Genomic DNA, 114,857 nt, shown 5'->3' with positions numbered 1-114,857 from the left:
CCTGAATCCTATATAATTTTATTAACCAATGTCACTCCAGTAAATTCAATAAAAAATGTTAAAAAGTACACCCAGCCCTCTGTAATGGTGCTTGTCGACCCGGCTCTTTCCATGGCTAGCCATGCTTGGCTGAGTGTGAACAGCTCACAGACCCAGTTGCCAGCCCCTTGGGAAGGAGGACTAAGATCATTTGAACCATGTAGTGGAAATCTAAAAAATTGCAGGGAAAGTATGTACACCAGCTTCAGGAGAGTGGTTTTCTCTAGGGAGGGATGGGGAGTTGGGATAGGGAGGGTCTTGGGTGCTTGGCTGTATATTTAACTTTTAAAGAGATGAAGTAAATATGTTAAATCTGGTGGTGGAATGTATGTTGTATTGTTCTCTTTGTATTTCTGTACATTTGAAATATACAATTAAAGTAGGAATTAAGTCTTAAAAAACTATAAACACTTTAGAAAGTGTGGAAGTACTTTATTTTTAATTTAATTAAAAAACATTAATCACATCATAAAATAAAACATTGTAAGTGGAAGAAAATCAACATTTGCAGAGGAATACCCAGAATTGGTAACAAGTTGGTGAGTAAGAACAAGAGCAAGTAATATCTTCTATAAGTATAACTCCTCAAGACTTTATAATCCAGAAAGGAGAAATTCACACATACAGAAGACTATGAACAGTCACAAAACAAGGCACCTGATGAAAAATAATACAGATTAAATTTAGTATCTGTGTGCTAAGTTGTTCAGAGTGGACAGGGAGAGCCAAGCATCAGACTTATTGCTAGAAAAGGAAAAGTGAACACAACAAATGTATTTTCTTTAAGGAGTGGAAGAAAGTTTAGAAGAAAAATATGTTCTCTGGGTCCTGGGCATACTTTATGTGTTTTAATGTTTTTTTGTTTTTGTTTTTCCTATATCGTCTTCTCAAAAAGAACATCCAAGGCATGGAATTCCTTTTAAAAATGCATATAATTTTCTCCTCCCCCCACTCCTTCCTCCCTGACATACACACAGACACATTTCATATACTCTCAGACACCCCACACAGAGGCACTGTTGGCCTATGATGCATCAAGACTCTGCTGCTGCTGTGGAGTTTTTTGTAGTGAATTCCTAAACAGTGTGGCACACACCCACGCCCACTAGGTCTGCATGCCTTCCATGCCCTCATCCCTCTCTCTCCTGTTCTCCTTACCACTAGGTTAAAAGAGCACAGGTGGCTAAACAGAGCCAAGATGATCATGTTACTCCCTGGGCCACATGGGTCCGCTTGGCACATATCTCTTGGGGAACATCAGAGAAAAAGGAAACTCATTAAAATAGCTTGTTAGAAACCAGTTGGTTTTTCGTTAAATTTGACACATAAGAGTCTATGAATTTAAAAATGATCTGGCCCTTTCCAACTTTCATTGGAAATGAAAATTGCTTTCAATTCTGGCATGGAGAATTTTTGCTAGACCCATCTCCAATCTAGAAATAGAAATAATTAAAAATAAAGCCTACCAAGAAAGAAACAAAGGTAGCAATGAAATCTACCATGGTAACTTCTGACCCACCTTAACACACACTGTACACTTGGGGCAGAAGATATTCCAGAATTATCCCAGAAGTGACCAGCTGTTACTTCTCTGTCCCTGGCTTGTCTTTTCAAAGAGTTGATCGTCTGTGACTGAGTATTAAAACATTTTAAATCAGCATGATTATACAGTGAATTTGTGGATAGTTCAAAGTTTGACACAGACTAAGAAAGGAGAAGAGGAAAACTATTCAAAGAAAACAAACCTCTGATTGAAGAGAGGTAGGGGGTGGCATGAGATTAAATGAGGAGGGTAAGGGAACAAAAATTAACCTTCTTATAGAAACCACAAACAAGGGGAACAGTACAATATTCTACATTCAGGAATGTCATGGCTACGTTGATATGTAAATCTGGCACTCAAACAACAGAGTATTATTGCTGCTGATATGGTAATCTTGAGAGGTACAGAGAAAAAGTGGGTGGGTCATGTGAAATTCATGAAATGCTTGAGGTGAGCTCACTGCTGAAGTATTAGTCACGTCTTGCTTTGTGTGTGGTTTTTCTCCAATTTATTGTATAGATAAGTATTCCTCTGTACTTTTTGTTCCCGAAAAGTTTATTTTATTTTCATGAGGCTATAAAATATTTCATCTCAAAAGTCTGTTTCTGTTCTAGAGGCATTTTGCAAAATGCCTCCCCTCCTTTGGCCTACTCGGACAAATATGTCTACATTTGCACACAGCACAGTACCTATTTACTTTGCATTGGCTGGAAAGTTCAGAGGCAAGAGCCTAAAGGAACATTTTCAGCTTGAGCACATAATTCAACCTCCAGCTTGTCAGTAGAAGTAAAATAAATAAGGAATCCCAAGAAACAGTCTGTTGATAAGGAAGGGAAAAGGGACCCAATTAGCATAAAAATAAGGAAGAGAAAATGAAACTCAAGGAACCCAAACCTTCCATGTTTAAACTTTGCCTTACCTCTTCCCCTTCACTAATATACTGAAACCTTCTCAAACTCAACAGCTTTTCTTAATATTGTCCTAACTACCATTCCCACTTAAGATAGTGCTGTTATTCCTAAGCCACATATATGTGTGTGTGTATATATGTATGTGTGTGTCTACACTCCACCCAGTAGAAAAGAACAAAATGCCCTTATTTGAGGAAATAGTAGGAAATGTATTTATTTTATTTGGCCTGTAAGCAACTGTTTAAAACTGAACCACCATTTGTAAGAGATGGCTTGCTGAGTGCCACTATTTACACTTTAGTATGAATGTGCTTTTTCCTCTCTCTTACATGTTACCTAAAGATTAGTTTAATACAGAGTTTAGGTGTAGAAGAAAAGAGAATTCTATGATTCTCAAGGATAGGTGTTATGAAAAGGGAGATAGATTTGGGTAGATATGATATCTGTGGTAGGACTTTGAGCATTTAAAGAGCAGCAAGTAGACCCTAGATACCTGTAGGGTTAGAGTGAGGGACATAGGAGAGAGATGAAGAACCAACAAGTGACAGGTACCTTTTTCACAATTCTCCTGAGGGTTTACCCCAACAGAATCACATTAGACAAGTACATCTTATACTTTTGACTCAGACCTGAATAAATTTAAACTTACCATGGTACATGTCATAGAGTAAGTAAAAAACAAAAAACTCAGCCTGCATTTATTGCTCAGAAACCTTTTTTTTTTTTTTAATCCTCACTTGAGGACATTTTTGCATTTATCTTCAGTAAGAGTGGGAGAGAGGGGAGGAGGAAGAGAGAGAGAGAAACATCAACGTGAAAGAGACACATCGAGTGGTTGCTAGCCACATGACCCCAACCAGGGCGGGGGACCAACTGCAACGGAGGTACATGCCCTTAGCAGGAACTGAACCCAGGACTCTCTGGTCCGCGGGCTGACGCTCTAACCACTGAGCCAAACCGGCCAGGGCCAGAAACCTTTTTATAACAGCAGCTTTCTTACATCAAAGTTCACTTTTGAGGTTGTTTCCAGTGTAAGATTTGGTAAACCCAGAATTGTCTGCTGAATGGAAATTTGAAAGCTCCTCTCTTCCAGAGCTTGTATTTTTAAGAAGCAAAAGACTGGAATCCTAGGTTATCCAGGAGGAGTGTGGTTTTGTTATCTGGAGACTTCGGGAAAGCAGAAGGAGAACCATTTCTTATTTTGTGAATAATCTTAACTGCTTCAAATTTTGCTTCAATCATTCCTGTTTCTAAGGAGGGGAAAATGCAGCCTAAAATTTACTAATGGGACCTTGTCAGATATACTTATGACCCTAAAGATATTTTCAAAAAGCCACAAATAATATTTATGAGAATTTGTGTTAATATTTTGTTTCTTGTTAGATGCTATCTATTTGTAGATTAAAATACCTTTGACTCTTTCTGGCATTATTTTTTAATAGTATAGATATTCTGATTTTTCTGTTTGGTAACACATATCTTCATTTATTTTTGACTCATTTACATATTTAGCTTAAGAATTCTTTTAAAGCAGGGCCAGTGTGGCTCAGTGGATTGAGCGTCATTCCATGGACGGAGAGGTCCTGGTTCGATTTCTGGTCAGGGCACATGCCTGGTTTCAGCTTGCTCCCTAGTAGGGGGCGGGCAGGAGGCAGCTGATCAATGTTTCTCTCTCACATCGATGTTTCTCTCTCTCTCTAAAAAAAATTTTAAAAACTTCTTTTGAAGCATATTTTCAAGTCCTTTGATGTTAAAGGCTTCCAACTACATAAAAAGGCTGCCATTCCAGGATATATCTTTAAACCTTTTTGCTTTTATATAGGATTGTTTCCAGAAACATTTAAGTCTGAAGGTGGTTAATGTCAGTCTTCTTTGTTAATACAATGTACCTGAATGACGAAACACCTAATATTCTGTGTGATAAAATATAATATTAGTGTTAGTAATATCGCTTGACAGTTTCTAAAAAGTTTGCATGAATATCAGTGCATAGTAATGAAAGTATTGCTACATGGAAGCTGAACAATTGTGCTAACAATACAGGGTGGGAAAAGTAGGTTTACAGTTGTTCATATGGAAATAATATAATAATTAATATGTAATATAAGAATAAACTCTGGCCTTGGCCGGTTTGGCTCAGCGGTTGGAGCGTCGGACCAGGGAGTCCCAGGTTCGGTTCCCAATAAGGGCACATACCTCGGTTGCAGTTTGTCCCTGGCCCCGGTTGGGGTTGTGTGGGTGGCGGCCACTCGATGTGTCTCTCTCACATTGATGTTTCTCTCTCTCTCTCTTCCTCCCTCTCTCCCTCCCACTCTAACTGAAGATAAATGCAAAAATGTCCTCGTGTGAGGATAAAAAAATAAAAAAAAGAGAATAAACTCTGTGTTTCACATACTCACAACTGTAAATCTACTCTGTCCTCACCCTGTATTTCTGTCACCAACAAGCAGTCTCTCGTAGAACAGCATGGTTGTTCTAGCTAACATTATCCTTAAAAGTTTGATAGCATGTTTCTGCTGAGTAGCCATCTCTGTCTCTGCCTTTCATAAATGTGTCGAAGTCATTGCTTGCTATGTGAAACGGTCCTAAAAATATCTATTCTAAGTTTATCTCAAATGGATTTCAAAGGACACCCTTTGATTCCTATTTTGTAAACAAGCTTATGTTGATTCTGTCCTCACTGTTCATGGTTTTTACAGATTCACACCATGCTGTTTCTCAGCCTTTACCAATCCACGATGAAACATACTTACTCCTGTGAAGTTCTGTGTCCTTGCTGAGCAGTTTCTGATACTGACACCTTTCTTTCCAGGGGCAGTCCCCAGAACTGCGTCAGCAGCACCTCCCATTGTGTGTGGATGTGTATAGAAAAATCATACTTCTGCTTGTTTGTGTTTTAATCGGAGTTGAATAATTATTCTGTTTCCATTTCTGTTCTGGACTTGGTGCTGCCAGACATTTTTGGGGCCCTTCTACCAGAACTTATGGGGCACGTAACCACAGTGATCCATAGGAACTTTGTATAGCCATATACATATTTTCCATGAAAATACTAAGCTCTTTGTTCCTTTAATTTTTTTCTCTTTAATTTAGATCAGCCACCTTGTTTCCCACAAAAGACGGTATTATCAGAATTGAGAGTCTATACAACTAGCTAGTCTGTTACAGGACTCATTTTATAATGATCGTAGGAATGTAAACGTCTTAAGAGTTTGTTGCTACAGCCTCTTCTGACACTCCTGCTGCCCGCACAATGATGAGTTTCAAAACACAAAAGTAGCATTCTGGCCAGTGTGCTCAGTGGGTAGAAGTTCTGCCATGCACGGAAGGGTCAAGGTTTTGATTCTGGTCAAGGGCATGTACCCCGTGTGGGTGTGTGCAGGAGGCAACCAATTGATGTGTCTGTCTCACATTGATGTTTCTCCCTCTCTCCTCCTCCCACTTCCACTCTCTCTAAAAGTCAATGGAAAAAATATCCTCAGGTGAGGATTAAAAAAAAAACAAAAACTCCACAAAAGTAGCAACATCCTCCTCCACTTTTTTTTTTTTTAATTCTCACCCAAGTATATTTTTCCATTTATCTTCAGATAGAGTGGGAGGGGAGGGGAGAGAGAGAGAGAGAAACATGGAAATGAAAGAGACACATCGACTGGTTGCCTCCCACATGACCCTGACCAGGCCCCGCGAAACGAACCAAAACCGAGGTAGGTGCCCTTAACTGGAATCAAATCCACGACTCACTGGTCCGCGGGCAGACGCTCTAACAGCTAAGCCAAACCAGCCAGTGCCACTTTTTTTAAATCCTCACCCCAGGACATTTTTCCATTGATTTTTAGATAGACTGGAAGGGAAGGAAGAAGAGAGAAACATCAAGGTCACATTGATTGGTCACCTTTGGTCCGCGGGACGACATGCTAACCGCTGAGACAAACTGGCCAGTGCCACCCTCCTTCCACTTTTATCAGAGTACATATTTCCCACTGAACATTTTATAGATTGATTTTACATTTAAGCTCTGGCCTCTAGATATTTTCCTAAAGTAGAATAAAAAGTCATTTTATCTCAAGTGATGCTGCCTTGCTCAAATAAGCTACTTGATTTGTGTTGGTGCCAGTTCAAGATGGCCTCATGCTGGCTGATGCTCAGGCAGTTCGGGATTGTGCAAGAAATGTTGATTGTTTGCTGGAGTGTTTGGCACCTTGATCATCAGCCTCTACCTGCTCCTCTACACTTCACCCTTTCCCTTTTTCCATGTGGTTCTTGTGTTGCGCTCTGTTGTTTTTATTTCCAGACAGCAGGTCCTGGGAATGGGGTTATTCTCTCCCTAATCCTGTTAGATTTTGTCCAGTTTGTTTTCTCTTGGAAAACTTCAGGGCTTCTGGTGAGTTTCCCTTAGACAGCCTCCCTTCCTACTCAGCACGGAACTTTTCTGCTGATCTGCTCTGTTCTGGCTTCTGCAGGTGAGACCCAAATACATGCTTGCTCTCTTCCTGCCCGGTTGCAACTTCCAGAGGAAAAGATCGTACCTCCTCTTCATGGTAACCCCCATGCTCCTGACCCCTCCACATACACTGCAGATTCCCTGAGGTAAGTAGTACCAGCTACACATGCTCAGTTTCCTGCCTTCCAGTTGTGTTTTTTCCCCACTTCCTATCTCTTATCTCATTCCTGCTTCTTTTCTCCCTTGTTTCTTCTCCTAAGTCAAGATCTACTTCTCTCCTTGCCACTGATGCAGCACTTGATAGCTCCCGGGGCTCTGCCCTCCTTTAGGCTTGGGCAGAGCTACTTCTGCAGTTTCTCCAGGTGCCTGCAGGGCAGCTCAGTCCCCAGCCAACCACAGTGTGAAGGTACCCAGCACAGCTGTTTCCTTGTTTCCACAGGTGCTATTGCTAAGTTTGGAGGGCACAGTTTGTTGTGGGGAGGCTGGCGGTGGAAACAGGCCCCTTTCAGCATTCTTCAAGAGAGCTGCCTCCCCAGATTTCTCTCTTTAACATTTCCAGCAAACAGGTGGTCACTCCACTGGTAGTAAATTCCTGGATATTTTTACCCAACACCCCAGAAACAAAATGACAATGTTATTGGATACGTCATACAACCAGGCATATGAGTAATGTCCTCATTAATCAATTTTCCAAAGAAAACAGGTTATCTAAGCTTGTTTGGAGGGATGCTAGCTATGTGAAGGAAGGAAAACTGAGCCATCTGCTTAAAAGTACATTGTCAAGATTAAAATGATATATACTTCGTGACTTGGTGTGTTTTCAAGTTAACCATACCCTATGCAAGACTGCACCAGCTAAACAGTTGACACTCAAGTGATTGTTACAAGAACCTCACTGCAACGCCTTAGGTAGTGCCTATTGTGCGGGGGCTGAGGTACAGATAAGATGGAATCCAAGACAGATGCAAGTTTACCAGATTTGTCACTCTGTTAAGGAATGTCATGCTACAAAGAAAATCTTCTGCTGTAGTATGATTGATTCATTTTTTTACACATCCATTCATTTATAAGATGGATTGAGGCTCCTCACCAGGCATGGTGCTGTACACTGGGCACACAAAGATTAATGAGACAGGGTCTCTGCTTACACAGTGATGGGGATTTATTTGCATACTTCTCTAAGAAGTTAAATAAATAACTGCAGGATAGTGTGTTAAGTGGGATGATAAAGGTATACATAAAATACAGAGAGTATCTAGGGGAAATCTTTTCTGAAGAGCTGACTTTTGAGCCAGGTCGCAAAGGATGAGTACAAGTTTTTAAAGCAGACATGAGAAAAACATTCACAAAGGCATACTGGCATGAAATAACAATGAGGAACTGTAAATAATTTGGTTTGGGTGTAACATCGGCACCTCAGGAGATGAGAAGAGCAGTGTCAAGAACTAGGGCCAATGACGCACATTGAATGTCAAGCTTAGGAGTGGGGACTTAATTTGAAGGTGTATGGGAGCCACTGAGAGTTTAAGCAGGTGGGTGACAATTAAATCTGAGGGGGAGCTTGGCTCTTTGACATGAAGTTGGCAGATCCTCAACGTCTTATATTTTGTTAAATTATGTTATGTCATACTTCTAATATATGCTATATGATGGTATGATATGTGGAATTTAATATTATTGTATAAGGACCTGTATATTATACCCTGAAAATCTGATGACTGAATGAAGACTCTGACGTAAGTCTCTCACCCTTGGTCAGATGTTGGTGGTAATGACAGGACCATAGGCCAAGCCTCATGACTTTCTTCTTCTCTGGGCTTTTTCTGTCACACACTAGCAACTAGTGACAAAGGAGCTGTTGGGATATCTTCATAGGTATGCATTGCAGCTACATGACAATGCCCAATATATATTCTAAGAATTATCTTAATTCCTCTATCACCCCAAATTTTCATTCAATCTATTGTAATATCTCTGGGAAAAGACAATTTTAAAATGGGAGTAAGACATGAAATTCATGCTAAAGAACCCTTTTTGTTTTCACTTTTGCTGAACGATGTCTGCTTTCAAGGTGAGTGATAACCTAGAGTGAATAAATACCTGTTGGGAGTCCATGGATGTGGAGGGCCAACTACATGCCCTGTTCTATGCCGTTTTATATAGGGACTTGAGCATCCATGGACTTTGGTATTCATGGGGAATCCTGGAACCAATCATACCCCTGGGGTTGGGGGGGGGGTGGAACCAAGGGACAACTAAGTTTTGGGGGAAGTTATAGTAAAAGGTTATATGCATATTTTTTACTGTGCCTCTAACCCTCACATTGTTCAAGGGTCAACTATAATTATATTTATAAGCCTTTTCTCTATGATTTCTGGATTTTATGTCATACTTAGGAAAAGCCTTCTCCATGACAAGATTATACAAAAATTTATTGTTTTATTCTAGTGCTTTATAATTTCATAACCACTTATCCCAATGTCATTTATTGAATATTTCCCCTACTGATTTGGAATGCTCCTTTTATCTAAATTTATTTTGTTTGCACTTGGGCCCATTTCTGGGCCGTCTGCCTTTCTCTATTGATCTGCCTGTCTATTTCAAAAATATACCAACTGTTTTAATTAGTGTAGCTTTGGAATATATTTTAAAATATAATGGCTTTAGCCCTGAGTAGGTGGCTCAGTTGGCTTGTATACAAAAAGTTGTGGGTTCAATTCCAGGTCGGGGCACATACCTAGGTTGTGGGTTCGATCCCCGGTCAGAGTGCATTATGGGAGGCAATTGATCAATGTTTCTCTCACATAGATCTCTCTCTCTCTCTCTCTCTCTCCCTTCCCCTCTCTCTAAAAATCCAAAACCAGAAAAGAATTGAAAAAAAAACATAAAAAATATATAATGGCTTTAGATTTTTATTATAGCATATTCCTAACGATATTGCAATAGTGGGTACATGTCATTATACCTTTGCCCAAACTCATAGAACATCCACCATCAAGAGTGAACCCTGCCCTGGCTGGTTTGGCTCAGCGGTTTGAGCGTCGGCCTGCGGTCCAGAGAGACCCGGGTTCGGTTCCCGCTAAGGGCACGTACCTCGGTGGCAGTTTGTCCCCGGCCCTGGTTGGGTGGTGCGGGTGGCAGCCACTCGATGTGTCCCTTTCACGTTGATGTTTCTCTCTCTCTCTCCCTCCCACTCTATCTGAACAAAAAAATGGAAAAATGTCCTCGGGTGAGGATAAAAAAAAAAAAGTAATTGTAGCCCTGGATGATTTGGCTCAGCGATTAGAGTCTTAGCCTGTGGACCAAAGGATCACGGGTTCAGTTCTGAAAAAGGGGATGTACCTGGGTTGCAGGTTCAATCCCCAGTCCCAGTCAGGGTCATGTGGGAGGCAACCAATTGATGTGTCTTTCTCAGATGGATGTTTCTCTTTCTCTCTTCCTCCCTCTCTCCCTTCCACTCTCTCTAAAAATCAATGGAAAAATATCCTCAGGTGAGGATTAACCAAAAAAAAAATAATTGTATGCTCTGTTTGTATAGAGTAACAATGGCTGGTAAGATAACTTAATGATTGTTAATAGCCAGTATGATTTCTATTGTTTTCATTTCCAATATTGTGGTATAAACAACATTGAGTCATATCTATCTTTCATATAAACTTCTGGCTGCACACACTACTTGACAATGTTCTGGTGTTTACTCAGTCACCATACTGAGCCTTCTGAAATGCACAAAAAGAGGCACAGCCTACTGAAAATCAGAAACACTAGGCCTGTTGAGAAAGAACGCTCATGTTCATCATGCTTCTCATCCCGTAATGGTGATAAATGTAGGATCCCAGTATCAGAACACACTATCTTTTTCTCCATACCAGGTAGTTCTCATCTATGTATTTAATTCAAGATGCAAATTTTCAGTCTTAGAAAAAGAGAGATTTACCAAAAAGCATTAAGGATATCTTTGGAATTTTAGTAACTGCAGTCACTATGGCCAAATTCTAACCTTTATATGGTTTATCATAAGCTACACCCTGCCTCTACCCATGCCTTCCCTTTCTTGAAGTTCACAGGCATTCTGAAGGTCTCCTTGAAACATCTATGAGTCACAGGTAGGGGTTCAGAAATATAAAGTTAGAAAGTTCAGAAATTACAGCCAGAAGGAAATAAGCAATGGCTTGTTGGTAAGCTCTGTCCTTCCTCATCATCATTTCCATCCATCCCGCCCACCTCCCAAAATCCCCCAAGATCTGAAAGTTCAAAGCTAGATATCACCTCTCTAGGACCTGTCAAGGGATTTTCTCAGTTAGGCTCCCAACTTCTAACTCTTCATTCATCTTGAAGCTTCAGATAGGTCCTATCTTAACCACCATCCACAGAAAAGCTGGGGAAACAGGAACTGAAAGACTCAAAATAAGAAGTGGTTTTGACTGAGCACAGTACAAAGCCAGTTGCCTTGGAAAGTCATGAGCTCTTCCTTTGATGACTTTCTGCCTGGGTGCCTTAGATAGACTTCCTGAATTGGACAAGAGCTGGGATGAAATGATCTTTGAATTGGGTATGTATGAATCATGGAAAGCTTCACCAAGGAGGTGACAGCCAAACCAATCTATAATGGGGTTTAAATAGACAAAAGGGAGCGGAGGAGAGAAAATAGCATTCCAAGTAGAGGGAAGAGTATAAACAAAGGTATAGAGATGTGATACAGCATAGCAAGAGCTAATAATTCAGTGATGTATTTTTGGAATATTAAATGTCAGGTAAGGAGTAGTAGGAATGATGCTGGTGAAGTTGGGAGTGACTGGGTCACTTTGGTTTTATCTTATAAATGTTTAAAGGTTTTATAAGCAGATGAATGACATATAGTCACTGAACTAGCCCCATATATAAATAGCATATGATGATAAAACAATTTTGTTTGTTAGTTTAATTTGTTCATTAGATTCCACTTATAAGCAAAATCATGGTATTTGTCTTTCCCCAAAAAGAATAGAAGGCAATTTTGCCCTGGCCGGTTTGGCTCAGACGTTAGAGCATCGGCCCGAGGACCAAAGAGTCTCGGGTTTGATTCCGGTCAAGGGCATGTACCTCGATTGCGGTTCGTCCCCAGCCCTGGTCACAGTCGTGTGGGAGGCAACCAGTCAATGTGTCTCTCTCACATTAATGTTTCTCTCTCTCTCCGCCTCCTTCCCTCCCATTCTATCTGAAGATAAAAAGAAAAATATCCTCAGGTGAGAATAAAAAAAAAGAATATAAGGCAATTTTGAAATTAACCTAATTAACAGAAGCTGGTGAGATTCTTGTCATTTAAATGCTAGAGGATCATTATACTTTTTCTAAGGCTGACAAAATGAAGTCTCCACCTTGCTTCTTACATTGGGTTAGGACATAGCTGGATTTATTTATTTATTTATTTATTTATTTATTTATTTATTTATTTGTTTATTTATTTTAATGGAATTTATTGAGGTGACATTGGTTAATAAAATTATATAGGTTTGAGCCCTGGCCGGTTTGGCTCAGCGGTTAGAGCGTCGGCCTGCGGTCCGGAGAGAACCGGGTTCGGTTCCCGCTAAGGGCATGTACTTCAGTTGCAGTTTGTCCCCGGCCCTGGTTGGTCGTGCGGGTGGCAGCCACTCGATGTGTCCCTTCACGTCAATGTTTCTGTCTCTCTCTCCCTTCCTCTCTCTCCCTCCCACTCTATCTGTACAAATAAATGGAAAAATGTCCTCAGGTGAGGATAAAAAAAAAATTATATAGGTTTGAGGTGTACAATTCTATAATATATCATCTGTATATTGTATTGTGTATTCAGCACCCCAAGTCAAGTTTCCTTCCATCACTATTTATTCCCCCTTTACCCTCTCCTACCTTCCCCTATCCCCCTTTCTCTCTGATAATCACCATACTGTTGTCTATGAGTTTTGTATTTTCACCTAACCCCCCAGTTTCCTCCCCTCTGACAGCTATCAGTTGGTTCTCTAAGAGTCTGTTTCAATTTGTTTGTTGGCCCTGGCCAGTTTGGTTCAGTGGTTAGAGCGTTGGCCCTCAGACCAGAGAGGCCCGGGTTTAGTTCCGGCTAAGGGCATGTACCTCAGTTGCAGTTTGTCCCTGGCCCCGGTTGGGGTCATGTGGGTGGCAACCAATCAATGTGTCTTTCTCACATTGATGTTTCTGTCTCTCTCTTCCTCCCTCTCTCCCTCCTGCTCTATCTGAAGATAAGTGCAAAAATGTCCTCGGGTGAGGATAAAAAAAAACACAAAAAACTATTTTGTTTGTTAGTTCAATTTGTTCATTAGATTCCACTTATAAGCAAAACCATGATTTTGTCTTTCTCTGACTGGTTTATTTCACTTAGCGTTATACTTTGAAGGTTCATTCATGCTGTTGCAAAAGGTAAGATTTCCTTTTTTTTTTTTTTTTTTACAGCTGAGTAGTATTCCATTGTGTAAATGTACCACAGCTTCTTTATCCACTCATCTACTGATGGGCACTTGGATTGCTTCCAAATCTGGGCTGTTGTAAATAATGCTTCAGTAAACATAAGGGTACCTATATTTTTTTGAATTAGTGTTTCAGGCTTCTTTGGATATATTCATAGCTGGATTTATACATTAGAAAGATCATCCTGGTAGTGTTCCAAGAAATTGTTTTAAGGGTATTGAGAGTGGAAGTAGGGAGATAAGTTAAAGGATTATTGAAATTGTCTAGGAGAGCAATGACAGAGGCTTGAACTAGGGCAGTTAGCAAAGACATCTGCTGAAGAAAAAAATCAACAGATTTGTTTGATGAGATAGAGTAGCATAATGTGGCAGCAATGAAAATGTACCTCTCAGAAAGGTACATTGACGCTAATCCATCACTGCTTTTTGCTAAGGTCATGCAGCCTTCAGGCTGCTTCGTGACTGAGTATGGGAAGATACTAAGGCATGCCCATCCCTGGGAATGTGGGACTTCTCTGATGGGCAAATTTAGTTCTAAGACGTTTCATCAGCTTTGTGAACTTTCTTAGAACTGCACCACAGTCTAAGATCCTTCCATTCAAACCAACTTCCCTCCCTTCCTTCCTTCCTTCCCCGATTCATAAGGGTCTGATGGCTTTCCCAGAGAACTTGGACTGAACTTATGGTGGGTACGCTTTTGGGCTCTGGAGTCACAATACCTTGGTTGTGAATCTGGTCCCACCATCCCTAGATATATGAGTTCAAGTAATTTAATCTCTTAAAACTGCCAGTCTTCTCATCTGTTAAAATCATGATAATTCTTATGAGGATTAAATTAGTCAGGCTTATAAAGTTCATAGCACAGTATCTGGCACATAGTAAGTACCTGATAAATGTTAGCCATTTTTATTATTAGATGTGGGGAATGAAGGAGAGGGAGAAGATAGGGGTAATGCCTAGGGTTATGGCTATTTACAATATAAAAAGTCATCACAAATATTACTCAAGTTGACTCTCCTTTTGCACATAGCAGATGTCCTTTTGAATACAAAAGAGATTAGGAAATTCTTCCTTTTTTTTCCCTCCCCACTCTTAAATTTCTCAACTCCTCTTGTTCTGATAGTTAATGTAAGATAAACTTTTTTATTAATTTAAGTAAAATTGTTATACAGTCTTAAATTGGTTATATTAATTTCAGGTGTACAATATAGTGATTCAACATTTTTATACCTTACAATGTGATCACCCTGCTAATTCTAGAATCATCTGTCACCATGTAAACTTATCATGATGTTATTGACTATATTCCCCTTCCCTTTTCCATCCATCCTCCACACCCTCCCTTCTGATAACCATCCCTTTGGTCTCTGTTTCTGTGAGTTTGTTTTTGGTTGTTTTGTTAAATTTCACACGTAAGTGAAACCATAAGATATTTGTCTTTCTCTGCCCGACTTATTTCACTCAGTGTAATACCCTATAGATCCATCCACATTGTCACAAATGGCAAGATTTCATTCTTTTTTTATTGTAGCAATTGTCATCTATTGATGGACACCTACATTGCTTCTATATCTTTGCTACGGTAAATAATGCTGCAATGAACATAGGGGTGCATAAATCTTTTCAAATTAGTGTTTTCCTTTTCTTTGGATAAATATTTAAAGATTAACTATAAAAAATTGCTTGACTCTGGAGTTTAGAGGGTGGCCTTTCTTTCACCACATTACCCTAGGCACATGAGTTCCCAGTAGGAGCCAAGCTGGGAGAATATCCTTTTGCCCTGCAGAGGAAAAGCCCATTCTCGAGCTCCTTCATGTAACAAGGGAGAAAAGTTATCCAACTTCTTTGAGGGTCTGGAAAACTAGGTGGGGGGAATTCCAAATTAAATGCTTTTAATAGAGTTTTATTGAAAGAACAATTCAACTATTAAATGGGATAGCAAGCACTCTGCAAAGTGCATAAGACTTCCCCTTTCCCAAACACACTTAAAAGCTTAACACGGAACAAAACTTACATATATACTGGAATATGGAATTAAAACTAGCAAAATGGAGTGAAAAGGGAAAATGTAAATAACATTTTAGGAAATTAATGGTATAAACCTGGTATGGGGAAAATCTAGTTGAGCAGTGGTTTATATGAAAAATACTATGGGTTTTAGGTTAACCGCCAGCTCTGTGGAGCCAACCGTACCATTTTGGCTTGTAGAGAAATGAGCATAATCTTTGGCTGCATAGTAAAAGTATAATATCCTAATAATGAGAAACTTCAGTTTCCTTATCTGCAAGATTAGGGGCTGGATTAGATGATTTCCAAGTCTCACACAGCTCTATGATTTTCTAAGTGCATGACTCTGTGACTGTAAAGTTCTAACCCTGAATTGCTACATTTTCAGGAAATGCCCACAGAAAGGATATATAGGCTCAATGAAAATTTTTAGCTGGTTGACTTTATGGCTTGACTGCTCTGGGTGGGGGTAGATCTTTCTGTGCTGAAATGACCTACAGATACCTCCCAAAACAAGTGTGGCAATGAGACAAACTTGCCTACATCTATTTTGCACCATGTCAAGCTTTACACAAAACTGTTTTTCTTGAGGTAGCAACCTTGAGCAACCAGTTTTTCCTGATACATGTGTCTATGGTGAGCTGTACTGTCATTCCTCTATCTTACCATAGCCTTGGAGGGCCCCTCCCAAGCCAACTAGCTGCCTACTGACATCTGTAATCAAGGATTTCAGAGGCAGAAATCAAGGTCAACATGAGGCAATGACAGAAAGGACTAGAAAGCCCTAATACACAGGGCCCCCTTACTAGGCGCTACTGTATACAGGCTGAGGGAGGGCATGGATCCAAGTTTTAGCCACAGCATAATAGGCAGTCTGTGATGGTTTTGTGGGTAACCAGTTAGCTTCCTCCCTCCATCAGTGCTGCTACCATTCTCTTCTGGACCCCTAAGCTGACATTTTCAGGAATTTTAAACCTCTTTTGAGAAAAAGGCAGCAAAAGAAACCAATCATGGGGAAGCAAAGCTTTAATAAAAATAGAATTCCAAATATTTCAACTGTAATCTCTTTGTCTAGCTAAGAGATTTAGAGAGTGGATCAGAGAGCCTGTATTTCCTTCTTGTTCTGCAATTAACCAGGTGTATGCCCTTGGGCAAGCCACTCAACAATTCTGGGCCCCATTTCCTCACTTGAGGAGGCACCCCATCTAGCTACTTCCAAAAGTGCCAGAGTCCCTTTAGGCTGCCCTGGTTTATGGAGAACCCCTGACCTAGGAACAGATTATATACTAAGCAGGAAAGGAACTGTACATAGACTTGGAGGTGATCTCTGTGAAGCCAGTTAGAAGAAATACCCTAGAACCTTAAAAAGATGGTTCTGTAGGGCAATAAGCAAGAACTGAAATCACAGGATTCCCAGGTGCCTGACCCAGGTAAGTCCCTCCCAGGTACTGACTGAGTTGCTCTGTGTCTCACTTTCTTAACTCGGTCAGGCAGAAGAGGTCACAGAGGGTGGGGCTATGACCAATGGATACCATTCTCAATGTTCTGGAAAAAGGACAGAGGTAGCAGAAAGGCCAGAAGAGGAGTTTCCACTGCACATTAGCCTCAATTGACCATCCCACTTTCTTTCCAGATTGGAAGGGACATGGGAGCTAGGTAGCTTCGGCATTCCTGGCTTCTTAAATACCTCCATCATCTCAGCAGCACCGTCACCAACTTGGGCAAGGAAATCAAGATCTTGAACCAAAAGGGGTAAGTCTAGGAGATGCTAAATTAAATGGGTTTTTGGAGATTTTTATGGGATCCTCAGAGGAGAGGTCTTTCTTTTTTTTAATTGTGGTATAATATACATAACATGAATTTTACCACTGTAACCACTTTTAAATATATAATTCAGTGGAGAAGCCTTTTCTGATTATTCAGTTCTCTCCCTGTGCTGATGTAGATTGTATGTTCTCTGCTAGCCAAGTTCTTGATTATTCTGCAGGGTCCCATCAGTTAAGCTGGGCTTGGTTCCTGAAATAGGGGAACACCCCAAAATACCAGAAACAGGACAGGAAATTATTCAGTGGTCATTTCTCCTTGATGCAGGGTGAGACTGTAATTGCTGCTGTGTCCCTTTAATTTTTATCTCTGCCTTGGCCCTAACCACTTGTCCAGACCTGTGGCTTGCCCTTGGGCCTGCTTTCTTTCATTATACTGCATTTTTGTTCTCTGACTCCTGGCTTATTCTGACAATGGAAAACCTATTTTTCCTGGGATCAAACTTGTCTTCCCCTCCAGTGATCCTGCATAGCTTATTTGTCAGATATGACTGACAGCTTCTTCTCTCTACCTGGGCTCGAATCCCACATCCCTGACTGCACACTGGTCATTTCCTCCGGAATGCGCCAGCCATTGTTCTGCCAAGCATATTGCAACATGTCCAAAAACAACCTTCATCTTTTACTACAAACCAGCAGCTCTTATAACCTCTGAGTCCCTGTCAGTAGTTCAGTAAATCATTTAGACAAGAGGCAAAGTCCTCTTTGATTTAATCTTTCGTTGCCATTCAACCTCTAAGAACAATCACATTTTCCTTTAAAAATCTGACAGATACCATGGTATCTGTCCTTTCCTCCCTCCCCCCTCCATGCCCATTTCTAGGTCCTTACCACCTCTAATATCATCTAATGCTGTGTCCAGTCTTCCCCTGGTTGAGTTTCCTGTGCCAGGCTGATGCCAGACTTAGACCTATCTTCATTAATCAAGTCATGTCTGTTCAAAACCCTGAAGTTCTTCCCTATTGCTATTATGTAGGCTTCTTACCCTTATCAGGCTGTTCAAGTTTTCCCTAATTTGATCCCATTCTAGAAAATCCTTCTGCCAGGCAGCTGTATTGTAATGGGAAGTTTAATAGACTTGCTTTCAAATCCTAGCCTTTTACTCATCAGAACCACCTTGGGCTCTTCACCAACTCTTGGAGTCTTGGATCCCCATTTGCAAAATGGGGATAATAATATGTATATCACAGGGAGTTTTATGAGGATTTAATGATACAAATACATGAGGAGGCAGGTTAGCACTGAGTTCAGAACCCACATTTGAGCTGATTCCCTTGGTTCAATTCCAGGCTTTTCTACTTAGTAACTATGTGACCAGGAACAACTTCCTTAACCTCTCTGGGCTTCATGTTTTTCATCTGTAAAATAGAGACACAACAGTGCATACCTCTTAGGTCTGTAGTGACAATCAAATGAAATAATATATGTAAAGTGCTTAATACATGTCTGGCACATCGTGAGGTGTAATAGGCATAAGCTATTACTATTATGTGCAAGAGACCTGTTGCTTGACACCTAATCACACTTAATAAATGTTTGCTAAGTTTGTTGATGAATTCATCTTATCTATATGATCTCATTTCCCACTAATTCTTGCAAAATACTCCTGTGCTGCCCTTCCTCCAGACAGGCTGACCATCTTGACTTTCCATGAAAACATCTTCCACTTTCCTTGCCTTTGGTTATGGTATTTCTCTTTTCTAGAATGTCATAATTTCTCTTCCCTGCCTATCCAAATTCTTCCCATTCTTTAACATCTATCCTGAATCCTGTGCCTCCATGAAACTTTCCCTCATTACTTCTGTATTTACTGATTTCCCACTTTTCAGAACCAGTTACCCTTGATTCATATATGGTGCACTCAGATACTGTTTCCTGTGTTTTGGAATATGTTCCCCAGTCTAGCATTGTTTCAGAAAACACAGTAAATATTGTGTGTGTGTGTGTGTGTTTATCCTCACCCAAGGACATTTTTCCATTTTTTGTTCAGATAGAGTGGGAGGGAGAGAGAAAGAGAGAGAAACATCGGCGTGAAAGGGACACATTAAGTGGTTGCCACCCGCACGACCCAACCAAGGCCGGGGACAAACTACAACTGAGGCACATGCCCTTAGTGGGAACTGAACCCGGGGTCTCTCTGGACCGTAGGCCGACGCTCTGACCACTGAGCCAAACCGGCCAGGGCAAATACAGTATATATTTAATCTATTAGACTATCTTATCAACTCAGACTATCTCTTGGGATCATGTTCCCTGATTATATTTAGGGTGGAATTTGGAAAAAGGGAAACACATTTCGTTGTTTGAGGGTGAGGAAGGAGCCAGAATTCTGAAATGATGTTTCAGAACTAGAGTGTCTTATCAGTAGAGTGGCACCTGAAGGTAGGCAGATGAGGGGGTAGGGGATAAGGAATTCCTGCTGCATGGGACAAGGTCCAATGGCCTCTGGGCCAAAATGTTGGAGAAATGTTTAAGGATGGAGTCTCCACAATTGAGGGTTTGGAGGCGGATCATAGCTGATACAGACAGGAAAGTGTCCCCATTTAAATTTTGTTCTTGCTGTGACAGGCTTTGCCTTTAACTAGTTTCTCAAGCTTCTTACACCTTTACACAACATTTGCCCTATTGAGAAACTGGTTTTGCATGAAACTTCCCATGGCTTGAAGCAAGTATCCATGATGGTGTTTGCATACCATTGGAGTTTTACCCCTCCCAAATGTACCAATAAAGATAAAGTGGCATTCAGATGACGTGATATGAAGGACATCACTGTAGCCTCCCAAACTGAAAATGTCGTAACTATGTGAAAGGTTCATACCAGGATTTCACAATTACGGTGAAGGCCAAGAAAGACTAGTCCAGATGCCAGGTAAAGAACATTGTCTTTGCCCCAGTTCTCACAAAGCCTTCTTTGAGTACTGCGCCAATATTGATCTCTTGTCTTTGAGCTTCTGTAGTACATACTGTCTAGACTACACAGTTCAGTCCTGCCTCATCCATTGTCTTTTGAAAATTCTCTGTGTTTGTTGTGTCCCCCCAGCTAGTCGTAAGTTGCTGAGAAGACAGACTATTTCTTACACTCCTTTGTAGTTTCCTGTGGAGCTTCTCAGTACAGTTTAACTCAGTGTTGGGCGCAATAAGATTCTCAACAATAAGTGTTGACGATTTGTTTTGGAAATGTGAATTCATAAAAAGTGGCTCCACAGGGGAGAAATAGAAGAACTGTTTCTTTGTTACAGTGGTGGGCATTGGGAGCCTGTCATCATCTGCAGTGCTGCCAGCAGCACCAGACTCCTTCCATCAGTCAGGGAGTCAGGACAGTACAGGTGGGACAGAGTCCCAGTGCCTTCCCACTTAGGAAAGAGTGATGTTTTCCCTAGTGCCTGGGACCCCTTCCCGATTTCCCTTTCTCCCCTCAGCCGTGAAGGCCATACAGTAAGAGCTGTGAGGAACATCAGAGATCATCTAACTCAACTCCTTTATTTTGTAGATGAGGAAACTTGGGGTTCAGGAAAGAGCAGTTGAGGATGGTGGAGGGAAGATCTGTGGGCTTTGGAGTCAGGTAGAATTGGACTATCATCTCAGTGCTACCATTTTTTAGCTGTGTGATTTGGGGTTTCTCTTCATATCTTGGAGCCTCTATTTCCTCATCTTTACAGTGGGGTAACAATGCCTACCTACTAGGGTTGTAGGGGAATTAAGTGAGATCATGGTATATAAACACTGTGCTTGGCAGTAAGAGATGCTCAACACTTGTTAGCTCTCTCCTTGCCTTCTCTTCCTGCCCCAAATTATTTTTTAAAAAATTAAGTGCTAGCCTCTCTTGTTTTTCAAGCTAGATAGTCTTTCAGTGACATACTAAAGCTAGCCTTTTACCCAGTAGAAAATTAGGATGAACCATTAAAAATTTTTTAAATTATCTTCCCTGGGGATTTGGACCAATTTAGTTTTAGCACATTTATATGCCTCAGAGATAAAATAAATTAAAAGGCAGGAATACTGAATTTCAGAGTGAAATTTAAAGGTATTGAGGTTTTACCCACTTCCAACTACAGTGTTTGAACTCCTGGTACTCCTAAAATAGTACTGATGGCCTTTTACCCCTTAAAAAAAAATCCAGTCTCTGATATATTTACATGCTTTGCCTTTCAACCTGATATTTTTCACCTGTTTTTCTTAAGATATCCTCTTCTGTCCATTAATCATCAATTGAAGCTAAACACTGCTGTTGAGGTTCTGTTAAAGAAATAAGAAATATGTATTGGTAATGATCACTGTGGACTTGCGGGGTGGTTTAGTCTTAGAAATGAAATGGACATTCATTTCATTTGTAAAAAGTAATGCTTGATCCGGGTGGAACGGAGCAATGAGGGGAAAAGGTGTGTGTGTGGGGGGGGGCATCTGTAATACTCTCAACAATAAAGATTTTAAAAAATTAATCCTTGATGATGAACCTTTCTTTCCTATGCTGGAGAAGATTTACTTGGATCATTATTTCTTTTTAAAATTTTAGCTAGTTAATATTCATTGTGTTTGGCTGCAAATATATCTTTGAGCATGGAGCAGAGTCAGGATGAGACCAGAATAATAATCTCAGCATGAAATACTCTTAATTATGACTATTACAATGGTCAGATATTTTTTAATCTAATTAATTTATTTTTGTTACAGATATTTCTCCTTTTACCCCCATTGACACCCTTCTCCCGCCCCCCCCCCCAGCATTGTTGTCTATGTCCATTGGTTATGCTTATATGCATAAGTTATTTGGTTGATCTCCACCACCGCCTCCCTGCCCTCTCCTCAGAAGTTTGTCAGTCTGAACCCTACTTCTATGTCGCTGGGTCTATTTTGTTCATTATATTCCACAAATAAGTGAGATCATGTGATACTTGTCTTTCTCTGACTGGCTTATTCGCATAGCATAATACTCTCCAGGTCCCTCCATGTCATCTCAAAGGACAATGGTCAAATCTTGATCGATGGTTCATCATTTGGTGAATCATGTAGGTCTTACAAGGAAGAGGAACAAAACAGGAGCAAACCTCCCTGAAACTTTTCTTTGTGGAAGGTGTGGTAGGTAGAATAATGGCCCCTCAAAGTCTTTGTCTTAATCCTCAGAACCTGTGCATGTTAGGCTACATGGCAAGGGAGCATTAAAAGTGCAAAGGGAATTAAAGTTTCTAATTAGCAGACTTTAACAAAGGGGGATTATTCTGAATTATTCAGGTGTGCCCAATATGGTCTCAAGAGTCCTTTATATGGGCAAAGGGGGAAGCAGAGAACCAGAGAAAAGGGTTAGTGATGTGAGAAGAACTCTCTAGCCACTGTTGCTAGCTTTGAAAATGGAAGAAGGGCTCTGGCTAGTTTGGCTCAGTGGTGGGAGCATCGGCCCTCGGACCAAAGAGTCGTGGGTTCAATTCCAGTCAAGGGTATGTACCTCGGTTGCAGTTTGGTCCCTGGCCCTGGTCAGGGTCGTTCAGGAGGCAGCAAGTTGATGTGTCTCTCGCACATTGATGTTTCTCCCTCTTTCTCCCTTCCACTCTATCCGAAGATAAATAAATAACAAAAAAGAAAGAAAGAAAATGGAAGAAGGGTCCATGAGCCAATTAATGTGGCAGGCAGAAAATTGGGAAGGGCCAGAAAATGGATTTTCCTCTAGAGCATCCAATGAGACCCATTTTAGATGTCTGAATTCCAGAACTATAAGATAATAAATCTGTGTTGTTTTCAGCCTCTAAGTTTGTGGTAATTTATTTACATCAGCATTAGAAAACTAATACAAAGGGTTTCTTCAAACAAAGGCTGACAAATCATTTTGCCCAAAAGAAGCTGCCTGGTATTCTGGGATTTCACACAATCATGGGCAACCTTTAAAATTCCCAAAGGAGCCCTGGCCGGTTTGGCTCAGCGGTTAGAGCGTCAGCCTGCGGTCCTGAGAGATCTGGGTTCAGTTCCCGCTAAGGGCGCAGTTTGTCCCCAGCCCTGGTCGGTTGTGCGGGTGGCAACCACTCGATGTGTTTCTTTCACATCGATGTTTCTCTCTCTCTCTCTCTGTTCCTCTCGCTCCCTCCCACTCTACCTGAACAAAGAAGGGAAAAATGTCCTCTGGTGAGGATAAAAAAAAAAAAAAAATCCCAAAGGAACTGAGAGGCTGAAGACATAGGGAGAGGCTGAAGATCAATGTCAAAGGGGCAAAGTGATCAGCAGTTAGTAGGGAGTGCTTCTCATGTTTGGTCCCACACAGGATGGAGAACTTCCAGGAGAGACAGGATTAGTAGCTATACTTGGTATTTGATATACTTAAAGGATTGCAGTTTAATAGTCTCATTTAATCCTCCCATTTAACCCTAAGAGGTGGCAAAATTTTTTTTTTTTAATCCTCACCTGAGGATATTTTTCCATTTATTTTCAGATAGAGTGGGAGGAAGGGAAAGAGAGAAAGAGAAACATTGACATGAGAGAGACACATTGACTCGTTGCCTCCCACATGACCCCAACCAGGGCTGAGGATGAACCAACACCGAGGTATGTGCCCTTAACCAGAATCAAACTGAGACTGGTCCTCGGGCCAGTGCTCTAACAGATGAGCCAAACCAGCCAAGGCAGGTGGCAATTTTTACTATTCCATTTTGTAAACAAGAAAACCGAAGCTTAGAGAGTTAATTTTCTTTAAATCAGACAATAAGAAAAGTTGGGGTTCAAATAGATCTGCTTCTAAAACCTATGTGCTTCCCTACCTTGATATCTGTCCTGTCTGGAGAGCCATTCAGCCAGGAAGTCAATACATGCAGAGATTGCTCACTAGTTAGGGTAATTTCTACTTATTAATGGAGGTTGTAGGGAGAGGTGTGGATAATGCTTTGTGGTGGATATCCACTCTCCATGAATATGGAGTCTTCCTAGAAGCTTCACTGGCCAGTGGTGGCTTCTTGCTGAAAACTTTAAATTCACTATCTGCCATAAACCTAAATTTGACATAAAGCTAAAATATAGGTCAACCCCACTTCCCTCACCTCAAGCAGACCACCCTGTTTCCTATTTCTTTTAAGAATTTTGTTATTAATCAAGTCATCTAGACACAACAGCTATAAAAACAATAACATTTACTGAGAATACATTCCAGTTATTGTGTTAAGCATTTTAGATGTCATGCATTTAATCCTCCTAACAACCCTATGAGGAAGGTACAATTATTAACCCCATTTTATAGATGAGGAAATTGAAGCTTATATAAATGAACAAAGGTGACACCTTCGCATCATCTTTCATTACTCATCTTCTTCACCCTCCATAGCTCATGAATCACCAAGTCCTCTCAATTGTCTCTCTGTGCTATTTCTTTCATTTATTGCTTTTTTTTTTTCACATCCATTGTCACTGTACAAGTCTTGGCCCTTTTAGACTTATGCCTGAATTATTGCCATAGCCCCATATGGTCTATCTTATTCCATGATCTCCTTTCTTAGATCTTTCTAATATTCTTTGGTCAGACTAAGCCATCTAAAATCTTACTTTCATCCCATCCGTTCCTAAGTCCAAACCTTTAAACTGGAGAAGGTGTACCCAAATGTCCCTAGAGGTTTATCATTGGACAGTGTGGTGGTAGCAATATTTTTATGAAAAGTTAAATAATTTCATTATATTAAAATTTTAAAAAAGTTACAACTATAGGTTGAAATTATAGGACAAGATACATGATAAAGATAAGCAAACATTACTTCATATAAATGTGTAGCTCAGACTTCATTTGTTCCAGCACTGGGGAGCTCTCACTGGTCATCTGACCAACACAAATATGCAGTTCTATTTTTTAGAGGCATACCTTTGCATTAAACAAACAAAAAACAGGTAAATGTGCTTAGTGTTTTCTATGTATTTATGAAATTCATTATTGGTATTAAAATAAATGTACATGGTAAAATAAAAATGAATCAAAATACTACCAAAGAATTTAGCAATAAAATAATTTCCTCACTCTCCCAAGGGTAACTATTGAAAAAAGTGATTTGTATTTTCTTCTTTACACATGACACTTTTCTATAATTAATAGACTTTTAGCAAGGTACATGTATTGCTTTATAATAGAAATTAAGGCCAATGAAGAATAATTTTTAAAAAAGAAACCAAATTTTCCACCATTTCCTGCTACTTATAATATAAAAGCTAAATTCTTTGGCTGAGGCCCTATGTAATCTGGCCCCAAACTGTTTTCCAGGCTTATTATATACAATTCAATATAAATGTTCTGCTTCAGTTAAACTATTTTAAACACCCTTTCCCTGCTGTGTCTCTGACTATGTGTTTTCTCTTCCTGGAATGAGCTTCCCCATTCTTATTTAATATCCCAATTCAATCTATTGTTCAAGATCTAAGTCAGCTCTACACACAGCCTTCCTAAAAAGTAAGGCATCAATATGTGGTGGGTGTTTATACTGTGGGCTATCTACTATAGTTGGTGCTTTACTTGGTATTCATTTGAACCTCACAACAGCTCTGGATGGTTTGTTTAATTACCTTCATTTTATAGATGAGGAAACTAAGTGTTCCTCAAGTCACATGGCCAGTATATGGCAGAGCTAGAATTTGTAGCTGGATGACTATCCTGTCTCAGCTCAGTGAGCTCTCATTTATTTTCCAGGTTTTGTAGCACATACTTGAGTAAGCTATACCAATAATCACAGAAGTGCATTCTAAAATTGCTTATAATGTTATTTTTAATGGCTTACCTTTTGTATTCCTGTTTATCTCAACAAAACCACCTGTAACAATACTAGTGTTTGAGTTCTAACTTGCTATTTCCTAGTTATGTATCTTTGGGCTAACTCTTTAACTTTTCTTAGCCTCAACTTCCTCCACTGTAAAACAGGAAGATAATAATAATACCTAATTCTTAAGGTTGTTACAAGAATTAAAAACACAGTATATACCTCATACAAAAGAGCTGATTGTTGTGTATTTGATTTAACGTGGCAATATTAGTTTATTTTCAAATTATGTTTAATTTCTAGTTTCTTTATAGTAGTGGTTTAAGATATTCCTAAAACTCAGTGACCTAAAAAAGATTAGACCTTTATCTTCAATACATTAAAAAGCTGATTTTACACAAAATTAAAAAGTACCTTTTTGCTATTTGATCAGAATATCCTATCTTGCTGTTTAACCAATATTGAACAAAAGGTTCAGTTACTTGGTAAAGACTGTTCCTAGCACGGATAGTGTGGCTCAGTGGATTGAGTGCCCTCTCATGGACTGAGAGGTCTTGGTTTAATCCCTGGTCTGGGCACATGCCTGGGTTTTGGGCTCCCCAGTAGGGGGATGCAGGTGGTAGCCAATCAATGTTTCTCTCTCACATCAATGTTTTTATCTCTCTCTCCTTTCCTCTCTAAAAAAAAAAAAAAAAAAAAAATCAATAACATATTTGAAAAAAGACTGTTCCCAAAGGGAAATGTTTATATACATTTATAAACGTGAATGTTATTATTGAATGTTGTCATTGTTAGTCCAGAAAGCCCCTGAGAATTTTAAAACTGAGCACACTGAGGCCTATATTTACTTGGAAATAGAAAAATTACTTAAAAATTCCTGATCTTCAAAAACAGACATGATTTTTTTTTCATATCCTTTTGTCAGAGAAAAACGGAATCACTGTGTTCATTCCAATTATCTTCCTTTAGGATCACATGAAAAGAAGCAAAGTCCACAAATATTTTTAGCTTTTCATTTGTTTACTTTCCCTCCTACTACCACCATCATTTTTTTTTCTGGTTATAAAAGAATTTTTCAGCCTTCAAAAGATGAGTACACCTGGTGTTAGAAATGATAATTCTTTTATCCTTAATATTTCATTTCACATTTATTATTATTATTTTTTTTATCCTCACCCGAGGACATTTTTGCATTTATCTTCAGATGGAGCAGGAGCGAGAGAGGGGGGAAGAGAGACAGAGAAACATCGAAGTGAGAGAGACACATTGACTGGTTGCCACCCACATGACCCCAACCGGGGCTGGGGACAAACTGCAACTGAGGTACGTGCTCTTAGGGGGAACCAAACCTAGGACTCTCTGGTCCGCGGGCCAATGCTCTAATGGCTGAGCCAAACTGGCCAGAGCTCATTTCATAGTTATTAAAAGACTTGTCAAAACAACCTGGACATAAACACCAAATGTGTGTTCCACATAATATTGAAAATAAAGTTTGGGCTGTAGATAGCAAAAGTCCATCTGCAATTTTCCTGAGATTTCAACTGAGAAATTCTCATTTCTAAGGGTATTTCTCTAATACCTATTTGTTATGAACTATATGATTAAAACAAAACAATCTGGTTATCAGGACATTAGGATCCTTGTAGGGTTTAAGCATCCTGCATCTGTCCATAGCTAGGTATTATCCACATTTTCTACTCTTAACAGTCAAGCTTCTTGAAAGAGTAGTTTCTACTCTACTGTTTCCATTTTCTTCCTTCTTATTCCCTTTTCAACTCACCAAAATCTTACAGAGGCAAGACTGTTTTCAGTGAAACCATTCTCTCCATAGTCACTGCTGCTGAATCAAAGAGTTTTTTTAGACCTATCTAGCAGAGCTTCTCTGGGCATTAACTCAATGGAAATATACTCTTTCCTGCTTGAAACTCTCTTTTCTTGGCTTTCTGTAACAGCCATGTCCACTGATTTTCTTTCTGCTTTTCTAGTTTCTCCTTCTCAGCCTCCCTATTAGCTTCTTTTGGATTGCCTCTTGCTGAAACATCAGTATTCCCTTGATTCCCAATACCTTTCTTCTCTTACTCTTCCTGCATGATCACATCCCCTGGCCATGATTGCAACTCAAATATGCCAAATGGATCCCAAATCTTTATTCCTGCCCAGACATGGCCTGCGAGCTTCAGACCCATAGATAAAACAGTCTAGTCCTCTAGAGCAGCGGTTCTCAACATGTGGGTCGCAACCCCTTTGGGGGTCAAACGACCCTTTCACAGGTGTTGCCTAAGACCATCAGAAAACACATATTTCAGATGGTCTTAGGAACTGAGACATCGCTCCTCTGTCTCCAGGTGGGTCCGCCCACATGCAGGTACGCCCACATACAACATGAGGAGCTGTATTAAAGGGTCGTGGCATTAGGAAGGTTGGGAGTCACTGCTCTCGAGGTTCCATAGGCACCTTGAAGTCAACATGCTTAAAATTCGACTTCCTACCTTTCCAACTGCCTTAGTAAGCAGCACCATCATTCACGCATTTGCTCGAGTCAGAAACCTAGGAGTCATTCTTGATACTGCCTTCTCCCTTAACAGCTCAGATTTAACTGGTCACTAGATCATTTTGATTCTAGTTCTTTAATATTTCTTGAATCTGTTTTCATTTATATGTAATTTTCTAACTTGTACAAGTGTCTCTTATCTTGTTTTATGTCCTCCCCACCAAACCATTCTTTATATAGCAAAATGCAGATCTGGTCCTGTCATTTCTCCTACTTAAGATCTTTCAGGGTCTCTCCCATTGCTTATCTTGAGCAAAGCCTGACCCCTTTGGCACAGCTTATTAAGGCCTCCATGATCTTGATTTGGGGTAGGTGTGTAGTACTGGCTATTCAGATCCCAGCTCTTCCATTTACTTTGCAACCTTGAGCATATTAACTGTAAAATGGAAGTAATAATAGTTGTGAGGATTAAGTGATATAATTTTCAATAAATGTTAGCTACTATTTTAAATTGTGTCCAGTATCCTTATTTTTATGTCTTTGGAAAATAGTACTATTATTTCCTTAGGGTAAATTCTCGAAGTAGAATTGCTGGGTGTACATTTTTAAAGACTTTTGAAAACATATTGCCAAACTGCCCTACAAGAACAGTTATACCAATTCATACTCTCACCTGTGGTATTAAGAAAGGCTATTTCTCTACACTCTTGACCCAATCCGGGATTAACTATTTTAACAATCTTTGCCAAATTAATAAGTGAAAAATCACCCAGTGTTTATAATTTATTGTGTCTATTTACATATTTGCCACAGAAAGATCAGATATACACTGGTGACAGAGAGTGTTATTGCTATTTACTCTTTCTTGGTTTTACATCTTAATTTGACATTGATGTTTTTCATCTCTTTCCAAGCTGGAATTTCATGTCTTTGAGCCCCTTTACCTCTCTCTTTCCTTCCATTTCCTTAGGAATATGCATGTCTTTGCTTGAATTGAATGAATTAAACACTTAATCCTATTAGACTTTTAAGTATTATATTTGGTCCAGTTTCTTTGTGAACCTTTAGATGAGGAGCACAGACAGAGTTGGGAGACCTGTTTCTAATCCCAGTTTAGTTCCTAGCTAGCTGTGAATCCTTCGGCAAGCCACTTAACCTCTCTGGACTTTCACTTTCTAATATGTAAAGTGAATGGGATGGTGCCAGGTAATGCCTTAGGTATCATCTAGTTCTCACATTACATAGGCAAAATTTTTCTTCTGTTACCGTTCCTTTGGAGGCAAACTCTTGAATATTCCCTCCTCCTCTGCTGCAAATACCTACTGCTCTCCTCCAACATGGTGTCACCTCTTTGAGGCAAACGTGCCTCTTTCCAGAACTGTGATTTGTTTGTATGGTTCAATGAGTCCTAGGACAATAGCAGCAACTACCATCAAAAAGTATAGCCAAGACTTAAATGTAAAGTAGGTCATACTTATTTTGTGTGTAACAAAACCCTTTGAAAATCTGTTGAAAGCTAGGGACCTACTTACAGAAAAACACACATAAGCAAATATGCACAAAATCCTAGACCCTATGGATCTATGAATCCTAGGCTAAGAACACTGACTTAGGGACATTAAAGTGACCCCTGGAGATAAACTAAATTATCAAAAATGATTTCTTCCTATTGGAAAAGGGAATTAAATTAAATACATATTTATAGAATATGTAAATTAATTATGCTAAATTAAATACATATTTATAGAATATTATTAAAATTCTCTTTTTAAAACTAAAATAACTAAGAGACATATGAAGAAATGCTCAACATCATTAATCATCAGAAAGATGCAAATTAAAACAACTATGAGGTATCACCTCATACCTGTCAGAATGGCCGACATCAACAAATCATCAAAGAACAAGTATTGGCGAGGGTGTGGAGAAAAGGGGACTCTAGTACATTGCTGGTGGGAATGCAGACTGGTGCAGCCACTGTGGAAAACAATATGGTGTTACCTCAAAAAGTTAAAAATTGAACTGCCATTTGACCCAGTGATCCTCCTTCTAGAAATATACCCTAAGAAACCTGAAACACCAATCAGAAAGAATATATGTATCCCTATGTTCATAGCAATACTATTTACAATAGGTAAGATCTGGAAACAACCCAAGTGTCCATCAGTAGATGAGTGGATTAAAAAGCTGTGGTACATGTATGTACACAATGGAATACTATGCAGCTGTAAGAAAGAAAGATCTCTTATCCTTTGATATGACATGGAAGGACCTGGAGAGTATTATGCTAAGCAAAACAAGACAAGCAAAGAAAGACAAATATCATATAATCTCACTTATTTTTGGAATATAATGAACTAAACAAACTGATGAACAAAATTAACCCTGAGTCATGGAGGTGGGATACAGGCTGACAAGCCTCGGGGGGGGGGGGGGATAAACCACAGAACTTACATGCATGTATGCATGACCAATGAACATAGACAACAAAGCTGGGGATGGGGCGGGGGGAAGGGGAGGAGGGTGTCAATGGAGGAAAAAGGAGAAACATCTGTAATAAAAACAAATTAATAAATAAAAAAATTTTTAAAAGCTAAAATAATTGTGCTTTCATGCTTAAATCTTTTAGAATAGAATGCAAACTCCTTACCATGCATTACAGTGTTCTATATAGTCTGGTTTCTGCCCACCCTTGTTTTATACTTTCGAGCTCCACTGGCCTCTCTTTTGCTCTGGGAACACACTAAAACTCTCTCTAAGTCACTATCTTTCTTCTGAAGAGTCTAAGAATGACCTGTTTCCTCTGCCCAGATCACTTCCCTGGTTGCTATATATCCTTCAGGCCTCAGTTCTCTCCTCCTGAATGTGTTCCCCAGCCACCTCGCACCTACCCTCAAATCATTTGCTACATCACCCAGTTTCCCCCCTGTATAGTCAGTCTTGTCAGAGTCCTGGCCATAGTTTTTGTTTACTTGCTCACTGTCTTCTCTCCCCAGTAGGATGTTAGTTCCATGAGGGAAGGGCCTTGCCTCTCTTATTTATAACAGTATTCCAGAGCCAGGCAGAGTACTCTGCCTGTACATACTGGGCATAGGCACTCGATTACCAATTGATGAATGAATGATTAAACTTCAGCCAGGGATGGATTAAAACCTAAGAAGGCCTAAATCAGAAAGATTATGGTGCTCCTCCTCCATTTAATTCTATAAAAATTTTGGTGCTCCTTCCCCACATTTAACTCTAAGTAAAAACCATACATCAAAGCCCCTGCTTTGATGAAGCCCTAAGTATATGAACTTTGTTTGCTTTTGGAGAATCTAGTCATCCCTTTAAACATGCTGGAAGCAGTTTTAGGTTGAGCAAGCTTGTCAATGCCTAGAAAAAACCTTGCTGGGATTTTGATAGGAATTGTGTTCATCTACAGATCAATTTGGGAAGAACTGACATTATTTACTATATTGATTCTTTCAAGCCATGAATATAGTAAATTGCTTAGTTATTTAGGCCTTCTTTAATTTCTTTCATCAGCATTTTATAATTTTCAGCATATAGATCTCATACATGGCCTGTTAGATTTATACCCAAGTATTTCATATTCTTTGGAGCAACTGTAAATGGTATTGTGTTTTTAATTTGTTTCCATATGTTTGTTGTTAGCATATATAGAAGCTCTTTTAGTAGAACAAGGAGAAGTGTACTCTTTAGTGAATTAAACTTGTTCATTGTTGACCTGGGGACTAGTAACAATCTATTTATTCTAACATTCAATGACCTCCATAACATATCCCTAAATCTCTTAAATTTAACCCAATTCTTAATTGCTACAAACATCTACTGCTATTAGAAGGGTCTACTCGTCATTCACCTGAATGCACCTTATTCTTCCACCTCATATCTTTGCTCTGCCATTTCCTCTCTAGAATATTCCCTCCACTAAGTCCTTTCACCCCAAGTTAAATCTCAACTATACTTCAAGGATTAGATCAAAGCGTTCTTCAGCAGATGCCTTCGCTGCCTGACAAGCCCTTCTTCTTTCCTTCGTTGGATTCTTTTAACCAATATTGTATGCCACTCATTCATTTAGTTTTATATTAGTTTGAATCTATATCGCATTTCCCTAATTAGATGATATATACCAGGAAGGCTCCCATATAGCTATCATAGCATCTCACTACAAGGAAGGTGCTCCAATTTAATTGTTGTATAGATGTAGAAAGGGGAGAGAGGTTTCAAGATGTGTCCGGTAGAGTAAGGCTACTGAAGCTGCAGCATGTAAAGGGTAGTACATAAATTCTCACGGAGGTTTTCACCCAGGCAAGATCCATGCTCTCCACCTCTAGGACAAGGATTCTCTCTCTTCTCCTTCTTTCCCTCAAATCCCAGCTCCTCCAACGAAGTGGACTTGAGATGCAGATCCTTTCCAACTACCCCTTCAAAACTGTTCTAAAACCGGTGGGTCTATGGATAGATTTTGAGAGATTTACTTGAGCTCAGATAATCCCATGGATGCTGCAGTAACATCTCCTGGCCACCAGAGGACAGGGAGCAGCGGGAGAGATTGCTTCCCCTCAGCAGGAGTCTTAGAGGTCAAAGGCAGAATAGAACGTGGGCTCTCCATCCATGGCCTTCAGGCTTTTTTACTGTGTGCTCAGCAGTCTTCCATCCCCAGATGGGCTCCTTTTCCTCCTCTAGAAGATGGGCCGGAAGTTCCCAGAGGCTTTCCCCCAATACTAACCCGAACTGATCATCAATCATAGCCAGTGCACTTTAGTCGCAGGACTTAAAGGCTGAAAAGAAGCATGGAGATGTTTTATTTTACCACCCCATCCCCCGCAAACGTGCTTCTCTGTTCTTGAGCCAATTAAAAAAATCCCTTAACCAGTGTCCGAATGGACATTCCACAAGAAAGACGCCTTTAGGGACCCGTGTCCCAAGTGTAGTACATTGCAAATGGAATATTTTAGGAGCTAGATTATTCTTACACATAAATTCTGGCTCCAACAGTCCATTCGCAGTGTGCTTTTCCATCATTAATCACATCTTTGTTATGTGATATCCACGTGAGTACTTCTCAGTAGAAGCAGCTTCGTGCTCAAATGCTCAAAGAACACTAGAATAAAGCTCCGATTGTCCTATTCAGAGATTCCAAGTCCTGGTTTGTCACCACCTCAGGTCTCCAGTTTTTCAAAGTGTGTAATGTGCCTCAAAACAAAGCTATTGTAATTAATCCAAATAAAAATGTACAAAGTGTACAGAGTTAAATCACAGGGTCTGGCACCTCTCAAGAGGCAGTGAAGTGAACTTGTGGTCTGATTGAAGGACGATTCTGCACTGCCCAATGTAGAAAACATTTTTAAAGAGAAACTTTGGCTGCTCGTACTCATTAAATTCGTAAATATAAATAGGTATAAGAGAATATAAGCCAAGTGAAATAATCAGTGTTAGGAACATTCGTGTGCGGGCTTTCCGCGACAAACATCAGAGCTGAATGCATGACAACACTAATGGGATTTTCTTCAAGTACCTGTAACTTCGCTTTCATAACAGGGCAGTGCCCTGCCTTTTGGATTCGTCAGACTTTTTAAAAGAGTGACTGTAATTCTCTCAGATCATTGTTTGCGTTTCTTCACGCGGGTGAGGCCGTGGAAACAGCCCGAGGAAGAGGAAAAGGCTCTGGGTCTCGGTGCAGGGGAAGCCCTGCAAATACCTGTTGGGGCGCGGCGCTGCGGGCGCGCGGCCAGGACGCGGACCCGGGGGATCGCGCGCCAGGAGCCCGGGGCCGCGGGCGCGCGGGCGCCGGAGAAGGAGGCCGCGCGGCCGCCTCCTCGGGCAGCCCGGCTCCTCCCAGCGGCGCCCGCGGAACCTGCCTCGGAGTCGCCGAACTCGGGAACGGAACGTGACCCGACCCCTCCCCGCGCCGCCCGAACGAGGCGCGGAGCCGCGCTCCGGGCGCGGGCGGCCGCGGGATGGGCGGGCGGGCGCGCGGCCCCGCCCGGCGCCCACCGCCCTGCCCTCGCCTGTCTCCTCCTTTCCCCGGGGCTCCGCTGAGTTCATTCACTGGGATTGGTTTCAAGTGACGCCATCTCTTTATTTTTAAACCAATGACCTCATCCGCGCTTGAAGTTTCCTGACCAGCGACTCTTTCTCTTTCCCCCCAACCCCCCACCCCACCCCCCGCCTTTTCCCCTCTTTCTGTGTATCACTGTTTGGGGGGCTCTAGACAGTTTTAAACGATTATTATCACCTATCCTTCCCCCCTCCCTCCACGTTCCCCACGCGGCCCCCCACCCTCACCTCCCCAACTTCTTCACCCCTTTCAACATTGTTTTTTCAAGGCTGACTGGGGGGTGGGTGAAGAAAATTTGCAAACGTCTCCTTTCTTCCTAAGCCTCCCGCCCCCGCCCACCCCTCAGAGAAGGAGAAGATAATATAGTGAAAAGACGACGAGGAGCGCGACGGGACGGACGCGAGCGGGAGCGCTGCCGCCCTCCCGGCTCTGCGGCGGCGCCTCGCAAGTCCGGGAGGCGAGGGGGGACCGAGGGGCGAAGCCGTGACAACTTTCGCTTCCCCCAGAGGGAGTCGGGAGGTCGGCGGCCCCAAAAGTAAGTGGCCTCGGGCCGGCCGCGCGGACTGTGCCGGCGGGAGGGTGCGGGGCTCGGGACGCCCTCCCGCGCCGGCAGCATGGACGCCCCGCGGCTCGCCCGGCTCCGGGTGCCCGGCTCCCGCCCCGCCAGCTCTGCCTGCCCGGCGTCCGGGCCACCCTTTCGGAAGGCAGGGTGGGGGGGCCGCGGCCCAGAGCCACCGGAGCGATTGAAGCGGGGGTGTAGGCCTGGCTGGGGGCCGGCCGAGCGGGCAGGGGGCGGGCGGCCGGCCGCGGGGTCTCGCTCCGTGCGGCCCGGCGGCCGGGTCCCGCCGCGAGGAGCCGCCACCGCGGGACGCGGCACTTTCGCGGGCGAAGCTGCTTACTTCCAGGCGCGTCTGTTACACAACACGCCTGCCAAGTGGGGCCCCGGCCTGACTGTTCCCATTATCCCCAATTCGCCTTCGGTGTAGCAGTGAGGCCACCTGGGTGGTGACGGCGTTGCTTTCTTAAACCCAACTAGCCTACCAACAGCTCAGTTTTTCATACTGGGGCCCGAGTCGCGATGTTGGGGGACCCAGTGCGCCAATGACTTCCTCGTTCACGCTATATAAAACGTGAGAAATGAAAAGAAAGCCCGGGGAGACAACCGAGGGTCTATTTATCATGTGTGGTTTCATGTTATAAAACACCAGGGAGGAAAATATTTAGGCAAAATGGGGATTTATTTCCTAAAACACATACACACACACACACACACACACACCCTCACCCCCCCCACCCCCGATAATTAACTTGAAAAAATATAATTAGATCTTAAAATGAATGGGTACTGCAAAATTCTAAAAGAAGATTATTAAACGTTAGCTGCAGAGATCCTGAAGTCATAGGTGTCACAAATTGTTCGGAGAAAGCACACCTCTGACCAGCATGTGATGAATAAAGTGGAGAGGAAAAACCTGTTGCATAATCTCATTTGCCGTGGGGTGTGCTGTGCCGGCCCCCGTGAACGAAGGGGAAGTGAGTTAAGAAGCAGGGTTTTAAAAACTCAAGTTTTTATTTACCCAGTCCTCTGGCTGCCCCTTCTGCTTTAAAAGACTATAAGTAAACACTCTGCTCTTACAAGGGAACCAAACCTATCAAACCTGTTTAGAAAATGACCAGGTATGTTTCTTTTCTTTCGTGTGTGTGTGTGAAATTTACCATCCACAAAAGACCTTATGACTATTATTTGGGGAACTTAGACTGTCAGAAAAAATGCCTCCTTATGTCTCTCATTTTATGAGGCTGATTGAGAGTGCACATAGGTGACAACTGTTTCTTCTCAAAGGGTTTATACAATTTTAAACTCTATCAAGAAAAGAGATTTTTAAAGTTAAGGTAAATTTTTAAAAGAAAAGAATTCTTACCAGTCGAGTTACTTTTTAATTTACTTTTCCTTGAGAATCATGTATATTGGTAGCCACACAGCTTGGGAGACAGTAATTCATTAATTGAGATTTGTGGAGTTCTGTGTTTGGTGAAGGCAGGAACCTGGAGCAGTAAATTGAAAAACTGAGAATTTATGGCTGTATGTAGGTTTTTTAGTCAAAATGTGACTAGGCATTGTGAAGGGAAAAAAAAAAAAGTTGTAGAATTTATTGTGAAGACTGTGTGGAAGATTGCTGTTAAAATTTGTGTGTGTGTGTGGGGGGGTGTTAATATTTGACATTTTATGTAAAAATTTGAACTAAATAACACCAGCCCAAAATTTGGTTTTTATGTAAACTCATTTGTTCTTATCAAGGTTCCACATGGGGGGAAATTAAAAATTAGTTTCTTCTTAATTCTGCTGGTAATATGGTGACTAGTGTATGAAAAAAGTCAGTTCAAGCATTATAAACCTACATTCAAATGTAAACTGAGTACCTGTGAAGTAAAAATAGTTATGTAAAACTGAGGATTAGGGGTCTCTGGCCAAAAGCTTAATGGCAGTAACTGAAAAGGGGGCAAAAGAGAAGCTCCTGTTAACCCAGTTCTTTTTCTTACACATTTAAACCTATTTTTGAAAGTGAAGCAGAGATGAGGTCTGAGGTGGGTGTAGAGTTTAGACAGGGGTCAGAAAGGCCAGGGTTGATGTATGAGTTTGTTTTGATGTTATTTTCTATAAATGTCTGTATTGGGAATTTAATTCCATAGAGCTTTTGGTCTACGGGATTATGTATTGATGAGGCTGATTTACATAGCTGTCCAATGGTCATTTTTTCAACCAATCGTAATATCCTACTAAATATAATTTGCTGGAATTACCACAATGTAATTTCTCCTAGAAACCCAACTTTTCCTTGAATATCTTTTTAAAAAGTGGTGTTTTCTAGCCTGTGTTATTTAGACTAAATATTTCTCTGGACATTTAATGTTTTTAAAATGCCTTGCATTCTCAAGCAAATAGTACTTTAAATTGAAGAAGTAAATTAATATAGGAAAGCTGACTTGGATCAGAACCCCAAGGAAAGGGAGAAAATAAATCAAGGAAACAGAAACCAGATTTTATAACAAATTTTAACAGACTGAAAAAAAAAAAAAAAAACTAGTTAAAAGGGCTTCATAGGAAAAATCACAGTTGATGCACTTAAAAAAAAATTACATCAGAATTTAAAACCAAAACAGATATTCACCATCATAAAAGAAAATGTTACTAATGTTGGCTTAAGTAAAAACATAATTAAGAAATTAAATCTTGCCCAAAGCCACATATGATATATTCCAAAGCCAGATGTCATTTTTTTCTTGATTTTCTTGTGTTGTATGTAATCTGATATTTTTGTACATTTCATTAGCCTGGGTGATCAAGGGTTGGCCATGTGAAGGGATGAGGTTCATGAAAGGTTGCTGGAGTTAAAGAAGCAGGCTCCGGCTTTAATAAGAGGCCATTCTCATGCACAGACTAAGAGAGACTTTGAAATTTAATCAAATAAATGATTGGGGGAAGCAAGAGTAGCTCAGTAAGAAATATCTAAGGCAGATTACCAAAGACAGGTACAAAGAAATATAAAAACTTTCCAGGGATATGGTCAGTAAAGAAGGACATGGAATACATCTTGGCATGCAAGGAAAAAGGCATAAAGGGAGAAAATACCCTCCTGTACCTCAGCAACATGAAGAAGATAATGAAACTTCACCTCTTTCTTAACTGGGGTTAGATAGGTATCACCAGAAAGTCACAAGATGTATTACATAAACATTTTAATCTTGGGGGAGGAAGGATGGATAAAATACATTATGAGTGTAAGTTATAATTATATGAGCATGTAAAATTTGAAACTGCCAAAGACAAATTTAAAATAGAGGGGAACCCACTGCAATATCAATCGAACTATTGGAAAGGGAGGGATAGATTGTAAAAAGTTGAAGCTAAGAATTTATTTCTAAATTAACTACAGATAAAAGTCAATCAGACAAAACACTTAGTAATGGTATACAATTTACATATACTGAGGTGGATGCCAAAAGTTGGGGACATGCCTTTAATAAGGAGCGATTATAAGAATTTTATGGGAGTATGTACATATGCAAAGATAAACCAGTTATCAGGCAGAAAGGAAGTGCCAAATTCATGGTATAAAAAAGGGCATTGGAGGATTAGGGGAGGTAATCTTCAGAGAGATAATAGAATTTGACTCTAGTTTTAAAGGATCCTTAACGTGTATGAAGGAAAGGAAGTGGGGATGTCAAAGAAGGAGGCCATTCATCCATCTCTTTTTTCAGCACATTTATTTGGATTCTGTTATGTGCCAGACCTGTTTTAGGAACTGGGCATAGAGTAGAAAATAACAATTTTTTGGCCCTATGGAATTTACATTCTAGTGGGAGAAGATGAAGACAGTAAAGAAGCAAACATTACATGGAAAACCTGATGTCAAGTCTTGATGTTTTGTGAAGATAATGACCAGGGTTAGGAAATTATAGAGGGCTAGGTGCAGTCCCACTTATTCTGTGAATAACTATTTGCCCATAGTATCCTGATAAATAATGTTAATGATATAACTTAATATTTATTGCAGTCCAAACCAATTTGAATAGAAGTCTACACATTAAATTCATCTTTGGCCAATTTTTTAAAAAAGAAACCTACATAATGTTTTGTTTTGTTTTTTTTAAAGATTGAAGCATGGAAGCTTTTGAGTTTTTTTTTTTTTTTTTTATCCTCACCTGAGGATATTTTTCCATTTTTTGTTCAGATAGAGTGGGAGGGAGAGAGAGGAAGGGAGAGAGAGACAGAAACATCGATGTGAAGGGACACATCGAGTGGCTGCCACCCGCACGACCAACCAGGGCCGGGGACAAACTGCAACCGAAGTACATGCCCTTAGCGGGAACCGAACCCGGGTCTCTCCAGACTGCAGGCCGACGCTCTAACCGCTGAGCCAAACCGGCCAGGGCGCTTTTGAGTTTTTAACTCATTACAATTTATCTTTTTTTTTTTTTTTTGCTGCCATTTGCTAAAAATCTCATGTTTTTACAGTAAGGTAAATATCATTGTTTATAATTTACTTAGGATTGTGATATATTAGGCTGTATACTTATGTGAGATTCTTCATTAGGAACAATGTCACAATAGTGTTATAAAGTGAAGCTAAATTCCAGGGACAGTTTGTGTTGATGGTACCTTGTATGACAGCATAGGAAACAAAAGATGTACCACAGTATAAGTAAGCTATTGAGCTTTATTACCAGATAGGTAAAATAGGTTAAAGGATGACCCCTCCCTGGGTCTTGTCCACATGATATGGGAATCAAAAAGTAAATTTGGACTGTGTTGTATTTCGTGTGCTTAATTATGTCTCCTTGAAGATTTGTAGGGGAGTTAGTGGTCTCTGGAAATGCTATCTTAAACTTGGAATTTTTACTCTCTTTCTGCAAATAGTAGAAACCTGAAGCAGAGTGTCAGTTCTGAAATGGGGAATTCTGGATTCTTACTGCAGGTGTCTGACTGTCAGGTTTTGTTGTTGAGAAGATGTCCTTTTTAGTATCAACTAAAAATTTCTTGATGACTATTCCTTGTTTTTGGACACATTTATGAAGTACTTCTCAAGCATTATTCAAGAAATATGTTCCCTCTCCTCCATTCTTTCTGAAATTTTAAACATAAAAAAATTATAGGTAAAATTGAGGTAAAGAATTCCAAAAAGAAATTCTTTTATATTAAGTGTGTATATCTACAGAACCAAATGTTTCAAAACTTTTACTGTAATGCACCTAACCAGTTTTCATCTACAGAACATTCTGATGCACTTGAGTAAGCTTGTGGAAAAGAAAATTTTCAGAGGAGATAGGAAATTCTTCACCATTTCCTTGATTTTCTTCTTTTACTTAAAAAAATTTTTTTTCTTTATTGATTTTAGAGAGAGAGGAAGGAATAGAGAGCGTGAGATAGATACACGATGAGAGAGAACATCGAATGGCTGCCTCCTGCACGCCCCGCACTGGGGACTGGGCCCACAACCTGGGCATGATGTACTCTGACTGGGAATCGAACCAGCGACCTCTTGTGCATGAATCGGCGCTCAACCACTGAGTCACAACACCCAGGCATGACATGTACTCTTCAAAAATATTTGTGAAGGACAGTAGAACTCAGATTAGTTTCAGTGTCGTGGTGAGAAGTAGGGCAAACTGATTTTCAGAAAAAAGATGCACCATAAATTGTAATGGTATATGGCAAGGTAATTAATATTAAATATATTTATTCATCCCCTTAAAATTAATGTGGAGAGACATATGTAGAGAAGTATATGCTACTTATTGTTTGCATTGTATAAATTTAAATAAAACTAGCCCTGGCCTGGTGGCTCAATTGGTTGGAGTACCATCCTGTAGACCAAAAGGTTTCAGGTTGGTTCCTGGGCACATATAGGAGGCAACTGATTGATGTTTCTCTCTCTCTTCCTTCCTCTTTCTCTAAAATCAATAAACATTTCCTTGGGTGAGGATTAAAAAACAAAATAAAACAAACTCATTCTAATATAACCTGGTAGAGTTGGCTTTTCATAAATGTTTGCTGAATAAATTGAATTAATTCTCACAACTGTTACTTTTGATTGTGAGCCCATTACATCTCTAGCTGAAAGTACTGGTTTTTGAGCTTTGAGTTGAAACTTGAAGGGGGTTGGTTGCCTTGTTGAAGCCGTATGTTCGCTCTGGAACCTGGACCCTGACCTCCAGCTTGCCTGACCCTGTGGCTGAGCTGACCTGATCTTTTCTGAAATGGAAGGTGGTGGTTTCCTATCAACTTTTTCTAAGCAGCTGAGCTGTGTCCTCTTCTTGTTACTTCTCAGAATACTGAAGTGTCACCAGCCTAGCCTATTTTGTAGTGGATTTCTTTTGTTATTTTTTGATTGTTGTTTGGTTGAGGGAGAAGCACATTCTTTAGGAAGATAGTTCTTGACTTTGTTTTGTAAACTGTGCATAGCATATTAAGCATGGTATTATTTCCTCTTCCTAGCTTTTACTAAAAATCTTGTGTTTCTTGAAAATGAACTAGTAAGAATAATATTTTGATGATACAAACCAACTAAAAACTAACAAAGACTTCTTTGGGGAGAAAATCAGGAAATTAGAATATGGAGTGTATATTAGATGGTATTTAAGAATTATAACCATAGCCCTGGCCAGTTTTTCTCAGTGGTTATAGCGTCGGCCTGCTGATCAGATAGTTCTGGGTTTGGTTCCTGCTAAGGACACATACCTTGGTTGCAGTTTGTCCCCAGCCCTGGTTGGGGTCATGTGGGTGGCAGCCACTCAGTGTGTCTCTCTCACATCTTGATGTTTCTGTCTCTCTCTTCCTCCCTGCCTCCCTCCCACTCTATCTGAGGATAAATCAAAATGTGTCCTCAGGTGAAAGGATTTAAAAAAAAACAAAAAAGAATTAAAACCATAAAGTTTTTTTTCCCCTCTTCTTCGATTTTAGAGAGAGAGAAAGGGAGAGGGAGAGAGAGACAGAAACATCGATGAGAGAGAACATCAATTAGCCATTTCCTGCATGCCCCCCCACTGAGGACACAACCTGGGCATGTGCCCTGACCTCTTGGTGCATGGGTTGATGCTCAACCACTGAGCCACACCAGCCGGACTAAAGTTTTTATCTATATTAATGGTATTGTAGTGATGTTAAGACATTCTCAGATGTTAAAGGTACATATGGAAGTATTTATAGATAAAATGAAATCATGACTAATTTTTGTTTTTAAAAACTTCAGAGTAATTGAGGTCTATCCCGATGGGGTTTTTTCTGTAGACCTGCGTCTTTGGAAATGCCTCATAGAGGAAATATGTTGCTTCCTTTATTCACAGAACTAAGTGTTAGATCTGTGGGAAGGAACTACAAGACAGAGCTGCTAAAACTATGAAAGACCTAATCTAATTTTTTTTTGGTCTTAGGTATTTGTATATTCTGGCGATCTACTATTCTAGGGAGTGATAGATAGCTTGGGAGTGAATATGATTTAAACTTACTCATGCTTAGAGGGTGTGTGAAATTGAGAAGCCAGGCTGATCCATCTACTCTGACCCTAACTGTGGTAGTAAAGTAAATTGCATGAAGAAATAGGGTCCCAACGATACAGGTGGGGAATTGTTGAAGTATGTCCATATTCAAGTGTAGCTCAAAGAAGGTCAACTAAAAGAACTGTGGACTGACTGAAATGACAACTGGATTGAGCCAAAAAGGAGATTAAGGAGTCAAACTCTGGAGAAACTAAGGCAGTGTGTGGAAGGACTCAGAACATGTGAAATTCCTTAAATAAAAATTTATTAACTTTAAATAATTGTGCCTATGTTACAGATAATAAAAACCATTTATACTTTTTGTAAAAAAATAAATAAATGAAAAATAAAAACTTCAGAGTAGGCACAAACACAGAAATGGGAAATAAAATAATACAAATCTTTTATTATTGTTGAAGCTGGGTAATGGGTACATTGCAATTTGTTACTATTTTCTGCACTTTGTATATATTTGGTCATAATTAGTTAAACTATATAGTTAAACTATACATTACCAATTATAATTGTAGGAGAAGACATTTAATATAGTAAATTATGTGGTTGGACAGTTGAGCTAATTGGCTAATCAAAAATCTCTACTTTGTATTTTCTATGAGTTATGCTTTTGGTAATAATTTTTTAAGAAGGGAGAATTTTGTAAAAATAGGATAAGAAGAAGTGCTTAAAACTTAATTTGGAATTCTTATAATAATATACCTGTAGTTTATTAATTGCTTTATCATATTTTGTTTTGATCCATTTTACAGATGAGGAAACTAAGGCCTTAGAGAGACTAAGTGATTTATCCAAAGCAGTAAGAAGTGCCAGAACTGGAGCCAAGCTCTTTTGATTCATTTTCAGGTACCCATTCTCTTATATACATGTATTTATAAGTGCTCTTCTTTAACCAGTGGTTTTCAAACATTATGGTGCTCTTAAAAATTGTTGAGGGCCCCAAAGATGTTTTGTTTATGTGGACTATGTCTATCAACATATAACATACTGAGAAATGTTTAAAATGTTTATTCATTTAAAAATAATAAACTCTCCCTGGCTGGTTCAGTGGTTAGAGCATCGGCCTGAGGACCAATGAGTTGTGGGTTTGATTCTGGTCAAGGGCACGTACCTTGGTTGCAGTTCATCCCGGCCCTGGTCAGGTTGTGTGACATCGAGGCAACCAGTCGATGTGGCTCTATCACATCAATGTTTCTCTCTGTCTCTGTCTCTGTCTCTCCCCCCCCCCCCCATTCTAATGATAAATAGAATAATATCCTCAGGTGAGGAATAAAAAAAATAATAATGAAAATAATAAGCTCATTAAAGGTTAACATAAATAACATACTTTTATGAAAAATATATTTCAAAACAATATACAGTGAGAAGTGAGACATTATTTTACATTTAGCCACTTTCTTTAATGTATAGCTTAATAGAAGACAAGATGGATTTTCAGTACTGCTTTTATATTCAGTCTGTTGTGATATGTTGTTTGTTTGAATGAAGTATATAAAGAAAACCCAACTGTACACAGATACATAGTTGAAAAAGGGTGGCTAGAGTATTTCAATGTCTTTTCATGTAATCGTGAATATTCTTTTATTATATCAAAACTCAAAAAGTGATAGATTCTTTTTTTTAATGGTCTTCTGTTTATCTTTTTTTAAAAGATGTTTTTATTGATTTAAAAAAATGTTTTTTTCTTTATTGATTTTAGAGAGGGAGAGAGAGCTAGAAACATGGATGTGAGAGAACATCAACTGGCTGCCTCCTACATGCCCCCCACTGGGGATCAGGCCCACAACCTGGGCATATGCCTTGACCAGGAATCAAACCAGCGACCTCTTGGTGCATGTGTTGACACTCAACTGCTGAGCCACACCAGACGGGCTTATGGATTTTTAAAGGGAGAGTAAGGAAGAGGGAAAGAGATATAGAAACGTTGATGAGAGACACATTGATTGGCTGCCTCCTGCACTTATCTTCAGATAGAGTGGGAGGGAGCGAGGGAGAGAGAGAGAGAGAAACATCGATGTGAGAGAGACACATTGAGTGGTTGCCACCCCAACTGGGTCCAGGGACAAACTGCAACCAAGGTACATGTCCTTAGCGGGAACCGAACCTGGGCGTCTCTGGTCCATGGGCCGACGCTCTAACTGCTGAGCCTAACCGGCCAGGGTGCTCATACAATAATTTACAAATCACATTAACATCAAAAAGTCTTTAAGAATTGGGAAGCAGTCAGGATTTTGGTGTTGAGTTCAAGTTTTCCAAAATTCTATTTTTTTTCCTCAAAAGCTCAAATTTTGTCATTGGCAACAGATATTGTCAGTTTTCCCTTGAAGTGTCAGGCTCTGTTCATTTTAGAGAAAATGTTTGCCCAATATCTGAGACTAAATAAACTATAAGTTGTCTGCCAGTCATTCTCTGAAGCAAAAGTGGTATTTTATGAAAAAAGTGTGTAGTTTAGCTCACAACTCAAACAATGTGCTTATATGCTTTTCCTTAAGACAGTTTTATATTAGGTATGTAGCAGAAGAGATTTTTGTGTACCTCCCATTTTATCACACAGAATGTTAAAAAGACCAAGTTCTCAAGGGTGAAATTTAATAACTTTTATTTTATCAAAAACATTGTTAAGATAAACTGGCTTTTAAAAATGATTGGTAGACAGGAATATAATTATTACTGGTACAGTTTTGTACCCCTACCTTGATTCATGCTCAAATGCCTGCATTTTGTCCACCATTGCTTTTATACCATTAGAGCAGATAATCAATGTGGTTGTTTCAGGATAAATCATGAGCTTCAATAGTTATTTCATACTTTGAGTAATTCAGCAGCACTTGTATTTGTTGCCAAGCATTCACATAAAAGAAGACCTTCTTCGATAGTTAGTTGGCTTGGATACTGGAATAATACAACCAAAACAGTAAGTCCACCCACATCTATGGATATTTCCACTTATAAAGTGAAAGTACTGTCCTTAAGGCGAGATACTAACTTGTAGTTCATGTTAACAGTGAAATAATTTAATTTGATGAGATACTGCATTGTTGATAATAGCATTGCCATGATTTCTTTTCATTCAGCAGACATTCGTTTCAGCCATAAAAAGCGTTATTGGTTTCTCAGCTATTGTGTGCACTGCTGAAACTAGTGTAAGTCTGATCATTTACCCTGTATGATGCTTTAGTGGCTTTTTCATTTCTAATTTGAGAATAATCTTTTGCTCTTACAGAGCTGATCGTGTCAGTGTTTAAAACATTCAATTTCTTTATTTAAAAAAACCTCACCCAAGGGCATGCTTATTGATTTTAGAGAGGGGGGAAGGGAAAGAAGGAAGGAGGGAGGGAGGGAGAGAGAGAGACAGACAGACAGACAGACAGACAGAGAGACAGAGAGGGAGGGGGAGAAACATCGATCATTGTCTTCCTGTATGTGCCTCGATTCGGAGATCAAACCCGCAACCTAGGTATGTGCCCTGACTGGGAATCAAACTCACAACCTTTCCGTTCATGGGATGACTGAGCCACACTGAACCGGGGCTCAGTTTCTTTTTCTTTAAACTTAATGAATTCATTTGATGATAATGAGGAATGATGGTATAGCAGATATAATCAAAGATTGCTGTGCCTAGGAAATAGAAATACCCAGCACACTGAGTTAGTTTCTTTTAAAAATACATATTTATACCTTAAATTTGCTACCTTAGAAATTTCTAAAAAACACAAGAATGTACAAGCATATGTTTTATTAGTTGCCAGAGTGATACATTATCACCACACACCATGTATCCTCTGGATTCTCTATTGTATGCTCATGAGAGACTGAGCGAAAAAGGCAATAACATTGTTGTATTACTAAGATAATTTTGACATTGTGAATTTCCTGAACCAGTCTTAGGGACCTCCCACCAGGGGTCTCTGGATCGCACTTTGAAAATGATGATATAAACTAGTGCGGTGACTTAATATATTTTTAGAGCAGTTTAGTATAGAAATCTATATTAATAAAGTAATGTTTTCATTTTATCTGATTAATTTGCAAGGAAGGTGGGAATATGCTAATGTGTGGGTGGAACCTTGTGACCCAGAGACCCTAATGGGTAGAAGGTCATAAAGCACTGAGCCTACATATATACATACAAAATATAATGTTCATACTCATTTATATCAGGGTTACTTAACCTTATTTTCCTTGAATGACAACAGGGGAGAGAAATCAATATACTGAAGCCGAGAACGGATGCCCATGGCAGTTGTTTGTTCCTTCCAGCTAGGGAGGCTGTTGACCTTTTTCTCTGAGGAAGCTGAGGGATTACAAGACATGGGGTTAGAAAGAAGAAATTATGAAAGAGGGGGAAATGAAGTAGATATTAGTGGTTGTGGGAACAGCAATAGGCAGAATGAGGCTGTGAACTGAGAGTGGAGATAAGCATTGAGGGCAGAGAGGAAGATGGGTAACCTGCGCTCTCCCATCCGCTGGACCAAGGAAGAACAGGTCCTGGGAAAGGTACAGAGATGGGTGTAACAGGAGTGATGGAGATGAACATTATTTGAAAGATTTTCATCAAAATATGGTTAAAATAACTCTTTCAATAACAGTATTGGATAGTCTGACTTTTAATGTCTTACCAGTATTCAAATTGTTGTTATAACCTATGGGAGAAGACTGCAATGCCATGAGTCTGGTGGAGTGCTGGTAAATCTCTCAGCTTTGGTTATAAGCATCAATATATGAGAATATTGACTGGGCCAGGTTTAGGGGCTGTAAATTCAAGAATGAAATTTTAACACTTTATGTTTTACTAACAGAGAGTTATGATTAAAGGAGACAGGAGAGTTTTTAGTTCAAAAAGATATCATTTATCAGTTAATGTGGTACTTAATTCTAAAAAGGATTTGAGATGGCAGAAGGAATGATCAAAGTCAGTAATCAAAAATAAACATGATTCTAAATGATGTTTTTTCCCTAGTGTTTTCTCTACTGATGACATTTATGTTAACAGGGTCATATAGTTGAGGTACTTTAACTATAAAGTATTTAAACTGGTCTCTGTCAGCTGTGCAGGAGAAATATAATCCTGTCAGTTTTTTTTTTGTTTTGTTTTGTTTTTATCCTCACCTGAGGACATTTTTCCATTTTTTGTTCAGACAGAGTGGGAGGGAAGGAGGGAGAGAGAGAGAAAGAAAGAAACAGAAACATCGACGCAAAAGGGACACATCGAGCGGCTGCCACCTGCACAACCCAACCAGACCAGGGACAAACTGCAACCGAGGCACATGCCCCCAGCGGGAACCGAACCCGGGTCTCCCTGGACCGCAGGCCGACACTCTCACCGCTGAGCCAAACCGGCCAGGGCTCCTGTCAGTTTTTAGTTGCATGCAGTATAAACAATGTATGTGTGTAAATTGGGCAGGACAATCATAGCATGCCACAGAATATGTTTTTTTAAAAAATTCAGGACTGCTTTCAACTGTAGTTAACAGAAAGTTGCCAGCAGAGGCTTAAACTATGAGCTATTTGTTTATGCTGCTAAGAGAAGTTTAGAGGTAGGTGGTCTCATGGTTGGTCCAGCTGCTCAGCATTGTCCCCAGGTTCTCTCCATTCTTTGATTCTGCTGTCCTTTATGTGTTCACTTATTGCCACCAGGTCACAAAATGGCTGCCTCAGCTTTAGGTATCACATCCCTTTTCAAGGCAAGAAGGAGGAAGGGGACAGATAGATCAAGTAGTCTTTCCTCTTGTGATTGCGTAACAGAGAACAAAATCTTTCTCAGAAGCGTCCATTCAGTTTTCTCTTTACTATCATTTGCTTGAACTATTTTACAAGACTGCTCCCACGAACAGGAGAGACTAGGGAAGTAAGTGTATGGTTAGGAGACTGGGGTTATCATGGTTGGTGTAACATGCATCATGTATCATTTCCTGGGCTTATATTGCTTGTTGCCCAGGCAAAACTGGGATTCTGTTAGCAAGGTAGAGAGGGAAGAAATGTCTTTTGGGTAGCTGGCTAATTGTGTGCCTGTCACAAATGTGCAGAGAGGGGAGCACAAGAGGTATTAAGTAATTTGATAAAACAACTTTTCTTTAGCCTGGAGACTGTTTTAAGTGTTCCTCAGAAACAAGGCCATACCCATTTTCTTTCTTATTTTGGTGGAAGATTATACAGACCTGTATCCCCAATAGTTGTAGAGCTGATTTAGAGACAGCTAGGTCTGTTTTCTGAACTGTGAAATATTGTATTAGATCATCTATGAGGTAACTTCCAGTTCTAAAACTCTTCCCTTTTTCTCCCCCTGTCTTCTGACAATTTTATGTTTTATTAGAAGCTATAAAAATGTTTTTTTTGTTGTTGTTCAGATAGAGTGGGAGGGAGAGAGAGGGAGAGAGAGAGAGAGAGAAACATCGACGTGAAAGGGACATACCGAGTGGCTGCCACCTGTACGACCAACCAGGGCCAGGGACAAACTGCAACCGAGGTACGTGCCCTTAGCGGAAACCAAACCCGGGTCTCTCTGGACCGCAGGCCGATGCTCTAACAGCTGAGCCAAACTGGCCAGGGCTGTGTGGTGTTTTTTAATGATTATTTTAATTTATTTTATTTTATGTGCCTCAGGTGTGAAACACCTCTGGTCACCAACACAAGCATCAAGCCAGGATGAACTAATGACTTGATTTTTAGTCATTTTGATAGCTGGGTAGTATCTTTAATAAATATCTTAATGGTATAGAAGGTTAAAGCTAGAATTAGGTTTTGGCTTTTTGGCAGTTACTCATATTCTGCCCCAAATTTTCATTGAAAGTGGAAAACTAATTGCATTTCTATTTTAATAGGAGATCAAAATACCCTTAGTACAGTGTTCTGAGAAAATGCCCCCATCCCAACAGAGGAGGTGTATTGTTAAAAACTGTTGTTAAGCCCTGGCCAGTTTGGCTCAGCGGTTGGAGTGTTGGCCCGTGGACCAAAGAGTTGCCGGCTTGATTTGGGTCAAGGGCACGTACCTCGGTTGCAGTTTGGTCCCGGCCCTGGTTGGGGTCTTGTGGGAGACAACCAATTGGTGTCTCTCTCATGTCGATATTTCTCTCTCTCTCCCCCTCCCACTCTGTCTGAAAATAAAAAATGGAAAAATATCCTCGGGTAAGGATTAAAAACAAAACAAAAAAACTGTTGTTAAGTACTACTGTTAAAAACCTGGTAGAACACACCCTTTTGACATTTGTTCTTATTTGTTAATAGTGTTCACTCTGCATGTTTGCCCTAGATAAAATTAAAGGACAACTAAATGTTTCCCTTCATGTATTGTGGCAACTAAACTTGACTTGAATGAAGCAGAACCTTAAAATGGGATTTTCCTTGTGTTACAGTGAGAGAGCAGTGATCTGTTTCTTTCTGTGAAGATTATATGAAGTTAGATATACAGTGTGTTGAAAATCATATTCCCACTTTAACAAACTACAATGCTTATAAAGGAGGTTGTTAAAACATTAACCTAAAACGTGTTAACCTTCTACTCAACAAAAGTCTTACTGAAGGATTACACTGCATTTTATTTGTGGCTTATCAGTATTGGGAGATCCTGGAGATAAACATTATTAATTATGGCACTTATGGAGCCAAAAGATATCTGTAATTTGGGGTGTATTTTTAAGAATAAAATGCATGTATGTACATTTAATAGCTGCTTTGAACAGTCTAGGGGTTGTGTCTAATTTCATTACCAAAGAATATCCAAATATCAGTTAGAAATGTCTCTTCTTCTGAAACCCTTTTATGTATGTAACTAAAACAATTGTTTTCATTTTTCATTATGTGAATGACTAAGAGCCTTGTTAATGTAAATATTCAGGGAGCTTGATTTTATAGCTTTTGGTTTCATAGCCAACAATAAAAATTATGTACAGTGGAAAACCCCTTCTTTTGTCTATAGTCCCAACTGAAAGACAGACTCAAGTGTTTTTTTTCTGGCAAATGAATGACCTGTGTGGCAGGATCTTAGATGCTGCCAGTGGTTATCTCATTATAGAATGTGATTAATGTGATGTTGGTTAAAAAGATACAGTATTTGGGGAGGGGGGGGATTTCCAAGTACCAAGTGTTAGGCAGTTTGTTATCCATTTGCCAGGAAAAAGTAGTTTTATACAAGTTTCAAATAGAAGTTATTGTGAAATCAGTAGAGATTTTTATTATAGAAATGACCTTAATTCAGTCATTAAAATGAGCACTTTGGCTTCTGTGTTTAGTAAGCTTTTTTCTGGATCAAAGATTCATTTTTTTGCCATTGGTCATCAGCATGTCATTGTAATCAGCATGCGAAAGTATTTACTGAGTGACTTCTAAGAGGAAGGTATTAGAAGGGATGCAGAGAAGTAAAGCATGCCACCTTTGTCATCAGGAGTTTATTGTTGCCAGTATCTCTTTCATGGTTTAAACAAATTACCATAAAAGACCCCTGATATTTTACCTTCAGGGTTCTTCAACTAGGGGTCCAGCATACTAGTCTCCACTCTCCTAGGCTGAGGGATAAAGTCCTGACCTGGCCATTTCACCTTCCCTCCTGTGATTGCAGACCTGTGTTGCTTACTCTAAGAGCAGTGTGCTAGCTGGCTGCTTCTGTAGGGTAGTTTGGGAGAAGGAAGACGGTGTCCTGGAGCAGATCGTGGCCGTTTATAGAGTATGAAAAGGTGGGAGGGACACAGCGAGAAAAAGTAAGAGACCTATTGCTGTTGTGTGTGTGTTTATTTTTATTGTGGTAAAAACAAATAACATAAAATTTACTATTTTAATCATTTTTATGTGTACAATTCAGTAGTGTTAACTGTATTCATATTTTTGTGGTACAGATTTTTTGAACTTTTTCATCTTGCAAATCTGAAGCTCTCTATGGGTTAAACAGCAAATCCCCTTTTCTCCCTCCCTCAAGCCCATTAATCACCATTCTGCATTCTGTTTCTATGAATTTGATTATTCTAGATACCTTCTATAAGTGGGATCATGTGTCTTTTTGTGATCCATTTCACTTAGTATAATGTCCTCAAGGTTCATCCATGTTAGGTCAATGTGACAGGAATTTTTTCCTTTTTAAGCTGAATAATATTGTGTTATCATTGTATGTAAAATCACATTCTGTTTATTCATTTGTCAATGGACATTTGGGTTGCGTTTGGCTGTTGTGAATAATGCTTCTATGAACATGGGTATACAGATATCTCTTGGAGACTCTGCTTTCAATTCTTTTGGGTATACACCCAGAAGTAGGATACCTGGATCATATGGTAGTTCTATTTTTAATGTTTGAGGAACCACCATACTATTTTGCATAGTGGTTGCAACTTTTACATTCCCACCAACAATGCACAAAGGTTATAATTTCTCCACATCCTTGCCAACATTTGTTACTTTCTAGGTTTATTTGCTTGTTTTTAAATCCTCACCCAAGGATTTGTTTTTATTGATTTTACAGAGAGAAGAAGGGAGGAGGAGAGAGAGAGAGAGAAACAAACATCTATGTGAGAGAGAAACATTGATTGGTTGCCTCCTGTACATGCCCCAACCGGGGATTGAATCTGCAACCTAGGTATGTGCCCTGACTGGGAACTGAACCCGCAGCCTTTTGGTGTATGGGATGATGCTCCAGCCAACTGACCCACCTAGCCACTGTTTGTTTTGTTTTGTTTTATCCTCACCCGAGGACATTTTCCATTTTTTGTTCAGGTAGAGTGGGAGGAAGAGAGAGAGAGAGAGAGAGAGAGAAACATCAATGTGAAAGGGACACATCGAGTGGCTGCCACCCGCATGACCAACCAGGGCCGAGGACAAACTGTAACCGAGGTACGCGCTCTTAGCGGGAACTGAACCCGAGTCTCTCTGGATCGCAGGCCTACGCTCTAACCGCTGAGCCAAACTGGCCAGGGCTGTTTGTTTTTAATAATGGCCATTATAACAGGTGTGAGGTGCTACCTCATTATAATTTTGATTTGCATTTCTCTGATGATTAGTGATGATGAACGTCTTTTCATATACTTGTTGGCCATTTGTGTTATCATCTTTGGAGAAATGTCTATTTAAGCCCTTTGACCATTTTGTAATCCGGTTGAGTTTTTGTTGTTGAGTTGTAAGAGGCAATTTTCCTTTTAAATATGAATACCAACTAAGAACTAGTCACAGATCAGGTGTGATGTAGTGCAGGGATAAAAAATGGAGTGGATACACTAACCGCAGAGTAGCCTCTCCCATCTTGTCATTACCAGTTCAGCTTGCTTAGTTGAGGGCTTTGTGCTCCAAAGAGAATTTGTGGCCTTCAGATTCATTTTCCTCTTCCTCTCTTTCCTCCTCATTACCTATAAAACCAAAGGGGTGGACAAGACGATAACCGAGGTATCTTCCAGTTCAAAAATTCTGAGTTTTGAGAGTATTACTTTTTACCAACTGACCCCTAGCATCTAAAATTTCTTTGGAACTTTAGTAGTATCTCATCACTAGACTGAGAAACCTTTGTATGGCTACTAAGAAGCACTCCACCAAAGCTCTGATGGACCTTTGGTTTTCTAACTTTTAAGCTTATTGATTTTTCTGCTGGTATCACCTTCAAATCCTAGACTGAAAGGTTAAATCTTTAATTGCTGCTATATACAAGTCCTTCAGTGGGTATGTCATGGAGTGGTAGAGCTTGTACTTTGCCCTGGAGATATAGAGCAGTTTTGTTTTGTTTATAACCTACTTACAGTCATGAGGAAATAGAAGTCAAAGTTCACTGGACAGTGTATTTGTTGTTTTAAATACATAGAACAGCCCTGGCCGGTTTGGCTCAGCGGTTACAGCGTCGGCCTGTGGTCCAGAGAGACCAGGGTTTGGTTCCCGCTAAGGGCGTGTGCCTCCATTGCGGTTTGTCCTCGGCCCTGGTTGGTCGTGCGGGTGGCAGCCACTCGATGTGTCCCTTTCGCGTCAATGTTTCTCTCTCTCTCTCTCTCTCTCTCTCTCTCTCTCTCTCTCTCTCTTCCTCTCTCTCCCTCTCTCTCCCTCCCTCTCCCTCCCACTCTATCTGAACAAAAAATGGAGAAATGTCCTCAGGTGAGGATAAAAATAAATAAATACATAGAACAAACAGAACAACCGGTTCAGATTCAGTGTATTTTTATTTCTATAAAACTAGCAATATTTTTGTGTTAAATGCCAGCTTTAAAGAAATATTGCACTGAAACAGACTCATAGAACAGATTGAGGGTTGCCAAGTAGGAGGGGGTTTGGGGGGTTGGGTGAAAAAGGTGAAGCAATTGAGAAGTACAAGTTGATAGTTAGAAGATAGTGACATGGATATAAAGCACAGCATAGGAAATGTAGTAAGTAATATTGTAATAACTGTGTATGGTGCCAGATGGGTACTAGACTTATGGGGGAGGGAATCACTTTGTAAATTATATAAATGTCTAACCACCATGCTGTACACCTGACACTAATATAAAATAATACTGAATGTTGCCTGGCTGAATGGTGGCTCAGTCGGTTGGAGCATAGTCTGTATACCAATAAAGGTTGTGGGTTTGATTCCCGATGAGGGCACATACCTAGGTTTGGGTTCAATCCCTGGTTGGGGCGTGTATGGGAAGCAACCGATTGATAGTTCTCTCTTACATCAATATTTCTCTCTCTCTCTCTCTTCCCCCACCCCTCCCACCCTCCCCCACCTTCTCTCTCTCTCAAATTAATAAAAAAAAATATATTTGGGTGAGGATGAAAAAAAAAAAAATAACAACTGACAACAATAACTGTAATTGACCAAAAGAAAAGAAATATTATCCAACTGATCTGTTTGTTGCTTGTCCCTGGCTTTCATCGTGATATGTATTGTAGTAATTAAAGGAAAGAAGTAACATGATTATGGTGGTTGAGGTTGAAGGATACTGTGGACTTTGCTATAATATGCTTAGAATTACTTTTAAATTTTATGTTATTTGCTATTTAAAATTTTTTTGCATCTTATAGATAACTGTTTGATAGGTGACCAATCTTTAGGGAGCTTGTCTTAGTTAAATGGAGTTTTATGTTATTGCCACATGGTGCTGCTACTTAAAATGCACTAATGCTAACAGTACTTTTAAGGTAATAAGGTATAAACAAAATCCAATAAACCAAATAGGTAAGGAATATGCATGGTGACTCAGAAAATGAGTTATTGGTAATTTTTGCAACAGAACCCAATATATCGAGTCTAGTATTGTCTTTGTGCTTGACTGTTTGTGGCATCTACATTGCTGTCTGGCCTGTTGCCAGGGCTTGATGGAACATTACCAAATACTAAATACTTTTGCCAAAATACTAAATGTAGCTGGGTGCGTGAACAAGGGAGGTAACACAGGGGACTAAGGCAACTTCAGGGAGATACTTTGTGGGAAACTGCCATATGTTTAGAGCCACCCTAGGTCATTCTTAACCTAGATTATACAATTGAGTCAGGGATTGAAATGCATTTGCTAACATTATCACAACTTCATTGCAAAAGATTATCTAGCCCTTGAGGGGCTCCTCATCACCATCCCTCTGATCATAGGTTTGTAATTTAATTGTGAAAAAAACACAACCACCAGAGGACTGGTAAAGTGAAAAGATAAACTAACATGCAGTTAACTTCAGGCCAGAATTCATTAATGTCATCCTTCTCAAAAGGGTGTAAAGATTTCCTTTAATGGTAGCATTTCAGAAATTTATAATATATAAGACAATCAGATGTTTTCATTATTAATTTTTTTTTTATCCTCACCCGAGGACATTTTATTGTTGTTGTTCAGATAGAGTGGGAGGGAGAGAGAGGAAGAGAGAGAGAAAGAAACATTGACGTGAAAGGGACACATTGAATGGTTGCCACCCGCACGACCCAACCAGGGCCGGGACAAACTGCAACTGAGGTACATGCCCTTAGCGGAAACTGAACCCGGGTCTCTCTGGACCACAGGCTGACACTCTAACCGCTGAGCCAAACTGGCCAGGGCTGTTTTCATTATTTATCCATTTATGTTGCATGGGAACTATAACTTATTTCAATACTCTAATTTCTTTGTGGGTTTCTAAAGGTATATAATGTTAATGTGATTATAACATCAATATTATTTGTAATAGAAGTTCTTTTTCCTTTTGGATGCCTCAGAATCCATATGTTAAATATTACAGTTGTACATATGGCTCTAGGACTGTGATTTGGTCACCATTTCTCTGATCTTTTGTATTTGGTGGAGAAAGATTTGTTAGGAAACATAACTAAAGTGATCATAGAATTCTGGCTACATGGTAGTTTTTAGAATATCATTAGACTTCATTTATCCATGCAACTTCTTATCTGTTATTAAGAGTAATTTAAGATTTGATCATAATTTGTATAATAATAAGTAAATAAGCTTTTCTGATTAAATAGAGCATATATGTATAAAATGTTTTGATATTATTCCAAAATCAATGTAATTCACTGAGAAAAATAGACAAACCATAAGACTATCTGAGTGGATTCAGATAAAGCATTTGTTAAACTCTATTATCTGTTTATGATAAGTAGCTCCTAACACAAAACTAGGGACTCCCCAACTATGATACCAATATCTGGTGAGGATGCAGAGCAAATGGAACTTTCATATGTTGCTGATGGGAGCGTAAAATGGTACAACTACTTTGTAAAACAGTTTGCCTTGTAAGTGGCCTGTCCTTTGTGACCTCTCCTTGGAGGGGAGGTGAAGAACCCATCTCTGCCTATTTGTGTAAAAAAATAAATAGTGATGCCTTGGACCCCACTCCCCAAAAATTCCGGTTTATTGTTCTGAGGTACATTAGGATAGTTAAGAATTCCCCAGGTGATTTTAATGTGCAATCAGGGTTCAAAACTACTGCATTAGTCAATACACTCCTCCATTAATCCTGTATCAAGTTCTTTGTTTTTTAAAATTGCTTTTTAGAGAGAGGAAGAAAGGTGGGGGGGAGATCACTGTGAGGGTGAAACATGGATTGCTGCCCCCTGCACACCCCTCAGCGGGCAAGTGCACAACCTGGGCATGTGCCCCTACCAGGAATTGGGAATCAAACCTTTTGGTGTACAGGATAACACTCAACCAAACAGCCACACCAGCCAACGCTTGAATTATTTTCTTTTTAGTGAATGTCACAATTCACAAAGTCCTGTTCTTCTGTATATTATTCTCACAGTGACCCAGTGAAGCACACAAGCTTCTGCTTCCAGGGGCCCTTATTCTTCCTGAGTGGTCTGTGAGGGCCTGTGTCTCAGCATTTTGTCCTCTACTTCACACATGGCTATTAATCTATAACTTAATGGCAGGCTGGCATTTTGGTGAGGCCACCTCTCTGCACAGCCACTCACATCAACTGCTTAAAGGATACATTTTTTCTCATATTTTGAAATCTGTTGTTTTGTGTGCCTTTCACAAGCCTATTTAATTTTGCAAAATGTTTGGTAAGCCCTATAGGGTTGTGGAAAGCACTGTTTTATAGAAGCTCTAATTTCTGTTCCACCATTGACATGTGTGTAACTTGGGGCAAATATCTAACATTTTGTAAAGGGGGTATTATTAACCTACCAGAAGGTATAGACTACACTAAATGGAAGTCCTGCTTCAGGGATGAGAATTGTTCCCTGGCTGACTTCCTGTTCCTCCCATTATTGGCAATAACCATTGTCATTATTTTCAGTTCAAACATAAAGCATTTGCACCTTTTGTCCTCCAGGTGAGAGAGACTGAAAAATCAATAGGTCTTGAGGACTGATAGGTTGTAAACACTGAGAAAAACAAATGTGTTTTTCTTTCTTTTTTTTTTTTTTAAGCCTCACCCGAGGACATTTTTCCATTTTTTGTTCAGGTAGAGTGGGAGGGAGAGAGAGGAACAGAGAGAGAGAGAGAAACATCGATGCGAAAGGAACACATCGAGTGGCTGCCACCCGCACCACCCACCAGGGCCGGGGACAAACTGCAACTGAGGTACGTGCCCTTAGCGGGAACCGAATCCGGGTCTCTCAGGACCGCAGGCCGATGCTCTAACCGCTGAGCCAAACCGGCCAGGGCACAAATGTGTTTTTCTATTTTTTTTTTAAATTCTTACCCGAGGACATTTCTTTATTTTTTGTTCAGACCAGGAGAGAGAGAGAGAGAAACATCGACGTGAAAGGGACACGTCGAGTGGCTGCCACCTGCATGACCCAACCAAGGCCGGGACAAACTACAACCCAGGTACGTGCCCTTAGCAGGAGCCGAACCTGGGTCTCTCTAGACGGCAGGCCAGTGCTCTAACTGCTGAGCCAAACTGGCCAGGGCAACAAATGTGTTTTTCAAACTTGCCTGATCCAGAGAAACTCCTGGGACATTTGTTAAAAATGCAGATTTACAGCCTACACTCCGGACCCCAAGTATCAGTCTCCAGGGTTGGGGCTTAGATGATAATTTTTTCTGCATTGTGTCAGAAATAATCCAGCCTGGGAAAAGTGCCTGTTGCCTAACCACTTTGAAGTTTGTTACTCAGATATCACTTCCTGATGGGGCTTTCACTGGTTATCCTGTTTAAAATTATAAACCCCCCTTCCCTACATTCATCTATCTGCTGCCTTATCTTTGTTCTTTTCATTTGAGTCTTTTAAAATGAGAATATATTTACAAATTACTTTACTGAAAAATACTAAGATATAAAATGAGACATTAAATGCCTTGTTAAAAAGAATAGAGAATAGAAAAAAACATTTTTTTAAATTAAATTTGGGGTGACATTGGTTACTTACATTATGTAAGTTTTAAGTGTACAATTCTATAGTATATTATCTGTATATTGCATTGTGTGTGCTCATTACCCAAAGTCCAGTCTCCTTCTGTCACCTTATATTTAACCCCCTTTACCCTCTTCATCCTCCCCCATCCCTCTTACACTCTGGTAACCATCATGCTGTTATCTGTTCCATGAGTTTATTTGTTTTGTTTGTTCATTTGTTGCTTTCTGTTATGTATCCCCCATTTGAGTGAAATCATACGGTTCTTGTCCTTTTCTGACTTTTTTTTGACTTGGCATGATACTCTCAAGATCCATGCATGTTGTCACAAATGGCAGTATTTCATCCTTTCTTATGGTTGAATAGTATATAGTATTCCATTTTATGACATTTGTTTATCAAGTTCCTAAGTGATTGTGAATAGACAAAAGTGGGAAGTTGCTCATAGGAAACTGAATATAGTAGGTTGTCAATAAAGGAATACATGTCTCTTCCACTAGCCCATTTTATTTTTCTTCCTGGAGTTTTACAGATTAGTTAAGGTTCATAACCCCAAAATTCAGAAGAACAAACACTATTTGCAGGAGAAAAAAAACTGAACATTTAATGCATTATACTGAGAGGGCATTTTAGTCTCTGATACTTAGTGCTGTGTGATGCTTAAATGTGCTGATAGCAGATGTTATTAATAAGTTTCCTTTGAACCTATTTGAGAATCTGTGCAGTGGGATAAAACAGTAGAGTTTTGTGAACATTATTCTTAGGGTCTGTGCCATGGACTACATTTTAGATGAGACGATGAAATTAGATTTTTTGGTATTTAAGTCATTGAGTTTTCTTTTTTTAATCCTCATCCAAGGACATTTTTGCATTTTATCTTCAGATAGAGCGGGAGGGAGAAAGGGAAGAAGAGAGAGAGAGAGAAACATTGATGTGAGAGAGACACATCGAGTGGTTGCCACCCACATGACCCCAGCTGGGGCCAGGAACAAACTGCAACCAAGGTACGTGCCCCTAGCGGCAACCGAACCCGGGACACTCTGGTCCACGGGCCAACACTCTAACTGCTGAGCTAAACTGGCCAGGACAGTCATTGAGTTTTCTAATAGACAATGCTGTGGCCTGCTTTATACTGAATTTCACTTGTGGCAGGCTTATTGTATTTGTAATGATTTTGCTTTGAATATTAATTTGGAAAATGTCTTTGATACTGAAGGTTGCATTTGGAAAAGGAACACTGCCTTGTACTAAACCATATATACTTACATTGCTCTGTATAGTGTATATATATAATGCCTTGGAGCGTGGCTGTCATAGGGATATGAAATTACATGTTAAAAATCTCTAATTTTTTTTACAATACTGAGTCATTGGATGAATGATTCTGTATTAAAAATTATTTTGGTTAATGCTTCATAGAAAATAGTTTTTACTTAGCTCATGCAGAGAATAGGCTTCACTTTCTTCCTCTGAACAACATGTGTATGACTTGAGTTGTGACTGATTTAACCTATATATATGTGTGTGTGTGTGTGTGTGTGTACTTGTTTTCTGTTACAAATGTTTTATATATAATGGAAAATTTGGAACTTAACTGGAAAATATATAGGAAAAAGTAACTCATAATGCCAGCATTTAGAGTCCACCTCTGTTTATGTTCTGCTCTCCTTTATTTTGGCCTTTTAGTATGCCTAATTCTTCTGGTGTATAAACAATGACCTGACTAGTAGAACCTGTACCCGTACATATTGCTCATTTTGCTTGATACTGATTCATTTGCAGCAGGGACAGAATAGGGTACTGAGATATTTTCAGATGTTTTATGGTGGAATAATTTAATAATATAGTCAAACTAGCCATTTTCATGGTCTCATTCAATCAGGAAGTCACTTTTTGTCATTGTTAATCCTTACCCGAGGATACTTTTTCATTGATATTTAGATAGAGTGGAAGGGAGGGAAGGTGTGTGTGTGTGTGTGTGTGTGTGTGTGTGTGTGTGTGTGTGTGAGAGAGAGAGAGAGAGAGAGAGAGAGAGAGAGAGAGAGAAACATCGACACAAGAGAGACATCCATTGGTTGCCTCCTGCATGACCCCAGCCGGGGCTGGGGATCTACCCTGCAACCCAGGTACGTGCCCTTGTTTGGGAAGCAAACCCACGACCCTTCAGTCTGAGGGCCAGTGCTCTAACTGACGAGCTAAACCAGCCAGGGCAGGAAGTCTATTTAATAAGGGTATAGTTTGTGCCAAGCACACTGCCTTGGATTTTGACCACCACCAGTCTTTTGGATCTTTCCTTTCCTGTCTGATTTTATAGTCACCATTCTAGCCAGAGCCCATCCATCCTTAGAGTACTGAAACTGTGTGGTTATAACTAGTCAGTCTCCTCGCTTCCATTTTCTTCTCATTTCAATCTATAGAAAGTTACCAGAGAGAAACTCTTGCAGCAATGTTTCATGTTTTGTTCATAAAGCTCACAGTGGCCTAGGTGGCTTTAGACTTTCAGGAAACCTCACCAACTTATTGTTTCTCAATGATAGAATCTGTGCACTAGCCAGGAAAATCTGCATAACCTAGTCTACCTTAGCTCACACATTTTCCTCATCTGGAATTTTGTTCCCTCTTCTCTCTGGCTGTTCATGTCCTCCTTATTTTCCTTTAAAACCCTAGGAGATCTTCCTCTTTGACTTGCTGTACATTGCTAGTGTATAATCTTTTTATAGTTTTCCAAATGTCATTTTTTTTTCAACTGTTTACTCAGCTAATTAATATTAGGGACCTGCCATTTGTTTTTCCCACGGGGCCCTGTATTGGTTTAGAAACCTATCTTAATTTAACTTAAACCGATAAAGACACAGGTGTATTTCAGGGTAGGAAATAGATTGGGATAGGAAAGCACTTACTGCTTAATGTGCCTTGCCCAGACCCGACTGACTTGACACCAGAATTTATAGAGGGAGCAAAGTGTAATAGCATCCAAAGTGACAGAATAACCTCTTTAAAAAGAAAAAACAAAACAAACCAACAACAACTTTCTTTTTAGAGCAAGTGTTTTGTAGAAATCTTGTTTTTGTTGTTGTTTTTTGACTTATGGATATTCATTTCATTCTTTGGGTTATAAGCCATTACTTTTTTTTTTTATCCTCACCCGAGGATCTTTTTGCATTTATCTTCAGATAGAGCAGGAGGGAGAGAGAGAGAAACATCTATGCGAGAGAGACACATCAAGTGGCTGCCACCCACATGACCTCAACCGGGGCTGGGGACAAACTGCACATGAGGTATGTGCCCCTAGTGGGAACTGAACCCAGGACTCTGTGGTCCGCGGGCCAACCCTCTAACCACTAAGTAAAACCGGCCAGGGCAAGCCATTATTATTTATTTTGCTATTAAAATTGTGTGGGAAATCCTTTTTAAAAAATTAGCCAGTAGAGTTATGGGAGCTGAGATAAGGGGTCTGTAGTGTTTCACTCTGCCTTTTCCTACTTCTTATTGAAGATCTCTGGATGGGGTTTGTGCTCAAATGAGAAGAGAACTCATGGCTCACGTGAAGTTGGTGGGGTGGGGGAGAAGAGCAGAGCAGGGCAGGGCAGGGCAGGGCAGCGCAGCTGCTGGCACAGGTGTCAGTCTGACTAGATGAAGACAGTTTTGTCCACACGTGCAGAGTTTACTTTCTGTTCCAAGAACTTGAGCAATAGATTATAAAATAATTCAGATCTTGTTAGTTTTTTTTTAGTATCTAGTGTGAAAACATTGAGGATTTGTGTCTTCTTCTGAGAGTTTAGATAGGGGTTTAACTTTTAGTGCCTAGATCATGAGGGCATTTGTAGGGGAATGCAAATGTAATATACTGAATTAATCGTTTCTGCTCAGTATAACCACAGATGAAATACCAAACTGGAAAAATTTTACCTCTTTCCTCCAAAATACAAATTTTAATTTTACACTAACAATCAGAAGATTTTAAAGGTTGGTAAGACAGCTGAATCCATGGATGACTGTCTCAAAACAGTCTGAAGCAGTTAGGATTGCTCATTATAATAGTAACACATCAAGGACCTCAGAAGCCCCCCCCCAAAAAAAAACACACACACACACCCAGAACATGGATTAATGATGAAGGCTTAACCTCAGAAAGGAAGAGACTTCATTATAATCATGAAGAGAGAAATGGAGATGAATATGAAGAGGAGAGGGAGAGAGAGGGAAACAGCAGAGCCTCTAAGAGCAAATAAGGGCACAGAAAATGCAATTAGATGATGTGAGAGAGCCAAATTAGAGGGAAAAGACAGGTGAAAAGGACAAAGTAGAAATGTGTGGGATGAGAACAGGGAACTTTCTGACTGCACCTGTTGGGCTGCTCTGCTGACCGTGGTCTCCTTGCTGTCCTGTGGTGCCGTGATTCTTCTGCCTGGGTCCTGACCCTGTCACCTACTTTGCCCTGTGGTGCAGCTTCCTATATCATTAAACCCCAGGGCCCAGGAGCCGGACAGATGCAGTGATTTAAATGAGCCCAGCCTTGGAACCTAGAGTGAACAGCGATGCTGCCGCTCCCCTGGCCTCCCTCCCCTTTTTTCTTCCTCACCTGGTAGAGTAACAAGTTCCAGAGGAGGCTCCTGGAGAGAAATGGAAGTCTTTGGTTCAGAGCACACCTTGGAAATCTACCATAAAAGAAATTGCCTGAAGCAGGTGCCATGTTGTTTGTGGAGACAGTGCCCAAGAGTCACCCATTCTAATCTGTGTGCTGTAGGATATAAACTCTTAACTCTTTAACGTGACTGCTTAATAATCAGATCTGTCCTGCTAGTCTGGCCCTGTTAGGCAGCCTTACTAAGTAAGACCTGAGATGCACTGAAGTAATCCTCAGATGTTAAGTGATTGCAGGATTCCTCCTTCTATAGGTGAGGGAAAAACAGGCTTAGCGATGTCACGTGACTCCTGATGTAACATTTTAGCTCTTTGTAGAGGAGCTGCAATTAGGAATAAGGTTGCCTGAGTCCTGATCCAGTTTTTTTTTTTTTTTTAAATAGTACAACATAAAACCTCACTGTTTCTAAGTTCCTGGGATTAGTTTTGGTGTCAAGGGGCAAAGAAACTGAGCAGGCCCAGAATGGAAGTACAAAGAGATAAAGAAGCCTGTGGTGGAATTTTTGTGACTAGAGTTTTGTAGCCCCTGCTTTTACTGTTAGCGTTGCTGAGCAAGGGCTCTGCAGCTACCCTCGGGCCTGGCTGGTGTCCCTTTTTGAGGCCCTAGGGTTATTTTTAGTTGCAGGGTGTTGGAAGCAGGTGTGATCAAGACTTGAAGGCCATGCCTGGAGTGTGTTCAAATCTTACTGTGCGTGTCTGTCTGGGAGCTGAGAATAATGTTGGTCGCTCTGTATACAGGGTGGGCAAATTTAGGTTTATAGTTGTTGGTATGGAAAATAATAGAATGATTAATAAATAACACAAGAATAAACTTTCGCATACTCACAACTGTAAACCTACTTTTGCCCCACGCTATACTTTTTCAAAAGAATTTGTGCTTTTGCAGTGAGAAGAATGAAAGAAAGTCACACTATGTTTCATTTAAGCAGGTTACTTTTTGAAACTTTATCAAATGAAGTACATTTATTTTTAATCCTCACCTGAGGATATTTTTACATTTATCATTAAATAGAATGGGAGGGAGAGATACATTGACTAGTTGCCTCCCGTATGACTCGACCAGGGCCGGGAATGAACCCACAACTCTTTGGTCTGAGGGCTGATGCTCTAACCACTGAGCAAAACCAGCCAGGGCTCAAATGAAATACATTTTATTAGTGTTAGAGAATATATTAATTTTAAAAAGAAAACTAGCTATAAATTCTTTGTATACAGAAGAAATTATGAGTCATACCCCAATTGACCTGTTTTAAAAGCTCAGGTGTATAGTCACAAGTGTGTGATTTAGAATTTAATTTTTTTTTGTTTTTTCTCCCCCTCTCAAACATTATTGTTATTGAAAGTAATTCTTTTTAAGTCCTTTTGTGAGGCAGAAATTCAGCTTCTGCCTTGAGGGTAAACATAAATGTTTCTATATTATATTTGTTCATCTCACCTCTCCCAGACCCACACTTTTCTCATTGGTGCTGAGGATTGCTGCAGACAGTGTCTGGCTCTGGGTGTGTCCTGCCTTTAACTGCCCCAGCAGAACCATTCCCTGTTTGCATGTACGTGGGTGTTTGAGGTGAGACTGTAACTTGATTTTATTCTCTTTAATGTGTCATGACCATCTTTTGATTTGAAAAATTACACTTTTACACCATCCTTTTAGAATGTTGCCTGATGCTGTGCTGCAGGATTTTTCATATTCATAAGTTACTTAGCCAACCCCCTTCTGTTGCCCATGTAATATTTTTCACGTGTGTTCTACCTAAAACCATTTCTGAGACCATTTCTTGTAAGTCACTTTGAAAATATTCTTGTAAGCCATTGTGACATTATCTTCAGGAGAATGTAGTTTGGCATTCTAGTTTTACTTCGTTAGTATTAGGAGACTTAAAGTAGAAAAAATTGCAAAATATTACTGTACTAAACTTGGGCTCAAGGGAGGTGCTGGGAGGTTTGGTGGTGATGATTTTGTATTGTTTTTCTTGCTTGTTCCTAGAGCCTTCTGATCTTTTGGAAAAATTAAACTGTAAGCTCTCTCCCATTAATCTGTGTTCTGAAATGTCCAGGTTTTGCCCTGGATGGTTTGGCTCATTGGTTAGATCATTGATTCGCAGAGCAAAGTGTTGCAGGTTCGATTCCTGATCAAGGACATGTACCTGCATTGCAGGTTCGATCCTTGGCCTTGGTCAGGTCATGTGGGAGGCAACCAATCAATGTGTCTCTCTCACATAGATTTTTCACTTTTTTCCTCCCTCCCTCCCTTCCACTCTGTCTTAAAAAAAAAAAAAAAAAAATCAATGGGAAAATATCCTCGGGTGAGGACTAACAAAAAAAAAAAAACAGATAGCCCTGGCCAGTTTGGCTCAGCGGTTAGAGTGTCAGCCTGCGGTCCAGAGAGACCTGGGTTTGGTTCCCACTGAGGGCACATGCCTTGGTTGCAGTTTGTCCCCGGCCCTGGTGGGTCGTGAGGGTGGCGGCCACTCAATGTGTCCCTTTCACGTCGATATTTCTTTCTCTCTCTCTTCCTCTCTCTCCCTCCTACTCTATCTGAACAAAAACTGGAAAAAAGTATCCTCGGTTGAGGATAAAAACAAAACAAAACAAAACAAAACAAAAAAATAATAATAAAAATATCCAGGTGTTTACCCTGGTTATAATATCTTTAGTAATTTAGCTCTTTGTCAGGAAAGTAACACCTTATCTTTCATGCAGTGGTATTCTGTTGTTTTGGGGTGGAGTGTGCTAACGGTGATATATCAATAAATATTGTAAACTTACATTAGTGTTACCAACCCCATGAATATAGTAATCTAATTTACGAAGTCCTTTTGGTATTTGATACACCTTCTGAAAGGGAGAGCTCCTTGAAAGCATTTCTCTTTATTTTAATAGAATGATTTTTTAAACTAACTACTTCCTTATATAGGAACTACTTTCTTGTTTAACATGTCTTTGATATTTTACTATATTTTATGCTATAAAACTCAGATTCTCTTATTAGGTACACAATGTTTATGGAGTTGGAAGAATTATATTAAATTAGCATTAATTTCATCTTTTACATTACAGTATTCCTTTTCATTTCTTTGGCAAATCATGCACTAATATAGGAACCACAGTTTCTCCCTGTGTAATTTTGTGGAAGAAATTGTACTAGACTTTCTTGTATGTATATTTTAATAGTTCAGGTATATGGAGATGCTTTATAGATATAACCAAAGTTCTGAAGAAAAACTGAGTAACTGCCACATCTTTTATTGACTTTTGCCCAGTTTGACACTGACTTGGCCAACATACTCATTGGCCTCAACCATTAGAGTAAGGCCTTCTCTGGCTACTCTAGTTAAAATTTTAACCAACCATTCTCCTTCTTCCTTCCCTGCTTTATTTTTCTCCATAGCATGTATCACTATCTGTCATACAACATCTTTTGCTTTTGTTGTTACTTTTAATTATATGTCTCCCATCATTAAATTCGGAACTCCAGGAGGACAGGAATTTTTGCCTAGTTCATTTTTGCTGCATTCCCCACAGCAGTGCCTGGCCTTTATGAGGTGCCCAGTAACTATTTGTTAGTTGGCTGAATGAGTTACAGCAGGCCTGGCAGATATGCTCAAGAAAACCAAGATGCACAAATTAGTCCCCATCTGGCCTCTGTTTGGTTTGTTCTGAATCTCTTCTCTTCAGCCTCAAGCTCATCTTTATTGTAAATATCCTTCCAAAACATTTTCTCCTCAACTCTCAGATTAAACCCATCCCTGGACATATTTTCTCTTGCCTAGCGACTCCATCCAGGGATCCTTCCATTCCCACTCCCTCTGGACCACCTCATCTCCAGGCCCCCTTTCTGGAGGGAGGGGAGTCCTTAGTTTTCAGGTAGGGTGCCAGGAGGAAGCATTAATTTGAGAGGGATAAGTGGGAGGGCAAAGTCTGTGTTTAGGATAGATACCTTTAGGATAGATACATGGTTTGGTGGAAGGAAGAGTCTCCTTCCAGGTGGATCAAGGAAGGGGAAGCTGATGAAATAGGGGAGCATAAACAGGAGGCCGTGCTAAGAAGCAAAGACCGGGCTCCACCGGAGCCAGTCCCAAAAGTGCAGTTTTCTTCCTTTGCAGAAATGGTGAAGATTTCTCCCAGATCTGGACCATGCCTGGGCTGGCCTGTGTCTGCAGCAAAGGCATTGTATTTAGTCTTTGAAGGATGGCAGCTCTTCCAATCTTTATCTGTGGATCCCTGATGTACGTAAACAACCTGAGCCTCTGATAGGAGTGGGTTTTTTCAACAGTGCTGTTAGGTTAGTGCGAGGTGGCTGGGTTTTATGGTGCTAACAGATGTTGTCACCATGTCTAGTACTCTCTAGACAGTTGTGCTTCAAGCAGTCTATCCCATTATTGCCACCACTTGTCAGAATATGTGTCCTCTATTTTGAGGTAAGAAAATATAGTCAAGACATTAATAAGCAACTAAAAAGCCTTTGAAGCTCATATAGCTTTCTAGGCTTTGGTGAATATGTTGTTTTTTTAATTGAACATATTTTATTAAATATCAGACCTCAAAATTTCTGTCAGTGTAAACGCACAGCATATGAGGCAAAGGAGCTTTAGTCGATGATGTTGAATGAAGATGGTCAGCGTGCAGGGTGCTCTTGCTTGCTCCAGACATTGTGGCCTGCCTGTTCTCCTGTGATTTGTTCCATTTTTATGTTATTGAAAGTCTGTGCTTAAGGCTCTACTGAAAAGCTGTTTGGTGTATCTTGTTGCCTATTTCTTCAGTTTTATTGAAGGAAAAAAAATTTAAGACTAGCCTGTAGCTTAATGAAAGTAAACTTCTCACCTGATTATATCCTTCCCATAAATTCTCTGAGAATTTGAACTTGAGCTCGAGCCCAACCAAATAAGGCTCACTTGCTCTCCTCATTGAACAGGCCTTTTAAGCATCCCATAGCCATAGGATCCTTTTCCTTCTCCTGAGAATTTCCTTGTAAAAGGACGTGTTTAAAATGGATATGTGCCTCTCCTGAGGGGTAACCCTACCTTCTCATGGATCTCTCTTTTCAGACCAGTGGGCATGTTCATGGAGCTTTCCCCCTGACCCTGCCTGCTGTAGGCCTTGTGTGGACCTTTGGAGAGGGTATGCTGGGCATGCCTGGTAACAGAGGAACTGTTGGCTGTTGACAGACAGTAACCCAGGGGTAGATGGGGAAACAGTGTGTAAGAAAGGTTCTCAGTGTGTGTGTGTGTGTGTGTGTGTGTGTGTGTGTGTGTGTGTGTGAGAGAGAGAGAGAGAGAGAGAGAGAGAGAGAGAGAGATACCTAGTGTCAGTATGTCTGTCTGACTTAGAAGCCAGGATTGGGTCTGGTAAGTTGAAAAGACCAATGCCCCATCTGAGGAGAGCAGAGAGATGCTTAATAGAATCATTCAAAAGGACCTTAATCTCACCTGGCCGGCATGGTTCAGTGAGTGGATTGAGTGTCGTCACATGGACTAAGAGGTCCTGGTTTGATTCCCAGTCAGGGCACATGGCCAGGTTGCGGGCTCCATCCCCAGTGGGAAGCATGCAGGAGGCAGCCAATCAATGTATCTTTCTCACATTGATGTTTCTATCTCTATCTCCCTTCCTCTCTCTCTAAAAAATCAATAAAAATATATATTTTTAAATTTTTTCTGGTTGAACACCAGCTTAAAGGCTGCAGGTATTGAAGAAAATTTTTTTAAAACACATTTTTCCTCTTAGCTCAGTGGTTCTCAACCTTCCTGATGCCGTGACCTTTTAATACAGTTCCTCATGTTGTGGTGATCCCCAACCATAAAATTATTTTTGTTGCTACTTCATAACTGTAATTTTGCTATCGTTATGTCTTAGGCGACCCCTGTGAAAGGGTCGTTCGACCCCCAAAGGAGTCGCGACCCACAGGTTGAGAACCGCTGTTTAGCTAATGCAAATGTTGGTTTTTACACTGTTGGACTTTATATTGTTTGACAAGTTTACCTTGCGATTAAGAGTCTTGACTTATGGTTCTCTGACATAACTAATTCGTAGTATACCTTATTTCATTGATATTCTTGCAAAGTTGGAGGCAGAGTGAATTTCAATTAATAAAACTCTGCTGATTTTCATTATAAAATCAAAGATACATTTTTATATGTAACCAAAGGGAACCTAAAACTTAAAATGAATGACACAGAAAAACTTTTAAAATTGTATATTAAAGGGGGAAGGTTCTTATACAACTCTTGATAATATTAACTGCTATAAAACATAAATTCTTTTTTTTTTTTTTATCCTCACCCGAGGACATTCCCCCATTTTTTGTTCAGATAGAGTGGGAGGGAGAGAGAGAGAGAAACATCAATGTGAAAGGTACACATCGAGCGGCCGCCACCTGCACAGCCCAGCCAGGGTTGGGGACAAACTGCAATCGAGATATGTGCCCTTAGCAGGAACTGAACCCGGGTCTCTCTGGACTGCAGGTCTAACTGCTGAGCCAAATCGGCCAGGGCATAAAACATAAATTCTTTTTTTTTTTATCCTCACCCGAGGACATTTTTCCATTTTTTGTTCAGATAGATTGGGAGGGAGGGAGGGAGAGGGAGAGAGAGAGAGAGAGAGAGAGAGAGAGAGAGAAAGAAACATTGACGTGAAAGGGACACATCGAGTGGTTGCCACCCGCACGACCCAACAAGGGCCGGGGACAAATTGCAACTGAGGTATGTGCCCTTAGTGGGAACTGAACCTGGGTCTCTCTGGACTGCAGGCCGACACTCTAACCGCTGAGCCAAACCAGCCAGGGCAAAACATAAATTCTTTACCAGAATATAAGATATACGCAAATTGGCATTTTTAAGGGGATTTGTTCATTTTGTTTCTTGATTTGTATAGTCATTTTTGTTATACTAAAATGTTGTCTCAGTCTATCTCTAAACCTTTGTGAATAAAGTCTTTTAAAACTTTTATTTTTGAAAGTGAGATACTTTGCAAATATTTGGTTAAGTTTACTCATCTTCAGTATGATAAATATTAGTTTATTGACTTTTTTTTCCCATCATCTTTTTTTCTTTATTGTTGAAAGTATTATAGATGTCCCCCTCAATGACACCTCCTCCCTACTCAATTTATGAACTTTTTTATTTTAGAGAAATAGAAAGCTTTATTGTATGTATAGAAAAGGGTTATTTAGCTGTTTTCTGAAGGGGGATGACAGGAAATGTGCCTCTCACATAACTGATTTGAGAAAAATCAGATGTGGGGCATAATGGCATAATAGGAGAACTCCAGCAGGCCTCAGGACAAGGTAGGGGGTATAACTTGATCCTCATTTCACTTCCACTTCTTTGCTTCATTTACATTCTCATATTAGTATCACTTTGACCAGACCTTTGCTTGGTCAGGAAAGGATCTTTGTATCTGAAGCTGCTGACTCTGGTTCTCTGGATAAGAAGGACCATTTTCTGTCTGGTGAAACTGTGTGCTGTAGCCTATCTTTGGTTTCAGTGATTTGGGCTGATGAGATCCAGCCGAAGGGAAGCAAAGATGAGAACTTTCTAATTCAACTTTTGCATGTTTGCTGTCATCTCCCTCCCTTTGTCCATTGATCTGCTAACCCAGATAACTGCTTTGTCCTATCCGGATTTTATCATTGTGAGGAGCCAATCAGACTCGGAGTCTCAGTGCCATTGTTGGAGTCGACTTGCTCTTGTTCTCAGATTTCCACTTTCTGTGCCACCTGGGCACCCTCATGGACAAGTCGCGTCATTCTTTCTCAGTTCAGTTTTGTTATGGGATGGGTACTTAGGGAAAATGGTAACCTGGTAGTAGGAGCCCTGGTTTGGGAATTAGACAGTCTGAGTACAGGACCTTACATTGCTATGAACTGTGTCACTGAGCAGTAAGGACTTGATTTGATTCAGTGCTATATCCTTAACAGGTGCTTTGCAAGTTTATTAGGTGATTGGCTAGGACAAATTCTCTGCTCTAGTTTCTTAATTTGAAGATAGAGTTGACTTTTGTCATTAAGCTATACTAAAAATAAACACCTTAATATAATGAAGACAAGAAATGGACAAATAATGTAGTCTATGGAGTTGATTTGTAAAACGTGGGGGTGGATGAGATGATTTCTCAGGTGCCTTCTAACTCTGTGTCTGGCTCTGTATAAAGGACACAGCTTGGTTGAAGCTGGACTGTAGGATGATGGAATTGCTTCTGTTTTTATCTGCTGAGTAGTGTCTTTTAGATTCCAGATGCAGGGCAGCTCTGTACAGCATTTTCCCTCCTTTCTCTGTATGATGTGTAGTTGCTTTTTCACTTACTCACTTTGGAGAACTTAGATAATTGCCCTCAAAACAAACTTTGTGAGGAGACAAGGCCAATATTATATCTACATTTTCTAGATGAGGAAACCGGTTCAGAGAGATTGCATGATTTGTCCAAAGTTATGTAACATGTAAATGGCAGGGCCACTTCTCTTTATGTCCTGCTACCTCTATTCCATGCCTCAGTTTCTAATTTGTAAGTCGAAAAGTGAAACATCAATTAGGAAGAATATATGCACCTCTATGTTCATAGCAGCACTATTTACAGTGGCTAAGATCTGGAAACAGCCCAAGTGTCCATCAATAGATGAGTGGATAAAAAAGATGCAGTACATTTACACACTGGAATACTAGGCAGCTGTAAGAAAGAGAGATCTCTTACCCTTTGAGACGACATGGAGGCGATATGGAGGGACCTGGAGAGTATTATGCTAAGTGAAATAAGCCAGTCAGAGAAAGACAAGTACCACATGATCTCACTTATTTGTGGAATATAATGAACAAAATAAGCTGTTGACCAAAAGAAATCCAGAGTCATGGAAGCAGGGAACAGACTGACAAACCCTAGAGGGATGGAGGGTAAGAAGAGATAAACCAAAGAACTTATATGCATATATGCACAACCAGTCGACACAGACATTAGGCTGGGGAAAGCAGGAGGTGGGTGGGAGTGGGAAGGAGAGGGTCAATGGAAAAAAAGGGGACATCTGTAATACTTTCAACAACAAAAAAATAAAAATAAAAAGAAGTGGGGCCCAGTGATGTTTGAGGGCTTTATAATAGTGATCTGAACTCAGTTAATGAGATATTTATTCAGTATCTTAAACTGTTTTTGGAACAAGGAGGATTTTACTTATAACAGTGTAAATGATCTTAAGTGCAAAACACTGTGTATGTAAGAAATGTAATACAAAACCTCTGCCATCAAGTAGTTTATCCTCTAGAAGTTGAGTGCCCTTAGACATCTAGTTTTATGTAGTAGAAATTTTCATATAAGCAAAGCTGGACCAGGGCAGATAGGAATCTGAGAATATTGCAGGTCAGGGTGAGGTCCAAGCTATAGGCAAGAACAGAGAAGCACTGGGCCTAGTATGAAGGGCTCTGTATGTATAGATTGCTGTCCTCGTGTCCCAGGTTAAGGTGTGAGATTTTCTAAGTTGGATCAGTGGTTCCCTTAAGAATGAGGCACAAGAAAGTGATGGGTAAGTCTATAAAGGGTCAGGGAGCTCCAGGGAGATGGGGGTTTGAAGGGACTGGGCAGCATTATAACTGAGACTATCTTGGATGGAGCTGGGTACATCACAGGCCCATCAATTAGCTCAGCAGTTAGTATGGCAAGAATATCAGGCATTTTTATTCCTCTTCTTTAAAAAGGCAGCTGAAATTTATAGAACCTCCCGTTTTTTCTGCCTTTCCTTTCCTCCTCAAGGGCAATTTAAAGAAGGGTGTACTATTTGGACTTTGATTGTGTATATGGGCATTCACGTGTGTGTGTGTGCATGCACACACATTCATTCATACCATTACAGTAATTCTCAAGCCATCAGAAAAGGTTTTTATTTGTTGTTCTGAAAATAGGGGATTGCTACCTTGGTCCTAGGCTATTATTCTTTATGTTAATTTTTAAGAAATAAGCAAAGAAAGTGGAGGATTCCCATTTGGAATAATAATACTTCAAGCAGCTTAAATAGCTCTTTTAATTTCATGCTATAACTCATCTAGTTCCAGGTCCCTGGTGATTATAATTCATGAATATGTTTGGTTTTGTCTTCTCTGCGTTTCTATATTTTGGGGTAAAACTGAATTATCATTAGTATGCTTTTCTGAAGCCATACCCAAATGTCTTTTTTGTTTGTTCAAATGAAATAGTGCATCAAGTATGGAATTAGATTAATGGAGTAAATATTGTGAATCATACACTCTGTCTAATCCGACGCTCTTTCTTTTTTTGACCCCATGTTTTGTTTTCTGTCTGTCTGTCTCTCTTTGTGTAGGCTTTCAGTCCAGTGTCAAGCTGTTGGAGTGAGGGACCAAAGGTAAAGAATGATGTAATGCACTGGCTGCCCCAAAGCATCTTTTGTTGTGGAATGGTTATTCCAGTCATCTCTTTATGAATCAAATGTGAGGGGCTGCTTTGTGGAAGGAGTCCTTTGCAAGAGCACATCAGCAGGAAAGAGAAAGAGACATTCACTTGGAGGGCTCTTGCTGAAAATGGGTTTAACTCTCCTTTTGCCAGTCACCACCAGCCTGACCTCATACATGTTAGTACAATGGAGTGGCTGAGCCTTTGAGCACAACACCATTACATCATCGTGGCAAATTAAAGGAGGAGGTGGGAAAAGAGCACTTACTGTTGTCATGGCCCATGAGATGATTGGGACTCAAATTGTTACTGAGCGCTTGGTGGCTCTGCTGGAAAGTGGAACGGAAAAAGTGCTGCTAATTGATAGCCGGCCATTTGTGGAATACAATACATCGCACATTTTGGAAGCCATTAATATCAACTGCTCCAAGCTTATGAAGCGAAGGTTGCAACAGGACAAAGTGTTAATTACGGAACTCATCCAGCATTCAGCGAAACATAAGGTAAATGCTTTCTTTCTTTTTTACAATAAATGGACACACTGAATGGGGAATAATTTGAAACGAAGCCTCCTTTTTAAGGGGAGAAAATAATTTGAGGAAGTTTGGTTGCTTTTTAAATTTTGGTACCTTATGATACCTCAAAAGAATTTATAACCATATTGTCACATTGAAGAATACTGCTAAACTATACAGAGAGGTTAACTTGTTTTAGTTTGGTCAGGTGCTGTTTTTCCATGAATGGCTTGCTAAAATTGTTTTATTAGTTTAGACACTAATACTAACTTATAGTTAATAATAATAATTATATATATATTTTTTGTTAATCCTCACCTGAGGATATTTTTCCATTGATTTTTTTTTTTTTTTTTTTTTTTTAGATAGAATGGAAGGGAGGAAGGGGGAGGGAGAGACATCGATGTGAGAGAGACACATCGATTAAATGCCTCCCAAACGACCCTGACCAGGGCTGGGGATTGAACCTGCAACTCAGGTACATGTCCTTGACCAGGAATCAAACTCAAGACACTTCAGTCCTGGGACTGACACTCTAACCACTGAGCCAAATACGCCATGGCAGTAACTATACTAATAATTACTTTATTTTATTGATAATGTATTAATACATTATTTTGTATTGTCTACAAATTTAATGAAAGGAAAGCATTTTTTTCTGTTGCCCTAGAAAGATGGTAGAACTAATTATATTAGAAAGTGCTTTTGCTTTGTGGGAAGGTAGGGTAACTTTGGTCAGGATGTAAGGATATTATATTCAAGGAGCTCTTCCTAGGATACACATGCCATCTTTGTGATAGGTAAGGCTATTCCTTTTCTTCAGGGATGAAAATGAGTTCATGTTTTAATTTTATTAAACAACTAATTTCTTTTGTGTTATATAGAAACCACTTTTTAAATGTTTCTTATTTCGCCCTGGCTGGTTTGGCTCAGTGGTTAGAGTATCGGCCCGCAGACCAAAGAGTCGCAGGTTTGATTCCAATCAAGGGCACGTACCTTGGTTGCGGTTCAGTTCCCAACCCTGGTCAGGGTGGTGCAGGGGGCAACCGATTGATGTGTCTTTTCTTACGTTTGTGTTTCTCTCCCTCTCCCTCTCCTCCTCCTACTCTGTCTGAAAATAAATGGAAAAATATCCTCGGGTGAGGATTAAAAACATTTTTTTTTATTTCAAGGATTATATTTATTTTGGTTATTTAGTTTTTTAATATCCTCACCCAAGGACACTTTTTTTTGCATTTTTATCTTCAGATAGAACAGGAGGGAGAGAGAGAGAGAAACATTGATGTGAAAGAGACACATCAAGTGGTTGCCACCCACACAACCCCAACCGGGGCCAGGGCAAACTACAGCTGAGGTACATGCCCTTAGTGGGAACTGAACCCAGGACTCACTAGTCCGTGGGCCGACGCTCCAACTGCTGAGCCAAACCGGCCAGGGCAGTTTTTCTTTTTTCTTGTTTTTTTCTTTTTTTTGTTCAGATAGAGTGGGAGGGAGAGAAAGAGAGAGAAACATTGACATGAATGGGACACATTGAGTGGTTGCCACCCGCACGACCCAGCCAGGGCCGGGGACAAACTGCAACTGAGGTACGTGCTCTTAGTGGGAAGCAAACCCGAGACTCTCTGGTCTGCGGGCCAACACTCTAATCGCTGAGCCAAACCAGCCAGGGCAATTTTGCTTATTTTATTTTTATGCTATACCCATTTATAGTGCTAGGATTTAAAACCAAGTAGTTTTGAGCACATCTACGCAGAAATAGAATCAGGTTGCCTTTTAAAAGTTGATTTTTTACAAGCATTTAAACCATATATATGCTAGGTTTATCCACTAAGTTGACTATATCTCATTTTTATTCAATTTATTAATTGAAAACACTTGTTTGCTCCAGCACCAGTAGTTTATTGTTTTTCTCTCCTTCCTTCCTGACATCCTTACATTTGCGTTTTAGGTCGACATTGATTACAGTCAGAAGGTTGTAGTTTATGATCAAAGCTCCCAGGATGTTGCTTCTCTGTCTTCAGACTGTTTTCTCACTGTACTTCTGGGTAAACTGGAGAAGAGCTTCAGCTCCGTTCACTTGCTTGCAGGTAAGGCCTGTGGTAGGAGTGAAAGGACTCAGAATTTCATTGAGCTCTGTATTTCACAATGAGCTCAAAGTACAATAGATCATCACAATTTAGAGGTTATTGTGTACGACGATTTGTTCTATGGCTGTAACTATTCTGTTGAACTCGAGTACTGTCATCCTTCCACAATAGCCAGTTGAATTTTGACTTAGTTCAAATGCATCTTCACTGGTATTTATTAGCTAGAAGTGCCACATAGATCTGTGTGCCTGTATAGATAGCTCAAAGCCAGCTGCTTCTGCCCAGCAATTTTTCCATTCACCTGTGATCTAAGAACACCAGATGCTCTGCATCTCAGTTCCTGCTCTATTATTTGCCACTCCCTATGGTAAGAACCAGACCAGTATTCCGGTGTCAAACTCTTATTAAACATTTATAGTTAAAGCAGACTCCAGCAGATCACAATTCTTGAACGTTGTGAACAATTTGGAAGGGAGAGAATTTTTGTAGATTATTTCTTCTGATAATTAAGGGGAATATTTTTTAAACTTATTTACCTGTTTTGTTTTTATAACTGAAAGGAAGTCTCTTGTAAATGCCAAGCAACCAGGTGATTTTATAAAGTACGTGGGAAGACTAAATATTTCATACCTGCCCTAAAGGAAAGCAGCATGGGAGTTCTGTCTCATTGAATTCCAAAGCAGAACGTCCATCCTTTGCTTCCCCTGATAAAGCCCTTTCACTCACCTTGGCTTGCGGAGCTGGGAATACAGTTTGACAATGCACAGTAACCTTTAACACAAAGCTGCTGGGTCTGGCAGATTCTGCCACAGTGATAGGCAAGAGTGCTTTTAAAAATGTAACCTAAGAAAAACAAAGTATTAATACTATCATTTCACACCTTTAGTCTTTTGTTACAAGGAGGGTGAAGTGAACTTTATGTTATTGGCAATTTGTTGTTAAAACTGTAAACATTTCAGTTTTCAGAGAGTAATATTAATCAATTGTTCGTGTGTGAACACTGTTAAACTCTGTGCAGGTTTAGATAAGATTTCCGTGTCTCCAGTTCTCTCTCATCAGCCTTTGCTTCAGTTCCCAAAGAACAAGGGTAGTTTCTTGTCTCTTTCAGATCATCTATTGCCACAGCTTTTGTTTATTCTATGATTCTGTCTGATCTCTCTGTTCGTATCCTTAAGTGAAGCCAGTTTTTCTTAGAATGTGGTTTTCAGAATTTTGTACTAAGAATTATAGACTTAGGTTTTGGCTCTTGTTGATAGGCATATTCTTTTACTGGGAGTATTACTGTGTTAAATATAACAACTGTTAGTTGAGTTCCACCAAACCGGGTTGGTGAGTTTAGGAACTCATTTCATGTTTCTTATAGCTACTGTGAAGGACTTTGCCTTGGAATCCTGTTAATGGGACCAGAATTTTCCCCAGAGACAGTACAGCAAGATGTGCTTCGTGGCAAAGTGATTATCCTACTTCCCACCTCGCTCTTCTTTAAGACAGTTTTCCCTATGGGGGGGGGGTGCTCTGACTTGACCCTTGGCCAAGCCGATACTCCCATGGAGGAATGAGCTCATGTTGAATTTCCAGCTCTGGTGTTTTAGTTACTTATATACTCTTTTTCCTTTGACCAAAGAGCACACCTTTGTTACCTGGGATGGTTCTTACCAGTCATGTGTAGTTTTGGGAGGGGCATTTATTGGGCAAGGAAGAAAAAGCACTCAGTCTGATCAGCTAGATCAACCCTAGGGGCACATGGAATAACACACACTGAGTCAGGACTCCTGGCATCTCCACTTCATGCAGGAAATGTTTCCTAGGCCTAAACTCAAGTCCATTGAAGCAGCACCAAGAACCACACTGAATATATTGATAGCACCATATCATCGTCCACACGACGATCCTGTGTTTCCTTTAGCTTAGGCGGTGGCTTCAAGGACTACATTGACTTGTTTGGGAGTTTCTGAGCAGCCAGATCTCTTATGACACCTAAGAGGGGGTTCTGGATGGTTAAGAGTCTTCCCGAACATTCGAAAGGTTCTGACCAATTGGAAATTCTCTCGGTTATGAGTCTGTTCCACAGAGTAGACAGAAAGTAGCCCTGGCAGGTTTGGCTCAGGAGCAGAGTAGACAGAAAGTGGAGTAAGTGGGAGAGAATGCCCAGGAAGGTGTGGCCATCAATTCTTGGCTGCTGTTTTTGCTAAGGTGAAGCTGGTCAGAGAATGTTCCCAGGGATCTGAGAAAGAAGGACATATCCACAAATGTTTCTTAAATATTTTGCTTGGTGGGAGTTGAGGGAATAATCATGGAAAAATACACTAGCTTCTCACAGGTACTACAGGAAATTAAAAGGTCAATAAAGACAGTTTTCCCCACAAAATACCCCTGTTGTTTTTAGCAGTTAGAGATGCTTGTCATCCTCGTGTGGATATGGTAATAGAAAGACAAAGGGGTTTCTTGAAGTAATTTCTCCCTCAGTTTAGCACTTGCAGCTATTCTGTGATTATTCAAGAAGAGAGCCTCTGATACGCGAGATGGTTTTTGTGGTCAGTAAGTATGGAAGTGAAGAATTGTGGCCCAAAGTCCATTCACATTCTCAGGGCTCCTTTACCCAGAGAAAAATGACTTTGGAGAAGGGGGAACAAGAGGACCTACCCAAGAAACTGGATAGAAGCATCATAATGAGCTCTTTCCCTCAAACATGAGGAGACTCAAACTTCCTATAGGACATAGTTACATAGGCACTAAAAATGAAGGCTTGCCCTGGCCAGTTTGGCTCAGTGGTTAGAGTGTCAGCCCGCAGACCAATGAGTCACAGGTTCAATTCCAGTAAAGGGCATGTACCTCAGTTGTGGTTTGTCCCCAGCCTTGGTCGGGGTCATGCAGGAGGCAGCCAATGTGTCTCTCTCACATCGATGTCTCTCTCTCTTTCTCTCTCTCTCTCTCTCTCTCTCTCTCCTTCCCACTCTATCTGACGATAAATAGAAAAATATCCTCAAGTGAGTATTAAAAAAAAGGCTTACTTAAGAGTGGGGGATTGGATTATGGGAGATTGAAATGGAATGCAATACGCTTATTAATTTATTAATATGGACCAGGTCCTGCTTTGAGGGTGGGGCTAGTCTTTCACAGCTGATGATCAGTGAGACTGGATTCCCAAGGCTTCCAGTACTGAAACATAGAACCTGGTTCTGCAATGAACTCTGCCTATATTGCCACACCTTTGGCCCTCCTCAGCCAGGACTTTGACTTGTGCCTGAACAACTTTCCCTTTTTCTGAGCCCAGTGAACATTCTAAAGAAAATTGTTAATTTGATAGTCATATACTATCCTGTCATAATTCTTTCATTTTTATCTGAAAATCTTATTTAACTTTATATTGTCATGTATCTTTTTCCTTTGTTAGCTTAACTCCCCAATGGATTCTCTTTCTATTGAGGACAATGTCTTGTTCATCTTGTGTTCCCCACAAGGCCTAGCACTTCATGACTTTTTAATTTTTAAAAAATTGATTAAAGCGAGAGAGTAAGAAACATTGATTTGTTCTACTTATTTATGTATTCACTGGTTGCTTCTTGTATGCGCCCTAACTGGGGATCAAACCCACAGCCTTGACATACTGGGATGACGCTGTACCCCACTGTGCTTCCCAGCCAGTGCATTTAAGGTTTTAATAAATATTTGATATATAATTAGCTTGCACATAGGTTTATACCACTTATATTTCATACGATTCATTTTATTAGTTTAGACTATAAATGAAATTAATCTGAAAGCAAAATTTGAGATTGTACTGAAATAAATTTCCAAAGTGTTTTTGTTCAGATAGAGCAAGCATATAGCTGCTATGGGAAAAGTATCTAATATGAAAATGTTTCCATCTGAGTAAGTAAATTTAAACATGATTTTAAGATTTAATAAAAATACTCTTGTAATTAAACAGTGCTAATTTGGGCAATCCTTCAATACTGAACTTTGATAAGAGCTAACATCTCTGAAACCTAGCTCTACTCACAGGAGAATACAAGTTCTTGAATCTATTGAAATGAGAATAGTCTAAGTCATTTATATATCTAGTTACATGTAAATTGATTATTCTGTTTAGCTATAAGTCTCCCATTTTTCCAGTTTTTTTAAAAAAATATTTTTTTACTGATTTTAGGGAGAGAGGAAGGGAGAAGGAGACAGATAGAAATATCGATGAGAGAGAACATCGATTGGCTGCCTCCTACACCCCCCCCCCCACTGGGGATCGGGCCCATAATCTGGGCATGTGTCCTGACTGGGAATCTAACCAGCGACCTATTAGTGCATGGGTCAATGCTCAGCCACTGAACCATACCAGCCAGGCCATTTTTCCAGTTTTTAGAAAAATTTCAAAGTCAGTTTTATTATATAAGCTAAGTCAAAGACATATATCTTCTCACAACGATCTTTTTTTTTTTTTTTTTAATCCTCACCTGAGGACATTTTTCCATTTTTTGCTCAGGTAGAGTGGAAGGGAGAGAGAGGAACAGAGAGAGAGAGAAATATCGACATGTAAGGGACACATCGAGTGGCCGCCACCCGCACGACCAACCAGGGCCGGGACAAACTGCAACCGAGGCACGCGCCCTTAGCGGGAACTGAAACCGGGTCTCTCGGGACTGCAGGCCGATGCTCTAACCGCTGAGCCAAACCGGCCAGGGCCTCACAACCATCTTTAAAAACAAGACTTAAGAATTCGAATCAATAGAATGACAGAATGGGTATGACATAAACATTTGTTGCACAGAAATGACTTTAGAACTGAGAATTCTATTGTGAGGCTCATATTAGATAATACATATGAATTGCTATATCAGTAGTCTTTTTTTTTTTTAAAGGAACTGTTATTATGAGTTAAAAAACAAAATAGCTGCCAACATTTACTTATTGATAGCTTTTTTGGTCTTGTTAACCTTCAGAAAATTAGTTCTCTTTAAAAAATAATTTTGTTTCTTGGCCTTTACTTACTTATTATGTATCACTTAAAAAATTTTTTTTCTTTATTGATTTTTTTTTTTTTTTTTTTAGAGAGAGAGGAAGGGAGAGGGAGAGAGAGATAGAAACATCGATGAAAGAGAACATCGATTGGCTGCCTCCTGCATGCTTCCCACTGGGGATAGGGCCCACAACCTGGGCATGTGCCCTGACTAGGGATCGAACCAGCGAGCTGTTGGTGCATGGATCTATGCTCAACCACTAAACCACATCGTCCAGGCTATTATTATGTATCACCTTGTTCTACTTGCCTTTATCTGTTGTATTTCTAAGGATGCCAGATTGAAAATAAAAACAGCAGAAAAAGCGACTGAATTTGCTAACAGAAAAGAGAATAAATGGGCTACTTTAGTAAAAATAAAGACCAACCTATAGATGAAAAATACTGTTCTATTTCTTTCTCTTTCCTTATAACTCAGTAAAAGCAGAAGGGACCCACAACAATTTTTAAAAAAAAATTCTACAGCCCCCATTTCTACCCTGTGATAAGGCACAGGATAACCCCACAACAAAAACTATAAATAAATCACAGATTTCAGCCCTTTCATTTACAAATGAGGAAAATAACAGAGTGACCCTCCCAACCCTCACTGTACTCACTGTGTGCTGAAGACCCATATCCGCAGTAATTCCAGGGTCTTCTGGAATGTCATCAGGAGGCTGGACTGGGGTTCAAGGGTGGCCACTTCAGACCAGGCTTATCCTGAAAGGCTCTTTTTGTGGTGGCTCTCTCTCAGCCTCTATGGATTTCAGAGTCATATTCTGACTTCACATTTTATGGAATGATCAACGTATAAAAATATTCTGTATATAGAAAATTTTCCTTCTTCCCCTCCCCTCCCCTTCCTTCGTGTATAGAGTATTTTAAAGCATTAAGTTATTTTAGCCAGAGGGGATCATCAAATAAAAGTCTGACTACTCTGTTCTATGCTGAAGTATGACTCTGAATAATGCTAGAAGATACCATTTATTAAGCACTTAATATTCGATGCAGTGTTAGGTACAGTACTAAGGGCTTTTATAAACATTTAGTCTCTGAACACAGCTATGGTCTTAGATTAATGTCTGCTATGGTTAAAGGCCAAATACACATTTCTTTGTTTTGAGTTACATTTGCTAAGATAGTTAGAGCTAGGAGTGAACAAAAATATATTTGACTCTTGACACATTTTCAATTTAAAGGGGGTCTGGATTCAGTCAGCAGTTCAAGCTTTGGTTTAATGGAATCAATTACTGTTCTTCCTAATGGAAATATTGTAAAGCTTGATTGTTTTGGTTATAGATTTTACAGTACATGCTATTGTTACCATTAGTTCTGTTTTCTAGTGTGCCATTTCTTCTGTCCCTTCATCTGCAGAAGGAAAATCCTTAATCATTCCATCTCAAATCCTGTTGGTAAAAGAATTATATTAATGGAGTTCAGCAAAACTATTAGTTATTCAGAAATTGGCAGTTCTCGAGTTTAAAGAGCCACAGTGACTGAGACCCACTGAAAACAGACTAAAAACAGGTGCTGTTTTGCCTACTGGTTGCCGTGTATTTGCTGGCTCTGCTCTGAGCTTCGTTTGCATGAGGTTATCCAAATTGGATCATCTTTTCTCCAATTGCTACCTGCCAGTGTGTGATAAGCTAGTTTATGTCATTTCCCAACTACCAGTGGCTGACATAATGCCTGAGGCTGTGTCTTTTTAAAAAATGGACTGCAGACCAAACTAAAGATAGTTCCTCAGTTCCTCATCTGATACTTTGCACAAGGAAAATAAAAACACCCTCAATGACAATGGTGACTTCAGCCTTCCCTTGCCCCAGTTGTGTCATCTGTGTGCTCTGGAGAAACGCCAGGTCTGGACTTTTTCATTCAGTCAGACTCTCAGTATTTGATGGGCACTCTTGTGGTTGGGCCCAGGGCTGGGCTTGGGGTGGGGAGAGGTAAAGGGGTGATACTAGAAAAGCAAAAGGCTTGCCCCTGCTCTTAAGAGCCTAGCAGATTAATTTTGGGTAAACAACTAAGTGGATGAAACAGAGAAGTATGTGACCATGTGCTAAACTGTGTGATGTGTTGATAAGGGATGACTAGGTGTAGTCTGCAGAAGTCAGTGAAGATTTGATTACAGCAGAGAAATTTTATTTGAACCTTGAAAGACAAGTAAGATTTGGGTGAAGAGGGTCCTTGGCATTCTAACTGAGGGAAGAAACATGATTGAAAATGTCAGGAATGAACATAAATTGTAGGGGAAGCAAGAGACTAGAGTGGAGATTTTTGTGAGGGGAAGAAATGGGAATTGAAAGAAAATGAAATCAAATTATGCAAGCCCTTGTGCTGGCCAGTGTGGCTCAGTGATTGGAGCGTTGGTCTGAGGACCAAAGGGTCAAGGGCATGTACCTGGGTCGTGGGTTTCATCCCCAGCCCTGGTCGGGGTCTTGTGAGAGGCAACCAGTCACTGCATCTCTTTCACATTGATATCTCTCTCTCTCTCTCTCTCTCTCTCCCCCCCCACCCTCCTTCCCTTCCACTCTCTCTAAAAATCAGTGGAGAAATATCCTCGGGTGAGGATTAACACACTCACAAATTATGCAAGACTTTTAAACCAGAAGGACAGATTTGTATTTTGTTGTGGTGGGCATTGTGAGCCACTGGCGATTTTTCTGCAACGCCCGTCACCTCTCCATTGCCACATCTTTCTTCTAACCTCTGCTCTTCTGCTACCCACTAAGTGAAGCCAACATCACCCTTCTTCAGATTGCTCCAGGAGCCTCTTAACTGGTCTCACATCTTCTGTCTAGCCACCTTTCCATTACATACACTGTAGCCAAAGTTATATTTTTGTTTTATATTTTTAATGTAATCCTAATTATATCACTCTCCAGTTTAATATGCATCAGTGCTCCTAGGATAAATTCTAAAATCCTTAACTGACTCATAGGCCCTGCAGTGGCTGACACTTGCCTAACTTCATCTAATGCTACTTTAAGTTCTCAGTTTGTTTATTCTAGCTCCTTAGGCCTATCTCAGTGGCTCAAAGCCTGCAGCATTGATCTCTTTAGACCTCTCCCCCACTCACCTTGGTGTCTCCTGCTGGATTCATTGAGGTTGTCAAGCCTTCCCTTGCTATCAGGCAAAGTTGGTTTCTGCTGTTACATACACTCCTTTGGCCACCTACCATAATTAGTTAATTATTCATCCAATTATTTGGTTAACGTGTATCCCATTAAGTGGACAATTCCAGAGAGGGCCTCTGTTTTGGTTACCACTGTCCCCTTCACTTAGCACTGTGTCTGGCTCACAGTAGGTGCTCATTAAATGTCTCTTTGAACCTATGTGTGAACCTTATGGATGGGTACAGCCAACTTCCTCACTGCTCCATGAAGTTACTGGGAAAGTGTGCAGCTGGCCAGAGAGGAGGACTGCTGATAGAGTGGAATACATGAAAGTGGTCTCACGGGAGAGCCTGCTACGGGGTAGGTTAGACAGCTTTGAGCTTCACATAGAACGGCCTGAGAAATGAGCTGTACGGTGATTCAGGGAGAGTTTACAAGTTAGTCAAACTTGATACTTAAGAGTCATTCTCCAGAGAATATTCCTTTTTCCTGTTAACTCCTAGCATTATCTCCAGATTGACAGTTACATGTCATTGCACCCTTTGATGGTCACTGGGGACATATCCAGCAGCCACTTCATCCTCATCTGGAGTGACTGTCTACTTAGTTTCTTCAGGGATGTGCCTCTGATTCCCTGAGCCATGGAGGTGTTACTGGATTCTCTAGATTTAGGAGAATCAGAGAAAATTTTTCTTTGTCCACCTCTCATGTAAAGTTCCCTGGATAAGGCAGGAGCACACTGAGGATGTGTGCCAAAAAATGTTTTTCTTGCCCTGGGCCGCCTCACCTCTCTCACTCTGAGAGGCTCCTAGGGCATTGTGGTTTAGGAATAGGAAGCAGATTCTGGGCCCCCACCCATACCCACATAGCTTTCAGCTTTGAATGGAATCAGGAAATCCTTTTGAACACCAAAAATATACAAGACTTATGTCCATCAACAGCTATTCATTGTAACAAGGAAGGATTCAATAAATACTTAATGAATTCTAATTATGTGCCAAACAGCTGAGGTGATTACAAAGGAGTGTGAGACATGATTCTTATCCACAAGGAATTCACAATGTATTATAGCTGGAGAAATAAGAAGTCACAACACACAAAGATATAATTCACAGTACCAGGTCAATGGTAAATACTCATTGCTAGATGATTTTCTAGAAGTCCTAAGTTGGCAAGGCCATGCACTCACTTAGTGGTCAGGGAGGTTTCTTTTTAATGCAGCAGAATAGAAAAACTATCTTAGAACAACTCACATAGTAAGCAAAGATTGTATCCTGAAACTTGTTTCAGTGGTGAATGTATGTAGGTGTTCAGAAGGTTTTAATGAAAAATGTATTTTATTGGTCATAGTGAAAAATGGAATATACTGCTGTAGGAGAGGTGTGACTTACGTGTGCCTATGCTTTGGGAGGAAATACAAAATGCATCAGAAGGACTGAATTGCCAAAGGCAAGGGGAAATTCAGTTGGCCAATAGATTAGGAAGGGTCTTGAATGCTTTACTAAGAATTTTGGTCTTTATTCTGTTTGTGAGCAGAGAATACATTAAAACTTTATTATAGGATTCTTAATCTGGCAGCAGAGTGGAAACAGGCTGGGAAAACAACAAGGGGCTCAGAGAAAGCTGTTACCGAATTATCTAAGAACGAGGTGCAAACATCAAGGACTAGGATGGTGGCAGGAAAGTGCAAAGGAAAGGACAGCTGGAAGGGACGGGGAGAATGGTGCTGACGCGAAAGGGATGCAGCATGGAAGAGATGTGGCTTTGTATTTATTTCAAAAGCATCCATAAACCTTATAGTAAATGACCGAAGAGGGTGAAAATGTTAGATTGGAGTTTGGGGCATGAAGCCCAAAAATGCAAACTTGGAAATCTTTGATTTTCAGGTGAAAATGAGCAAGTGTGATCTTCTAAAAAACGTCCTCCTTCCATGCTGAGGCCTTCTATATCCTTCCTTCTCAGGAAGTCCCAGCTCTTTGCTTGGCTGTTGTCTCCTTTGTGTAAAGTCACTAGAGAAAACCAGTCAGTGAACCTGGCTCTCCTACTTGATTTTTTTTTTTAATCCTCACCTGAGGACATTTTTCCATTTTTTGTTCAGATAGAGTGGAAAGGAGAGAGGAAGAGAGAGAGAGAAAAACGTCAACGTGAAAGGGACACATCAAGTGGCTGCTTCCCGCACAACCCAACCAGGGCCGGGGACAAACTGCAACCGAAGCACATGCCCTTCGCGGGAACCAAACCCCGGTCTCTCTGGACCGCAGGCCGATGCTCTAACTGCTGAGCCAAATCAGCGGGGCCTACTTGTTGATTTTATTCAGTGGTAAATTCTGGGCGTATTCCTGTTCCTTTCAATTGGTTATTTTGGTTGCATTCTTCAGACCAATCTTTGTTTGAGAGCATTTATTAAGAGTACGACGTGTGTGTGTGTGTGTGTGTGTGTGTGTGTGTGTGTGTGTGTGTAGAAATTTCTGGGCATAGTTATTATGTATTGCCAATTTGAAATGTCAGTAAAATAGTAAAAATATCCCTACATTTTCTGAGAACTCTTTACTAAATGACACTTCTGGATGTTTCCAGTTGCATTGATCTAGATGTTCTCTTGAGGAATAATAAGATCTAGATGATATAAATCACAGGAGATTATAAGTTGCATTAGTTAGTATTTAATGATTGTTTTGTGATAGTACTTTGAAATTTTTAATTCATTTGTTGTATATATGATAATTGTGTTAATTCAAAAATTAGATTAGATGAAATTTACCATTCCCCAACTCTGCCAGGTGACAGAGTTGTATAATATGGAGTGAGCTTTTTGGAGGTGTTATTTATGGGACATGTTTAAGGAGATAGAGGCTACTTAATAGACTTCCTGGAGGGTCTCTACAGAAATATCTGTTCACTTTCCTCTCAAGTGGATGGAATAAGAGTTTAAAATTAATGCTTAATATCATTTGGGATTTTTCTGTTCAGTTCTGCTTATTGATTCAGTACTGCTCAAAGGAGAGTTGAATAGATAGAACATAGAAGGAGTGCTGCTGATGCTACTGAGAAAAACATGCCATGCTCTCTACCCTTCTAGAAATGATTTATCAAACCTCTGTAGCTTGACTTACCCAGGACAACCTATATGCATTGCACAGTTACATATTTTTGTTTGCTTTCTTTGGGGGTACAAATTTATGTTGCCTTTATTTTTGTTTTCATTTTATTTAAATTAGTTTCAACTCTCCATGTATACAGTCTGCTGACCCTGGAAGAATTGTAACCAAATTTTAGTCTGTTTTTATGTAGCTAAAGAACAAAGTTGCCTGAATCAGTCACTTCAGACTAAAACAGAAAATAATTACTCTTAATAATTAAAACACTTTATTGTGAAATATATACTTCATTCAGCATTTCAGTTTTTAATATTAGGGTTATCTCCTTTGTGCAGTAGCAAAACAGATTTTTATTTTCAGTATGGAGAGAACTATACTTTTTTCTACAGGTGCAGGTATACTCACTTAAATCCTCCATACTTTCTAGAATAAGTAAATGAATGAGCTACATTTATGTCACAAAAAGTGAGTCTTTGTTTTATAAAAGGATTCAATGACATGAGATCTATATTTAAAAACTATGAAACTTGCACTGACCGGTTTGCTAAATGGTTAGAGCATTGGCCCACAGACCAGAGAGACCTGGGTTCGGTTCCCACTAAGGGCATGTACCTCGGTTGCAGTTTGTCCCCCACCCTGGTTGGGGTTGTGTGGGTGGCAGCCAGTCAGTGTGTCTTTATTGCATCGATGTTTCTCTCTCTCTCTCTCTTCCTCCCTCCCTCACTCCCGCTCTATCTGAAGATAAATGCAAAAATGTCCTTGGATGAGGATAAAAAAAACTATGAAACTATAAATTATGTGAAAATTATTTAATATACAGAAATTAAATTTGTAATTGATTTTTTTAGAAAAATGTCTTTCATAACAGCTTTGTATAAATACTATTTCTGTATAGAGCTATGGAATCCATTCACAAAATGGGAAGGAGTTGCCTTTTATTCTTCATTCCCACTTTGGGCTGCTCTGTGCCTCTCTGAACTGAAGCTGAAATGGAAAAGTCCTGTTTCTCCCTGCAGGGAACCATCTGTAATGCAGTGAAATTAATTTTTATCTCTAGTTTAAAAGGATAGGGGTCCTTTTTCAGAATTTGGAACTTAATTGTCACTAGGTTGTAGTAACGTGCTACTTTTGTTTATTATGTAAATATTTTTTCATTTTAAGAAGAAATGTGATTTATAACTGATTGCAAGGGTCAGAGGGAAGAGAAAAGAGTGACTTATTGGGATTGTTTAGTAGAATTGTGATGATAAGTATTTTATTTTAGTTGGAAGATTTTTTTCTTCTGAAAATTGAATGTTGTTCACGTTGGCTTTTACAGAAAATGGTGTTTATGATTGGAATTGTGAGGGAGGTACACTTAAGGGAAGAAATTTTTCTTGGATGAATTAGAATAAAGTAATAACTTATAAATGCCTTAAAGCCAAATGAAATGCTTTCTCTGTCCAAAGTAATGTATGTTTTTATTTATAAATTTGCCTGCTACTGGTTGGATTTGGGGTAGACTAATCAACAGAAATGTGGACTTTGACATTGGAGTTTGTCTGCCTGTCCATCCAAATCTATAGAGGCCGAATGTGTGTGCACATCTCTCTGCCAGGCCCCATCTGCACTTCTCCATAGGCCAGGGGTGTCTGTGTATGTGTCTTCCTTCCTATGAGCAAATACTTCTAGTATAATGGGGAATAGCAACTACAGCTGTTCCTAGATTCGGGTCTCTCTTAGGGGAGCATGTGTGGGTTATATGACTTTTTATATTCTACATTCCCAGATGATAAACAGCATAAAATCCATTTATAGGAGAAACTTGGCAAGATCAGATGGCGAATCAAGTCCTTTGAACAACTTTAAGAAAATATTTTTAAACTTTTTCAAGAAGCTTATCAGTTTTTCGGTACTGCTCTTCACAGTAAACAAAGGAGGATAATGAACTGATGTTGTGTCTTCCTGTAATGTAACAGTGGAGTGTGTGGGAGAGCCTAGAGCTGTGATCGGGAGGGATAAGATGACTCGTTGTTGTGTCAGCCATTGGTAACAAGAGTTTTACATAAACAAATTGTACTTTTCTTCTTACATTCAGTTTGTAAGAGGAAGAGGAACATTTTAGACATATTTCAAAACTGGGTTGCTGATGAGGCCACAGATAGTTTTTCCAGGGTTTGGGGAAATCAGGCAGTGTCTCATCTGTTGTTAATGAAACGAAACGGGTCACTGGAGTACAATGAATGAAAGGTCAGTGAATGGAAAAACTGTCAATGAAGGAGATGTCAGCAGAGTGGAACCTTGTCCTAGATAAAGATCAGGGGGAGTGTGCCCTTGGGCCTAGGTCGAGTTTTCTGCAAGTGACCAGGAGCCATGGTTTGGGACATTTCAAAGCGGACTGAACACTATAGGAATGCTCTGGTTTTAATGAAATCGGTTAAATATTTTAAGGCTGTTCCAGTTTGTACTGGAGATTAGTTGAAAAGATTTGTAAAAAAGAGGCTTCTTTTTATTTTATAGTGTGTTTAACAATGTGTTATTGCTGTTTTGTTTGGCTTTTGGGTTTTGTTTGGGGCTAAATACGGGTTTCTCTCTCTCATTTCTGTTCTGTTTTAGAATTTTCTAGAGCCACACTCACTTTTGAGGTCTACTGACGTTAACGTGATTTGGGATCACTGTACTAATTAATGGTGGAATTGGACCTGAACAGCTCAGGCTGGCCAACTCTCAGTTTATGATGATTACAGAACTGCATCCCCTCTGAAAATTGTCCTGACGGTGGCTTGAAACCACTGAGACATAGCTTCAGCTTCACCACTAGCTTGCAAACTGTGATCTTGAACAAACCAGTGACTCTGTTTCATCTAGTTCATGGAAAGTGCATTTAGAGTCTCTTGTGTCTCTGGTAATGTCAGACCTCTTTCCCGTTTTCCTCTATCATTGGAGCTTTTGAACCATATGGCTTTGGGTAAACAAGGCTCTTCCATCAGTTTGGGAGAGGCCCGTGCCATTTTGAGCTTGTTATTGAGACCTGGCAGGGCATGGGGCATGAGGGGAGGATGCCATGGATATCAGCAAGACTGTCCCACATCCTAGAGAGTTGATCCAAAGTATTTCGAGAGTGATATAGCACAGCAATTGAGCCAGACTGCTGGGGCTCATATCCTAGCTCTGCCAGTTAGTATCCTCTGTCTTTCTGAACCTCTTTTCCTAATCTGTAAACTGGGAATAATAATAGCACCTACCTCATAGAGTAGTTGTCAAGTTTGAATAAATACTTGTAAAGTGCTTAGAGCAATGCTTGTCACATAGTAAATGTCCAATAATTCTCTAACTACTTACGTTATTTATAAGCCTGATTACTTATATATTTAAAATGGAATTTAAGCTGAGTTTGCTTGGATTGTCTGGTTTCTCTTTTCTCTGAGACCATTTATTGGAATATTGTTTTGGTGGATTTAAATTAGAGACCATCCCGAGAACCATTTGGAGCCAGAACAGAAAAACAACAACAACAAAACAACAGTTTTTCAGAGAAACACCAGAACCACAGAAGTTAACAGAAGTAAAATTTTAAGCTCATATAGTTAAATTATAATCAAAATAGTGCCTGTCAGTTATTTTGTTGGCTAGGTGTAAGGTAGGCCAAGAATGATGAGACTAACATTTGTTACAAAAACTTCTTTGGAGGTGGAACCTTACGTTAAATAACTGTATTACACAATTAGAGAGGCTGAAAAGGAACAAAACAGTAATAGAAACAAAATTATAAATTCTAAAACAGTGACACTCATGTACATATGTCAGTGTTGGATGACCCCTTTTTTGAGATTGTCTGCAGGTTGTACTTGTAGGTGTAGGAATTCTAATGGACTTTATTTCAATGGTTGCAATGGCCCTAGAACAGTATTTCCTAAAGTGTGAGTTACATTAGCTTTTTATACTTTTTAGGAGAGGGAATGAGTAGGGGGGGAAATTCCATGTTCTCAAATAAGTTTGGGAAACTATTTGAGTTCAGTGAAGTTAAACTAGTTTCTTTGGAGATACTTTTTGGAGCTTTTAATATGCTAATGTGTGCTGTGACACTCCCAGGGACATGTGATATGCTGTATTTCTCTTACTTTTTGGACCAGTATCTCGTCTGTCAACTTCCTGCAGGACACCAGTGCTCTGGGGCATACTTTGGGAAATGTAACCTTAGAAGCGCTGCTTTTTATTTTCACCTTGTGTGTCTGGTGAATCCTAACAAGGTGAAGCTAAACAACTAGCTGTACATAAAGGTTGGAGGAAGGCTTCATGGATGAGGCTGGGTCCTAAATGTATGATTGCTATGTTGAGATAATCATTACTGACACCTATAGAGTGTTTACTATGTGCCAAGCACAGAGTACTTCAATGTAACTAATCTAATGCTCTCAACAACTTTATGAGGTAGGTATGATCATTATTCCTATTTACAGATAGGAGACTAATAGCCAGTGGGCTTAAAGAACTTGCCCAAATCAGACAACTGGAAAGGTGTAAATCCAGGATATGAACTTGGGTACAAGAGCCTGGTGGTCTTACTTTCTCGGCTGCACAATCATGGGGCTTGAATGTGTGGATTGTGTGCTATGTGTGCATGATGTGCTGGTGGTCATATTCCTGGATAAGAGAAGACCATAAAAGTGTGAAATGTGTAGCTGAAGGTCATGGTTGGAAGTGGTAAGAAATGAAACGGTACAGGTAGGTACAGATCCTGAGGGCCTCATCTGTCAACACAAGGAATTTGGGATTTCTATAATGGAACCACTTACTTTTTCCATCAGGTTGCCTTAACAACTTTAGTAAGCAAACTACTATGAGTAAAACAGTCTAGACACTTAGGTAGGAGGCTAGGAATGTACACTTTCACATTTGCAAGTAGCCTAGTTGTCACTGACTTCCACCATCCTAGCCGGCTGTGTTGTGGAACCTGTACCAAGCCCCCTGGACTTCTCATGCAGTTTTTGAAGTATATTTTGTATGCCTTCTGGAAGTGGACTAAATGCTAATAGAATGTAACTCAAGGAGATGGATTTATGAATCTCATAAAATTTAAGGAGATTTTAAAGTCTTGTTTAAGGCTTGATTAAAGAGGTAAAAGTGGGGCTTCCCTGTCTTCTGATAATACTTAACATGTTACTTGTTTTTTAATTAAACAGTATTAAAATATACAAGTCTTTTCTATGATCCAAATATCTTTGGTTCATGAGATTGAATTTAGTGTGAGTAGTGAGGGTTTGGATAGAAGGAAATTTATCTGAAAACGTATCAGAATCTATTTGGTTCCTGAGTTGGGATTTGGATAGCAAGTAATCGTGACTTTGGAAACCTCAGCGAAGACCTTATACATTCTTTCTTTTCCCAGAGGCCTGGGTGAGAGAACCTCCTATGGCTAGATAGATTTCTCTTCATTAAGAAGTGGCTAGAGCCCTGGCCGGTTTGAGCATCGGCCTGCGGTCCAGAGAGACCCGGGTTTGGTTCCCACTAAGGGCACATACCTCGGTTGCAGTTTGTCCCCGGCCCTGGTTGGTTGTGCGGGAGGCAGCCACTCGATGTGTCTCTTTCACATCGATATTTCTCACTCTCTATCTCCCTCCCTCCCACTCTATCTGAACAAAAAAATGGGAAAATGTCCTCAGATGAGGGTAAAAAAAAAAAAGAAGTGGCTAGATTGTGATTTAATGAATGTCAAGGAGTGGATAATTATAGGAACAGGACTAGGAAAAAAAGGAATTTATCTGAGCCCAGGGATCTTGCCATGAGCCTGCCCTGTACTCTAACCAGTTAGGGTCTGTCAACACTTCTTTACAGGGCTCAGCAAAGTGAATAGGAGACCCCAGGAATCCGTAGTAACTGGGAACCTTGACTAAGTGCCCAGGGAAGACCAAGGACTTGACATAGACAATATTTGTAAGACCAGAGCTGAGTTATGTTTCTGATACCTTTGCAGTAAAAAAACTATACAGTAGGAAGAATTAAACTTAATTCCAGAAATGATTTTAAACTTGATTATTTTGAATAAATGTCATCTGGCCCCAGTTCACATTTTTTATATCCCCATTTGGTTTCTGTGAATAATTGTCTTGCTGTGGTTACTTGCTACTTACATTAACTCCTCTTTACATTGCACAGAAAGCAGTCACCTGGGGGATAGGGAGCAGGGAGCAGATGTTGCAGGATATGTGGAAGTGAAGAGAGTGAGGAAGAGAAGAGTCATCTTAAGTGCCTTCAAGCTTGCCTAGCCCTGTCGTGGCCCCACAAGCCAAGACTTGGTGCTGGACTGTACGGCAGATCCAGCAGTCGGCAGCTTCGAGTATTTACACTTGCATTGATGGGATTTTATTTTTCTTCCTTTTAAATTTACTTAATTTACTTATTTATAAATTACATGTACTGCTGTACTTACATATTATGAAAATTAGATAACATAACTTGAAATCGGAAATGGCAAGGTAAAAATATGGTTTTCCTAATATTTCCTCCTTTTTTATTTTTTAATTACAGTTTACATCCAGTATTATTTTGTATTAGTTTCAGTTGTATAGCATTTGATTTTTCTTTTTAAACAGTTTTGTTTGAGTGGTTCACAGAGGCTGATTTTCATCTTTGTGCATGGCATAATTGTATACTATTTATCTTTAGGTGGGTTTGCTGAGTTCTCCCGTTGTTTCCCTGGCCTCTGTGAAGGAAAATCCACACTAGTTCCTACCTGCATTTCTCAGCCTTGCTTACCGGTTGCCAACATTGGGCCAACCCGAATTCTTCCCAATCTTTATCTCGGCTGCCAGCGAGATGTCCTCAACAAGGTGGGTGCTTTGAAAATGTCCTTCATTGCAGGGTTTATTGTGAGCAGCTGGAGAAACAGCGATCACCTATTCGCTATCATTTCAGACACACCTGGCTTCCAGGAAGGAAATATACCCTTCTCTGGGTAACTCCCCCGCGAGCACTTACATCATCCTTTGGAGTGCTTTTTTTGTTTGATGTTAATGATTGCCAAAGGAAGCCTAAACTGTTGTCATATTTGTTTGTTCCTCATAGGTCCAAGAGACCTGGAATAGGACAGGATTTTTCAGAAGTTTAGCCTTATTTTCTTAGTGTATTCATTTTTCTATTTTAATCATTGGGCACACTTGGAAGGCTGGTACTTCCTAGTGTCACATTCAGAAATTTATGTATTTACTGCAGCACATTAGAAAAGGATTTGAGGTGAGCTTGGGTTGAGGAAGGACATCATGGTGATTGCTGGCTGGAGAGGCAGGGGAGGTGGTACAAGGATGAGAGTGTGTACTGCTGGCCGCTATGTTTGAGGTTTATTGGAGCAGTTTGGTTGAGAAAGAGGGAACAGCATGGATTCTTGCTGAAAAGGACGTAACTGTACTGAACAAGGTGTGCCCAACAGAGGGACCCATGTTGCTGAGGCTGTTGTATATAATGGGACAAGCATAACAACAGTAGTAGAAAACAGTACCGTCACAGCTTATATCCTCTTAACCAGTAATGCTAGAGAACAGTGCTCTAAGTGTCCAGAAAAGTGATTGTTCTCTAAAACTTCTTAATTCACATCATCTTTAATTGAAAAAGCAATCAAAGATATTAATTCAACTGTTGGTGATTTATAAGTGCTACTGTCCTATATGAAGGCAGAACCTTAACATTTTCTCCTGGAGGGACTGAAGGAGTTGGGCTGACTGTAAAAGCATCCAGATTGACTTTTTTTTTTTTTTTAATAATTCTTTTAAGATTGCCTTCCTTTAGCAAGAGGAAAGCCAGACTTTCCAGGAGGAAAATATACTGTCACTGGGCAGCAATGAGGCATTCTGTTTTTTTGTTTATTTCTTTTTTGTTCTCAAAACTCCTGCCTCTTTTACCTTGACCCTGTTGTTAATATATCAGCTCTTACTGAGATTGGCCTGTTTGAAATTTGATAGCTCATGCTTGTACTGAGCCTTTCTGGTGAGGTCACAATGCCTTTGAGCATGTGATGCTTATTAATTCTCTTTTAGAGATAAGCAAACTATGTCACAGAATGCAAAATTAATTTCCTAAAGTCACATGCCTCCCTAGGGCAAAGCTGGAGATATTTTATTTAATCCTCAGATCAGAAAATAAACTAATATAAAACTCCTAGTTAGGGATCCTGTCCACAGGTACCCCAGTAAAACTTAACCAGTCAACCAGCAGGTAATTTAACAACTATGTGAGTGTCCCCAAAGTGAGAGCAGCTAAACTGGAACCTGAAGTTGAGGACAGGGAACCAGTTTTCTCACTTTAACTGGCTTCTAAATGTATACTAAAGTGGATACATACATAGATCCTTTGAGAGGAAGTGGTTGTAGGTCCTACAATGTAGGAAGTTCGTGGGTAAAATAGCTTGGGCATGGAGTTACGGAATACTGTCAGAAAGCTTTATGAAAAGACATGTAGACAGGAAGTGATGAGACATTAGAATGCACTGGTAGGCTGAACAACTTTGAAAGTGGTGCACAGAGATTTACATTTAACTCTCAGATTCATTGTTGAGAAGAGTCTTAGTGCTGAAGGGTGATTTCAGAGGTCATTTTGTCATTCTCCTTCATTCGGTAAATGAGGAAATTGATATTCCACAAATGTCATTCCCCTATGATGTACTTTAGAACCAGATTTGCCTCTATTTCACAGATGGCATAAGCTGATCTTCCTTCTCAACTCTCTGGTTTAAAAGTTTCTGGGAGAAGTGATATGCTTCTTGAAGTTCTTCAATGATGAAGATTTTATCATCTTTCCTAATAGTACATTTCTTTTTATTAAAATTTAGAAGCTGAAGTCTTTAAAGACTGCATCTGAAAGTCTACTAAATTTATTAGTCTTTTTTAAAAAAAAAAAAAAAGTGACACCAAAATATGTTAAAAGCATGTCACAGAAATTTTCTTGAGAGGATCAAAATATTTACCATTTAAAATGCTAGTCTCTTTATATTATTTTATTTAACCCTTATAATAGCAGTAGGAGGTAGGTTGGCCCTGAGTTGTTAGGTCACTTACCCAAGATATTGTGGCTAGGAAGTCATTGGTATTAAAGCTGGTCAGTAACAGAGATCAAACTCAAACCCAAGCTACTCTGGCTTTAAGTCCTGTGTTTGTAGAACACTGGAAGTACCCATCTTCTGGAAAATGGAACTTTAGCCTGTTATGAAGGACTGACAAATCTTAACAGTCTATTGAATCACAACTGAGATTTTCTTTCCCGCTTTTTCCATATCATACTTTATTTATACCAGCCTTGCCCAAGGGAAATGTAATGCAAGCCCACATACATAACTTAAAGTTTTCCAATAGCCTTATCAAAAAAGTAAAAGGTGAAATTAATTTTAATAACATTTTATTTACCAGAACATATTTAGAATAATATTTTAACATGTAATCAATAAAAGAATTATTATTTTTTGTGTGCTAAGTCTTTGAAATCTGGTGTGTATTTTGTGGTTACTGCACATCTCAGTGTGGATGAGCCACATTTCCGGTGCAAAGTAGCTTGTGGCTACCATGCTGACAGCGCAGGTCAGTACTCCCAGCACGTATGCATTGTTACAAGTGGTGAGCCACTTCAGCCTCTTCACTGAAACAGCTCTGCTTTCCCTATTTATTTAAAGATCCTCACCTGAGGATATTTTTCCATTGATTTTCAGAAAGAGTGGGAGGTGGGGGGGGGGGGGCGGCTAGGGAGAGAGAAACATTGATGTGAGAGAGACACATTGGTTGGTTGCCTGCCACACAACCCCAACCAGAGCTAAGGATCAAACTGTAACCGAGGTACATGCCCATGACCAGAATTGAAGCTGCGACTCTGTTCTCCAGGCTGATGCTCTACCGCTGAGCCAAACCGGCCAGGGTTCTTTCCCTATTTTTAAAAAAATATTTTATTGATTTTAGAGAGAGAAACATCGATTGGTTGCCTCCCTCACACACTGTAACCAGGGTATGTGTTCTGACCAGGAATCCAGCTGGTGACCTTTCGGAGCACAGGATGATGCTCAGCCAACTGACCCACACCACCAGGGCTCTTTCCCTATTTCAAACTATGTGTTGCCAGCATTCTTGTGTAGCTTCTGATTTCAGTCTTTCACCATGCAAAACTGGTGTTGCTATGCTACCTCATTGTTCTATGTGCCACAAGGACTACTGCTCCTTTCTCTGTTGTTTTTTTAGAAGGTTTAGCAATAGCCTAGACACAGTATAGCCAAATGTTGTTTCAGGGTTTCCATATGACCTAGGAAGACAAAGGTCACCAAAATGTTTAGTAAAGACATAGCATTTATTCAGTATCCACTGTGTATAGACCACCACACAGAGTACAAGATGGTTAGACAAGACTTGTTCACTAAACAAGAATTCGTGAGACAAGGTGATTGACAGTGTAACTCCCGACACTGAGGCAGTGTGGCATAGTGACTGGGAGCCAGCTTTGGAGGTGGGCAGTTTTGCATCCCAGGTCTCCACCTTACCAGCCACATCCCTTTAGCCAAGTTACTGAATCTTGGTTTCTTCACCTGCAAACCATAATGATTGTTTATGTGAGGTTCATGTGAGGTTCAAATGAAATGACACATGCCAAGCACCAAGTACAGTGCCTGGTTTATAGGGATGTTCACTGTTGTCATCACGAGGTGGGTTATATCAGATGCTAGGGCAAGTGGTACATATAGTAGGTGTGGTTGGTTGAGGAAGGCCAGATGGAAAAAGTAGAAATTGAGGTCAATTTTGAAGGCAAAAAGACTGGCTAATGCAAAACTACTCATTAAACTGACTTCCGAAATAAAAATTACAATTTCATTATCTAGAATTGCAGTGCCCATGGTGATTTAGTGGGATCTCTGTTTTCAGCCTAGCTGAACGTGGGAGACTTGTCCAAACAGAGCAGTTTTATATATTCTGTATTCTGTATATTACTCCACAGTTTACATTAGCAGCCCATGCAGCCTATATCTAAAAATTAGTTCAACTTCAGGGAAAGGTTATTTTAAGGTTTAAGAGAAAGAAACTTTTAATGGGAAAAACATAGTGCATGGAAATAATAATTAATAATAAAATTAAGGTTTATTTTTTGACTCACATATTTTATTTTTGAAACTTTTCTTAATTGTATATGGAAACCAGAATCCATTTTTGAAAATTCTTAGGGGGTAATCTCTTCTGTTTTACCACATGAATCTTTTTTTTTTTTTTTTTTTAATTTTTTCCCCTTTATTGATTGTAGAGAGAGAGGAAGTGAGAGGGAGAGATAGAAACATTGATGAGAGAGAACATCAATGGGCCATCTCCTGCATGCCCCCACTGGGGATCAGGCCCACAACTCCGGCATATGTCCTGAACGGGAATCGAACCAGTAACCTCTTGGTGCAAAGGTCAATGCTTAACCACTGAGCCACACTGGCCAGACCATGAATCCTTTTTTTTTATAAATAGCATGCTACATTCGGTGTAATTTCGTTAATTAAGGCCAATTAGGAGAAAGGACAGTTTGAATTAATGAAAAAATATACATTATAGGCTCTTTTGGGAGGAGGGGCAATAGCTTTATTGAGATATAATTTATATACCATATGATTATAAGCTTTTTATTGGGATATAATTGACATAAATCATTGCATGATCGATCATCTGTTTTATAGGCGAGGAAACTAAAGCTGAGAGAGGTTAGGTAACTTACCTAAGACCATTCAGATAATGAACAGTAATGTGCTAATCTGTGTTCTGGTTTTCTGGGGCCAGCAGCCATGTACTTGCCATTATTCCATGCCACCGAGCTCATCCATACTAACAGGAGGGAAAGGAGATATATCAGTACATGTGCTGGTAGGAGGGTAAGTGTGGTAGTAGAAGTTATTGAAATTTGCTTTTGATTGTTTCAGTTTGTTCAGTGTAGTAGGAAATAAGATTAGCTGTCAGCTGAGAGTGAGGATGAAAGGGGACATATAGAGAGTTTGGAGAGAAGGGGAATGAGTGGAGTGGCATCTGGGAGAGAGAGAACTTGTGAACAGACTAGGGACACAGCATGATTGCTGAGGAGCCATGACTTCCAAGTGAGACCCGGCAGTGTTGCTGGGCACTTTCCTGTGGCCATGTTCAGCATGTGGGTTTCACATGTAGATGAGGTGGGTAATTAGATTTAACCAGGGTTGTAATCTTGCCATATGAGTGTGAAGAGGCGGTAGTGGGACAAAAGAATTGAGGGTGAAAGCAACAGAGTGATTATAATGATTGACCACAGAATTTAAGTGGGCAAGGAGGAAAGACAGAAAAACATCATGGGGATGAAGGACCAACAGATTTTAAGTCCTGGGGGGGATTGAAGGATTCCAGGAGTAGTGGGATAAGAGAGAGCAAGCTGGAAGGAGGAAGTGGGTTGCCTGTGGTCAAGATTACGGAGGGTTTGTGGTTGTTGGTAATGGCAGAGACCAGACTAAGTCTCATGGGAGTGAGTGGTTAAGGGCAAGAGTTCAAAGGACTGAAAGGCCACGGTGTTGAAAGGATATTTGAAGACCAGAGAAGAAAGATTATTTTATCAGTAGAAAGTATGTATTAGCAGATTTCACACAAAGTTGAGGTAAAGATTAAACAGTATAAGATGATTGCTCTCTGGAAGCTTCAAAATTATGTTTAATTATGGAGCACAGTAATATTCAGTCGTGCATGTTGTTTTACACAACATACTGAAACAAAACTGAATGGATAACATATCTTTATAATTTAGTAACAAGTCATTGACATCCATCTATGAATAAAAGCAATTGTTATTGTATAACTTAGTTAGACCCATTCTTCATAATTGTAGTTCCCCTGCAGTTCCAATGTCAGGAACATTGACACAGATGCCATAAGAATAATCAGAAGAGCAGGTTAATGGGTAGTTATGTGAAACTTCAGCAGAAACCTGAACTGACTTCAGAGATGCTCTGACAGCTCCACCCGATGCCCTCAGCAGGTGACACCTGCCTCCTGACACACTGGGCTTTTGGCTGCAGCACATCTACTTCCTTCTGAACAGGAGGCAGCTGTGTCTGTTCTTAAACCTGTTTAGGCCAGTGTACTTGTTATTATAATTATGTACATTAATGAAAACATACACACCAGTGAAATATGAATGAGGGAAGAGAATTGTTTTTCTGTGACCTAAGTTAAATGTTTTAGAAAGATTCAGGAAAGACAAATTGCTTTACATTCTCTTCTGTCTAGGTGGGAGGAAGGCAACTGTAAACATTTAGAGGACAGTCATAATCTTGCAGGATTCTGTGCTGATACTGTTTCACAAGTTTACCCACTAAAGAAATGGAAGCATGAGTGGCAGATACGTTTGCTGTGATTTGCTTAAGAACTCTAGTCAGCTCACCTATAAAAGTAAAAGTTAGCAATTAATGTACACCCATTTGTTTTGCGTTAAAATATTTCAAGTACATATATATCATTTTAACGCTTTTTTTCCTTTAATTGACTCTTTCCAGACATAGTAACTACCTATCCAGATGAGAGGGTACTTATTTATGGTATTTAATTCAGCAGCCAAACCATACTTAAGTTTTATATGGTGACATTTTAGGATTTTGTTTTTAAAATTGACCATGTTTAATTTATTAAGTCCCATCTTATTACAAAAAGAACTTCAGGCCCTGGCCAGTTTGGCTCAGCGGTTAGAGCGTCGGCCTGCGGTCCGGAGAGACCCGGGTTCGGTTCCCGCTAAGGGCACGTACTTCGGTTGCAGTTTGTCCCCGGCCCTGGTTGCCTGGTTGGTCGTGTGGGTGGCAGCCACTCGATGTGTCCCTTCACGTCGATGTTTCTCTCTCTCTCTCCCTCCCACTCTATCTGTACAAAAAATGGAAAAATGTCCTCGGGTGAGGATAAAAAAAAAAAAAAAAGAACTTCAGGTAGCAGCTGGTTAATTAAGTTAATAAATAGATTTTCTATAAGTAAAATTTTTCTAAATCAAGTGAAATTATTTCACTTTTTCTCATTTTGTGTTTAATGATTTTATTATCGTTCAATTTCAACACATTAATGTCTTTCCCTTCCCCCATGGCCAGCTCTCTAAAATAAAGCTGTTTATAAAAATGCACCTTTTATGGCACATTGTTTTGTAAGTGAAGGATACTGTGGAGATGCAAACAGTGCTGCGTGCCTGGATTATCGATGTTTCCTCTGTAAGGCAGAACAGCCCCTTCTCGTGCTCCCTTGCTGTCCGGCACTGCAGAGCCTGCGCAGTGGGGTGATGGCAGCGCCGTGAGCATTGAGCATATACATCATGCCCAGAGCTCAGCCTGCCACAGCAGATCCCGGTGTACGCACAGCTCAGAGACCAGCACTGGGATGCCTACTGGCTGCTATGGAGGTAACTGGGGGAGAAGAGGGCAAATAAGACTTGGATAGTGTCCTCGAATAGCCATCTGGTGTCCTGAGTCACTCCTGACTGATCCACTGTAATTCTTACATGGGAGATATGGTAGTAGGTGATCTCATCGTAGGAAAATAGATGTGACTTTTGCTACATGTTCAAAAGTTTAAAAGCTATAGTAATAAACACCATTGAGATCTGTACTGCTTCACAGAGTCATGCGAGATTGTCAGAAGATAGCCCTGAACACAGAGAAGCTCGCCTGGTTCCCAAAGCTGTGTCTTGACATTGTTATCTCACAGTTGAGACAAGGTTGCGTACATGATCTGGATGTGTTCAGTCTACCTTTTATGTAAAATAAAATGTATTTATTGTGCCAAATATGGCAAATGAAGGACTAGAGAATTGCCATGTTTCAGGAGGTTAAAAAAGGAAAAAAATTACCAACTGTCTTTCAGGTCATGGAAAAGATTTGTTGAGGAGGTGGCATTACAAGAAAAGGAAGGAGTGACCAGAATTGCTTGTAAGAGAATTATCACAGGCTTAGAGCATTTCCTGGGAGGCAGCAATGATGACTAAATGGTGTGGATTGTATAGGCTTGCCTAGGAAATGCTAGACGAGTGTCAGTTGAAGAAACACGTATTAAATGCAGGTACATACCTGGTGCTGAGGGTAGAAAAACAAGTAAGAATCAGTCCAACATCGCACTACTTAGCTTAATGAGAGAGACAATAATTATCCGCTAATTATAACCTAGTATGCTGGGTGCTGTACTAACGGTGTGGACAAAGCACTTTGGAAGGATAGAGAATGCAGTTAATTACACAGCGGTGGGAAAGAGTTCATAGCAAGGTTAATTTGAACCAAGTAGTTAGAGTGGAAGAGTCCTCAGGAGAGGAACAGGGCCTGCTAAGCACAGGAGCACGAAGAGCAGAGCACGGAAGGGTGGGTGTATATGTGATGCTGGGTGATTTGGAGGTTGTGTGGGCACAGGCAGTCCCAGACACAATGAAATTAAACTTGTGGATAAAGCACTCAGCCCGTGTTAATTATTAGAAAGATTTCTCTAGTGTTTTTTCAGTTTATGATTTGCAGAGGATAAAACTGCAGACTTCAAGGGCTCCCTGGTGGCTTTCGTGTTATCATGATGAGGACTGACCACTGAGCAGTAGAGACGAGAATAGAGGGAAGAGGACAAATGGGAGAGGTGATACCACTTATTTGAATGTGGGGGTTGTGAGAAAGAAACAAAATGAAACTATCCTGTTTTCTAGCTCAAGTGGATGTTATTACCATAAACCAATTTTAGATTACAGAGTGGAAACAGGAATTTGGGGCAGAGAAGGGAGAAAGATAATGTGTTGAGCCTCTGACATTTTGATTTTGAGGGGCCTGAGGAACATCCAGATAGAAATATCCAGTAAATCGTTGTAAATGTGGGTTAGAAGTTAGAGAGTACATATTTGAAGAATCATCAGGACGTAGCATTGATAGTTAAACCTATGGAAATAGATTCAGCCTTTAGAACAAACATTTAGAGTGAGAAGACTGCCTGGAACTGTCTTAGAGAACAGCCAGCATGTTCAGTTTGCAGAGGAAATATTCTTATTGTATGTATGTATATTCTAAAGTCATTGTGGTCTTATTTTGTGTTCTCTGCTCTACTTCTCTCTCTAGTAACCAAGTAATTGAGAGTTGACTATGTTAATGGTGTATGATCTTCAAGCATACTATTTTAAACAGCCATTTTTGCCCTTAAGAAAGAAAATTCTATTTTTAGCTTAAATCTGTAAATGTCACTCTGCTAGGTTTTTTGGATTTCACCTGTTGAATGAACTCTGACCGGTTCTAGGAAACTAGTATTGAATGAACTCTGATTATTTCAAGGAAACTGGTAATTCTTATCATTAAACTTTACTGCTAGTATGTTATTAGTTATTGAATTGTTTTTTCCCTCTGTAGGAGTTGATGCAACAGAATGGGATTGGTTATGTGCTAAATGCCAGCAACACCTGCCCAAAGCCTGACTTCATCCCCGAGTCTCACTTCTTGCGAGTGCCTGTGAATGACAGCTTTTGTGAGAAAATTTTTCCCTGGTTGGACAGATCTGTAGATTTCATTGGTAAGTAGCTCAAGTGATATTACAGTCCTTTGGATTATACCCTCATGTATAGGTGTACTTTCTCCCTCCATCCCCTTTTATCCTTTAGAGAAAATAAGCCTATTTCTGAGATTTCAATAGTCTGAAAACAACACATGATGCTGCTTATCTCATTTAGTGGCCTGGGTGATGTGTGCATACCATGCGCTACCCAAGGGACTGGCCTTGTGACATTCCAGCTAATGAGACACTACCACAGCTAAGCCTGATAGGATCTGTGACTGCGTATTTGCAAGTGTTTGAAAATCAGTTAAACTTTTGGGATTAAATTTCTTAATCCACTTTTTCAAAACCTATAAAATACTGTTGGAAACTTTGGTGGTGGCTTTCCTTAAACTGTTTTTACCTTGCTGCTTTGTTTTTCCCACAGAAAAGTCAAATCCTATGAAAACAAATCCCATTACATTTAAAGTCTTTATGGTCACAAGATTTCTAAGCCTCAGTCCATGTGCCAGTAATTTCAAGTAGTATTTGATCTAATAAAATTCCAACACACAGGCTGTTGCTCATTTCTTTGGCCTTAGTTGTGACAGGATCTCATCTGCCCCATACTGTCAGTCCTGGAGCCCCCGACTCCTAGCTTCAGCTGCCGCTGTGTCATTGTGCCAGGGGGTCAAGTCTGCTGGCAGAGATGTGTGGAGAGTGGTGAACAGAGGAGAAACTGCTGGCTTTTGAGCAGCGTTAACAGAGCTGACTCTTGAGGTTCCATATGAGGAGTTTTGTTTTTTTCCAACACATAAATTTGAGCACTCTGATTCATAATTAAATATTCTGAATTGGTTTCTGGAATTAAAAAAAAACTGGTTCCTTTTAAAAAGTGAAATTATGTAAATTAAGCCTCTCCCTATATATATTTTTCATCTGTGAGAAATTTTCAAAAAGTTTGGGTAATTCTGAAACAGTTCTTTTTTTCCCCCCAAGATTCCAGATTGCTAAGAGTTTTCATCTTTAATTAGGATGCATCTGTGAAACATTTTAAGATAAAATGGCTTAGCTATTTTATATTTAAATAATCACAAACAAAACTCCTAAAATTAATCCCTCCCATTGTGCTTCTGGGAAATCAGCATGTCATTTAGTTTTTGCCTCTTTAAAAGATAATTTTGGTTAATGTGCTCATTGCCTATCAGAGACATTTGGCTCTAATTTCAGCTAAAAGTGCTATTTCAGAATGTATTTAAGAGAAACTGAAGTCGTAAAGAATTTTTTTAAATAGATTTAAAAAAATTGATTTTAGAGAGAGGAAGTGGGGGAGGCATCGATATGAGAGAGAAACATCAATTGGTTGCCTCCTGCACTCACCCTGGTTAGAGATGGAACCCACAGTCTGGGTATATGCCCTGCTTGAGAATCAAACCTGCCGCCTTTGTGAGTACGGGACGACACTCCAGCCACCTGAGCCACACCGGCCAGGACTCCAGTAAGAATCTGAAGCAGCCTAAAGTAAAAATTGGATATCAAAGGACACATTTTCACACAGATACATTAAAATGGGATAAAGAGTAAGAACCAAGTAATATGAAGCTAGGAAAGGTACAATAAAATCTGAATTACAGTTATCCATTGAAATAAAGTGAAAACCTTAGCATTGAGCTTCACAGCTAAGGCAAAAGGGGAAATACTAATAGTAGTATAGACTAAAATACTGTACAGCTGAGAGAATGAAAGGAATTGTGTAGGCCCAGGAAGTCATGGGACATTATGTACATGGGTTTGTATAATATGATGCTATATAGCATTTATTTGTTTCAGTGTTACTCTGTATTTGTTTTCTTAAGTTTGATTTCCCTATTTAAAAAGAAGCTGCTTAATTGTTCATGTATTTACTATCCAAAAATCCTGTGTTGTTTTGTACATAATGAATAATTACCCATACCATAGAAGTTTGTGATATAGCAGAGGTGGTAATATTGGATAGCTGTGTTATTATTCAGCAGCCAGAGCAGATTCCTTGGATACCTATTAATTACAAGAATTTCATTATAAGGTTTGGTAAACTTTTGGTAGTATCAACTAAAACGACTGAAAGGGAAGAATTTAGCTCCATGGCAGCAGCTCATGTTAAGCACCCATGTGCTTGTTTAGAATTGAGGCAGTCATGGTACTGGTTTACATGTTAGTTTCCTCCGGGATATATGGGATAACTTCATCAACTCCGACAAGAAAGCTATTAAAGCTCCTCAACAGTGAGAGATGGCAGCAGTCTTTGTTGAATTACCTTGGTTCTTGGTTCTAATGGTGTCCACAAGTCTTTCTGTCATATTATGGGGAATTAAGATGATGTAATCAGGCAGTAACTTAACCTGGATATCAAGGAAGGGATAACAGTTCTCATCCTCATTAAAGTGACATGCTAAACCTAATTTATAGTGTATTTTGGTTTTCTTCTTAAATTCAGCAAAAAACACTGAGCAGCTTTATGACATATAGAAAAGTCTCCTGACAAAAAATAGGGATACTGTAGGTTCCAGTCAGCATTTTGAAAGTAGCTTGACCTACTTTTCATGTTATGATGTGATACCATTATGATTAAGTCTGTCTGTCTCCCTGCTATTTTAAATAGTAATGTATGTTACGTGTTTGAAATGAAAATATTTTGAAAAATTTTAAGATCTCTTATATATCAAATTATTATGTTGTACAACTAAATAAAAGTATTACAATGTTATATGCCAGTTATATCTCAAAACTGTAAAAAATTTAATATATCTTAACTAGGAAAAAAGTTGAGCCCCGCTGGTGTCGCTCAGTGGGCTGAGTGTTGTCTCATGGACTGAGTGGTCCCAGCTGGATTCTTGGTCAGGGCACATCCTTGGTTTCAGGCTCCATTCCCCACTGGGGGGTGGGCAGGAGGCAGCCGATCGATGTTTTTCTCTCACATCCTTGTTTCTATCTTTCTCTCCCTTCCTCTCGCTGTAAAAAATCAATAAAAACATATTAAAAAAGAAAAAAGTTGAAGTGACAGACAACATGGGGAAACAAAATGTTAGCTAAATTTTAAGATTTTTGGATATTTTCTTTATACTTCTCTGTATTTCTGAAATTTTTTACACTAAACAGGTAGAATTAAGTAATCATCAAGTAGGATTTATATTCCAGGAAAGTTGTTAAAACAAGTAATGTAAAAAATACATGGTGAAAAGTACTGAGTAAGAGGAGTCAACCTGAGTTAGGGACAAATTGCTTATTAACACGGTTGAACCTTCATTGTCCGATATATAAATGGTGGGGAAATGATCTTCCCCTACCTCCTTAAAAGACTGTTGAAGGAAATATCTGTACATAGATGAGATGTGCTTTTGAGCTGTCAGATGAAAGACACTGACCCTTCTTGGATTTGACTCATACAGAAAAAGCAAAAGCCTCCAATGGATGTGTCCTGGTGCACTGCTTGGCTGGGATCTCTCGCTCTGCCACCATTGCTATTGCCTACATCATGAAGAGGATGGACATGTCCTTAGATGAAGCGTACAGGTGAGGACAGGAACATGTCCTGTGTGACTGGCTTTTCATATGCCCTGAAACATGAAGAGATATGAGGGTGGGTAACCATACTAAAGCGGATCGTGATTATTTTAGTTACACTCTTTACAGGTGACTGGATTTTTAAATGGTCTTTTTAAAGACTGGAGAAGAATGCATTTTTATAATTTCAAATGAATTCTATCCTAACATGTATCCTCAGCTGCTTTTTACATTTAAGGAACAACAAATCCAAACAGATCTCTATCCTGTTATGTGAATTTATATCTTTTCCTCATTGGGGAAGTATCATTTATTATAATTTAAATATGAGGGGAAAGTTCCAGGAGACTACTCACAAAGTTTCTACTCTGCTTGAAACTTTGTCTCTTTCATTGTGAGGAAAAGGCCTAATACATGCAAGAACTGTTAAACTAATAATTGTCCAGTTCCATTCACTGAGTAAAATTTCCTACATTGTACAGCTGCCCAGACTTGGCAGTGTATAATTTTTTTTTTTTTAAATCCTCACCCAAAGACATTTTTCCATTTTTTGTTCAGATAGAGTGGGAGGAAGGAAGGGGGGGGGGAGAGGGGGGGAGAGAGAGAGAGAGAGAGAGAGAGAGAGAGAGAAACAAACATCAATGTGAAAGGGACACATTGAGTGATTGCCACCCGCACGACCAACCAGGTCCGGGGACAAACTGCAACCAAGGTACATGCCCTTAGCGGGAACTGAACCCGGGTCTCTCTGGACTGCAGGCCAACGCTCTAACTGCTGAACCAAACCGACCAGGGTGGCAGTGTATAATTTTGACTGGGCAGGCAAGTGAATAGCACACCATGAATTAGGGTTTTCTTCAATGCCTGGAGCATTTGAGTTCTCTGCATGTCTTACTGGATAGAGGTGGTTAGTTTTCGTGTGATTAGGAATCAGTAAATATAGACACATGAAGCTGATCTGTTTTGGGACTCCCCCCCGCAAATTTGGAAAAAAGAGACATGCTGCCTAAACAGCTTCCATTTGAGGAAGGAGATGGAGGAGATGGGTCCTCCATTGTCTGCATTAGCTCCTCACCCTTCATTCGTGTTTTCCTCCCCAATCTCCTCCTGCACCATGCAGAAGCCAGGAGAAAAGTCACCCTTAAGTCATGTACCGAGTCTTATTATGAGGTCTCCACACTTACACTTGTTATAGTTGAGCCCGTTATTTCTGGCTTTGTTAATTTGCTTTAGGTTACTTGATTTCCAAGGAGTTTATTTTTTATTTTTCTCTTTTAATATTCAAATATAAGTTTACAGTGTGTTTTCACTCCTACATCTTCTGAGGAGTGTCCATAAGGCCAGGTGCCACTAAAGAATTTACTATCTCTTAAGAGTCTTTATTTCCACAGTGAAACATAACAGCTATTTATTACTAGTTTTGATCCCTTGATGAGTCATCTTTAACATAATGGTGAAAAAAATGGACCTTAGACCTGGTTTTGCATCCCAGTGCCTTCACTTAGTAGCTGTGTGGTTTAGGCAAGTCACTTAAGGACTTTAGGTACCTATATGATGGGCATAATTATACCCACCTGGCATGGGGTGGTTTTGAGGCCTGAAGGAGATGATACTTGATTAACTTGATTTAATGCATTAGCATAGTGCTAGGCACACACAGACCACTATAGCTGTCATGTTGAGAACAAAGAGAAGGAACTGAGAAATGTATGGTTTGCTGCTCTGGACATCTGATACCCTGTTTTCTGGTCATTAATTTACACTGTGAAAACTGCCTTGAGGAAGTGACTTGGAGAAGGCGTGATGTTAGGAAATGGAAGACGGAAAGGGCAGCCGTCGTTACACTGCACTTCTGATGGCAGCACGGGGTGGGGGATGTTCTTGGTGGTGAGGAAAGACCCATTTCATCAACTGTATTGGAAGCTCTCAGTCCTTGAAAATAAGGAAGCTAAAACCAGAGCTTTTGGGAACCTGGCATCCCCTTTCTAGCATGCTCCAGGGACATGTTACAAAGTTCCCCCAATACAGAGGCCCTTCTGTTCTCTACCTTGAGGTATCTGCCTGATTAAAATAGTCATCTTCCAAAGGCATTCAGGAGGATGTGTCTAATAATTCCCTATCTCATTTATTCAACTTAATATTCTTTTTTTATTTATTTTTGTTACAGATGTTTCTCCTTTTTTCCCCATTGACACCCCCCCCCCCATCCGCAGCTTTGTTGTCCATGCCCATCGGTTATGTGTACATGCATATAAGTTCTGTGGTTTCTCACTTCCCTCCTCCCTCCACCCCCTCTTCTGAGGATTGTCAGTCTGTACCCTACTTCCACGTCTCTGGGTCTACCCTGTTCCTCAGACCGTTATGTTCATTATATTCCACAAATAAGTGAGATAATATGATATTTGCCTTTCTCTGCTTGGCTTGTTTTGCTTAGGATAATACTTTCCAGGTCCCTCCGTATTGTCTCAAAGGATAAGAGATCTATCTTTCTTACAGCTGCATAGTATTCCATTGTGTATATGTATCACAGCTTTTTTATTTTTTATCTTTAATTTTTTAATTAATTAATTTTTGTTACAGATGATTCTTTTCCCCCCACTGATTCCCCCTCCCCCCCACCCTGTCCCCAGCTTTGTTGTCCATGTCCATTGTTCATGCACACATGCATATAAGTTCTGTGGTTTATCTTTCCCCCACCACCCAATCACAGCTTTTTTATCCATTCGTCTACTGATGGACACTTGGGCTGTTTCCAGATCTTAGCTATTGTAAATAGTGCTGCTATGAACATGGGGGTACATATATTCTTTCTGATTGGTGTTTTAGGCTTCTTAGGGTGTATTCCTAGAAGTGGCATCACTGGGTCAAATGGAAGTTCAATTTTTAAATTTTTGAGGTAACACCATATTGTTTTCCATAGTGGCTGCACCAGTCTGCATTCCCACCAGCAGTGTACTAGAGTCCCCTTTTCTCCACACCCTCGCCAACACTTGTTGTTTGATGATTTGTTGATGGCGGCCATTCTGACAGGTGTGAGGCGATACCTCATTGTTGTTTTAATTAGCGTCTCTCTGATGATTAGTGATGTTGAGCATTTCTTCATATGTCTCTTGGCCATTTGTATGTCCTGTTTGGAGAGGTGTCTAGTTCCTCTGCCCATTTTTTAATTGGGTTCTTTGTCTTCCTTTTGTTGAGTTGTATGAGCACTCTATATATTTTTGAAATTAACCCCTTATCTGATGTATCATTGGCAATTATGCTCTCACTTAATATTCTTGAGATAAAGTGTAGTCATAAAATTCAAGGGTATTTTTGTTTTGTTTTTTTCCTCTCTGCATAGATTTGTGAAAGAAAAAAGACCTACTATATCTCCAAACTTCAATTTTCTGGGCCAACTCCTGGACTATGAGAAGAAGATTAAGAACCAGACTGGAGCATCAGGGCCAAAAAGCAAACTCAAGCTGCTGCACCTGGAAAAGTCAAATGAACCTGTCCCTGCAGTCTCAGAGGGTGGACAGAAAAGCCAGATGTCCCTCAGTCCACCCTGTGCCAACTCTGCTACCTCAGAGGCAGCAGGGCAAAGGCCTGTGCATCCTGCCAGTATGCCCAGTGTACAGCCACCACTGTTAGAGGACAGCCCACTGGTACAGGCACTCAATGGGCTCCACCTATCCTCGGACAAGCTGGAAGACAGCAATAAGCTCAAGCGTTCCTTCTCTCTGGATATCAAATCAGTTTCGTACTCGGCCAGTATGGCAGCGTCCTTGCATGGTTTCTCCTCATCAGAAGATGCTCTGGACTACTACAAACCTTCCACCACTCTGGATGGGCCTGGCAAGCTATGCCAGTTCTCTCCAGTTGAGGAAGTATCGGAGCAGACTCCAGAAACAAGCCCAGATAAGGAGGAAGCCAACATCCCTAAGAAGCCTCAGACTACCAGGCCTTCAGACAGCCAGAGCAAGCGATTACACTCAGTAAGAACCAGCAATAGTGGTGCCACCCAAAGGTCCTTCTTATCTCCACTGCATCGAAGTGGGAGCGTGGAGGACAACTACCATACCAACTTCCTTTTTGGCCTTTCCACCAGCCAGCAACACCTCGCGAAGTCTGCTGCTGGACTGGGCCTCAAGGGCTGGCACTCAGATATCTTGGCTCCCCAGACCTCCACCCCTTCCTTGACCAATAGCTGGTATTTTGCCACGGAGTCCTCTCACTTCTATTCCGCCTCAGCCATCTATGGAGGCAGTGCCAGTTACTCTGCCTACAGCTGCAGCCAGCTGCCCACGTGCAGTGACCAAGTCTATTCCGTGCGCAGACGGCAGAAGCCCAGTGACAGGGCTGACTCCCGGCGGAGCTGGCATGAAGAGAGCCCCTTTGAAAAGCAGTTTAAACGCAGAAGCTGCCAGATGGAATTTGGAGAGAGTATCATGTCAGAGAACAGGTCACGGGAAGAACTGGGGAAAGTGGGCAGCCAGTCTAGCTTCTCAGGCAGCATGGAGATCATTGAGGTCTCCTGAGAAGACAGGCGCCTGTGACTCTATTGACAGTTTTTTCTCGTTCACAAAAAAATATTCCCTGTAAATCTGAAATATATATATATATGTACATACATATATATTTTTGGAAAATGGAGCTATGGTGTAAAAGCAAAAGATGGATCAACACAATTGTTCTCAACATCTGCATTTGAGAGACCAGCTAATATTTCTCTCAACTGAAGTGGAAGGGCAGATAGATGCTAGAGTTCCCCGTAAACAGATAAAATAGTTCTATGCAATTAATTGCACATCCTCTCATTCTCACTGAGTCAAGTTTTATTTGGTGTTGGAGGACAAAATCCCCTCCCGTTTTCATGTTGTGCTACAGAGATCTCAAGTACTAGTCTTTGTCCCTTCCTTCTATAGTGCACCTTAGCGCTGAGACTGAGCCAGCTTGTGGGTCGGGTGGGTAGACCCTACTAGGGACAGAACCTAATGGTAAATCCAAGAGAAATGATCACGTCCAAAGCTGATTCACAAATCCAAGCTCACCGCACAGCCGAGTGATTCGCGCATCATTCTCCTGTTCAGACCATTAGGGGCCTTGCCAAGATCTACTTTAGAGCAAACCCAGTACCTCAGACAGAAAGTCGGGGCTTTCACCACTACCATGTCTGGGAGCCCGTTTTCTCGGCATTGTGAATAGGTAGGTAGCTAGTCACACTTTTCAGACCAATTCAGACTGTCTATGCACAGATTTCCTGTTGGGCCTGGATGGAGGTAGTTAATATTTTCTTTCCTCCTTCTCAGCTTTATGAAGAAAGAGAAGGGAAATCATCTAGGTAGGATTCAGTGCAACAGCCAGGAATCTGGCAGCATAATGATTTCAGCTAAGTTGGGAGGCTAAACAAGTCTACCTCCCTCCTTATAAAGAATTGCTCAAAATGGAATTACTAATCCTTTAAATGAAGATTAACTTGACTTAAAGCCAGATGTGAATTTATTTGGGTTGGTAGCAGAGCAGCAGCACCTTCAAATTCTCAGCCAGAGTAGATGTTTTCCATTTGTTCCATTGCACAGATACATTTTTTGAAAGTGTAACAATAGGTAGACTTCTAAGGGAAACTACCAAGAGGGAGAAAAACTATGGAAAGATGAAGTTTGTACAGTTGCTGAGGAGAAGCAGGAAACTTATTTCTCAGTGTTTGTTTTTTTCTCCTTAGTGTGTGAAGAGGGTGGTATTTCTATAATTTCCTTAGACTTGCAGATTTACTAATCAGGCCGAGAAAGGCTTTAGTAAGCAAGGAATGTTCAGAATAAAACAGTACAGGGAGATGAGAAGGTGGTTGCATTTTGTCTCATTGTGAGCCAAATGGAAAGCCACAGCCAGCCTATTATCAGAAAATATCTTCAGCATTTCTTTAGTAGAAGGGACCTATCGAAATGGGGTGGGACCAAGGTGGTCTCTCAGTCCTCCACCTACAATCACTATGGAATCGACCCTGGCAGCTGAAAATAGGAGGTGCTTCGGACAAGTACGCAAGTGATAGTAAATCCCTGCTTTTAAACTTCCTGGCTTGGGTTTGTCAACTACAGTGTGGTCTTCTTTTGAAGCCTTAATTTACGTCAGCAGCTTTTTGGGGGAAGGGGGGGGGGTATCATTGTTCTTTACTGTAAGTGTAGCTAGTTGCTGACTCATATCTCAGGTTTTTCTATGTTTGAGAAATGGACAGTCTTTGACTAGGATGTGATGTAATGTTTCCTCTGGTGACTGCTAAAACCGGCATAGAATTACATGATTCAAAACAGACTTGATCGTAACAATTATGCACAGATACTGTGCTATGGGATGGGTATGAAATGACAGCAGAAAGAGTAAACTGCATAGGGAGTGAGTGCATTGTTACCATGTTGAAAAAAGTTCTGTTAAATCATCTGAGTGTTTTTCTTTATACTTTTACATTTTGGATGTAATCAAACATTCTCAAGGCTTCACATAGTAATTTGATGTGTTATGTATACACACACACACATGTGTAACAGCTCACTGCTTTCAGAGTTTGCTCATAATTGTTGAATGTTTTTAAGAAATGAAAGCAATAGCTCCAATGTTAAGTATGTTTCAGGAGGGTTAGGGGACTTGGTTTAGATGAGATATTTGGGCAGAAATTTGCTGTCCGTCATTTGGAATTTCTCTTAACCATGGTTCCCTTCCTTCTTGTGACTGTGATATAGTCATACACTACAACCTTTAGTCCTTGATCATTAATGTCAAATAATCAGTTCTTGGAATCAAGACTCCCATGCTGAGGAGGAGCCCGAGAGACAGGTCCTGGGCTACTTGGGTGTCTGCAGACAGCGGTGGCTGGCTCTCCTCAGCATGTAATCCTAGGGAAGCCCTGGAGTCTACTAGGATGATACAGAGTGGTGATTTTAAAGAGCAAAACTAGACTTCCATGTGAGAAATGCTGGGAGAAACGGTTTAGGACATTTGTAAAGTTAGGTGGAAAGACTGTATAAATGTTTAATATGCATATAGTGTTGTTTTGGAGTAAGACAAGCTGTTGAATGGTTAAATTGTGCATTTCTCATGTTGATGTGTTATGTGTGTTAATACGATGAAATAAAATCAAAACTGGTACCTGTTTATATAAATATGAGAAAGGACTCTCTTTGAGGCGATCGAGCCGGGGGGACAGCAACGTCCACACTGAAGGAGCGGTGGAGCCTCCCCTGCTCTCAGGCCAGAGGATTCAGACCAGAATAAAATGGTGAGTTGTGAGAGCTGCCATTAGCTCTTCGTCCAGAGACCTGGGATCGTCAGCAGTTCACACCAGCCTCCTCCTTTCACGGCTATTCCGAATGCACACCCCACTGGACCCCTAAGGCACGGGCAGGCATTTGCTGACGACAGCGCATCCGGGACAAGTACAGGGGCAGGGACGGAAAGGCCAGATACACATCTGTGTGACATTTTATTGTATGTAAATGGTGCTGTGATTCGTGCAGGAAAAATACGAGGAGGAATAGTTATTAAAAATCTAGTCTCCATGCTTGCCACATACATCTTAATGACCTCTCTGCTTATAAAATGACACCGGACATGGTGACTTAAGAGACTAGAAGCTGAGTCTCATCAGGCTGTTAGTAAAGGATTATTATAGAAGGAATAAAGCATTTATCTTCAGTGCAAGCAGATGGAGAGACTAGGAATCACAGGTGATGTCATGTAAGTTGGTTGTGAAAGGCCTCTGAGTTAAAGTTCGATTTAAGGAAACTGAAGAACTGGAACGAGTG

General features: G+C 40.1%; 1 protein-coding gene and 1 non-coding gene across 7 annotated transcripts; both read left to right on the top strand.

The window, feature by feature from the left end:
- Window positions 1–17,113: 17,113 nt before the first annotated feature.
- On the top strand, window positions 17,114–112,540 carry DUSP16 (dual specificity phosphatase 16). 6 transcript variants are annotated; one of them, XM_036250691.1, is made up of 10 exons: window positions 42,346–42,584; window positions 43,272–43,365; window positions 45,594–45,662; window positions 51,074–51,212; window positions 73,191–73,782; window positions 75,743–75,881; window positions 93,734–93,897; window positions 103,419–103,578; window positions 106,968–107,091; window positions 110,423–112,540. In XM_036250691.1, the coding sequence occupies exons 5-10, from the start codon at window positions 73,555–73,557 to the stop codon at window positions 111,597–111,599; spliced, it is 1,992 nt and encodes a 663-aa protein (XP_036106584.1). In that variant the 5' UTR covers window positions 42,346–42,584; window positions 43,272–43,365; window positions 45,594–45,662; window positions 51,074–51,212; window positions 73,191–73,554; the 3' UTR covers window positions 111,600–112,540. The 6 variants fall into 6 exon arrangements, with proteins under 6 accessions (XP_036106583.1, XP_036106581.1, XP_036106582.1 ...); XM_036250692.1 differs by lacking the exon at window positions 45,594–45,662; XM_036250690.1 differs by lacking the exons at window positions 42,346–42,584; window positions 45,594–45,662; window positions 51,074–51,212 and adding an exon at window positions 17,114–17,130.
- LOC118624873 lies at window positions 42,223–42,353 on the top strand. Its single transcript, XR_004958534.1, has one exon. It is a non-coding gene; the product is annotated as a small nucleolar RNA SNORA18 (small nucleolar RNA).
- Window positions 112,541–114,857: the final 2,317 nt, after the last annotated feature.

This window comes from Molossus molossus, unplaced genomic scaffold (assembly GCF_014108415.1).
Source record: "Molossus molossus isolate mMolMol1 unplaced genomic scaffold, mMolMol1.p scaffold_m16_p_10, whole genome shotgun sequence".
NCBI classification, from domain to species: Eukaryota; Metazoa; Chordata; class Mammalia; order Chiroptera; family Molossidae; genus Molossus; species Molossus molossus.
This window is presented reverse-complemented; position numbering and strand designations above follow the sequence as displayed.

Coding starts and splice junctions, on each gene's coding strand:
- DUSP16 (XM_036250690.1), top strand. CDS start 73,555: ATGGCCCATGAGATGATTGGGACTCAAATTGTTACTGAGCGCTTGGTG. Junction 93,898..103,418: donor AGCGAGATGTCCTCAACAAG/GTGGGTGCTTTG, acceptor TTCCCTCTGTAG/GAGTTGATGCAACAGAATGG. Junction 103,579..106,967: donor CAGATCTGTAGATTTCATTG/GTAAGTAGCTCA, acceptor TGACTCATACAG/AAAAAGCAAAAGCCTCCAAT.